Source organism: Carassius gibelio, chromosome B3 (genome assembly GCF_023724105.1).
Source record: "Carassius gibelio isolate Cgi1373 ecotype wild population from Czech Republic chromosome B3, carGib1.2-hapl.c, whole genome shotgun sequence".
NCBI lineage: Eukaryota > Metazoa > Chordata > Actinopteri > Cypriniformes > Cyprinidae > Carassius > Carassius gibelio.
In genome coordinates, this window is record NC_068398.1 from 42058258 (window position 1) to 42202436 (window position 144179).

Genomic DNA, 144179 nt, shown 5'->3' on the forward strand with positions numbered 1-144179 from the left:
CGAACCACAGGTGAAAAGATGTTAATTTCATTACAGAACCTGAAAAAATGCAGAAATTAGTGACCCTCAGACTTTGAAAGTAATCAACGGTTTATGAATGAGTAGTAGGATTTAAAACCCTTTTGATTTGAAGCAGACAAATATGTATAATGTTTGTATTTTGGTTTGAGACCTATTGCGCAAACCCCAGATTTACAAATCCTGAAACCGCACTCCCTGGCCTCCCCTAATGATCCTTTTGAATTCTCTAGTGGACGGTTTCTGTCCGGCGAGGCTGACGGTCGTGCCGTCCCATCGAGGGTGTTCCTCTGATGAAGACTGCCCTGGAGGGCACAAATGCTGTCGATTTGACTGTGGGCCTGTTTGCGTGCTGCCCGTTTTCAGTGAGTTTCAGTTAATAATGCATGTTAAGGCTAAAAAAAACCCCACATACACGTAACGCACTGAATTCAATGTAAGTTCTAAGCAGAGACTTTGCCTTTTTGTTGTCGTCCCCTAAAGTCAGCTTGAATTCATCCCTTAGGATGGTTTTAAGGACAGGATGGCTTTACAAAATAAAGAATACTCCGAACAGTGGTTCCAGTCCTGGGGACCCCCTGTCCTGCACACTTTGCATGTCCAACCCCCCCTATTTAAAATGCCTGATTGTGATCATCAGCTTGTCAGGAGTGCGATCCATGAACTTGACTAACAAGTTGATGATCTCAATCAGGTGTGTTAAATAAGGGAGACATGCAAAATGTGCAGAGCAAAGGGCTAGAATTGAGAACCACTGTCTTGGAATATATTCATTCTGTAGGTAAAATTGCTATTCATGCTTTGACGGTTTTGTTGTATGATTTGAGGATCCCTGGTCCATAAGCACAAACTAAAGCTGACTATCTGTGTTCACGCAGTGAAGCCGGGTCAGTGTCCCATACCGGAAATGATTCCACTGTGTGCTAAAAGCTGTTTCCATGATGGCCAGTGTCCTGACACACAGAAATGTTGCCCAACCACCGGTGGCTTTGCATGCAGTGAACCACGTGGTCAGGAAAGAGGTCAGGCAAGTTGTCAAGGAAGCGGCTCTGGTCAGGGCGCCGGACAGGGAAGCGGTTATGGCCAGGGCGCCGGAGCGGGACAGGGAAGCGGTTATGGCCAGGGCGCCGGAGCGGGACAGGGTAGCGGCATTGGTTTGGGCCAGGGAAGCGGTTATGGCCAGGGAAGTGGCCAGGGAAGCGGTTATGGCCAGGGTGCAGGAGCGGGACAGGGAAGCGGCATTGGTTCGGGACAGGGAAGCGGTTATGGCCAGGGAAGTGGCCAGGGAAGCGGTTATGGCCAGGGTGCAGGAGCGGGACAGGGAAGCGGTTATGGCCAGGGCGCCGGAGCGGGACAGGGTAGCGGCATTGGTTTGGGACAGGGAAGCGGTTATGGCCAGGGAAGTGGCCAGGGAAGCGGTTATGGCCAGGGCGCCGGAGCGGGACAGGGAAGCGGCATTGGTTCGGGACAGGGAAGCGGTTATGGCCAGGGCGCCGGAGCGGGACAGGGAAGCGGTTATGGCCAGGGCGCCGGAGCGGGACAGGGAAGCGGTTATGGCCAGGGCGCCGGAGCGGGACAGGGAAGCGGTTATGGCCAGGGAAGTGGCCAGGGAAGCGGTTATGGCCAGGGTGCAGGAGCGGGACAGGGAAGCGGTTATGGCCAGGGCGCCGGAGCGGGACAGGGAAGCGGAGCTGGTCAGGGAAGTGGCCAGGGAAGCGGTTATGGCCAGGGCGCCGGAGCGGGACAGGGAAGCGGTTATGGCCAGGGAAGTGGCCAGGGAAGCGGTTATGGCCAGGGTGCAGGAGCGGGACAGGGAAGCGGTTATGGCCAGGGTGCAGGAGCGGGACAGGGAAGCGGTTATGGTCAGGGCGCCGGAGCGGGACAGGGAAGCGGTTATGGCCAGGGCGCCGGAGCGGGACAGGGAAGCGGAGCTGGTCAGGGAAGTGGCCAGGGAAGCGGTTATGGCCAGGGCGCCGGAGCGGGACAGGGAAGCGGTTATGGCCAGGGCGCCGGAGCGGGACAGGGAAGCGGCGCTGGACAGGGAAGCGGCGCTGGACAGGGAAGCGGAGCTGGTCAGGGAAGTGGCCAGGGAAGCGGTTATGGCCAGGGCGCCGGCGCTGGACAGGGAAGCGGCGCTGGACAGGGAAGCGGCGCTGGACAGGGAAGTGGCCAGGGCGCTGGAGCTGGTCAGGGAAGCGGGGCTGGTCAGGGCGCTGGAGCTGGTCAGGGAAGCGGAGCTGGACAGGGAAGCGGTCAGGGCGCTGGAGCTGGACAGGGAAGCGGTCAGGGCACTGGAGCTGGACAGGGAAGCGGTCAGGGCGCTGGAGCTGGACAGGGAAGCGGAGCTGGACAGGGAAGTGGTCAGGGTGCTGGAGCTGGACAGGGAAGTGGTCAGGGCGCTGGAGCTGGACAGGGAAGCGGAGCTGGACAGGGAAGCGGAGCTGGACAGGGAAGCGGCCAGGGCGCTGGAGCTGGACAGGGAAGCGGAGCTGGACAGGGAAGCGGCCAGGGCGCTGGAGCTGGACAGGGAAGCGGAGCTGGACAGGGCGCTGGAGCTGGTCAGGGCGCTGGAACTGGTCAGGGAAGTGGACAGGGAAGCGGAGCAGGTCAGGGCGCTGGAGCTGGCCAGGGAAACGGAGCTGGTCAGGGCGCTGGAGCTGGTCAGGGAAGTGGACAGGGAAGCGGAGCTGGACAGGGAAGTGGCCAGGGCGCTGGAGCTGGTCAGGGAAGCGGGGCTGGTCAGGGCGCTGGAGCTGGTCAGGGCGCTGGGGCTGGTCAGGGAAGCGGAGCTGGTCAGGGAAGCGGAGCTGGACAGGGCGCTGGAGCTGGTCATGGAGCTGGACAGGGCGCTGGAGCTGGTCATGGAGCTGGACAGGGCGCTGGAGCTGGACAGGGAAGCGGTCAGGGCGCTGGAGCTGGACAGGGAAGCGGAGCTGGACAGGGAAGTGGTCAGGGCGCTGGAGCTGGACAGGGAAGCGGAGCTGGACAGGGAAGTGGTCAGGGTACTGGAGCTGGACAGGGAAGTGGTCAGGGTACTGGAGCTGGTCAGGGAAGCGGAGCTGGACAGGGAAGTGGCCAGGCAAGCGGAGCTGGACAGGGAAGTGGCCACGGCGCTGGAGCTGGACAGGGAAGCGGGGCTGGTCAGGGCGCTGGAGCTGGTCAGGGAAGCGGGGCTGGTCAGGGCGCTGGAGCTGGTCAGGGAAGCAGGGCTGGACAGGGAAGCGGTCAGGGCGCTGGAGCTGGACAGGGAAGCGGGGCTGGACAGGGAAGCGGTCAGGGCGCTGGAGCTGGACAGGGAAGCGGAGCTGGACAGGGAAGCGGCCAGGGCGCTGGAGCTGGACAGGGAAGCGGAGCTGGACAGGGAAGCGGCCAGGGCGCTGGAGCTGGACAGGGAAGCGGAGCTGGACAGGGAAGCGGCCAGGGCGCTGGAGCTGGACAGGGAAGCGGAGCTGGACAGGGAAGCGGTCAGGGCGCTGGAGCTGGACAGGGAAGCGGAGCTGGACAGGGAAGCGGTCAGGGCGCTGGAGCTGGACAGGGAAGCGGAGCTGGACAGGGAAGCGGTCAGGGCGCTGGAGCTGGACAGGGAAGCGGAGCTGGACAGGGAAGCGGTCAGGGCGCTGGAGCTGGACAGGGAAGCGGTCAGGGCGCTGGAGCTGGACAGGGAAGCGGTCAGGGCGCTGGAGCTGGACAGGGAAGCGGTCAGGGCGCTGGAGCTGGACAGGGAAGCGGAGCTGGACAGGGAAGCGGAGCTGGACAGGGAAGCGGAGCTGGACAGGGAAGCGGCCATGGAAGCGGAGCTGGACAGGGAAGCGGCCATGGAAGCGGAGCTGGACAGGGAAGCGGCCATGGAAGCGGAGCTGGACAGGGAAGCGGCCATGGAAGCGGAGCTGGACAGGGAAGCGGCCATGGAAGAGGAGCTGGTCAAGGCGCAGGAGCTGGTGAGGGCGCTGCTCAGGGAAGCGGCCAGGGCGCAGGACATGGCAGCGGTGCTGGACAGGGATGCGGCCGAGGGAATTGTCATGGATGTGGCCAAGGTCAATGTTGTGGTCAGGGACATGTTAATGGTAATTTAGCATAATATTTTCTGGAGATCTTTTCCACTCCTTCATTCAAATGGCATGTTTTCCCTTTTTGCTCATGTGGTTTAGAATTTCTGTCTCTACCACCTCAAATTAAAAAAAAATAAAACTGCTTGATTTGAAAAGTTTGTTTGGTGTCATTTGCCTGTTTTCTCATAACCGCTTTCGGGCATCAGTGCTGTAAGTTCCTCTCCCTGAGTACTGGACAATTAGGTTTTATTTTTTTGACTCCAATTTAAACTTTTTGTATTAAACTTTATTCTTGGCAGAGCTGAATAGTCTGTAGCCATTACTCCAGTCAGAATTCATTATATTATGCCGATTTGGTGCTCTAGAAACATTTCATGAATGCTGAAAACTGTTTGGGTGCAAGCAATACTTCCATAAGCTCTTGTGATTCTTCTAAGGCAATATGTTAAAGACAGCATGTTTCTAAGGCTACGTCCACATGAAACCGGAAAGATGGCGTGTTCAGCTTTATCCACTCTGGGATCCGCTTTCAAAAAATTGTGGTTTCACCTTCCGAAAACACTGGATCTGTGTGGATGACATTCCTATCCGATAAAAAAAAAAAAATTGTGCCTCTTCACAGAAACGTGTGGACGGGGCCTAAGAGACGTTGATTCTTAAACCATTGTTTTTGTATAGGAATAGCTTAACAGGTGTTACAGGTCAAAAACTTATTGTGGACCTGTGGATTTCAAATCGGAATAAAGCCTGGCGTATTTGTGAAAATATACTGTTTAAACAAAGTAAAAGAGGCTCTATTTAAAATGTTTCATGGTAGGGGTGTCGCGATATAACTGTGATATTCAAAGTAACGATTATTGATAGTGTTAATTTAGTGTGTGACAATATACCGGTATTGGCAACAACCCCAATATTTAAAATGAACCGTTCTCTTATGATAACCCCACATGTAAATACTCCAGCGCCACAACCTGGTTGAGCTCCCAGGCGGCAGTATTGTGCCTTAACGCTGACACCTGTCACACAAGAAGACGACGCAGCCACTCTGAGGAGAGTCGAGTTCATCAGAGTAAATTGCCCTTATTTTGCTAGTCCTAGACTGGGAAATGTTATATTAACCTGTTAACAGCGGTTTTCTGTGTTCATACATTTAAGTAAAGGGTGATTATTTAATCAGTACCACATTTTCGTTACTCGTTTTTGTATTTGTAATCATGTGCGTAGTCACACTTTATTTCGTTGTTCAAAACTATTAACAGTTACTTGATTAAAACTGATCTTGAAAAACTGAGCAAACACATTACTACATTAAACTTGTAAAATGTTAAGTTGATCGCAGTGCCATGCACTTAATGCCTCATATGCAGTCATTCTTCAATAAGGTTCATTAGTTAACATATATAAATAACATAATATTGAACAATATTTCCACCGCATTTATTAATCTTAGTTCATGTTAATCTCAGCATTATGCATTATTAAAATCTCAAGTTGTGTTTGTAAACATTAAAGTACTGTGAACTAACATGAATGACTCTATATTTATTAACTTTAACAAAGATTAATAAATTGAGTAATGTATTGTTCACCGTTCATTCGTGTTAGTTAATACGTTAATGTTAACAAAACATCTTATTGTAAAGTGTTACCATTAATATTTATTCATCATACTGTTGAACTTGGCAGTATTTTCTCTCTTATTTCATAGGAGCTTCAAAGATGATGGAGAAAGTCAGTCTTGTGTCCTGCATTTATCCTTGTTCGTTGGGTGAAAAAGAAAAACTCAATAAACAAAGTAAAAAAAATGTGACTATCTTTTTCCCCCCACAAGGTTTCTATAGATATCACAGTATCGAGGCCACAATAATCGTGATATAAAAAAAAAAAAAATATCTTGACAGCCCTATTTCATGGTACATGTGGCTAAAGTGTGTTAGAGATCTGGATCTTGATTATCCCTGCGATTCGTTTGCTCAATGGAAAAGGAGTATATATTACCCATGTATATTGTAATTTTTTTGTAATTGTATGCAATTTAATTTTTTTTTTTTTTTTGGGGTGGATGTGCAAAATGTAATGAAAAAGAAAACGTATTACATTCAAGTTAAAGAATTTTGATACGAATGTGTTGAAATGAATGTGATAACTTTTCTTGTACATTTTTATTATTTTGGAAAAATTTTACATATAAGGTCAGGATCCAATCCAAATTTCATACATTTTCTTCAGGAGACTTTAGGACTAATGCACCAGTTTGGTGAACATTAATAAAAAAGCATACAAGGCTTGTAATGCATTTTTTTTTTTTTTTTTTGGAGTATACAGTTGTTGATTACTGAATAAATGGTCTGCATACTTTTGTGCATTACTGTTGTAAATTTTGTTCTGGACAATTTTAAGAAAAGAAGAAGAATTCTCGGTCTGCGCAGCGCTGCATGAAGTTGAGCACACCTATTCATTTTGCAGTTGATAGTGTCGCCATAGAAATGCACAATCCTCTCGTAATTAGGCTAGCTTAATTTATGACATGTCTAGAACGCAGCATTCAGCTGGGCTGCGTTCAGCCCCAACAAAACGTTGCACAAGGTTTTTTAAACAGAAACGGTGATGCGTTGAACACACTGTTCTGATGACGCAAGAGTTGCAACTATGGCAGCTGAGAAGGCCATTATTTGTGTTCTTTGTGAAGAATTTTCGGAGCCATCTATTTAGCCTCACATACTGACTTTATTTGTAGTTCATACGGTTTTAATACCCTGTATTTTCTTTCTCATTTTTAGGAAAAGCATAATTACCATTGTTTATTTCTATACCAAATGTCATTCACTTGCAATGAAGCTAAAAATATAAACAACTACATCATTATGTTGATATGCTATATTTTTACAATAAAACTTATGACAAACATGTCTTCTAATATCCTCAGTTGTTACGTATACCGAGCTGCAACGAACACATTTGTACATTATTTTCCTTGAAGCCATTGTGCGAGTTCACTTTAATTCCGCGTGCTTTGTATACATGTTGCTGCTGATTGGACTGCAGTTCTGACACACCCACCAAACAAGAGAAAAAACTCATCTCAAACCCCGTTGCACACCGTTTCCAGGAAACATGACGTTCAACCCGGAAACCGTAGCAAAACGTTGCGCACCGTTTTGAACTTGAACATGCCCCTGGTCTAACCCCAATCAAACACACCTGCACAAGCTAATCAAGACATTTCAGATTACTAGAAAGCTACAGGCAGGTGAGTTTGATCAGGGTTGGAACTGAACTGTTTTCCTTGGATCTTTAAAACCCCATTTTACAGAGGTTGATTTTGCAGCAACACTTATTCGTTTTAGTTTTGTGCGCTTTGCTGTCTGTTTATCCTGACGCATCAATTCAGTGCATTTTCCAGCAGAGATCGCAGGCTGGGACGATGACGGCTCGAGTGTGTTTCTCGTTGACTGCTGTTTTTTTGTGTCTGTTCGGATACTTGAGCATAACTCATGCTATTCAAAGACGAACCACAGGTGAAAAGATGTTAATTTCATTACAGAACCTGAAAAAATGCAGAAATTAGTGACCCTCAGACTTTGAAAGTAATCAACGGTTTATGAATGAGTAGTAGGATTTAAAACCCTTTTGATTTGAAGCAGACAAATATGTATAATGTTTGTATTTTGGTTTGAGACCCATTGCGCAAACCCCAGATTTACAAATCCTGAAACCGCACTCCCTGGCCTCCCCTAATGATCCTTTTGAATTCTCTAGTGGACGGTTTCTGTCCGGCGAGGCTGACGGTCGTGCCGTCCCATCGAGGGTGTTCCTCTGATGAAGACTGCCCTGGAGGGCACAAATGCTGTCGATTTGACTGTGGGCCTGTTTGCGTGCTGCCCGTTTTCAGTGAGTTTCAGTTAATAATGCATGTTAAGGCTAAAAAAAACCCCACATACACGTAACGCACTGAATTCAATGTAAGTTCTAAGCAGAGACTTTGCCTTTTTGTTGTCGTCCCCTAAAGTCAGCTTGAATTCATCCCTTAGGATGGTTTTAAGGACAGGATGGCTTTACAAAATAAAGAATACTTCGAACAGTGGTTCCAGTCCTGGGGACCCCCTGTCCTGCACACTTTGCATGTCCAACCCCCCCTATTTAAAATGCCTGATTGTGATCATCAGCTTGTCAGGAGTGCGATCCATGAACTTGACTAACAAGTTGATGATCTCGATCAGGTGTGTTAAATAAGGGAGACATGCAAAATGTGCAGAGCAAAGGGCTAGAATTGAGAACCACTGTCTTGGAATATATTCATTCTGTAGGTAAAATTGCTATTCATGCTTTGACGGTTTTGTTGTATGATTTGAGGATCCCTGGTCCATAAGCACAAACTAAAGCTGACTATCTGTGTTCACGCAGTGAAGCCGGGTCAGTGTCCCATACCGGAAATGATTCCACTGTGTGCTAAAAGCTGTTTCCATGATGGCCAGTGTCCTGACACACAGAAATGTTGCCCAACCACCGGTGGCTTTGCATGCAGTGAACCACGTGGTCAGGAAAGAGGTCAGGCAAGTTGTCAAGGAAGCGGCTCTGGTCAGGGCGCCGGACAGGGAAGCGGTTATGGCCAGGGCGCCGGAGCGGGACAGGGAAGCGGTTATGGCCAGGGCGCCGGAGCGGGACAGGGTAGCGGCATTGGTTTGGGCCAGGGAAGCGGTTATGGCCAGGGAAGCGGTTATGGCCAGGGTGCAGGAGCGGGACAGGGAAGCGGCATTGGTTCGGGACAGGGAAGCGGTTATGGCCAGGGAAGTGGCCAGGGAAGCGGTTATGGCCAGGGTGCAGGAGCGGGACAGGGAAGCGGTTATGGCCAGGGCGCCGGAGCGGGACAGGGTAGCGGCATTGGTTTGGGACAGGGAAGCGGTTATGGCCAGGGAAGTGGCCAGGGAAGCGGTTATGGCCAGGGCGCCGGAGCGGGACAGGGAAGCGGCATTGGTTCGGGACAGGGAAGCGGTTATGGCCAGGGCGCCGGAGCGGGACAGGGAAGCGGTTATGGCCAGGGCGCCGGAGCGGGACAGGGAAGCGGTTATGGCCAGGGCGCCGGAGCGGGACAGGGAAGCGGTTATGGCCAGGGAAGTGGCCAGGGAAGCGGTTATGGCCAGGGAAGTGGCCAGGGAAGCGGTTATGGCCAGGGTGCAGGAGCGGGACAGGGAAGCGGTTATGGCCAGGGCGCCGGAGCGGGACAGGGAAGCGGAGCTGGTCAGGGAAGTGGCCAGGGAAGCGGTTATGGCCAGGGCGCCGGAGCGGGACAGGGAAGCGGTTATGGCCAGGGAAGTGGCCAGGGAAGCGGTTATGGCCAGGGTGCAGGAGCGGGACAGGGAAGCGGTTATGGCCAGGGTGCAGGAGCGGGACAGGGAAGCGGTTATGGTCAGGGCGCCGGAGCGGGACAGGGAAGCGGTTATGGCCAGGGCGCCGGAGCGGGACAGGGAAGCGGAGCTGGTCAGGGAAGTGGCCAGGGAAGCGGTTATGGCCAGGGCGCCGGAGCGGGACAGGGAAGCGGTTATGGCCAGGGCGCCGGAGCGGGACAGGGAAGCGGTTATGGCCAGGGCGCCGGAGCGGGACAGGGAAGCGGCGCTGGACAGGGAAGCGGAGCTGGACAGGGAAGCGGAGCTGGACAGGGAAGTGGCCAGGGCGCTGGAGCTGGTCAGGGAAGCGGGGCTGGTCAGGGCGCTGGAGCTGGTCAGGGAAGCGGAGCTGGACAGGGAAGCGGTCAGGGCGCTGGAGCTGGACAGGGAAGCGGTCAGGGCGCTGGAGCTGGACAGGGAAGCGGTCAGGGCGCTGAAGCTGGACAGGGAAGCGGAGCTGGACAGGGAAGTGGTCAGGGTGCTGGAGCTGGACAGGGAAGTGGTCAGGGCGCTGGAGCTGGACAGGGAAGCGGAGCTGGACAGGGAAGTGGTCAGGGCGCTGGAGCTGGACAGGGAAGCGGAGCTGGACAGGGAAGTGGTCAGGGCGCTGGAGCTGGACAGGGAAGCGGAGCTGGACAGGGAAGTGGTCAGGGCGCTGGAGCTGGTCAGGGAAGCGGAGCTGGACAGGGAAGTGGCCAGGCAAGCGGAGCTGGACAGGGAAGCGGAGCTGGACAGGGAAGTGGCCAGGGCGCTGGAACTGGTCAGGGAAGCGGGGCTGGTCAGGGCGCTGGAGCTGGTCAGGGAAGCGGGGCTGGTCAGGGCGCTGGAGCTGGTCAGGGAAGCGGGGCTGGACAGGGAAGCAGTCAGGGCGCTGGAGCTGGACAGGGAAGCGGAGCTGGACAGGGAAGCGGCCAGGGCGCTGGAGCTGGACAGGGAAGCGGAGCTGGACAGGGAAGCGGCCAGGGCGCTGGAGCTGGACAGGGAAGCGGAGCTGGACAGGGAAGCGGCCAGGGCGCTGGAGCTGGTCAGGGCGCTGGAACTGGTCAGGGAAGTGGACAGGGAAGCGGAGCAGGTCAGGGCGCTGGAGCTGGCCAGGGAAACGGAGCTGGTCAGGGCGCTGGAGCTGGTCAGGGAAGTGGACAGGGAAGCGGAGCTGGACAGGGAAGTGGCCAGGGCGCTGGAGCTGGTCAGGGAAGCGGGGCTGGTCAGGGCGCTGGGGCTGGTCAGGGAAGCGGAGCTGGTCAGGGAAGCGGAGCTGGACAGGGCGCTGGAGCTGGTCATGGAGCTGGACAGGGCGCTGGAGCTGGTCATGGAGCTGGACAGGGCGCTGGAGCTGGACAGGGAAGCGGTCAGGGCGCTGGAGCTGGACAGGGAAGCGGTCAGGGCGCTGGAGCTGGACAGGGAAGCGGAGCTGGACAGGGAAGTGGTCAGGGCGCTGGAGCTGGACAGGGAAGCGGAGCTGGACAGGGAAGTGGTCAGGGTACTGGAGCTGGACAGGGAAGTGGTCAGGGTACTGGAGCTGGTCAGGGAAGCGGAACTGGACAGGGAAGTGGCCAGGCAAGCGGAGCTGGACAGGGAAGTGGCCACGGCGCTGGAGCTAGTCAGGGAAGTGGGGCTGGTCAGGGCGCTGGAGCTGGTCAGGGAAGCGGGGCTGGTCAGGGCGCTGGAGCTGGTCAGGGAAGCGGGGCTGGACAGGGAAGCGGTCAGGGCGCTGGAGCTGGACAGGGAAGCGGGGCTGGACAGGGAAGCGGTCAGGGCGCTGGAGCTGGACAGGGAAGCGGAGCTGGACAGGGAAGCGGCCAGGGCGCTGGAGCTGGACAGGGAAGCGGAGCTGGACAGGGAAGCGGCCAGGGCGCTGGAGCTGGACAGGGAAGCGGAGCTGGACAGGGAAGCGGCCAGGGCGCTGGAGCTGGACAGGGAAGCGGAGCTGGACAGGGAAGCGGCCAGGGCGCTGGAGCTGGACAGGGAAGCGGAGCTGGACAGGGAAGCGGCCAGGGCGCTGGAGCTGGACAGGGAAGCGGAGCTGGACAGGGAAGCGGTCAGGGCGCTGGAGCTGGACAGGGAAGCGGAGCTGGACAGGGAAGCGGTCAGGGCGCTGGAGCTGGACAGGGAAGCGGAGCTGGACAGGGAAGCGGTCAGGGCGCTGGAGCTGGACAGGGAAGCGGAGCTGGACAGGGAAGCGGAGCTGGACAGGGAAGCGGTCAGGGCGCTGGAGCTGGACAGGGAAGCGGTCAGGGCGCTGGAGCTGGACAGGGAAGCGGTCAGGGCGCTGGAGCTGGACAGGGAAGCGGTCAGGGCGCTGGAGCTGGACAGGGAAGCGGAGCTGGACAGGGAAGCGGAGCTGGACAGGGAAGCGGCCATGGAAGCGGAGCTGGACAGGGAAGCGGCCATGGAAGCGGAGCTGGACAGGGAAGCGGCCATGGAAGCGGAGCTGGACAGGGAAGCGGCCATGGAAGAGGAGCTGGTCAAGGCGCAGGAGCTGGTGAGGGCGCTGCTCAGGGAAGCGGCCAGGGCGCAGGACATGGCAGCGGTGCTGGACAGGGATGCGGCCGAGGGAATTGTCATGGATGTGGCCAAGGTCAATGTTGTGGTCAGGGACATGTTAATGGTAATTTAGCATAATATTTTCTGGAGATCTTTTCCACTCCTTCATTCAAATGGCATGTTTTCCCTTTTTGCTCATGTGGTTTAGAATTTCTGTCTCTACCACCTCAAATTAAAAAAAAATAAAACTGCTTGATTTGAAAAGTTTGTTTGGTGTCATTTGCCTGTTTTCTCATAACCGCTTTCGGGCATCAGTGCTGTAAGTTCCTCTCCCTGAGTACTGGACAATTAGGTTTTATTTTTTTGACTCCAATTTAAACTTTTTGTATTAAACTTTATTCTTGGCAGAGCTGAATAGTCTGTAGCCATTACTCCAGTCAGAATTCATTATATTATGCCGATTTGGTGCTCTAGAAACATTTCATGAATGCTGAAAACTGTTTGGGTGCAAGCAATACTTCCATAAGCTCTTGTGATTCTTCTAAGGCAATATGTTAAAGACAGCATGTTTCTAAGGCTACGTCCACATGAAACCGGAAAGATGGCGTGTTCAGCTTTATCCACTCTGGGATCCGCTTTCAAAAAATTGTGGTTTCACCTTCCGAAAACACTGGATCTGTGTGGATGACATTCCTATCCGATAAAAAAAAAAAAATTGTGCCTCTTCACAGAAACGTGTGGACGGGGCCTAAGAGACGTTGATTCTTAAACCATTGTTTTTGTATAGGAATAGCTTAACAGGTGTTACAGGTCAAAAACTTATTGTGGACCTGTGGATTTCAAATCGGAATAAAGCCTGGCGTATTTGTGAAAATATACTGTTTAAACAAAGTAAAAGAGGCTCTATTTAAAATGTTTCATGGTAGGGGTGTCGCGATATAACTGTGATATTCAAAGTAACGATTATTGATAGTGTTAATTTAGTGTGTGACAATATACCGGTATTGGCAACAACCCCAATATTTAAAATGAACCGTTCTCTTATGATAACCCCACATGTAAATACTCCAGCGCGACAACCTGGTTGAGCTCCCAGGCGGCAGTATTGTGCCTTAACGCTGACACCTGTCACACAAGAAGACGACGCAGCCACTCTGAGGAGAGTCGAGTTCATCAGAGTAAATTGCCCTTATTTTGCTAGTCCTAGACTGGGAAATGTTATATTAACCTGTTAACAGCGGTTTTCTGTGTTCATACATTTAAGTAAAGGGTGATTATTTAATCAGTACCACATTTTCGTTACTCGTTTTTGTATTTGTAATCATGTGCGTAGTCACACTTTATTTCGTTGTTCAAAACTATTAACAGTTACTTGATTAAAACTGATCTTGAAAAACTGAGCAAACACATTACTACATTAAACTTGTAAAATGTTAAGTTGATCGCAGTGCCATGCACTTAATGCCTCATATGCAGTCATTCTTCAATAAGGTTCATTAGTTAACATATATAAATAACATAATATTGAACAATATTTCCACCGCATTTATTAATCTTAGTTCATGTTAATCTCAGCATTATGCATTATTAAAATCTCAAGTTGTGTTTGTAAACATTAAAGTACTGTGAACTAACATGAATGACTCTATATTTATTAACTTTAACAAAGATTAATAAATTGAGTAATGTATTGTTCACCGTTCATTCGTGTTAGTTAATACGTTAATGTTAACAAAACATCTTATTGTAAAGTGTTACCATTAATATTTATTCATCATACTGTTGAACTTGGCAGTATTTTCTCTCTTATTTCATAGGAGCTTCAAAGATGATGGAGAAAGTCAGTCTTGTGTCCTGCATTTATCCTTGTTCGTTGGGTGAAAAAGAAAAACTCAATAAACAAAGTAAAAAAAATGTGACTATCTTTTTCCCCCCACAAGGTTTCTATAGATATCACAGTATCGAGGCCACAATAATCGTGATATAAAAAAAAAAAAAATATCTTGACAGCCCTATTTCATGGTACATGTGGCTAAAGTGTGTTAGAGATCTGGATCTTGATTATCCCTGCGATTCGTTTGCTCAATGGAAAAGGAGTATATATTACCCATGTATATTGTAATTTTTTTGTAATTGTATGCAATTTAATTTTTTTTTTTTTTTTGGGGTGGATGTGCAAAATGTAATGAAAAAGAAAACGTATTACATTCAAGTTAAAGAATTTTGATACGAATGTGTTGAAATGAATGTGATAACTTTTCTTGTACATTTTTATTATTTTGGAAAAATTTTACATATAAGGTCAGGATCCAATCCAAATTTCATACATTTTCTTCAGGAGACTTTAGGACTAATGCACCAGTTTGGTGAACATTAATAAAAAAGCATACAAGGCTTGTAATGCATTTTTTTTTTTTTTTTGGAGTATACAGTTGTTGATTACTGAATAAATGGTCTGCATACTTTTGTGCATTACTGTTGTAAATTTTGTTCTGGACAATTTTAAGAAAAGAAGAAGAATTCTCGGTCTGCGCAGCGCTGCATGAAGTTGAGCACACCTATTCATTTTGCAGTTGATAGTGTCGCCATAGAAATGCACAATCCTCTCGTAATTAGGCTAGCTTAATTTATGACATGTCTAGAACGCAGCATTCAGCTGGGCTGCGTTCAGCCCCAACAAAACGTTGCACAAGGTTTTTTAAACAGAAACGGTGATGCGTTGAACACACTGTTCTGATGACGCAAGAGTTGCAACTATGGCAGCTGAGAAGGCCATTATTTGTGTTCTTTGTGAAGAATTTTCGGAGCCATCTATTTAGCCTCACATACTGACTTTATTTGTAGTTCATACGGTTTTAATACCCTGTATTTTCTTTCTCATTTTTAGGAAAAGCATAATTACCATTGTTTATTTCTATACCAAATGTCATTCACTTGCAATGAAGCTAAAAATATAAACAACTACATCATTATGTTGATATGCTATATTTTTACAATAAAACTTATGACAAACATGTCTTCTAATATCCTCAGTTGTTACGTATACCGAGCTGCAACGAACACATTTGTACATTATTTTCCTTGAAGCCATTGTGCGAGTTCACTTTAATTCCGCGTGCTTTGTATACATGTTGCTGCTGATTGGACTGCAGTTCTGACACACCCACCAAACAAGAGAAAAAACTCATCTCAAACCCCGTTGCACACCGTTTCCAGGAAACATGACGTTCAACCCGGAAACCGTAGCAAAACGTTGCGCACCGTTTTGAACTTGAACATGCCCCTGGTCTAACCCCAATCAAACACACCTGCACAAGCTAATCAAGACATTTCAGATTACTAGAAAGCTACAGGCAGGTGAGTTTGATCAGGGTTGGAACTGAACTGTTTTCCTTGGATCTTTAAAACCCCATTTTACAGAGGTTGATTTTGCAGCAACACTTATTCGTTTTAGTTTTGTGCGCTTTACTGTCTGTTTATCCTGACGCATCAATTCAGTGCATTTTCCAGCAGAGATCGCAGGCTGGGACGATGACGGCTCGAGTGTGTTTCTCGTTGACTGCTGTTTTTTTGTGTCTGTTCGGATACTTGAGCATAACTCATGCTATTCAAAGACGAACCACAGGTGAAAAGATGTTAATTTCATTACAGAACCTGAAAAAATGCAGAAATTAGTGACCCTCAGACTTTGAAAGTAATCAACGGTTTATGAATGAGTAGTAGGATTTAAAACCCTTTTGATTTGAAGCAGACAAATATGTATAATGTTTGTATTTTGGTTTGAGACCTATTGCGCAAACCCCAGATTTACAAATCCTGAAACCGCACTCCCTGGCCTCCCCTAATGATCCTTTTGAATTCTCTAGTGGACGGTTTCTGTCCGGCGAGGCTGACGGTCGTGCCGTCCCATCGAGGGTGTTCCTCTGATGAAGACTGCCCTGGAGGGCACAAATGCTGTCGATTTGACTGTGGGCCTGTTTGCGTGCTGCCCGTTTTCAGTGAGTTTCAGTTAATAATGCATGTTAAGGCTAAAAAAAACCCCACATACACGTAACGCACTGAATTCAATGTAAGTTCTAAGCAGAGACTTTGCCTTTTTGTTGTCGTCCCCTAAAGTCAGCTTGAATTCATCCCTTAGGATGGTTTTAAGGACAGGATGGCTTTACAAAATAAAGAATACTCCGAACAGTGGTTCCAGTCCTGGGGACCCCCTGTCCTGCACACTTTGCATGTCCAACCCCCCCTATTTAAAATGCCTGATTGTGATCATCAGCTTGTCAGGAGTGCGATCCATGAACTTGACTAACAAGTTGATGATCTCAATCAGGTGTGTTAAATAAGGGAGACATGCAAAATGTGCAGAGCAAAGGGCTAGAATTGAGAACCACTGTCTTGGAATATATTCATTCTGTAGGTAAAATTGCTATTCATGCTTTGACGGTTTTGTTGTATGATTTGAGGATCCCTGGTCCATAAGCACAAACTAAAGCTGACTATCTGTGTTCACGCAGTGAAGCCGGGTCAGTGTCCCATACCGGAAATGATTCCACTGTGTGCTAAAAGCTGTTTCCATGATGGCCAGTGTCCTGACACACAGAAATGTTGCCCAACCACCGGTGGCTTTGCATGCAGTGAACCACGTGGTCAGGAAAGAGGTCAGGCAAGTTGTCAAGGAAGCGGCTCTGGTCAGGGCGCCGGACAGGGAAGCGGTTATGGCCAGGGCGCCGGAGCGGGACAGGGAAGCGGTTATGGCCAGGGCGCCGGAGCGGGACAGGGTAGCGGCATTGGTTTGGGCCAGGGAAGCGGTTATGGCCAGGGAAGTGGCCAGGGAAGCGGTTATGGCCAGGGTGCAGGAGCGGGACAGGGAAGCGGCATTGGTTCGGGACAGGGAAGCGGTTATGGCCAGGGAAGTGGCCAGGGAAGCGGTTATGGCCAGGGTGCAGGAGCGGGACAGGGAAGCGGTTATGGCCAGGGAAGCGGTTATGGCCAGGGCGCCGGAGCGGGACAGGGTAGCGGCATTGGTTTGGGACAGGGAAGCGGTTATGGCCAGGGAAGTGGCCAGGGAAGCGGTTATGGCCAGGGCGCCGGAGCGGGACAGGGAAGCGGCATTGGTTCGGGACAGGGAAGCGGTTATGGCCAGGGCGCCGGAGCGGGACAGGGAAGCGGTTATGGCCAGGGCGCCGGAGCGGGACAGGGAAGCGGTTATGGCCAGGGCGCCGGAGCGGGACAGGGAAGCGGTTATGGCCAGGGAAGTGGCCAGGGAAGCAGTTATGGCCAGGGAAGTGGCCAGGGAAGCGGTTATGGCCAGGGTGCAGGAGCGGGACAGGGAAGCGGTTATGGCCAGGGCGCCGGAGCGGGACAGGGAAGCGGAGCTGGTCAGGGAAGTGGCCAGGGAAGCGGTTATGGCCAGGGCGCCGGAGCGGGACAGGGAAGCGGTTATGGCCAGGGAAGTGGCCAGGGAAGCGGTTATGGCCAGGGTGCAGGAGCGGGACAGGGAAGCGGTTATGGCCAGGGTGCAGGATCGGGACAGGGAAGCGGTTATGGTCAGGGCGCCGGAGCGGGACAGGGAAGCGGTTATGGCCAGGGCGCCGGCGCTGGACAGGGAAGCGGCGCTGGACAGGGAAGCGGCGCTGGACAGGGAAGCGGCGCTGGACAGGGAAGCGGCGCTGGACAGGGAAGTGGCCAGGGCGCTGGAGCTGGTCAGGGAAGCGGGGCTGGTCAGGGCGCTGGAGCTGGTCAGGGAAGCGGAGCTGGACAGGGAGCTGGACAGGGAAGCGGTCAGGGCGCTGGAGCTGGACAGGGAAGCGGTCAGGGTGCTGGAGCTGGACAGGGAAGCGGAGCTGGACAGGGAAGTGGTCAGGGCGCTGGAGCTGGACAGGGAAGCGGAGCTGGACAGGGACGTGGTCAGGGCGCTGGAGCTGGACAGGGAAGCGGAGCTGGACAGGGAAGTGGTCAGGGCGCTGGAGCTGGTCAGGGAAGCGGAGCTGGACAGGGAAGTGGCCAGGCAAGCGGAGCTGGACAGGGAAGCGGAGCTGGACAGGGCGCTGGAGCTGGTCAGGGAAGCGGTCAGGGCGCTGGAGCTGGACAGGGAAGCGGTCAGGGCGCTGGAGCTGGACAGGGAAGCGGAGCTGGACAGGGAAGTGGTCAGGGTGCTGGAGCTGGACAGGGAAGCGGAGCTGGACAGGGAAGTGGCCAGGGCGCTGGAGCTGGTCAGGGAAGCGGGGCTGGTCAGGGCGCTGGAGCTGGTCAGGGAAGCGGGGCTGGTCAGGGCGCTGGAGCTGGTCAGGGAAGCGGGGCTGGACAGGGAAGCAGTCAGGGCGCTGGAGCTGGACAGGGAAGCGGAGCTGGACAGGGAAGCGGAGCTGGACAGGGAAGCGGCCAGGGCGCTGGAGCTGGACAGGGAAGCGGAGCTGGACAGGGAAGCGGCCAGGGCGCTGGAGCTGGACAGGGAAGCGGAGCTGGACAGGGCGCTGGAGCTGGTCAGGGAAGTGGACAGGGAAGCGGAGCAGGTCAGGGCGCTGGAGCTGGCCAGGGAAGCGGAGCTGGTCAGGGCGCTGGAGCTGGTCAGGGAAGTGGACAGGGAAGCGGAGCTGGACAGGGAAGTGGCCAGGGCGCTGGAGCTGGTCAGGGAAGCGGGGCTGGTCAGGGCGCTGGAGCTGGTCAGGGCGCTGGGGCTGGTCAGGGAAGCGGAGCTGGTCAGGGAAGCGGAGCTGGACAGGGCGCTGGAGCTGGTCATGGAGCTGGACAGGGCGCTGGAGCTGGACAGGGAAGTGGTCAGGGCGCTGGAGCTGGACAGGGAAGCGGTCAGGGCGCTGGAGCTGGACAGGGAAGCGGTCAGGGCGCTGGAGCTGGACAGGGAAGCGGAGCTGGACAGGGAAGTGGTCAGGGCGCTGGAGCTGGACAGGGAAGCGGAGCTGGACAGGGAAGTGGTCAGGGTACTGGAGCTGGACAGGGAAGTGGTCAGGGTACTGGAGCTGGTCAGGGAAGCGGAGCTGGACAGGGAAGTGGCTAGGCAAGCGGAGCTGGACAGGGAAGTGGTCAGGGCGCTGGAGCTGGACAGGGAAGCGGAGCTGGACAGGGAAGTGGTCAGGGCGCTGGAGCTGGACAGGGAAGCGGAGCTGGACAGGGAAGTGGTCAGGGCGCTGGAGCTGGTCAGGGAAGCGGAGCTGGACAGGGAAGTGGCCAGGGCGCTGGAGCTGGACAGGGAAGCGGTCAGGGCGCTGGAGCTGGACAGGGAAGCGGTCAGGGCGCTGGAGCTGGACAGGGAAGCGGAGCTGGACAGGGAAGTGGTCAGGGCGCTGGAGCTGGACAGGGAAGCGGAGCTGGACAGGGAAGTGGTCAGGGTACTGGAGCTGGACAGGGAAGTGGTCAGGGTACTGGAGCTGGTCAGGGAAGCGGAGCTGGACAGGGAAGTGGCCAGGCAAGCGGAGCTGGACAGGGAAGTGGCCACGGCGCTGGAGCTGGTCAGGGAAGCGGGGCTGGTCAGGGCGCTGGAGCTGGTCAGGGAAGCGGGGCTGGTCAGGGCGCTGGAGCTGGTCAGGGAAGCGGGGCTGGACAGGGAAGCGGTCAGGGCGCTGGAGCTGGACAGGGAAGCGGGGCTGGACAGGGAAGCGGTCAGGGCGCTGGAGCTGGACAGGGAAGCGGGGCTGGACAGGGAAGCGGTCAGGGCGCTGGAGCTGGACAGGGAAGCGGGGCTGGACAGGGAAGCGGCCAGGGCGCTGGAGCTGGACAGGGAAGCGGAGCTGGACAGGGAAGCGGCCAGGGCGCTGGAGCTGGACAGGGAAGCGGAGCTGGACAGGGAAGCGGTCAGGGCGCTGGAGCTGGACAGGGAAGCGGAGCTGGACAGGGAAGCGGTCAGGGCGCTGGAGCTGGACAGGGAAGCGGAGCTGGACAGGGAAGCGGTCAGGGCGCTGGAGCTGGACAGGGAAGCGGTCAGGGCGCTGGAGCTGGACAGGGAAGCGGTCAGGGCGCTGGAGCTGGACAGGGAAGCGGAGCTGGACAGGGAAGCGGAGCTGGACAGGGAAGCGGCCATGGAAGCGGAGCTGGACAGGGAAGCGGCCATGGAAGCGGAGCTGGACAGGGAAGCGGCCATGGAAGAGGAGCTGGTCAAGGCGCAGGAGCTGGTGAGGGCGCTGCTCAGGGAAGCGGCCAGGGCGCAGGACATGGCAGCGGTGCTGGACAGGGATGCGGCCGAGGGAATTGTCATGGATGTGGCCAAGGTCAATGTTGTGGTCAGGGACATGTTAATGGTAATTTAGCATAATATTTTCTGGAGATCTTTTCCACTCCTTCATTCAAATGGCATGTTTTCCCTTTTTGCTCATGTGGTTTAGAATTTCTGTCTCTACCACCTCAAATTAAAAAAAAATAAAACTGCTTGATTTGAAAAGTTTGTTTGGTGTCATTTGCCTGTTTTCTCATAACCGCTTTCGGGCATCAGTGCTGTAAGTTCCTCTCCCTGAGTACTGGACAATTAGGTTTTATTTTTTTGACTCCAATTTAAACTTTTTGTATTAAACTTTATTCTTGGCAGAGCTGAATAGTCTGTAGCCATTACTCCAGTCAGAATTCATTATATTATGCCGATTTGGTGCTCTAGAAACATTTCATGAATGCTGAAAACTGTTTGGGTGCAAGCAATACTTCCATAAGCTCTTGTGATTCTTCTAAGGCAATATGTTAAAGACAGCATGTTTCTAAGGCTACGTCCACATGAAACCGGAAAGATGGCGTGTTCAGCTTTATCCACTCTGGGATCCGCTTTCAAAAAATTGTGGTTTCACCTTCCGAAAACACTGGATCTGTGTGGATGACATTCCTATCCGATAAAAAAAAAAAAATTGTGCCTCTTCACAGAAACGTGTGGACGGGGCCTAAGAGACGTTGATTCTTAAACCATTGTTTTTGTATAGGAATAGCTTAACAGGTGTTACAGGTCAAAAACTTATTGTGGACCTGTGGATTTCAAATCGGAATAAAGCCTGGCGTATTTGTGAAAATATACTGTTTAAACAAAGTAAAAGAGGCTCTATTTAAAATGTTTCATGGTAGGGGTGTCGCGATATAACTGTGATATTCAAAGTAACGATTATTGATAGTGTTAATTTAGTGTGTGACAATATACCGGTATTGGCAACAACCCCAATATTTAAAATGAACCGTTCTCTTATGATAACCCCACATGTAAATACTCCAGCGCCACAACCTGGTTGAGCTCCCAGGCGGCAGTATTGTGCCTTAACGCTGACACCTGTCACACAAGAAGACGACGCAGCCACTCTGAGGAGAGTCGAGTTCATCAGAGTAAATTGCCCTTATTTTGCTAGTCCTAGACTGGGAAATGTTATATTAACCTGTTAACAGCGGTTTTCTGTGTTCATACATTTAAGTAAAGGGTGATTATTTAATCAGTACCACATTTTCGTTACTCGTTTTTGTATTTGTAATCATGTGCGTAGTCACACTTTATTTCGTTGTTCAAAACTATTAACAGTTACTTGATTAAAACTGATCTTGAAAAACTGAGCAAACACATTACTACATTAAACTTGTAAAATGTTAAGTTGATCGCAGTGCCATGCACTTAATGCCTCATATGCAGTCATTCTTCAATAAGGTTCATTAGTTAACATATATAAATAACATAATATTGAACAATATTTCCACCGCATTTATTAATCTTAGTTCATGTTCATCTCAGCATTATGCATTATTAAAATCTCAAGTTGTGTTTGTAAACATTAAAGTACTGTGAACTAACATGAATGACTCTATATTTATTAACTTTAACAAAGATTAATAAATTGAGTAATGTATTGTTCACCGTTCATTCGTGTTAGTTAATACGTTAATGTTAACAAAACATCTTATTGTAAAGTGTTACCATTAATATTTATTCATCATACTGTTGAACTTGGCAGTATTTTCTCTCTTATTTCATAGGAGCTTCAAAGATGATGGAGAAAGTCAGTCTTGTGTCCTGCATTTATCCTTGTTCGTTGGGTGAAAAAGAAAAACTCAATAAACAAAGTAAAAAAAATGTGACTATCTTTTTCCCCCCACAAGGTTTCTATAGATATCACAGTATCGAGGCCACAATAATCGTGATATAAAAAAAAATAAAATATCTTGACAGCCCTATTTCATGGTACATGTGGCTAAAGTGTGTTAGAGATCTGGATCTTGATTATCCCTGCGATTCGTTTGCTCAATGGAAAAGGAGTATATATTACCCATGTATATTGTAATTTTTTTGTAATTGTATGCAATTTAATTTTTTTTTTTTTTTTGGGGTGGATGTGCAAAATGTAATGAAAAAGAAAACGTATTACATTCAAGTTAAAGAATTTTGATACGAATGTGTTGAAATGAATGTGATAACTTTTCTTGTACATTTTTATTATTTTGGAAAAATTTTACATATAAGGTCAGGATCCAATCCAAATTTCATACATTTTCTTCAGGAGACTTTAGGACTAATGCACCAGTTTGGTGAACATTAATAAAAAAGCATACAAGGCTTGTAATGCATTTTTTTTTGTTTTTTTGGAGTATACAGTTGTTGATTACTGAATAAATGGTCTGCATACTTTTGTGCATTACTGTTGTAAATTTTGTTCTGGACAATTTTAAGAAAAGAAGAAGAATTCTCGGTCTGCGCAGCGCTGCATGAAGTTGAGCACACCTATTCATTTTGCAGTTGATAGTGTCGCCATAGAAATGCACAATCCTCTCGTAATTAGGCTAGCTTAATTTATGACATGTCTAGAACGCAGCATTCAGCTGGGCTGCGTTCAGCCCCAACAAAACGTTGCACAAGGTTTTTTAAACAGAAACGGTGATGCGTTGAACACACTGTTCTGATGACGCAAGAGTTGCAACTATGGCAGCTGAGAAGGCCATTATTTGTGTTCTTTGTGAAGAATTTTCGGAGCCATCTATTTAGCCTCACATACTGACTTTATTTGTAGTTCATACGGTTTTAATACCCTGTATTTTCTTTCTCATTTTTAGGAAAAGCATAATTACCATTGTTTATTTCTATACCAAATGTCATTCACTTGCAATGAAGCTAAAAATATAAACAACTACATCATTATGTTGATATGCTATATTTTTACAATAAAACTTATGACAAACATGTCTTCTAATATCCTCAGTTGTTACGTATACCGAGCTGCAACGAACACATTTGTACATTATTTTCCTTGAAGCCATTGTGCGAGTTCACTTTAATTCCGCGTGCTTTGTATACATGTTGCTGCTGATTGGACTGCAGTTCTGACACACCCACCAAACAAGAGAAAAAACTCATCTCAAACCCCGTTGCACACCGTTTCCAGGAAACATGACGTTCAACCCGGAAACCGTAGCAAAACGTTGCGCACCGTTTTGAACTTGAACATGCCCCTGGTCTAACCCCAATCAAACACACCTGCACAAGCTAATCAAGACATTTCAGATTACTAGAAAGCTACAGGCAGGTGAGTTTGATCAGGGTTGGAACTGAACTGTTTTCCTTGGATCTTTAAAACCCCATTTTACAGAGGTTGATTTTGCAGCAACACTTATTCGTTTTAGTTTTGTGCGCTTTGCTGTCTGTTTATCCTGACGCATCAATTCAGTGCATTTTCCAGCAGAGATCGCAGGCTGGGACGATGACGGCTCGAGTGTGTTTCTCGTTGACTGCTGTTTTTTTGTGTCTGTTCGGATACTTGAGCATAACTCATGCTATTCAAAGACGAACCACAGGTGAAAAGATGTTAATTTCATTACAGAACCTGAAAAAATGCAGAAATTAGTGACCCTCAGACTTTGAAAGTAATCAACGGTTTATGAATGAGTAGTAGGATTTAAAACCCTTTTGATTTGAAGCAGACAAATATGTATAATGTTTGTATTTTGGTTTGAGACCCATTGCGCAAACCCCAGATTTACAAATCCTGAAACCGCACTCCCTGGCCTCCCCTAATGATCCTTTTGAATTCTCTAGTGGACGGTTTCTGTCCGGCGAGGCTGACGGTCGTGCCGTCCCATCGAGGGTGTTCCTCTGATGAAGACTGCCCTGGAGGGCACAAATGCTGTCGATTTGACTGTGGGCCTGTTTGCGTGCTGCCCGTTTTCAGTGAGTTTCAGTTAATAATGCATGTTAAGGCTAAAAAAAACCCCACATACACGTAACGCACTGAATTCAATGTAAGTTCTAAGCAGAGACTTTGCCTTTTTGTTGTCGTCCCCTAAAGTCAGCTTGAATTCATCCCTTAGGATGGTTTTAAGGACAGGATGGCTTTACAAAATAAAGAATACTTCGAACAGTGGTTCCAGTCCTGGGGACCCCCTGTCCTGCACACTTTGCATGTCCAACCCCCCCTATTTAAAATGCCTGATTGTGATCATCAGCTTGTCAGGAGTGCGATCCATGAACTTGACTAACAAGTTGATGATCTCGATCAGGTGTGTTAAATAAGGGAGACATGCAAAATGTGCAGAGCAAAGGGCTAGAATTGAGAACCACTGTCTTGGAATATATTCATTCTGTAGGTAAAATTGCTATTCATGCTTTGACGGTTTTGTTGTATGATTTGAGGATCCCTGGTCCATAAGCACAAACTAAAGCTGACTATCTGTGTTCACGCAGTGAAGCCGGGTCAGTGTCCCATACCGGAAATGATTCCACTGTGTGCTAAAAGCTGTTTCCATGATGGCCAGTGTCCTGACACACAGAAATGTTGCCCAACCACCGGTGGCTTTGCATGCAGTGAACCACGTGGTCAGGAAAGAGGTCAGGCAAGTTGTCAAGGAAGCGGCTCTGGTCAGGGCGCCGGACAGGGAAGCGGTTATGGCCAGGGCGCCGGAGCGGGACAGGGAAGCGGTTATGGCCAGGGCGCCGGAGCGGGACAGGGTAGCGGCATTGGTTTGGGCCAGGGAAGCGGTTATGGCCAGGGAAGCGGTTATGGCCAGGGTGCAGGAGCGGGACAGGGAAGCGGCATTGGTTCGGGACAGGGAAGCGGTTATGGCCAGGGAAGTGGCCAGGGAAGCGGTTATGGCCAGGGTGCAGGAGCGGGACAGGGAAGCGGTTATGGCCAGGGCGCCGGAGCGGGACAGGGTAGCGGCATTGGTTTGGGACAGGGAAGCGGTTATGGCCAGGGAAGTGGCCAGGGAAGCGGTTATGGCCAGGGCGCCGGAGCGGGACAGGGAAGCGGCATTGGTTCGGGACAGGGAAGCGGTTATGGCCAGGGCGCCGGAGCGGGACAGGGAAGCGGTTATGGCCAGGGCGCCGGAGCGGGACAGGGAAGCGGTTATGGCCAGGGCGCCGGAGCGGGACAGGGAAGCGGTTATGGCCAGGGAAGTGGCCAGGGAAGCGGTTATGGCCAGGGAAGTGGCCAGGGAAGCGGTTATGGCCAGGGTGCAGGAGCGGGACAGGGAAGCGGTTATGGCCAGGGCGCCGGAGCGGGACAGGGAAGCGGAGCTGGTCAGGGAAGTGGCCAGGGAAGCGGTTATGGCCAGGGCGCCGGAGCCGGACAGGGAAGCGGTTATGGCCAGGGAAGTGGCCAGGGAAGCGGTTATGGCCAGGGTGCAGGAGCGGGACAGGGAAGCGGTTATGGCCAGGGTGCAGGAGCGGGACAGGGAAGCGGTTATGGTCAGGGCGCCGGAGCGGGACAGGGAAGCGGTTATGGCCAGGGCGCCGGAGCGGGACAGGGAAGCGGAGCTGGTCAGGGAAGTGGCCAGGGAAGCGGTTATGGCCAGGGCGCCGGAGCGGGACAGGGAAGCGGTTATGGCCAGGGCGCCGGAGCGGGACAGGGAAGCGGTTATGGCCAGGGCGCCGGAGCGGGACAGGGAAGCGGCGCTGGACAGGGAAGCGGCGCTGGACAGGGAAGCGGCGCTGGACAGGGAAGCGGCGCTGGACAGGGAAGCGGCGCTGGACAGGGAAGCGGAGCTGGACAGGGAAGTGGCCAGGGCGCTGGAGCTGGTCAGGGAAGCGGGGCTGGTCAGGGCGCTGGAGCTGGTCAGGGAAGCGGAGCTGGACAGGGAAGCGGTCAGGGCGCTGGAGCTGGACAGGGAAGCGGTCAGGGCGCTGGAGCTGGACAGGGAAGCGGAGCTGGACAGGGAAGTGGTCAGGGTGCTGGAGCTGGACAGGGAAGTGGTCAGGGCGCTGGAGCTGGTCAGGGAAGCGGAGCTGGACAGGGAAGTGGCCAGGCAAGCGGAGCTGGACAGGGAAGCGGAGCTGGACAGGGAACTGGCCTGGGCGCTGGAGCTGGTCAGGGAAGCGGGGCTGGTCAGGGCGCTGGAGCTGGTCAGGGAAGCGGGGCTGGTCAGGGCGCTGGAGCTGGTCAGGGAAGCGGGGCTGGACAGGGAAGCAGTCAGGGCGCTGGAGCTGGACAGGGAAGCGGAGCTGGACAGGGAAGCGGAGCTGGACAGGGAAGCGGCCAGGGCGCTGGAGCTGGACAGGGAAGCGGAGCTGGACAGGGAAGCGGCCAGGGCGCTGGAGCTGGACAGGGAAGCGGAGCTGGACAGGGCGCTGGAGCTGGTCAGGGCGCTGGAACTGGTCAGGGAAGTGGACAGGGAAGCGGAGCAGGTCAGGGCGCTGGAGCTGGCCAGGGAAACGGAGCTGGTCAGGGCGCTGGAGCTGGTCAGGGAAGTGGACAGGGAAGCGGAGCTGGACAGGGAAGTGGCCAGGGCGCTGGAGCTGGTCAGGGAAGCGGGGCTGGTCAGGGCGCTGGGGCTGGTCAGGGAAGCAGAGCTGGTCAGGGAAGCGGAGCTGGACAGGGCGCTGGAGCTGGTCATGGAGCTGGACAGGGCGCTGGAGCTGGTCATGGAGCTGGACAGGGCGCTGGAGCTGGACAGGGAAGCGGTCAGGGCGCTGGAGCTGGACAGGGAAGCGGTCAGGGCGCTGGAGCTGGACAGGGAAGCGGTCAGGGCGCTGGAGCTGGACAGGGAAGCGGAGCTGGACAGGGAAGTGGTCAGGGTGCTGGAGCTGGACAGGGAAGCGGAGCTGGACAGGGAAGTGGTCAGGGTACTGGAGCTGGACAGGGAAGTGGTCAGGGTACTGGAGCTGGTCAGGGAAGCGGAGCTGGACAGGGAAGTGGTCAGGGAAGCGGGGCTGGTCAGGGCGCTGGAGCTGGTCAGGGAAGCGGGGCTGGTCAGGGCGCTGGAGCTGGTCAGGGAAGCGGGGCTGGACAGGGAAGCGGTCAGGGCGCTGGAGCTGGACAGGGAAGCGGGGCTGGACAGGGAAGCGGTCAGGGCGCTGGAGCTGGACAGGGAAGCGGAGCTGGACAGGGAAGCGGCCAGGGCGCTGGAGCTGGACAGGGAAGCGGAGCTGGACAGGGAAGCGGCCAGGGCGCTGGAGCTGGACAGGGAAGCGGAGCTGGACAGGGAAGCGGCCAGGGCGCTGGAGCTGGACAGGGAAGCGGAGCTGGACAGGGAAGCGGTCAGGGCGCTGGAGCTGGACAGGGAAGCGGAGCTGGACAGGGAAGCGGTCAGGGCGCTGGAGCTGGACAGGGAAGCGGAGCTGGACAGGGAAGCGGTCAGGGCGCTGGAGCTGGACAGGGAAGCGGAGCTGGACAGGGAAGCGGTCAGGGCGCTGGAGCTGGACAGGGAAGCGGTCAGGGCGCTGGAGCTGGACAGGGAAGCGGTCAGGGCGCTGGAGCTGGACAGGGAAGCGGAGCTGGACAGGGAAGCGGAGCTGGACAGGGAAGCGGCCAGGGAAGCGGAGCTGGACAGGGAAGCGGCCATGGAAGCGGAGCTGGACAGGGAAGCGGCCATGGAAGCGGAGCTGGACAGGGAAGCGGCCATGGAAGCGGAGCTGGACAGGGAAGCGGCCATGGAAGAGGAGCTGGTCAAGGCGCAGGAGCTGGTGAGGGCGCTGCTCAGGGAAGCGGCCAGGGCGCAGGACATGGCAGCGGTGCTGGACAGGGATGCGGCCGAGGGAATTGTCATGGATGTGGCCAAGGTCAATGTTGTGGTCAGGGACATGTTAATGGTAATTTAGCATAATATTTTCTGGAGATCTTTTCCACTCCTTCATTCAAATGGCATGTTTTCCCTTTTTGCTCATGTGGTTTAGAATTTCTGTCTCTACCACCTCAAATTAAAAAAAAATAAAACTGCTTGATTTGAAAAGTTTGTTTGGTGTCATTTGCCTGTTTTCTCATAACCGCTTTCGGGCATCAGTGCTGTAAGTTCCTCTCCCTGAGTACTGGACAATTAGGTTTTATTTTTTTGACTCCAATTTAAACTTTTTGTATTAAACTTTATTCTTGGCAGAGCTGAATAGTCTTTAGCCATTACTCCAGTCAGAATTCATTATATTATGCCGATTTGGTGCTCTAGAAACATTTCATGAATGCTGAAAACTGTTTGGGTGCAAGCAATACTTCCATAAGCTCTTGTGATTCTTCTAAGGCAATATGTTAAAGACAGCATGTTTCTAAGGCTACGTCCACATGAAACCGGAAAGATGGCGTGTTCAGCTTTATCCACTCTGGGATCCGCTTTCAAAAAATTGTGGTTTCACCTTCCGAAAACACTGGATCTGTGTGGATGACATTCCTATCCGATAAAAAAAAAAAATTGTGCCTCTTCACAGAAACGTGTGGACGGGGCCTAAGAGACGTTGATTCTTAAACCATTGTTTTTGTATAGGAATAGCTTAACAGGTGTTACAGGTCAAAAACTTATTGTGGACCTGTGGATTTCAAATCGGAATAAAGCCTGGCGTATTTGTGAAAATATACTGTTTAAACAAAGTAAAAGAGGCTCTATTTAAAATGTTTCATGGTAGGGGTGTCGCGATATAACTGTGATATTCAAAGTAACGATTATTGATAGTGTTAATTTAGTGTGTGACAATATACCGGTATTGGCAACAACCCCAATATTTAAAATGAACCGTTCTCTTATGATAACCCCACATGTAAATACTCCAGCGCCACAACCTGGTTGAGCTCCCAGGCGGCAGTATTGTGCCTTAACGCTGACACCTGTCACACAAGAAGACGACGCAGCCACTCTGAGGAGAGTCGAGTTCATCAGAGTAAATTGCCCTTATTTTGCTAGTCCTAGACTGGGAAATGTTATATTAACCTGTTAACAGCGGTTTTCTGTGTTCATACATTTAAGTAAAGGGTGATTATTTAATCAGTACCACATTTTCGTTACTCGTTTTTGTATTTGTAATCATGTGCGTAGTCACACTTTATTTCGTTGTTCAAAACTATTAACAGTTACTTGATTAAAACTGATCTTGAAAAACTGAGCAAACACATTACTACATTAAACTTGTAAAATGTTAAGTTGATCGCAGTGCCATGCACTTAATGCCTCATATGCAGTCATTCTTCAATAAGGTTCATTAGTTAACATATATAAATAACATAATATTGAACAATATTTCCACCGCATTTATTAATCTTAGTTCATGTTCATCTCAGCATTATGCATTATTAAAATCTCAAGTTGTGTTTGTAAACATTAAAGTACTGTGAACTAACATGAATGACTCTATATTTATTAACTTTAACAAAGATTAATAAATTGAGTAATGTATTGTTCACCGTTCATTCGTGTTAGTTAATACGTTAATGTTAACAAAACATCTTATTGTAAAGTGTTACCATTAATATTTATTCATCATACTGTTGAACTTGGCAGTATTTTCTCTCTTATTTCATAGGAGCTTCAAAGATGATGGAGAAAGTCAGTCTTGTGTCCTGCATTTATCCTTGTTCGTTGGGTGAAAAAGAAAAACTCAATAAACAAAGTAAAAAAAATGTGACTATCTTTTTCCCCCCACAAGGTTTCTATAGATATCACAGTATCGAGGCCACAATAATCGTGATATAAAAAAAAATAAAATATCTTGACAGCCCTATTTCATGGTACATGTGGCTAAAGTGTGTTAGAGATCTGGATCTTGATTATCCCTGCGATTCGTTTGCTCAATGGAAAAGGAGTATATATTACCCATGTATATTGTAATTTTTTTGTAATTGTATGCAATTTAATTTTTTTTTTTTTTTGGGGTGGATGTGCAAAATGTAATGAAAAAGAAAACGTATTACATTCAAGTTAAAGAATTTTGATACGAATGTGTTGAAATGAATGTGATAACTTTTCTTGTACATTTTTATTATTTTGGAAAAATTTTACATATAAGGTCAGGATCCAATCCAAATTTCATACATTTTCTTCAGGAGACTTTAGGACTAATGCACCAGTTTGGTGAACATTAATAAAAAAGCATACAAGGCTTGTAATGCATTTTTTTTTGTTTTTTTGGAGTATACAGTTGTTGATTACTGAATAAATGGTCTGCATACTTTTGTGCATTACTGTTGTAAATTTTGTTCTGGACAATTTTAAGAAAAGAAGAAGAATTCTCGGTCTGCGCAGCGCTGCATGAAGTTGAGCACACCTATTCATTTTGCAGTTGATAGTGTCGCCATAGAAATGCACAATCCTCTCGTAATTAGGCTAGCTTAATTTATGACATGTCTAGAACGCAGCATTCAGCTGGGCTGCGTTCAGCCCCAACAAAACGTTGCACAAGGTTTTTTAAACAGAAACGGTGATGCGTTGAACACACTGTTCTGATGACGCAAGAGTTGCAACTATGGCAGCTGAGAAGGCCATTATTTGTGTTCTTTGTGAAGAATTTTCGGAGCCATCTATTTAGCCTCACATACTGACTTTATTTGTAGTTCATACGGTTTTAATACCCTGTATTTTCTTTCTCATTTTTAGGAAAAGCATAATTACCATTGTTTATTTCTATACCAAATGTCATTCACTTGCAATGAAGCTAAAAATATAAACAACTACATCATTATGTTGATATGCTATATTTTTACAATAAAACTTATGACAAACATGTCTTCTAATATCCTCAGTTGTTACGTATACCGAGCTGCAACGAACACATTTGTACATTATTTTCCTTGAAGCCATTGTGCGAGTTCACTTTAATTCCGCGTGCTTTGTATACATGTTGCTGCTGATTGGACTGCAGTTCTGACACACCCACCAAACAAGAGAAAAAACTCATCTCAAACCCCGTTGCACACCGTTTCCAGGAAACATGACGTTCAACCCGGAAACCGTAGCAAAACGTTGCGCACCGTTTTGAACTTGAACATGCCCCTGGTCTAACCCCAATCAAACACACCTGCACAAGCTAATCAAGACATTTCAGATTACTAGAAAGCTACAGGCAGGTGAGTTTGATCAGGGTTGGAACTGAACTGTTTTCCTTGGATCTTTAAAACCCCATTTTACAGAGGTTGATTTTGCAGCAACACTTATTCGTTTTAGTTTTGTGCGCTTTGCTGTCTGTTTATCCTGACGCATCAATTCAGTGCATTTTCCAGCAGAGATCGCAGGCTGGGACGATGACGGCTCGAGTGTGTTTCTCGTTGACTGCTGTTTTTTTGTGTCTGTTCGGATACTTGAGCATAACTCATGCTATTCAAAGACGAACCACAGGTGAAAAGATGTTAATTTCATTACAGAACCTGAAAAAATGCAGAAATTAGTGACCCTCAGACTTTGAAAGTAATCAACGGTTTATGAATGAGTAGTAGGATTTAAAACCCTTTTGATTTGAAGCAGACAAATATGTATAATGTTTGTATTTTGGTTTGAGACCCATTGCGCAAACCCCAGATTTACAAATCCTGAAACCGCACTCCCTGGCCTCCCCTAATGATCCTTTTGAATTCTCTAGTGGACGGTTTCTGTCCGGCGAGGCTGACGGTCGTGCCGTCCCATCGAGGGTGTTCCTCTGATGAAGACTGCCCTGGAGGGCACAAATGCTGTCGATTTGACTGTGGGCCTGTTTGCGTGCTGCCCGTTTTCAGTGAGTTTCAGTTAATAATGCATGTTAAGGCTAAAAAAAACCCCACATACACGTAACGCACTGAATTCAATGTAAGTTCTAAGCAGAGACTTTGCCTTTTTGTTGTCGTCCCCTAAAGTCAGCTTGAATTCATCCCTTAGGATGGTTTTAAGGACAGGATGGCTTTACAAAATAAAGAATACTTCGAACAGTGGTTCCAGTCCTGGGGACCCCCTGTCCTGCACACTTTGCATGTCCAACCCCCCCTATTTAAAATGCCTGATTGTGATCATCAGCTTGTCAGGAGTGCGATCCATGAACTTGACTAACAAGTTGATGATCTCGATCAGGTGTGTTAAATAAGGGAGACATGCAAAATGTGCAGAGCAAAGGGCTAGAATTGAGAACCACTGTCTTGGAATATATTCATTCTGTAGGTAAAATTGCTATTCATGCTTTGACGGTTTTGTTGTATGATTTGAGGATCCCTGGTCCATAAGCACAAACTAAAGCTGACTATCTGTGTTCACGCAGTGAAGCCGGGTCAGTGTCCCATACCGGAAATGATTCCACTGTGTGCTAAAAGCTGTTTCCATGATGGCCAGTGTCCTGACACACAGAAATGTTGCCCAACCACCGGTGGCTTTGCATGCAGTGAACCACGTGGTCAGGAAAGAGGTCAGGCAAGTTGTCAAGGAAGCGGCTCTGGTCAGGGCGCCGGACAGGGAAGCGGTTATGGCCAGGGCGCCGGAGCGGGACAGGGAAGCGGTTATGGCCAGGGCGCCGGAGCGGGACAGGGTAGCGGCATTGGTTTGGGCCAGGGAAGCGGTTATGGCCAGGGAAGCGGTTATGGCCAGGGTGCAGGAGCGGGACAGGGAAGCGGCATTGGTTCGGGACAGGGAAGCGGTTATGGCCAGGGAAGTGGCCAGGGAAGCGGTTATGGCCAGGGTGCAGGAGCGGGACAGGGAAGCGGTTATGGCCAGGGCGCCGGAGCGGGACAGGGTAGCGGCATTGGTTTGGGACAGGGAAGCGGTTATGGCCAGGGAAGTGGCCAGGGAAGCGGTTATGGCCAGGGCGCCGGAGCGGGACAGGGAAGCGGCATTGGTTCGGGACAGGGAAGCGGTTATGGCCAGGGCGCCGGAGCGGGACAGGGAAGCGGTTATGGCCAGGGAAGTGGCCAGGGAAGCGGTTATGGCCAGGGAAGTGGCCAGGGAAGCGGTTATGGCCAGGGTGCAGGAGCGGGACAGGGAAGCGGTTATGGCCAGGGCGCCGGAGCGGGACAGGGAAGCGGAGCTGGTCAGGGAAGTGGCCAGGGAAGCGGTTATGGCCAGGGCGCCGGAGCGGGACAGGGAAGCGGTTATGGCCAGGGAAGTGGCCAGGGAAGCGGTTATGGCCAGGGTGCAGGAGCGGGACAGGGAAGCGGTTATGGCCAGGGTGCAGGAGCGGGACAGGGAAGCGGTTATGGTCAGGGCGCCGGAGCGGGACAGGGAAGCGGTTATGGCCAGGGCGCCGGAGCGGGACAGGGAAGCGGAGCTGGTCAGGGAAGTGGCCAGGGAAGCGGTTATGGCCAGGGCGCCGGAGCGGGACAGGGAAGCGGTTATGGCCAGGGCGCCGGAGCGGGACAGGGAAGCGGTTATGGCCAGGGCGCCGGAGCGGGACAGGGAAGCGGCGCTGGACAGGGAAGCGGCGCTGGACAGGGAAGCGGCGCTGGACAGGGAAGCGGCGCTGGACAGGGAAGCGGCGCTGGACAGGGAAGTGGCCAGGGCGCTGGAGCTGGTCAGGGAAGCGGGGCTGGTCAGGGCGCTGGAGCTGGTCAGGGAAGCGGAGCTGGACAGGGAAGCGGTCAGGGCGCTGGAGCTGGACAGGGAAGCGGTCAGGGCGCTGGAGCTGGACAGGGAAGCGGAGCTGGACAGGGAAGTGGTCAGGGTGCTGGAGCTGGACAGGGAAGTGGTCAGGGCGCTGGAGCTGGACAGGGAAGCGGAGCTGGACAGGGAAGTGGTCAGGGCGCTGGAGCTGGACAGGGAAGCGGAGCTGGACAGGGAAGTGGTCAGGGCGCTGGAGCTGGACAGGGAAGCGGAGCTGGACAGGGAAGTGGTCAGGGCGCTGGAGCTGGTCAGAGAAGCGGAGCTGGACAGGGAAGTGGCCAGGCAAGCGGAGCTGGACAGGGAAGCGGAGCTGGACAGGGAAGTGGCCAGGGCGCTGGAGCTGGTCAGGGAAGCGGGGCTGGTCAGGGCGCTGGAGCTGGTCAGGGAAGCGGGGCTGGTCAGGGCGCTGGAGCTGGTCAGGGAAGCGGGGCTGGACAGGGAAGCAGTCAGGGCGCTGGAGCTGGACAGGGAAGCGGAGCTGGACAGGGAAGCGGCCAGGGCGCTGGAGCTGGACAGGGAAGCGGAGCTGGACAGGGCGCTGGAGCTGGTCAGGGCGCTGGAACTGGTCAGGGAAGTGGACAGGGAAGCGGAGCAGGTCAGGGCGCTGGAGCTGGCCAGGGAAACGGAGCTGGTCAGGGCGCTGGAGCTGGTCAGGGAAGTGGACAGGGAAGCGGAGCTGGACAGGGAAGTGGCCAGGGCGCTGGAGCTGGTCAGGGCGCTGGGGCTGGTCAGGGCGCTGGGGCTGGTCAGGGAAGCGGAGCTGGTCAGGGAAGCGGAGCTGGACAGGGCGCTGGAGCTGGTCATGGAGCTGGACAGGGCGCTGGAGCTGGACAGGGAAGCGGTCAGGGCGCTGGAGCTGGACAGGGAAGCGGTCAGGGCGCTGGAGCTGGACAGGGAAGCGGTCAGGGCGCTGGAGCTGGACAGGGAAGCGGAGCTGGACAGGGAAGTGGTCAGGGTGCTGGAGCTGGACAGGGAAGCGGAGCTGGACAGGGAAGTGGTCAGGGTACTGGAGCTGGACAGGGAAGCGGAGCTGGACAGGGAAGTGGTCAGGGTACTGGAGCTGGACAGGGAAGTGGTCAGGGTACTGGAGCTGGTCAGGGAAGCGGAGCTGGACAGGGAAGTGGCCAGGCAAGCGGAGCTGGACAGGGAAGTGGCCACGGCGCTGGAGCTAGTCAGGGAAGCGGGGCTGGTCAGGGCGCTGGAGCTGGTCAGGGAAGCGGGGCTGGTCAGGGCGCTGGAGCTGGTCAGGGAAGCGGGGCTGGACAGGGAAGCGGAGCTGGACAGGGAAGTGGCCAGGCAAGCGGAGCTGGACAGGGAAGTGGCCACGGCGCTGGAGCTAGTCAGGGAAGCGGGGCTGGTCAGGGCGCTGGAGCTGGTCAGGGAAGCGGGGCTGGTCAGGGCGCTGGAGCTGGTCAGGGAAGCGGGGCTGGACAGGGAAGCGGTCAGGGCGCTGGAGCTGGACAGGGAAGCGGGGCTGGACAGGGAAGCGGCCAGGGCGCTGGAGCTGGACAGGGAAGCGGAGCTGGACAGGGAAGCGGTCAGGGCGCTGGAGCTGGACAGGGAAGCGGAGCTGGACAGGGAAGCGGTCAGGGCGCTGGAGCTGGACAGGGAAGCGGAGCTGGACAGGGAAGCGGTCAGGGCGCTGGAGCTGGACAGGGAAGCGGTCAGGGCGCTGGAGCTGGACAGGGAAGCGGTCAGGGCGCTGGAGCTGGACAGGGAAGCGGAGCTGGACAGGGAAGCGGAGGTGGACAGGGAAGCGGCCATGGAAGCGGAGCTGGACAGGGAAGCGGCCATGGAAGCGGAGCTGGACAGGGAAGCGGCCATGGAAGCGGAGCTGGACAGGGAAGCGGCCATGGAAGCGGAGCTGGACAGGGAAGCGGCCATGGAAGAGGAGCTGGTCAAGGCGCAGGAGCTGGTGAGGGCGCTGCTCAGGGAAGCGGCCAGGGCGCAGGACATGGCAGCGGTGCTGGACAGGGATGCGGCCGAGGGAATTGTCATGGATGTGGCCAAGGTCAATGTTGTGGTCAGGGACATGTTAATGGTAATTTAGCATAATATTTTCTGGAGATCTTTTCCACTCCTTCATTCAAATGGCATGTTTTCCCTTTTTGCTCATGTGGTTTAGAATTTCTGTCTCTACCACCTCAAATTAAAAAAAAATAAAACTGCTTGATTTGAAAAGTTTGTTTGGTGTCATTTGCCTGTTTTCTCATAACCGCTTTCGGGCATCAGTGCTGTAAGTTCCTCTCCCTGAGTACTGGACAATTAGGTTTTATTTTTTTGACTCCAATTTAAACTTTTTGTATTAAACTTTATTCTTGGCAGAGCTGAATAGTCTGTAGCCATTACTCCAGTCAGAATTCATTATATTATGCCGATTTGGTGCTCTAGAAACATTTCATGAATGCTGAAAACTGTTTGGGTGCAAGCAATACTTCCATAAGCTCTTGTGATTCTTCTAAGGCAATATGTTAAAGACAGCATGTTTCTAAGGCTACGTCCACATGAAACCGGAAAGATGGCGTGTTCAGCTTTATCCACTCTGGGATCCGCTTTCAAAAAATTGTGGTTTCACCTTCCGAAAACACTGGATCTGTGTGGATGACATTCCTATCCGATAAAAAAAAAAAATTGTGCCTCTTCACAGAAACGTGTGGACGGGGCCTAAGAGACGTTGATTCTTAAACCATTGTTTTTGTATAGGAATAGCTTAACAGGTGTTACAGGTCAAAAACTTATTGTGGACCTGTGGATTTCAAATCGGAATAAAGCCTGGCGTATTTGTGAAAATATACTGTTTAAACAAAGTAAAAGAGGCTCTATTTAAAATGTTTCATGGTAGGGGTGTCGCGATATAACTGTGATATTCAAAGTAACGATTATTGATAGTGTTAATTTAGTGTGTGACAATATACCGGTATTGGCAACAACCCCAATATTTAAAATGAACCGTTCTCTTATGATAACCCCACATGTAAATACTCCAGCGCCACAACCTGGTTGAGCTCCCAGGCGGCAGTATTGTGCCTTAACGCTGACACCTGTCACACAAGAAGACGACGCAGCCACTCTGAGGAGAGTCGAGTTCATCAGAGTAAATTGCCCTTATTTTGCTAGTCCTAGACTGGGAAATGTTATATTAACCTGTTAACAGCGGTTTTCTGTGTTCATACATTTAAGTAAAGGGTGATTATTTAATCAGTACCACATTTTCGTTACTCGTTTTTGTATTTGTAATCATGTGCGTAGTCACACTTTATTTCGTTGTTCAAAACTATTAACAGTTACTTGATTAAAACTGATCTTGAAAAACTGAGCAAACACATTACTACATTAAACTTGTAAAATGTTAAGTTGATCGCAGTGCCATGCACTTAATGCCTCATATGCAGTCATTCTTCAATAAGGTTCATTAGTTAACATATATAAATAACATAATATTGAACAATATTTCCACCGCATTTATTAATCTTAGTTCATGTTAATCTCAGCATTATGCATTATTAAAATCTCAAGTTGTGTTTGTAAACATTAAAGTACTGTGAACTAACATGAATGACTCTATATTTATTAACTTTAACAAAGATTAATAAATTGAGTAATGTATTGTTCACCGTTCATTCGTGTTAGTTAATACGTTAATGTTAACAAAACATCTTATTGTAAAGTGTTACCATTAATATTTATTCATCATACTGTTGAACTTGGCAGTATTTTCTCTCTTATTTCATAGGAGCTTCAAAGATGATGGAGAAAGTCAGTCTTGTGTCCTGCATTTATCCTTGTTCGTTGGGTGAAAAAGAAAAACTCAATAAACAAAGTAAAAAAAATGTGACTATCTTTTTCCCCCCACAAGGTTTCTATAGATATCACAGTATCGAGGCCACAATAATCGTGATATAAAAAAAAAAAAAATATCTTGACAGCCCTATTTCATGGTACATGTGGCTAAAGTGTGTTAGAGATCTGGATCTTGATTATCCCTGCGATTCGTTTGCTCAATGGAAAAGGAGTATATATTACCCATGTATATTGTAATTTTTTTGTAATTGTATGCAATTTAATTTTTTTTTTTTTTTTGGGGTGGATGTGCAAAATGTAATGAAAAAGAAAACGTATTACATTCAAGTTAAAGAATTTTGATACGAATGTGTTGAAATGAATGTGATAACTTTTCTTGTACATTTTTATTATTTTGGAAAAATTTTACATATAAGGTCAGGATCCAATCCAAATTTCATACATTTTCTTCAGGAGACTTTAGGACTAATGCACCAGTTTGGTGAACATTAATAAAAAAGCATACAAGGCTTGTAATGCATTTTTTTTTTTTTTTTGGAGTATACAGTTGTTGATTACTGAATAAATGGTCTGCATACTTTTGTGCATTACTGTTGTAAATTTTGTTCTGGACAATTTTAAGAAAAGAAGAAGAATTCTCGGTCTGCGCAGCGCTGCATGAAGTTGAGCACACCTATTCATTTTGCAGTTGATAGTGTCGCCATAGAAATGCACAATCCTCTCGTAATTAGGCTAGCTTAATTTATGACATGTCTAGAACGCAGCATTCAGCTGGGCTGCGTTCAGCCCCAACAAAACGTTGCACAAGGTTTTTTAAACAGAAACGGTGATGCGTTGAACACACTGTTCTGATGACGCAAGAGTTGCAACTATGGCAGCTGAGAAGGCCATTATTTGTGTTCTTTGTGAAGAATTTTCGGAGCCATCTATTTAGCCTCACATACTGTCTTTATTTGTAGTTCATACGGTTTTAATACCCTGTATTTTCTTTCTCATTTTTAGGAAAAGCATAATTACCATTGTTTATTTCTATACCAAATGTCATTCACTTGCAATGAAGCTAAAAATATAAACAACTACATCATTATGTTGATATGCTATATTTTTACAATAAAACTTATGACAAACATGTCTTCTAATATCCTCAGTTGTTACGTATACCGAGCTGCAACGAACACATTTGTACATTATTTTCCTTGAAGCCATTGTGCGAGTTCACTTTAATTCCGCGTGCTTTGTATACATGTTGCTGCTGATTGGACTGCAGTTCTGACACACCCACCAAACAAGAGAAAAAACTCATCTCAAACCCCGTTGCACACCGTTTCCAGGAAACATGACGTTCAACCCGGAAACCGTAGCAAAACGTTGCGCACCGTTTTGAACTTGAACATGCCCCTGGTCTAACCCCAATCAAACACACCTGCACAAGCTAATCAAGACATTTCAGATTACTAGAAAGCTACAGGCAGGTGAGTTTGATCAGGGTTGGAACTGAACTGTTTTCCTTGGATCTTTAAAACCCCATTTTACAGAGGTTGATTTTGCAGCAACACTTATTCGTTTTAGTTTTGTGCGCTTTGCTGTCTGTTTATCCTGACGCATCAATTCAGTGCATTTTCCAGCAGAGATCGCAGGCTGGGACGATGACGGCTCGAGTGTGTTTCTCGTTGACTGCTGTTTTTTTGTGTCTGTTCGGATACTTGAGCATAACTCATGCTATTCAAAGACGAACCACAGGTGAAAAGATGTTAATTTCATTACAGAACCTGAAAAAATGCAGAAATTAGTGACCCTCAGACTTTGAAAGTAATCAACGGTTTATGAATGAGTAGTAGGATTTAAAACCCTTTTGATTTGAAGCAGACAAATATGTATAATGTTTGTATTTTGGTTTGAGACCTATTGCGCAAACCCCAGATTTACAAATCCTGAAACCGCACTCCCTGGCCTCCCCTAATGATCCTTTTGAATTCTCTAGTGGACGGTTTCTGTCCGGCGAGGCTGACGGTCGTGCCGTCCCATCGAGGGTGTTCCTCTGATGAAGACTGCCCTGGAGGGCACAAATGCTGTCGATTTGACTGTGGGCCTGTTTGCGTGCTGCCCGTTTTCAGTGAGTTTCAGTTAATAATGCATGTTAAGGCTAAAAAAAACCCCACATACACGTAACGCACTGAATTCAATGTAAGTTCTAAGCAGAGACTTTGCCTTTTTGTTGTCGTCCCCTAAAGTCAGCTTGAATTCATCCCTTAGGATGGTTTTAAGGACAGGATGGCTTTACAAAATAAAGAATACTTCGAACAGTGGTTCCAGTCCTGGGGACCCCCTGTCCTGCACACTTTGCATGTCCAACCCCCCCTATTTAAAATGCCTGATTGTGATCATCAGCTTGTCAGGAGTGCGATCCATGAACTTGACTAACAAGTTGATGATCTCGATCAGGTGTGTTAAATAAGGGAGACATGCAAAATGTGCAGAGCAAAGGGCTAGAATTGAGAACCACTGTCTTGGAATATATTCATTCTGTAGGTAAAATTGCTATTCATGCTTTGACGGTTTTGTTGTATGATTTGAGGATCCCTGGTCCATAAGCACAAACTAAAGCTGACTATCTGTGTTCACGCAGTGAAGCCGGGTCAGTGTCCCATACCGGAAATGATTCCACTGTGTGCTAAAAGCTGTTTCCATGATGGCCAGTGTCCTGACACACAGAAATGTTGCCCAACCACCGGTGGCTTTGCATGCAGTGAACCACGTGGTCAGGAAAGAGGTCAGGCAAGTTGTCAAGGAAGCGGCTCTGGTCAGGGCGCCGGACAGGGAAGCGGTTATGGCCAGGGCGCCGGAGCGGGACAGGGAAGCGGTTATGGCCAGGGCGCCGGAGCGGGACAGGGTAGCGGCATTGGTTTGGGCCAGGGAAGCGGTTATGGCCAGGGAAGTGGCCAGGGAAGCGGTTATGGCCAGGGTGCAGGAGCGGGACAGGGAAGCGGCATTGGTTCGGGACAGGGAAGCGGTTATGGCCAGGGAAGTGGCCAGGGAAGCGGTTATGGCCAGGGTGCAGGAGCGGGACAGGGAAGCGGTTATGGCCAGGGAAGCGGTTATGGCCAGGGCGCCGGAGCGGGACAGGGTAGCGGCATTGGTTTGGGACAGGGAAGCGGTTATGGCCAGGGAAGTGGCCAGGGAAGCGGTTATGGCCAGGGCGCCGGAGCGGGACAGGGAAGCGGCATTGGTTCGGGACAGGGAAGCGGTTATGGCCAGGGCGCCGGAGCGGGACAGGGAAGCGGTTATGGCCAGGGCGCCGGAGCGGGACAGGGAAGCGGTTATGGCCAGGGCGCCGGAGCGGGACAGGGAAGCGGTTATGGCCAGGGAAGTGGCCAGGGAAGCAGTTATGGCCAGGGAAGTGGCCAGGGAAGCGGTTATGGCCAGGGTGCAGGAGCGGGACAGGGAAGCGGTTATGGCCAGGGCGCCGGAGCGGGACAGGGAAGCGGAGCTGGTCAGGGAAGTGGCCAGGGAAGCGGTTATGGCCAGGGCGTCGGAGCGGGACAGGGAAGCGGTTATGGCCAGGGAAGTGGCCAGGGAAGCGGTTATGGCCAGGGTGCAGGAGCGGGACAGGGAAGCGGTTATGGCCAGGGTGCAGGAGCGGGACAGGGAAGCGGTTATGGTCAGGGCGCCGGAGCGGGACAGGGAAGCGGTTATGGCCAGGGCGCCGGAGCGGGACAGGGAAGCGGAGCTGGTCAGGGAAGTGGCCAGGGAAGCGGTTATGGCCAGGGCGCCGGAGCGGGACAGGGAAGCGGTTATGGCCAGGGCGCCGGAGCGGGACAGGGAAGCGGTTATGGCCAGGGCGCCGGCGCTGGACAGGGAAGCGGCGCTGGACAGGGAAGCGGCGCTGGACAGGGAAGTGGCCAGGGCGCTGGAGCTGGTCAGGGAAGCGGGGCTGGTCAGGGCGCTGGAGCTGGTCAGGGAAGCGGAGCTGGACAGGGAAGCGGTCAGGGCGCTGGAGCTGGACAGGGAAGCGGTCAGGGCGCTGGAGCTGGACAGGGAAGCGGTCAGGGCGCTGGAGCTGGACAGGGAAGCGGTCAGGGCGCTGGAGCTGGACAGGGAAGCGGAGCTGGACAGGGAAGTGGTCAGGGCGCTGGAGCTGGACAGGGAAGCGGAGCTGGACAGGGACGTGGTCAGGGCGCTGGAGCTGGACAGGGAAGCGGAGCTGGACAGGGAAGTGGTCAGGGCGCTGGAGCTGGTCAGGGAAGCGGAGCTGGACAGGGAAGTGGCCAGGCAAGCGGAGCTGGACAGGGAAGTGGCCAGGGCGCTGGAGCTGGTCAGGGAAGCGGGGCTGGTCAGGGCGCTGGAGCTGGTCAGGGAAGCGGGGCTGGTCAGGGCGCTGGAGCTGGTCAGGGAAGCGGGGCTGGACAGGGAAGCAGTCAGGGCGCTGGAGCTGGACAGGGAAGCGGGGCTGGACAGGGAAGCGGAGCTGGACAGGGAAGCGGCCAGGGCGCTGGAGCTGGACAGGGAAGCGGAGCTGGACAGGGAAGCGGCCAGGGCGCTGGAGCTGGACAGGGAAGCGGAGCTGGACAGGGCGCTGGAGCTGGTCAGGGAAGTGGACAGGGAAGCGGAGCAGGTCAGGGCGCTGGAGCTGGCCAGGGAAGCGGAGCTGGTCAGGGCGCTGGAGCTGGTCAGGGAAGTGGACAGGGAAGCGGAGCTGGACAGGGAAGTGGCCAGGGCGCTGGAGCTGGTCAGGGAAGCGGGGCTGGTCAGGGCGCTGGAGCTGGTCAGGGAAGCGGTCAGGGCGCTGGAGCTGGACAGGGAAGCGGTCAGGGCGCTGGAGCTGGACAGGGAAGCGGAGCTGGACAGGGAAGTGGTCAGGGTGCTGGAGCTGGACAGGGAAGCGGAGCTGGACAGGGAAGTGGCCAGGGCGCTGGAGCTGGTCAGGGAAGCGGGGCTGGTCAGGGCGCTGGAGCTGGTCAGGGAAGCGGGGCTGGTCAGGGCGCTGGAGCTGGTCAGGGAAGCGGGGCTGGACAGGGAAGCAGTCAGGGCGCTGGAGCTGGACAGGGAAGCGGAGCTGGACAGGGAAGCGGAGCTGGACAGGGAAGCGGCCAGGGCGCTGGAGCTGGACAGGGAAGCGGAGCTGGACAGGGAAGCGGCCAGGGCGCTGGAGCTGGACAGGGAAGCGGAGCTGGACAGGGCGCTGGAGCTGGTCAGGGAAGTGGACAGGGAAGCGGAGCAGGTCAGGGCGCTGGAGCTGGCCAGGGAAGCGGAGCTGGTCAGGGCGCTGGAGCTGGTCAGGGAAGTGGACAGGGAAGCGGAGCTGGACAGGGAAGTGGCCAGGGTGCTGGAGCTGGTCAGGGAAGCGGGGCTGGTCAGGGCGCTGGAGCTGGTCAGGGCGCTGGGGCTGGTCAGGGAAGCGGAGCTGGTCAGGGAAGCGGAGCTGGACAGGGCGCTGGAGCTGGTCATGGAGCTGGACAGGGCGCTGGAGCTGGTCATGGAGCTGGACAGGGCGCTGGAGCTGGACAGGGAAGCGGTCAGGGCGCTGGAGCTGGACAGGGAAGCGGTCAGGGCGCTGGAGCTGGACAGGGAAGCGGTCAGGGCGCTGGAGCTGGACAGGGAAGCGGAGCTGGACAGGGAAGTGGTCAGGGCGCTGGAGCTGGACAGGGAAGCGGAGCTGGACAGGGAAGTGGTCAGGGTACTGGAGCTGGACAGGGAAGTGGTCAGGGTACTGGAGCTGGTCAGGGAAGCGGAGCTGGACAGGGAAGTGGCCAGGCAAGCGGAGCTGGACAGGGAAGTGGTCAGGGCGCTGGAGCTGGACAGGGAAGCGGAGCTGGAGAGGGAAGTGGTCAGGGCGCTGGAGCTGGACAGGGAAGCGGAGCTGGACAGGGAAGTGGTCAGGGCGCTGGAGCTGGTCAGGGAAGCGGAGCTGGACAGGGAAGTGGCCAGGGCGCTGGAGCTGGACAGGGAAGCGGTCAGGGCGCTGGAGCTGGACAGGGAAGCGGTCAGGGCGCTGGAGCTGGACAGGGAAGCGGAGCTGGACAGGGAAGTGGTCAGGGCGCTGGAGCTGGACAGGGAAGCGGAGCTGGACAGGGAAGTGGTCAGGGTACTGGAGCTGGACAGGGAAGTGGTCAGGGTACTGGAGCTGGTCAGGGAAGCGGAGCTGGACAGGGAAGTGGCCAGGCAAGCGGAGCTGGACAGGGAAGTGGCCACGGCGCTGGAGCTGGTCAGGGAAGAGGGGCTGGTCAGGGCGCTGGAGCTGGTCAGGGAAGCGGGGCTGGTCAGGGCGCTGGAGCTGGTCAGGGAAGCGGGGCTGGACAGGGAAGCGGTCAGGGCGCTGGAGCTGGACAGGGAAGCGGGGCTGGACAGGGAAGCGGTCAGGGCGCTGGAGCTGGACAGGGAAGCGGGGCTGGACAGGGAAGCGGTCAGGGCGCTGGAGCTGGACAGGGAAGCGGAGCTGGACAGGGAAGCGGCCAGGGCGCTGGAGCTGGACAGGGAAGCGGAGCTGGACAGGGAAGCGGTCAGGGCGCTGGAGCTGGACAGGGAAGCGGAGCTGGACAGGGAAGCGGTCAGGGCGCTGGAGCTGGACAGGGAAGCGGAGCTGGACAGGGAAGCGGTCAGGGCGCTGGAGCTGGACAGGGAAGCGGTCAGGGCGCTGGAGCTGGACAGGGAAGCGGTCAGGGCGCTGGAGCTGGACAGGGAAGCGGAGCTGGACAGGGAAGCGGCCATGGAAGCGGAGCTGGACAGGGAAGCGGCCATGGAAGCGGAGCTGGACAGGGAAGCGGCCATGGAAGCGGAGCTGGACAGGGAAGCGGCCATGGAAGAGGAGCTGGTCAAGGCGCAGGAGCTGGTGAGGGCGCTGCTCAGGGAAGCGGCCAGGGCGCAGGACATGGCAGCGGTGCTGGACAGGGATGCGGCCGAGGGAATTGTCATGGATGTGGCCAAGGTCAATGTTGTGGTCAGGGACATGTTAATGGTAATTTAGCATAATATTTTCTGGAGATCTTTTCCACTCCTTCATTCAAATGGCATGTTTTCCCTTTTTGCTCATGTGGTTTAGAATTTCTGTCTCTACCACCTCAAATTAAAAAAAAATAAAACTGCTTGATTTGAAAAGTTTGTTTGGTGTCATTTGCCTGTTTTCTCATAACCGCTTTCGGGCATCAGTGCTGTAAGTTCCTCTCCCTGAGTACTGGACAATTAGGTTTTATTTTTTTGACTCCAATTTAAACTTTTTGTATTAAACTTTATTCTTGGCAGAGCTGAATAGTCTGTAGCCATTACTCCAGTCAGAATTCATTATATAATGCCGATTTGGTGCTCTAGAAACATTTCATGAATGCTGAAAACTGTTTGGGTGCAAGCAATACTTCCATAAGCTCTTGTGATTCTTCTAAGGCAATATGTTAAAGACAGCATGTTTCTAAGGCTACGTCCACATGAAACCGGAAAGATGGCGTGTTCAGCTTTATCCACTCTGGGATCCGCTTTCAAAAAATTGTGGTTTCACCTTCCGAAAACACTGGATCTGTGTGGATGACATTCCTATCCGATAAAAAAAAAAAAATTGTGCCTCTTCACAGAAACGTGTGGACGGGGCCTAAGAGACGTTGATTCTTAAACCATTGTTTTTGTATAGGAATAGCTTAACAGGTGTTACAGGTCAAAAACTTATTGTGGACCTGTGGATTTCAAATCGGAATAAAGCCTGGCGTATTTGTGAAAATATACTGTTTAAACAAAGTAAAAGAGGCTCTATTTAAAATGTTTCATGGTAGGGGTGTCGCGATATAACTGTGATATTCAAAGTAACGATTATTGATAGTGTTAATTTAGTGTGTGACAATATACCGGTATTGGCAACAACCCCAATATTTAAAATGAACCGTTCTCTTATGATAACCCCACATGTAAATACTCCAGCGCCACAACCTGGTTGAGCTCCCAGGCGGCAGTATTGTGCCTTAACGCTGACACCTGTCACACAAGAAGACGACGCAGCCACTCTGAGGAGAGTCGAGTTCATCAGAGTAAATTGCCCTTATTTTGCTAGTCCTAGACTGGGAAATGTTATATTAACCTGTTAACAGCGGTTTTCTGTGTTCATACATTTAAGTAAAGGGTGATTATTTAATCAGTACCACATTTTCGTTACTCGTTTTTGTATTTGTAATCATGTGCGTAGTCACACTTTATTTCGTTGTTCAAAACTATTAACAGTTACTTGATTAAAACTGATCTTGAAAAACTGAGCAAACACATTACTACATTAAACTTGTAAAATGTTAAGTTGATCGCAGTGCCATGCACTTAATGCCTCATATGCAGTCATTCTTCAATAAGGTTCATTAGTTAACATATATAAATAACATAATATTGAACAATATTTCCACCGCATTTATTAATCTTAGTTCATGTTCATCTCAGCATTATGCATTATTAAAATCTCAAGTTGTGTTTGTAAACATTAAAGTACTGTGAACTAACATGAATGACTCTATATTTATTAACTTTAACAAAGATTAATAAATTGAGTAATGTATTGTTCACCGTTCATTCGTGTTAGTTAATACGTTAATGTTAACAAAACATCTTATTGTAAAGTGTTACCATTAATATTTATTCATCATACTGTTGAACTTGGCAGTATTTTCTCTCTTATTTCATAGGAGCTTCAAAGATGATGGAGAAAGTCAGTCTTGTGTCCTGCATTTATCCTTGTTCGTTGGGTGAAAAAGAAAAACTCAATAAACAAAGTAAAAAAAATGTGACTATCTTTTTCCCCCCACAAGGTTTCTATAGATATCACAGTATCGAGGCCACAATAATCGTGATATAAAAAAAAAAAATATATCTTGACAGCCCTATTTCATGGTACATGTGGCTAAAGTGTGTTAGAGATCTGGATCTTGATTATCCCTGCGATTCGTTTGCTCAATGGAAAAGGAGTATATATTACCCATGTATATTGTAATTTTTTTGTAATTGTATGCAATTTAATTTTTTTTTTTTTTTTGGGGTGGATGTGCAAAATGTAATGAAAAAGAAAACGTATTACATTCAAGTTAAAGAATTTTGATACGAATGTGTTGAAATGAATGTGATAACTTTTCTTGTACATTTTTATTATTTTGGAAAAATTTTACATATAAGGTCAGGATCCAATCCAAATTTCATACATTTTCTTCAGGAGACTTTAGGACTAATGCACCAGTTTGGTGAACATTAATAAAAAAGCATACAAGGCTTGTAATGCATTTTTTTTTTGTTTTTTTGGAGTATACAGTTGTTGATTACTGAATAAATGGTCTGCATACTTTTGTGCATTACTGTTGTAAATTTTGTTCTGGACAATTTTAAGAAAAGAAGAAGAATTCTCGGTCTGCGCAGCGCTGCATGAAGTTGAGCACACCTATTCATTTTGCAGTTGATAGTGTCGCCATAGAAATGCACAATCCTCTCGTAATTAGGCTAGCTTAATTTATGACATGTCTAGAACGCAGCATTCAGCTGGGCTGCGTTCAGCCCCAACAAAACGTTGCACAAGGTTTTTTAAACAGAAACGGTGATGCGTTGAACACACTGTTCTGATGACGCAAGAGTTGCAACTATGGCAGCTGAGAAGGCCATTATTTGTGTTCTTTGTGAAGAATTTTCGGAGCCATCTATTTAGCCTCACATACTGACTTTATTTGTAGTTCATACGGTTTTAATACCCTGTATTTTCTTTCTCATTTTTAGGAAAAGCATAATTACCATTGTTTATTTCTATACCAAATGTCATTCACTTGCAATGAAGCTAAAAATATAAACAACTACATCATTATGTTGATATGCTATATTTTTACAATAAAACTTATGACAAACATGTCTTCTAATATCCTCAGTTGTTACGTATACCGAGCTGCAACGAACACATTTGTACATTATTTTCCTTGAAGCCATTGTGCGAGTTCACTTTAATTCCACGTGCTTTGTATACATGTTGCTGCTGATTGGACTACAGTTCTGACACACCCACCAAACAAGAGAAAAAACTCATCTCAAACCCCGTTGCACACCGTTTCCAGGAAACATGACGTTCAACCCGGAAACCGTAGCAAAACGTTGCGCACCGTTTTGAACTTGAACATGCCCCTGGTCTAACCCCAATCAAACACACCTGCACAAGCTAATCAAGACATTTCAGATTACTAGAAAGCTACAGGCAGGTGAGTTTGATCAGGGTTGGAACTGAACTGTTTTCCTTGGATCTTTAAAACCCCATTTTACAGAGGTTGATTTTGCAGCAACACTTATTCGTTTTAGTTTTGTGCGCTTTGCTGTCTGTTTATCCTGACGCATCAATTCAGTGCATTTTCCAGCAGAGATCGCAGGCTGGGACGATGACGGCTCGAGTGTGTTTCTCGTTGACTGCTGTTTTTTTGTGTCTGTTCGGATACTTGAGCATAACTCATGCTATTCAAAGACGAACCACAGGTGAAAAGATGTTAATTTCATTACAGAACCTGAAAAAATGCAGAAATTAGTGACCCTCAGACTTTGAAAGTAATCAACGGTTTATGAATGAGTAGTAGGATTTAAAACCCTTTTGATTTGAAGCAGACAAATATGTATAATGTTTGTATTTTGGTTTGAGACCTATTGCGCAAACCCCAGATTTACAAATCCTGAAACCGCACTCCCTGGCCTCCCCTAATGATCCTTTTGAATTCTCTAGTGGACGGTTTCTGTCCGGCGAGGCTGACGGTCGTGCCGTCCCATCGAGGGTGTTCCTCTGATGAAGACTGCCCTGGAGGGCACAAATGCTGTCGATTTGACTGTGGGCCTGTTTGCGTGCTGCCCGTTTTCAGTGAGTTTCAGTTAATAATGCATGTTAAGGCTAAAAAAAACCCCACATACACGTAACGCACTGAATTCAATGTAAGTTCTAAGCAGAGACTTTGCCTTTTTGTTGTCGTCCCCTAAAGTCAGCTTGAATTCATCCCTTAGGATGGTTTTAAGGACAGGATGGCTTTACAAAATAAAAAATACTTCGAACAGTGGTTCCAGTCCTGGGGACCCCCTGTCCTGCACACTTTGCATGTCCAACCCCCCCTATTTAAAATGCCTGATTGTGATCATCAGCTTGTCAGGAGTGCGATCCATGAACTTGACTAACAAGTTGATGATCTCAATCAGGTGTGTTAAATAAGGGAGACATGCAAAATGTGCAGAGCAAAGGGCTAGAATTGAGAACCACTGTCTTGGAATATATTCATTCTGTAGGTAAAATTGCTATTCATGCTTTGACGGTTTTGTTGTATGATTTGAGGATCCCTGGTCCATAAGCACAAACTAAAGCTGACTATCTGTGTTCACGCAGTGAAGCCGGGTCAGTGTCCCATACCGGAAATGATTCCACTGTGTGCTAAAAGCTGTTTCCATGATGGCCAGTGTCCTGACACACAGAAATGTTGCCCAACCACCGGTGGCTTTGCATGCAGTGAACCACGTGGTCAGGAAAGAGGTCAGGCAAGTTGTCAAGGAAGCGGCTCTGGTCAGGGCGCCGGACAGGGAAGCGGTTATGGCCAGGGCGCCGGAGCGGGACAGGGAAGCGGTTATGGCCAGGGCGCCGGAGCGGGACAGGGTAGCGGCATTGGTTTGGGCCAGGGAAGCGGTTATGGCCAGGGAAGTGGCCAGGGAAGCGGTTATGGCCAGGGTGCAGGAGCGGGACAGGGAAGCGGCATTGGTTCGGGACAGGGAAGCGGTTATGGCCAGGGAAGTGGCCAGGGAAGCGGTTATGGCCAGGGTGCAGGAGCGGGACAGGGAAGCGGTTATGGCCAGGGCGCCGGAGCGGGACAGGGTAGCGGCATTGGTTTGGGACAGGGAAGCGGTTATGGCCAGGGAAGTGGCCAGGGAAGCGGTTATGGCCAGGGCGCCGGAGCGGGACAGGGAAGCGGCATTGGTTCGGGACAGGGAAGCGGTTATGGCCAGGGCGCCGGAGCGGGACAGGGAAGCGGTTATGGCCAGGGTGCCGGAGCGGGACAGGGAAGCGGTTATGGCCAGGGCGCCGGAGCGGGACAGGGAAGCGGTTATGGCCAGGGAAGTGGACAGGGAAGCGGTTATGGCCAGGGAAGTGGCCAGGGAAGCGGTTATGGCCAGGGAAGTGGCCAGGGAAGCGGTTATGGCCAGGGAAGTGGCCAGGGAAGCGGTTCTGGCCAGGGTGCAGGAGCGGGACAGGGAAGCGGTTATGGCCAGGGCGCCGGAGCGGGACAGGGAAGCGGAGCTGGTCAGGGAAGTGGCCAGGGAAGCGGTTATGGCCAGGGCGCCGGAGCGGGACAGGGAAGCGGTTATGGCCAGGGAAGTGGCCAGGGAAGCGGTTATGGCCAGGGTGCAGGAGCGGGACAGGGAAGCGGTTATGGTCAGGGTGCAGGAGCGGGACAGGGAAGCGGTTATGGTCAGGGCGCCGGAGCGGGACAGGGAAGCGGTTATGGCCAGGGCGCCGGAGCGGGACAGGGAAGCGAATATGGCCAGGGCGCCGGAGCGGGACAGGGAAGCGGTTATGGCCAGGGCGCCGGAGCGGGACAGGGAAGCGGCGCTGGACAGGGAAGCGGCGCTGGACAGGGAAGCGGAGCTGGACAGGGAAGCGGAGCTGGACAGGGAAGTGGCCAGGGCGCTGGAGCTGGTCAGGGAAGCGGGGCTGGTCAGGGCGCTGGAGCTGGTCAGGGAAGCGGAGCTGGACAGGGAAGCGGTCAGGGCGCTGGAGCTGGACAGGGAAGCGGTCAGGGCGCTGGAGCTGGACAGGGAAGCGGTCAGGGCGCTGGAGCTGGACAGGGAAGCGGAGCTGGACAGGGAAGTGGTCAGGGTGCTGGAGCTGGACAGGGAAGTGGTCAGGGCGCTGGAGCTGGACAGGGAAGCGGAGCTGGACAGGGAAGTGGTCAGGGTGCTGGAGCTGGACAGGGAAGCGGAGCTGGACAGGGAAGTGGTCAGGGCGCTGGAGCTGGACAGGGAAGCGGAGCTGGACAGGGAAGTGGTCAGGGCGCTGGAGCTGGTCAGGGAAGCGGAGCTGGACAGGGAAGTGGCCAGGCAAGCGGAGCTGGACAGGGAAGCGGAGCTGGACAGGGAAGTGGCCAGGGCGCTGGAGCTGGTCAGGGAAGCGGGGCTGGTCAGGGCGCTGGAGCTGGTCAGGGAAGCGGGGCTGGTCAGGGCGCTGGAGCTGGTCAGGGAAGCGGGGCTGGACAGGGAAGCAGTCAGGGCGCTGGAGCTGGACAGGGAAGCGGCCAGGGCGCTGGAGCTGGACAGGGAAGCGGAGCTGGACAGGGAAGCGGCCAGGGCGCTGGAGCTGGACAGGGCGCTGGAGCTGGTCAGGGCGCTGGAACTGGTCAGGGAAGTGGACAGGGAAGCGGAGCAGGTCAGGGCGCTGGAGCTGGCCAGGGAAGCGGAGCTGGTCAGGGCGCTGGAGCTGGTCAGGGAAGTGGAAAGGGAAGCGGAGCTGGACAGGGAAGTGGCCAGGGAGCTGGAGCTGGTCAGGGCGCTGGGGCTGGTCAGGGCGCTGGGGCTGGTCAGGGCGCTGGGGCTGGTCAGGGCGCTGGAGCTGGTCAGGGCGCTGGGGCTGGTCAGGGAAGCGGAGCTGGTCAGGGAAGCGGAGCTGGACAGGGCGCTGGAGCTGGTCATGGAGCTGGACAGGGCGCTGGAGCTGGTCATGGAGCTGGACAGGGCGCTGGAGCTGGACAGGGAAGTGGTCAGGGCGCTGGAGCTGGACAGGGAAGCGGTCAGGGCGCTGGAGCTGGACAGGGAAGCGGTCAGGGCACTGGAGCTGGACAGGGAAGCGGAGCTGGACAGGGAAGTGGTCAGGGCGCTGGAGCTGGACAGGGAAGCGGAGCTGGACAGGGAAGTGGTCAGGGTACTGGAGCTGGACAGGGAAGTGGTCAGGGTACTGGAGCTGGTCAGGGAAGCGGAGCTGGACAGGGAAGTGGCCAGGCAAGCGGAGCTGGACAGGGAAGTGGCCACGGCGCTGGAGCTGGTCAGGGAAGCGGGGCTGGTCAGGGCGCTGGAGCTGGTCAGGGAAGCGGGGCTGGTCAGGGCGCTGGAGCTGGTCAGGGAAGCGGGGCTGGACAGGGAAGCGGTCAGGGCGCTGGAGCTGGACAGGGAAGCGGGGCTGGACAGGGAAGCGGCCAGGGCGCTGGAGCTGGACAGGGAAGCGGAGCCGGACAGGGAAGCGGCCAGGGCGCTGGAGCTGGACAGGGAAGCGGAGCTGGACAGGGAAGCGGTCAGGGCGCTGGAGCTGGACAGGGAAGCGGAGCCGGACAGGGAAGCGGTCAGGGCGCTGGAGCTGGACAGGGAAGCGGAGCCGGACAGGGAAGCGGTCAGGGCGCTGGAGCTGGACAGGGAAGCGGAGCTGGACAGGGAAGCGGTCAGGGCGCTGGAGCTGGACAGGGAAGCGGAGCTGGACAGGGAAGCGGTCAGGGCGCTGGAGCTGGACAGGGAAGCGGTCAGGGCGCTGGAGCTGGACAGGGAAGCGGAGCTGGACAGGGAAGCGGCCAGGGAAGCGGAGCTGGACAGGGAAGCGGCCATGGAAGCGGAGCTGGACAGGGAAGCGGCCATGGAAGCGGAGCTGGACGGGGAAGCGGCCATGGAAGAGGAGCTGGTCAAGGCGCAGGAGCTGGTGAGGGCGCTGCTCAGGGAAGCGGCCAGGGCGCAGGACATGGCAGCGGTGCTGGACAGGGATGCGGCCGAGGGAATTGTCATGGATGTGGCCAAGGTCAATGTTGTGGTCAGGGACATGTTAATGGTAATTTAGCATAATATTTTCTGGAGATCTTTTCCACTCCTTCATTCAAATGGCATGTTTTCCCTTTTTGCTCATGTGGTTTAGAATTTCTGTCTCTACCACCTCAAATTAAAAAAAAATAAAACTGCTTGATTTGAAAAGTTTGTTTGGTGTCATTTGCCTGTTTTCTCATAACCGCTTTCGGGCATCAGTGCTGTAAGTTCCTCTCCCTGAGTACTGGACAATTAGGTTTTATTTTTTTGACTCCAATTTAAACTTTTTGTATTAAACTTTATTCTTGGCAGAGCTGAATAGTCTGTAGCCATTACTCCAGTCAGAATTCATTATATTATGCCGATTTGGTGCTCTAGAAACATTTCATGAATGCTGAAAACTGTTTGGGTGCAAGCAATACTTCCATAAGCTCTTGTGATTCTTCTAAGGCAATATGTTAAAGACAGCATGTTTCTAAGGCTACGTCCACATGAAACCGGAAAGATGGCGTGTTCAGCTTTATCCACTCTGGGATCCGCTTTCAAAAAATTGTGGTTTCACCTTCCGAAAACACTGGATCTGTGTGGATGACATTCCTATCCGATAAAAAAAAAAAAATTGTGCCTCTTCACAGAAACGTGTGGACGGGGCCTAAGAGACGTTGATTCTTAAACCATTGTTTTTGTATAGGAATAGCTTAACAGGTGTTACAGGTCAAAAACTTATTGTGGACCTGTGGATTTCAAATCGGAATAAAGCCTGGCGTATTTGTGAAAATATACTGTTTAAACAAAGTAAAAGAGGCTCTATTTAAAATGTTTCATGGTAGGGGTGTCGCGATATAACTGTGATATTCAAAGTAACGATTATTGATAGTGTTAATTTAGTGTGTGACAATATACCGGTATTGGCAACAACCCCAATATTTAAAATGAACCGTTCTCTTATGATAACCCCACATGTAAATACTCCAGCGCCACAACCTGGTTGAGCTCCCAGGCGGCAGTATTGTGCCTTAACGCTGACACCTGTCACACAAGAAGACGACGCAGCCACTCTGAGGAGAGTCGAGTTCATCAGAGTAAATTGCCCTTATTTTGCTAGTCCTAGACTGGGAAATGTTATATTAACCTGTTAACAGCGGTTTTCTGTGTTCATACATTTAAGTAAAGGGTGATTATTTAATCAGTACCACATTTTCGTTACTCGTTTTTGTATTTGTAATCATGTGCGTAGTCACACTTTATTTCGTTGTTCAAAACTATTAACAGTTACTTGATTAAAACTGATCTTGAAAAACTGAGCAAACACATTACTACATTAAACTTGTAAAATGTTAAGTTGATCGCAGTGCCATGCACTTAATGCCTCATATGCAGTCATTATTTAATAAGGTTCATTAGTTAACATATATAAATAACATAATATTGAACAATATTTCCACCGCATTTATTAATCTTAGTTCATGTTAATCTCAGCATTATGCATTATTAAAATCTCAAGTTGTGTTTGTAAACATTAAAGTACTGTGAACTAACATGAATGACTCTATATTTATTAACTTTAACAAAGATTAACAAATTGAGTAATGTATTGTTCACCGTTCATTCGTGTTAGTTAATACGTTAATGTTAACAAAACATCTTATTGTAAAGTGTTACCATTAATATTTATTCATCATACTGTTGAACTTGGCAGTATTTTCTCTCTTATTTCATAGGAGCTTCAAAGATGATGGAGAAAGTCAGTCTTGTGTCCTGCATTTATCCTTGTTCGTTGGGTGAAAAAGAAAAACTCAATAAACAAAGTAAAAAAAATGTGACTATCTTTTTCCCCCTACAAGGTTTCTATAGATATCACAGTATCGAGGCCACAATAATCGTGATATAAAAAAAATAAAATATCTTGACAGCCCTATTTCATGGTACATGTGGCTAAAGTGTGTTAGAGATCTGGATCTTGATTATCCCTGCGATTCGTTTGCTCAATGGAAAAGGAGTATATATTACCCATGTATATTGTAATTTTTTTGTAATTGTAATTGTATGCAATTTAAATTTTTTTTTTTTTGGGGTGGATGTGCAAAATGTAATGAAAAAGAAAACGTATTACATTCCAGTTAAAGAATTTTGATACGAATGTGTTGAAATGAATGTGATAACTTTTCTTGTACATTTTTATTATTTTGGAAAAATTTAACATATAAGGTCAGGATCCAATCCAAATTTCATACATTTTCTTCAGGAGACTTTAGGACTAATGCACCAGTTTGGTGAACATTAATAAAAAAGCATACAAGGCTTGTAATGCATTTTTTTTTTTTTTTGGAGTATACAGTTGTTGATTACTGAATAAATGGTCTGCATACTTTTGTGCATTACTGTTGTAAATTTTGTTCTGGACAATTTTAAGAAAAGAAGAAGAATTCTCGGTCTGCGCAGCGCTGCATGAAGTTGAGCACACCTATTCATTTTGCAGTTGATAGTGTCGCCATAGAAATGCACAATCCTCTCGTAATTAGGCTAGCTTAATTTATGACATGTCTAGAACGCAGCATTCAGCTGGGCTGCGTTCAGCCCCAACAAAACGTTGCACAAGGTTTTTTAAACAGAAACGGTGATGCGTTGAACACACTGTTCTGATGACGCAAGAGTTGCAACTATGGCAGCTGAGAAGGCCATTATTTGTGTTCTTTGTGAAGAATTTTCGGAGCCATCTATTTAGCCTCACATACTGACTTTATTTGTAGTTCATACGGTTTTAATACCCTGTATTTTCTTTCTCATTTTTAGGAAAAGCATAATTACCATTGTTTATTTCTATACCAAATGTTATTCACTTGCAATGAAGCTAAAAATATAAACAACTACATCATTATGTTGATATGCTATATTTTTACAATAAAACTTATGACAAACATGTCTTCTAATATCCTCAGTTGTTACGTATACCGAGCTGCAACGAACACATTTGTACATTATTTTCCTTGAAGCCATTGTGCGAGTTCACTTTAATTCCACGTGCTTTGTATACATGTTGCTGCTGATTGGACTACAGTTCTGACACACCCACCAAACAAGAGAAAAAACTCATCTCAAACCCCGTTGCACACCGTTTCCAGGAAACATGACGTTCAACCCGGAAACCGTAGCAAAACGTTGCGCACCGTTTTGAACTTGAACATGCCCCTGGTCTAACCCCAATCAAACACACCTGCACAAGCTAATCAAGACATTTCAGATTACTAGAAAGCTACAGGCAGGTGAGTTTGATCAGGGTTGGAACTGAACTGTTTTCCTTGGATCTTTAAAACCCCATTTTACAGAGGTTGATTTTGCAGCAACACTTATTCGTTTTAGTTTTGTGCGCTTTGCTGTCTGTTTATCCTGACGCATCAATTCAGTGCATTTTCCAGCAGAGATCGCAGGCTGGGACGATGACGGCCCGAGTGTGGTTCTCGTTGACTGCTGTTTTTTTGTGTCTGTTCGGATACTTGAGCATAACTCATGCTATTCAAAGACGAACCACAGGTGAAAAGATGTTAATTTCATTACAGAACCTGAAAAAAAGCAGAAATTAGTGACCCTCAGTTTTGAAAGTAATCAACGGTTTATGAATAAGTAGTAGGATTTAAAACCCTTTTGATTTGAAGCAGACAAATATGTATAATGTTTGTTTTTTGGTTTGAGACCCATTGCGCAAACCCCAGATTTACAAATGCTGAAACCGCACTCCCTGGCCTCCCCTAATGATCCTTTCGAATTCTCTAGTGGACGGTTTCTGTCCGGCGAGGCTGACGGTCGTGCCGTCCCATCGAGGGTGTTCCTCTGAAGACTTATGAAGACACAAATGCTGTCGATTTGACTGTGAGCCTGTTTGCGTGCTGCCTGTTTTCCCCGCATACATGTAACGCTCTGAATTCAATGTAAGTTCTAAGCAGAGACTTTGCCTTTTTGTTTTTGTCCCCTAAAGTTGGTTTGAATTCATCCCATAGGATGGTTTTAAGGACAGGATGCCTTTACAAAACAAAGAAGAAGAATACTTCGAACAGTGGTTCCAGTCCTGGGGACCCCCTGCTCTGCACACTTTGCATGTCCCCCCCCTATTTAAAATGCCTGATTGTGATCATCAGCTTGTCAGGAGGACTAACAAGTTGATGATCTCAATCAGGCGTGTTAAATAAGGGAAACATGCAAAATATGCAGAACAAAGGGTCCCCAGGGACTGGAATTAAGAACCACTAACTTGGAATATAATTATTTCTGTAGGTAAAACTTGCTATTCATGTTTTGAATGTTTTGTTGTATAACGAAGTGGCATACTGTCTATATCAGGGTTCCTCAATCTTGCCCTGGAGGTCCAATGCTCTGCAGAAGTTGGCTCCAAACTGCACATGGATGCAGTTATGGCCAGGCTCTGGGTAAGGGAAGTTAGGACATTCAAGGGAATTTTTCAATTAAAAAAAGTTGCCATTGGTCACGATGGGGCGAATAACTACGCTCCCATTTTGAACGACACGAGCCACTTGTTTCAATGATGGCGTGAACATTTTACAAAAAGTCGTGGAATCTGCAAAATGGGCCACAGGCCCCATGCGGACATCTCCGGAGGCCTCAGGACCACTAGACCCCCGCTATCTTCAGAGTAAATGATGTTTTAGTAACATGGTTCGGGAAGAGTAAGTCAGATACTTAGCCTAATCAAGACTGGTGGACCACAATCAATACCATAGTATAAATACTGCTGACTTGCCTCTATCCATTGACAGTTAATCAACATTTTGGTCAGCTCGAATAGCACCGTATCTCAAAATAGAGATTCCTCGTCCGAGGACACATCTAGTTTTTCTCCGGTCCCATCGCCACAGCCAGCCTGCTCTAAGGTCACTCTTACCTGGCGTGTAGGGCTTGCATAGACTAGTCGAGTGATCGACTACAACCACTAGTTGGCGCTGTCGGAAACAATCGACTATTCCAGCATGCATTAACCATAATGCGTACAAAGAGTTTGCAAGTACGATGTGAATTTTAGGATTACAATATTGCGTGTAGCTGTTACTTTCTATCACCTTATCAATGTTACACGTAAAATTAAAATATGTAAATAGGAGTGTGCCTGAAGCAGAATTCCTTATTCGGAATGGCTCGAATAATGGCTTCAAAAATGAATAACAGACAAGGAATATTTCTGCCTGAATACTCTGCTTAAGCTGGCACAGTCCGAAGTTTGCTGGATAACAGGTGAGCCAGAAATCAATCAATCAATCAATCACCTTTATTTATATAGTGCTTTAAACAAAATACATTGCGTCAAAGCACTGAACAACATTCATTTGGAAAACAGTGTCTCAATAATGCGAAATGATAGTTAAGGCAGTTCATCATTGAATTCAGTGATGTCATCTCTGTTCAGTTAAATAGTGTCTGTGCATTTATTTGCATTCAAATCAATGATATCACTATAGATGAAGTGACCCCAACTAAGCAAGCCAGAGGCGACGGCGGCAAGAAACCGAAACTCCATCGGTGACAGAATGGAGAAAAAAACCTTGGGAGAAACCAGGCTCAGTTGGGGGGCCAGTTCTCCTCTGACCAGATGAAACCAGTAATTCAATTCCAGGCTGCAGCAAAGTCAGATTGTGCAGAAGAATCATCTGTTTCCTGTGGTCTTCTCCAGGTGGTCCTCTGAGACAAGGTCTTTACAGGGGATCTGTATCTGGGGCTCTAGTTGTCCTGGTCTCCGCTGTCTTTCTGGGCAGTAGAGGTCCTTTCTAGGTGCTGATCCACCATCTGGTCTGGATACGTACTGGATCCGGGCGACTGCAGTGACCCTCTGATCTGGATACAGACTGGATCTGGTGGCCACGGTGGCCTCGGAACAAGAGAGAAACAGACAAATATTAGCGTAGATGCCATTCTTCTAATGATGTAGCAAGTACATAGGGTGTTATGTGTAGTGTTTCCGGTTCAGGTTTACCTAATTAATGCAGCCTAAAAATCCTTTAACGGATTTGGATATTAAAAGCATATTAGTATGTTATGTGTATGCCAGGTTAAAGAGATGGGTCTTTAATCTAGATTTAAACTGCAAGAGTGTGTCTGCCTCCCGAACAATGTTAGGTAGGTTATTCCAGAGTTTAGGCGCCAAATAGGAAAAGGATCTGCCGCCCGCAGTTGATTTTGATATTATAGGTATTATCAAATTGCCTGAGTTTTGAGAACGTAGCGGACGTAGAGGAGTATAATGTAAAAGGAGCTCATTCAAATAATGAGGTGCTAAACCATTCAGGGCTTTATAAGTAATAAGCAATATTTTAAAATCTGTATGATGTTTGATAGGGAGCCAGTGCAGTGTGGACAGGACCGGGCTAATATGGTCAAACTTCCTGGTTCTAGTAAGAACTCTTGCTGCTGCATTTTGGACTAGCTGTAGTTTGTTTACGAAGCGTGCAGAACAACCACCCAATAAAGCATTACAATAGTCTAACCTTGAAGTCATAAATGCATGGATTAACATTTCTGCATTTGACATTGAGAGCATAGGCCGTAATTTAGATAAAGACTGTGTCTGTTCCCCGAACTAGAAAATACAAAAAACGTCCAAACCAAGTTAAGGTTAACAATTTAATTGAGGTTCAACAAATAAAAAACAAATGCAATATGGATAAACAAATGATAAAGATTGGCTTATTGAATATCAGATCCATTTCTACGAAAACACTTTTTGTAAATAATATGATAACTGATCATAATATAGATGTGCTCTGTTTGACAGAAACTTGGCTAAAACCTGCTGATTACATTATTTTAAATGAGTCCACCCCCCAAGATTACTGTTATAAACATGAGCCGCGTCTAAAAGGCAAAGGGGGAGGAGTTGCTTCAATTTATAACAACGTTTTCAGGATTTCTCAGAGGGCAGGCTTCAAGTATAACTCGTTTGAAGTAATGGTGCTTCATATAACATTATCCAGAGAAACCAATGTTAATGATAAATCCCGTTATGTTTGTACTGGCTACTGTATACAGGCCACCAGGGCACCACACAGACTTTATTAAAGAGTTTGGTGATTTTACATCCGAGTTAGTTCAGGCTGCAGATAAAGTTTTAATAGTTGGTGATTTTAATATCCATGTCGATAATGAAAAAGATGCATTGGGATCAGCATTTATAGACATTCTGAACTCTATTGGTGTTAGACAACATGTTTCAGGACCTACTCATTGTCGAAATCATACTCTAGATTTAATACTGTCACATGGAATTGATGTTGATAGTGTTGAAATTATTCAGCCAAGTGATGATATCTCAGATCATTATTTAGTTCTGTGTAAACTTCATATAGCCAAAATTGTAAATTCTACTTCTTGTTACAAGTATCGAAGAACCATCACTTCTACCACAAAAGACTGCTTTTTAAGTTATCTTCCTGATGTATCCAAATTCCTTAGCATATCCAAAACCTCAGAACAACTTGATGATGTAACAGAAACTATGGACTCTCTCTTTTCTAGCGCTTTAAATACAGTTGCTCCTTTACGCTTAAGGAAGGTTAAGGAAAACAGTTTGACACCATGGTATAATGAGCATACTCGCACCCTAAAGAGAGCAGCCCGAAAAATGGAGCGCAGCTGGAGGAAAACAAAACTAGAGGTATTTCATATTGCTTGGCGGGAAAGTAGCATATCCTATAGAAAAGCATTAAAAACTGCTAGATCTGATTACTTTTCTTCTCTTTTAGAAGAAAACAAACATAACCCCAGGTATTTATTCAATACAGTGGCTAAATTAACGAAAAATAAAGCCTCAACAAGTGTTGACATTTCCCAACACCACAACAGTAATGACTTTATGAACTACTTTACTTCTAAAATCGATACTATTAGAGATAAAATTGCAACCATTCAGCCGTCAGCTACAGTATCACATCAGACAGTGCACTATAGACCCCCTGAAGAACAGTTCCACTCATTCTCTACTATAGGATAGGAAGAATTGTATAAACTTGTTAAATCATCAAAACCAACATGTATGTTAGACCCTATACCATCTAAGCTCCTAAAAGAGGTGCTTCCAGAAGTCATAGGTCCTCTTCTGACTATTATTAATTCCTCATTGTCATTAGGATATGTCCCCAAAACCTTCAAACTGGCTGTTATTAAGCCTCTCATAAAAAAACCACAACTTGACCCCAGAGAACTTGTTAATTATAGACCAATCTCGAATCTCCCTTTTCTGTCCAAGATACTAGAAAAGGTGGTATCCTCACAATTATATTCCTTCTTAGAGAAAAATGGTATATGTGAGGATTTCCAGTCAGGATTTAGACCGTATCATAGTACTGAGACTGCTCTCCTTAGAGTTACAAATGATCTCTTCTTATCATCTGATCGTGGGTGTATCTCTCTATTAGTTTTATTGGATCTTAGTGCTGCGTTTGACACAATTGACCACAACATTCTTTTGCATAGACTTGAACACTTTGTTGGCATCAGTGGAATTGCATTAGCATGGTTTAAATCGTACTTGTATGACCGCCATCAGTTCGTAGCCGTGAATGAAGATGTATCATATCGATCACAAGTGCAGTATGGAGTACCTCAAGGCTCAGTACTAGGGCCGCTACTCTTCACGCTTTATATGATACCCTTGGGAGATATCATCAGGAAACATGGTGTTAGCTTTCAATGTTATGCTGATGATACTCAGCTCTATATTTCCTCTCAGCCCGGTGAAACACACCAATTTGAAAAACTAATGGAATGCATTGTCAATATAAAAAATTGGATGACGAGTAATTTCCTACTGCTAAATTCAGAAAAAACAGAGGTGTTAATCATAGGGCCTAAAAACTCTGCTTGTAATAACCTAGAACACTGTCTAAGACTTGATGGTTGCTCTGTCAATTCTTCGTCATCAGTTAGGAACCTTGGTGTGCTACTTGACCGCAATCTTTCCTTAGAAAGCCACGTTTCTAGCATTTGTAAAACTGCATTTTTCCATCTCAAAAATATATCTAAATTACGGCCTATGCTCTCAATGTCAAATGCAGAAATGTTAATCCATGCATTTATGACTTCAAGGTTAGACTATTGTAATGCTTTATTGGGTGGTTGTTCTGCACGCTTGGTAAACAAACTGCAGCTAGTCCAAAATGCAGCAGCAAGAGTTCTTACTAGAACCAGGAAGTATGACCATATTAGCCCGGTCCTGTCCACACTGCACTGGCTCCCTATCAAACATCGTATAGATTTTAAAATATTGCTTATTACTTATACAGCCCTGAATGGTTTAGCACCTCAGTATTTGAATGAGCTCCTTTTACATTATACTCCTCTACGTCCGCTACGTTCTCAAAACTCAGGCAATTTGATAATACCTAGAATATCAAAATCAACTGCGGGCGGCAGATCCTTTTCCTATTTGGCGCGTAAACTCTGGAATAACCTACCTAACATTGTTCGGGAGGCAGACACACTCTTGCAGTTTAAATCTAGATTAAAGACCCATCTCTTTAACCTGGCATACACATACTAATATGCTTTTAATATCCAAATCCGTTAAAGGATTTTTAGGCTGCATTAATTAGGTAAACCAGAACTGGAAACACTTCACATTACACCGTACTTTCTACATCATTAGAAGAATGGCATCTACGCTAATATTTGTCTGTTTCTCTCTTGTTCCGAGGCCACCGTGGCCACCAGATCCAGTCTGTATCCAGATCAGAGGGTCACTGCAGTCACCCGGATCCAGTACGTATCCAGACCAGATGGTGGATCAGCACCTAGAAAGGACCTCTACTGACCTGAAAGACAGCGGAGACCAGGACAACTACAGCCCCAGATACAGATCCCCTGTAAATACCTTGTCTCAGAGGACCACCAGGACAAGACCACAGGAAACAGATGATTCTTCTGCACAATCTGACTTTGCTGCAGCCTGGAATTGAACTACTGGTTTCGTCTGGTCAGAGGAGAACTGCCCCCCAACTGAGCCTGGTTTCTCACAAGGTTTTTTTCTCCATTCTGTCACCGATGTTGTTTCGGTTCCTTGCCGCTGTCGCCTCTCACTTGCTTAGTTGGGGTCACTTCATCTACAGCGATATCATTGACTTGATTCCAAATAAATGCACAGACACTATTTAAATTGAACAGAGATGACATCACTGAATTCAATGATGAACTGCCTTTTAACTATCATTTTGCATTATTGAGACACTGTTTTCCAAATGAATGTTGTTCAGTGCTTTCACGCAATGTATTTTGTTTAAAGCACCATATAAATAAAGGTGATTGATTGATTGATATCTAGGTGAAAGAGTCTCTATGTGCTGAGAATTAACTGACCTCTGTGACAGGAGGCAGCTAGCAGACGGTCGGTTTAGCCAGTCTGTCTGCTTCCTGACCTGGGCCCCAGTTAGTCAAGTATAAACACTAAGACTATTTTCCATATTTCTAGAGAGAAGAGTGGCGCCACCCCAGGAGGGATGAAGACCATCTGTTTTAAACAGGTCAGGTCTGCCCCAAAAGCTCGTCCAATTGTCTATGAAACCTATGTTATTCTGTGGGCACCATTTAGACATCCAGCCATTGAGTGATGACAATCTGCTATGCATCTCATCACCATGGTAAGCAGGGAGGGGACCAGAGCATATTACAGTGTCTGACATCATGCTTGCAAGTTCACACACCTCTTTAATGTTATTTTTAGTGATCTCCAAATGGCGAAGTCGAACATCATTAGCGCCGGCATGAATAACAATCTTACTGTATTTACGTTTAGCATTAGCCAGCACTTTTAAATTTGCCAAGATGTCAGGCGCTCTGGCTCCCGGTAAACATTTGACTATGGTGGCTGGTGTCTCTATATTCACGTTCCATACAATAGAATCACCAATAACTAGAGCACTTTCATCAGGTTTCTCAGTGGGTGCATCACTGAGTGGAGAGAACCTGTTTAATGTTTTGATCGGAACAGAAGAGCGGTGTTTTGACCCACGACTACGCTGCCTCACCGTCACCCAGTACTGTCCTCAATTAAAGTTTGGATGCGTGTCTCTAATTCTGAAATCTTCTCTGTCAGCCTATTTCCCTGCATTTATCACATGTGAATCCCTCATCAGCGACAGAGATAGATAAACTGTACATGTGGCAAGAGGTGCAAATAACAATAGCAGGTGAAGCCATTACTCACCGTGCTTGATGAAATATTCTTACTGCGGTTGTTTGATGAACTTGTGAAAAACTGCAGCGTGAGAGAGGAGAGGAGAAAAGAAAACGCTAATGACAAGCTAACGAGTGCTAACGCTTTGCAGGTGTACTGCACTCACGGAAAAGTGAACGATCAAAGTTAATCTGATAAGATTGATCGATAATATCAGAAATATGGTGTGAATTAAGTTATATTTTACAACTTAAAAAGAGAAAAGAAAAAAACAGAGTGATAGTAAGAAAGATTATAGAGAAAAAAAAATAAAATAAAAACAGCTACACGGAGTTACGATTAGCTACAGAAGGCCAACAGGAAGTAGAGAAAACACTGTCCAACAGCGACACCAACAGGCAGGAGGCTGATATTCAGAGCAATATTATACAGAGACCGATAAAGTTACGAGTGTGAAGTGAATCACCGTAAACTTTGAGTGAAAAGAGCGCAAATCAAATACCGCATTGCTGTTGTCTCTCCGTGCATCTCTCAGAAATCGGAGCTTGGCGAGAATAATATCACCTATAATAAAACATCATCCACGTTCTATTGTATATATTTAAAAGGCAATGCTTTAAACCTTAGGCTATGATATGATACGAATGAATGGATTAACCACAGCGTGCTCACCAATTAAACAGCAGCGCTGCACGTCTCAGTCTCTCAAAAAACAAACCAGTTCTCTCTCTCAGCAGGCTAATAATCACCTTAGGTACAGATACATTTTCTATTTGGCCTTTATATTTTGCTGGTTTTCATGGCACACGCACACTTGATACAGTGAACAGGAACGCCTTTTGTTGCCTCTCTACTTTAAAAAAAGTATTTTTGTTACTTCCCCTTCTGACCCCTAGATGCTGAGGGATTGTAACAATTGGGGGCTCGTCCAGAATCCCTCTGTCAAATTTAGTTGTGTATTAAACCACAATGCTTCCTGATTCTACAGGATATTGGTTCATCGCAGTCCTTATTGAAAGAGATACTTCCCTTTTCGCAGAACTCTGACACAGTTTCTGACATTGTCCTTTGTGGTATTGAGACTAAATTTAAATCGTGTTCCACCCATCAAGTTCCCGGAATGTCTGACTTTGAACACACTCCAAGGTTAACCATCCCAGTCACAAAGTTGTTGTTTTTGAAAGGGGTAGGTCTTGTGTTGGGGAATGAGCTAGCAGGTGGCCAGGTTTTCCCCAGACCTATAGAGGTGAGCAAAGGAAATGGCAGTGACGCTAACAATTTCATTTAGTCTCTACCCATCTTTTCGGCATGTGCAGTGGCACACCAGTAGGTGGAAATGTGGAGACAGTGTGGAACTTGCTTTCTCACCTTGATATCTCCTTAATCTCTCAAATCAGAGCATACTAAGCCTGAAATTAGTGAGACACAATGTAAGTAAAAACACTCGAAACTTGACATTGTTAAAGCCCAGTTAAGCGGTGTGCAGAAAATGGACCCTTTCCTCGTTAAGCATTCTGATGTAGTGTCAACTTTTGGGAAAGTGCCTGAGGGCCAAATTGCTTGCTTCAGTGATAGTGGTGAGCTACCATAGAAGTGGAAGCCCATTTGTAATTTTTCTGATTGTGACAACCAACAAGTAGTACAGACCACCATGTAACGTCCTTTGAAATGTGACTGTTTGCATGTGAAAATGTTCCAGGACCATACTTGGATTGTATTGGTTGTTTCTTGAATCATTAATCTTTGACTTCACTTGCCTTGTGCCAACCACTGTCATTCATGCAATGTAAAAAAAAAAAGTCACGTGAGCTTATATATATATTGGTATTTAAATGCCATTATTCCTGAATTTGTTTCATTGTTGTTCACAGATGTGGGTGTGGTTGAATATCCTTTTTGTGTTTTTGCTTTGCTACTCTTCAGGGCAAATCATCACTGCCTGTAGCTCGTTTGTGAGCATGCCTGAAGACCAAGAGGATTTAAGGGCAATGTACACCCCTGCCTGATGACACGCTTCTCCCCTGCTCCAGTCTGAACCTTGTGCTAGCTTTTCGTTCAGATGATAGTTGTGTTTAGCAGTGGTAAATTTGTTTCTGCATGGACTGTTAATGGATATTGTTCCAGGTTGTGACTGAGCAAAAGGTATTGTGGCTCTTTTGTATTAAGTGATTCTAGTCTGTGTGCTAAGAGGGATGCTGTAGGGGGAGAGTGCCCCTTTCTTTTTCTATTGTATTTTATTGTATTCTATTGTATATTTTTTGTTGCCTCTGTTTTTGTATAGCAAGGGAGGTGAGGGAAGTTGGCTGTATTTTTCTTTTCTTTAATTTAAGGTTAGTTAGAGCTCTTAAATTTAGTGGAGTTTTTTTTTTGTTATTTTAGGCCTTGCCCTCCCCTGAGCCTTTGCTCCCATTTATATTGTATTCTTTTGTCTTGTAAATAAAATATATTTTTGTGTGTATATATATATCTCAACGGGCGTCCTCTTCACTCTGAGACAGAGGATTGAAGTGTGTTCTTGCTTTTTGTATCTTCTTCACGGTTTTTATCTTTTTGTTACTTCCCCTTCGGACCCCTAGACACTTGAGGGGATCTTAACAATTGGCAAGGCGGACAGTGTTAATCGTTTATTGACTCAAAGTAAAATTATTTCTCTGGCTACGAAAAATTATTTTACTAAAACATTACTCCCTGAGCATATAACGAAACCGGTACGTTAAAGTGACCTCATCCTGTGAGCAGCGAACACAGAGTGTGAATCAGAGAGCTGCACGGGTCCGATTTTGTAAATCCGCACCCGCCTGTACCCGCAGTGCTTAAAACCGCAACCGACCCGTTTTCCGACAGCAGCACTAATTAAATTCCGCACCCGACCCGCTTAAAATAGAACCGACAGCCGACCCGCAACTGAAATCAAATCAGTTAAGCCAATCACTTTAGACACACTTTTTTTCTAATTTTATTACCAGGTCATACAGAAGTTATGGAGAACACTTTTTTTATAAGATATTCCTTTTTTATACATTTTATCTTAATTTTGATCAATGTTTTATCTAACAATTGCCCGTGTTTAATAAATAAGAAGCAAATATATAGCAGACAATGTAATAACATTGTGTATTATTAGTGTAATTGACAGAATTACTAAAAAATATTTTGCTACCTAAAAGTTAAATATTTTTTGTGCCACGCATGCATGTCTATTTCCCTCATATTAAATATAAAACGCATGTGGACTGATATTTTCCAATGTCTGGACTCCTTTATTAATGGAGTATATAAACAGACATTTCAATATATTGGTATTAAATGCATTTTCTGAGAATTTATATTTCACGTTTTAACTGCAAATGTCGAAATACGTGCTCTTTTGTCCATCAGTGCTTGAGTCACTGTCTGATCACATTAGAATAAAATATCTCATAATAAAATACAAAATTGACTGATTTATGAATGTATATGCATAGTTCTCATCAGTCGGAAATACAGATAAACGCTTTCATTTGTTGTAGTTTTGATATTGAAAGAAAACAGAACAACAAAAGAGCGAATACCACCGTCTGAGGTTGTGCTTCAAGTCGAACGCACCCATTTTTAAATCGTTCACAGCTGAGCATCGCGAGAGGCGGATCTGCGCCAGAGCCCGCATGTGAATGAGCTGCACAGTCATTTTCAGATGCAATAAAAAAAATAAAAAAAAAACCTGGATAGCCTAGATTAGGCCCATATTCACAAATGTGTTATGGAATTAAATATCTGATAATCCGTTTGTCAAATACATGCAAGTGGAAGTGTATTGTTGTTTAAACACCTTTATAACGATCGCGTTCTGTGATGTGCAGCTGTATTTTCAGCATCATTCCTCCAGTCTTCAGTGTCACATGATCTTCCGAAATCGTGAAAATATGTGAGCTGTATGCGCGATATAATTTCATGACACAAATTTTGAAATAGGCTTAAATCAAACACATTAATTCAGATTATGTATGTATATAAACGAAGAAAAAAAGCAAAAAAAACACCTGGCTGATCTGAACTGATCTTAACGTCTGTTAACTAATGACTCGTGCAGCCGTTCGCATGGTTGTGATTTTTTTTTTAAAGTAGAAAGTAGGCTTATTTTTACATTTGCACGTGACTGTTTTGAACCCGTGTTTCCCTGTGTCCTACCCGACCGGCACCCGTATCCGACACAGTTGGATATTTTTCACCCGTTTCAGCCAAATTTGCGGGTCACCCGAACCCGTGCAGGACTCTAGTGTGAATACATATGGATGCTTATTAAACTACACTACAGGGGAACATGCAACATCTGACTAAACACAAACATACACACATTAAACATAGATGCCAATGCAAGGAACGCATGGATAGAGAGCTAGAGTGAGAGAGAGAGAGAGAGAAAGTGCGCACGTGCAAGACAGTGGAGACTCATGGCAGTATTTAATCTTAACCAAATCACAACCTGCTAAGAACAGTCAAAGAATCTCATCACCTTAATAAAAAGGGGTCAAAGCCTAGAAGCGCACCTTAATAGTTAACAAGAGCTTACTTGCATTGGTTCTGTAAAGTGTCTGGTCTGTAAAAGTGTCGCGGTGCATGTATAATGCGTAGATTCCTGTTAAATCCTGTTAGGTGTAAAACCTTCGTCAATTCATCCATGGGTTGATTGCTTCAACATGAAATCAACAAAGTTGCAGAAAACTGCCAGAAGATCGGAGATCCCCCCCGAAAGGGAGTCGCGAAGTGTCCAAGGTAATGGGTGTCTCCAGGAAACTGCAAGTTAAGAGAAGAAGCTTACTTTTTGTGTGTGAAAGAGGTTTTATCTGGTTTCCCAGTAACACCCCTTTTGGTTGGATTGACCAATAACAAGACATATACACTAAGTAGAAAACACCTCTTTTACCGCCGCACGTACCGCGGTGGCGGCGGTATAAAGTTCATTTGCAGCTTTTGACCGCTGAGTCGCGCTTTAACCACAAGTTATCAAACAAGGGCATCGAAGCACATTTTCGCAAATAGACGTCAGTTTTGCCTTGCTGATGTGTTACATTTGACTGCTTCAGTCATGGAAAATGAAAGAAAAACACTATAGTTTAAATATTTAATATATTTAATATTTAATATTCACAGATGAAAGTTTGGTATTTATGAAGTTATGTGCATTTCTTAGAACGAATTCAAGCAGGATAAATGTCAAGCCTGTGCCTGAGTCTGTGCTTATATTTTCTAAGCTACATGGTATTAGACCATATTTTAGATTTGACAAAGGTGTGCAGTATTATTTATATTATATTAATTATCCATTATATTATTCAAAATAAATTGTGGTTTACTTTGCATCGGAGCATTAAAAGTGGTAGCCTATTTTAGGGGGGTATGCTACATGGATTAATATGCAAAATGTCAATATTTTAATATATTATGCCTATATTTTAATTTATAGTTTAAATATATATTTTTTCCTTTAATAAAACAACATGCATTTTTGTTATTCGTTATCTGTCCTTTATTTTGACATAACTTATTGAGAAAAAGACATTTGTCTGTAAACTGATTAAGAAATTGTTGCATGTTTAAATGTGAAGCAGTGTATAATTTTGTTCCCATTATTTAGGCCTAATTTGCCTAAAACAATAAACGAATAAAATTAAACCGGCACGATTAAATCTTTGAAACTCTAAAGAATTAATAAAACGTCCTCACAATTAAACTCAAGTTCTCTCATTATAATCAACAACATTCACACGATGTAAAAAAAAAAAAAAAAAAAGCTTTAGTAATTGACAACTAAAGTGATTTTAAAGGGAACCTTCTTTACTTGCTTTTAAAGTAGGGTAACGTCATATGGCCTAAAAAAAATTCCAGTTTTTTGTTTTTATTTTAGAAAAAAAAAATCTGATTTATGATTTAAATCGATTTTTAAATCAATATTCAAATGACAAAGAAATTTTACAAAAGTTTTAATATAGTTCTTTATCATTCATTTAGCAGTCAAATTTATAACTGCAACAAGATGATAAAAAAAAAAACAGTACCTAAATGCTGGAAAGACCTTTATTTTTTTTATTTTTTTATTTATTTATTTTTTAATACTAGCCCATCATGCATCTAACCATCCTCTCAGCTTTAAGAGCTGTTCAGATTAAAACTGGCCGCTCAGCAGTGAGTCAGTGTCATGGATAGAGCACCTGTTAATATTTTTTCTAGTTTATATTTCCATCTCTTTATGCCGCTGGTTTAGATTTTTTTTTTTTTCTTATAGAACTTATTTGTAAATAGAGCAGTCACTGTCTGTGTCTACACCGGACGCCAGAGTTGTCATCTGTATCCCACAGCGAAAAGTGTGTCTAAACTTGATGACATCACACTACAGTGTCAAATCATCTGAACGCAGTGTCAGAACATTTCATCATAAACAGAACGAGCATCAGTTCACTGATGGGGATCGTGTCCAGTGTATCCATCACTGGGTTCTGTTGTCTTTTGTTGGATCGTTCCACTTGTGTCCGGTGTAGACCTAGCATGCGATTTTATTGTTTTATTTTACAGCCCTGCTTGTTTTAATGTTTTTATTAAATATCTGTATTGACTGCATGGTCATATTATCAAACTATTCACTTCCACACTCAAAAAAATAACTCATTGGACAAACTCAATTTAATTGAGGGCAGGATTTCCATCCAATAAATATGTGTAGCCCCAACTCATAAAAAACTAATTCATGCAATGAAATGTAATTAAGTTGGTCCAACTAAATTTTGACCTGTTTAAATGAGTTGGTCCAACTCAATTTTGACCAGTTTAAATGAGTTAGTCCAACTCAATTTTGATCAAATAGTTAAGATGAAATGGATAAATTTATCAAATTAGTTTCATGCTGCTTAAACTTAAAACATTTCATTGAAAAATCAATTAGGAAATCCTTCTTTTGCACCCCATAAAGACAAGAGACAAATATTGATCGATATTTTTATTTAGATGTGTTATTTAATGTAAAAGTTACTTAGAAAAATGCAAGTACATATTTTAAAGACTTTTTTTTCAGTCCTTGTGGCACATGAACAGTTCATGGAATTCTAAAGTCAAAAACTTGACTAAAAACAAACTTGACTCTAAAATAATCTTCAGAATCATACAAACAGATGCATAATGGCTTGTCTTAAAAGGGATAAATGAAAATTGTCATCATTTACTCATCCTCAGGTTGTTCCAAACATGTACAAATGTCTTTGTTTTATTAAATAAAAAGGAAGATGTGTTAAACAATATGGGAAACTGAACAGTTCTGGGCCACCATTGACTTCCATAGCAGGAAGAAAAAAAAACAACAACTATGGAAGTCAATGGTGGCCCAGAACTGTTCAGTTTCCCATTTTCTTTAACGCATCTTCCTTTGTGTTTAATAGAACAAAAACATTTATACAGGTTTGGAACAACCCCAGGATCAGCAAATGATGACAGTTTTCATTTTTGGGTGAACTATCCCTAAAGGCAAGAATGACTTACTAGAACTACTAGAAATACACAGAAAGTGTGTAAGAAAAAGCATGTAAGAATGTATAAAAAGGAAATGTACTTTTTTGTGTGTGGTGTGTGTTTTCTCAATTCTCATTGTTTTCTCAAACAAGGATATTTCATGCAAAGAGCTTGATTTTGAGTTGCTGGATCTTTGCATTCAGCCTATGTCCATCCAAGTTCATTATGATTTTCTGTATAAACTCGAAGGTGTACTTAAGGTTGTTAGGAAAACTAAGATCAAGAGCATAAATGAGACCAAAAAGCATGATGAATGCCAGGATCACGCAGTCTAGGTTGCTCAAAACCTTAATGCCCTCGATCACAACTCCGATGTCTTCTGTACAATCTCCTCTTTTGATTTTGTAAATCCCCATGACTGTGTTCAGGATTTCATTTTCTGCATCCTCAGTGGCCTGGACAAAACACAAAACACTTTGGTTAAGCCCAAATGAATTTGTCCCTTTATATTTTAAAAGTAAACAGCAAATTGCATTGCTACTTTTCAGTCTGAAACTTAACATCTTCCTTAACTTCTTGGACTGTTTGATTTGGCATACACAGAATTGATAGAATATCAATAATACGCTTTACAATATGGTTCCATAATGCAGCAACTTAAAAAAAAAAATATCTCAATACATTTGTTACAAGACTTACTATTCTTTGTTAACGATAGTTAATCCAAATGCTCATTGTTAGTTCATTAAACTATTATATTGTTGCGATTTACTTCTACAAATTCTAGTGTTCAGATGAACACTGAAAGGCATACAAATGGAATGAAAAAAGGGACACACATTGGTGAATAAATGACTTTTCATTTTGAGTGGACTATTCCCTTAAAACATGTAAGGGCTCGCAAAATCACTAGCCCGACGTCCTGGGGCTGTTGTGTTTTCCAGTCGGGCTACCAAAATGCATAGCCCGTCGGGCAGGCCGGTTATCTGAAATAGTGTTCACTTCAGTCTTGTTATTATCAGACCTCATTGGTCTGTCACTGCTCGTCAATGTCAGAATATTTGAGATGGCCAATCAAATTGAAGAAGGTGACATTTATGTTCACAGAAGCTAACAACAAATTTTAGCAGGGCGACTGACACTTCAGTATACAGTCAAGTGCAAGATAAGATGCAAGAAGGTAAACTGGAAGTTGTGGCCTAGTGGTTAGAGAGTTTGACTCCTAACTCTATGGTTGTGGGTTCAAATCTCGGGCCAGCAATACTACGACTTAGGTGCCCTTGAGCAAGGCACCGAACCCCCAACTGCTCCCCGGGCGCCGCAGCATAAATGGCTGCCCACTGCTCTGGGTGTGTATTCACAGTGTGTGTGTGTGTGTGTTTACTGCTGTGTGCGTGTACAGTGCACTTTGGATGGGTTAAATGCAGAGCACGAATTCTGAGTATGGGTCACCAATGTCACGTCACTTTTTCACTTTCACTAAACATTTCATATTTGAGAGTTTTTTAGGACATAAATGTTAAACTAATGGCAAACGAATATACTTTTGTCTAATTTCGCCATTTTGAACTGAAAATAGGCCCATGTAACGTGACATGTAATGTAATAATTGGTTTACTGTCATTGTGAGGGGACAAGAAACATTAACAAAGCCGTTTTCAACATGTTAGGCACAAGATTAATAATGAATGTGTACATACTGAGAATGAATATAGTACAATTTGTAGCTTTAAGTAAATTAAAAAAAGTTCAGCTTTAGGAGGGGAAGGCAAGATGAGGAGACAAAGGAAAATAGAGTGATGGATAAGAAGTGAGAGCAGGTATTGACAAATATTCTACTGCCAACTGACATGGTTTTAAGGCCTTTTTTTTATCCTTTTTTTGGCCTTCAAACGTCTTAAAGTGCACATATCAAAAGAAATAAAAAATGTAACCCCCCCCCCCCCCAACAACCTTAAATGTAGGACCTCTTTGATTATAAAGCCCTGTCTACGGCCCTGTATTAGGAATAAGATAAATAATAATTGTGTACATATTGTGAATTAATTTAACTTCGTTAGGCTACCTAGCTTTCAGTAAATTAACTTGTCTGAAAAAATGATTCATAAATCAACCTATTAGTTAACCCTATGTTTACTTTCTTCACTGACAGACAAAAATGAAAAGCCTATATCAGTCAAAACTCAGCTTTAGGAAGGGAAGAGAGAGAGCAAGAGAAAAACAAAGACAAAAAGAGTGTGATGGAAATGAGGAGAGAAAAATAATCAGCATTGTGACATGAAAATTGAGTATTTAATAATAATCAATCATATATTCTATTATAAAACAAAAGTATTAACAATTGTTTTTTTATAAATATATATATATAAAAATAAAAATCACTTACCACATACTCCTTGAAGAAAGAGTCTGGATCTTCAGTCAGGTAGATCATCAGGCCTTTCAGGATGCACTCTCTCTTTGTGTTTATGTTAGTGTTGTCACACTAGAGCAGGGGAAAAATCTAAATTTCATAATGAAATTAGCCAAATGCAGAAAGCTGTACAATAACTAGACAAAACGGAAGACATTGCATGCATTTATACTAACAGAGTCTGTGATCGCCAGGGCGTTTTTGATTTTTTGCCCCTTCACTCCTCCTTTGCTCTTGAAGATCTGCATCAGTTTATCTGAAAAGTGGTCCAGCTGTGATAGGAACATTGATTGCAGTGGCTTCATAGTGATCCGCATGAACTCTGCGTTCACCTTCAAAATGAAAAGGAAAAGAAAAACAACAAAAAACTATTTGTTTTGTTTATCCTTCTTACTATGAAAATAACCTAATAATGTCTAAACTAAAACACTACATAACATGTTTACTTACTTCACTCTGCTGAAATAAAGCTGGCCATTGATTCTTGAACACCTCTATCATGGGCTTTTGCTCCACAATCTGCTGACGTCTGTGGGAGAATGTTCTTTCCATTTTTGCTTTTATCATCACTTCATTGTCACGCTTTTTTACTTCTGACAATAAAGAAATTCTCTCGTACTCCAAGCTCTCCGTAGATTCACCTTTTGGATGCAGAGGAATGTAATTGACCTCAGCCTTCCTTGGTTTCTTGATGTTGGCAGCAACCTTGCCTTGTCCTTTTTGTTTGTACTTTAAGGAATTTACACAGATTTCAGGATGTCCAAGCCGGCCAAGCTTTGTGCGATAATTTTGCATTTTGTACTTAAGTGACTGCTTCCATCCCCAAAATCCTGTCTTGGAACCAAGTTGTCCCAAACAAGGATGGACCCTAGTTAAAGCTGCTGCTACCTCTTCACACTGATAGTCTTTAGGATATTTTGTGTATTTTACCATTTCTTGGGCTAGGCCATTAAGAATTATGCCTTTCAGCTTTGGACCAGGGATGAAGTATGTCCCATTGCTCTCAAACTCAGTATTCTTTATGTTTAGCTCAAATTCTGCATCATAAGTAAACTTGGGGACCACAAAAGCTTTGGGCCATGGGGACAAACCTGAGAGAGTTTCTGTAGATGAGTGAGAAGTGGATACATACTGTATATCACCATCAAAGGATGAGACAAGTGATGAGGTTTGTGGCTCTGAATTAGTGGGACTCTCAGTAAATGAACGTACTGGATACAATGTGATGCAGGGCTCATCAGTCTGGAGCTCCAAAGGTGACAATGCAGGCAGGTATATCACCTTCAGTGTGCTTTTGTGTTCAATTTCAGAAACTGAAGTTAAGTTCATATACTCTTTGAAGTCAGCATCCATGTATTGTAACCGGAAGTCCTCATTTATCCGAAAGACTGTCTTTATAAGTTCATGAAGTTCTTCCACAGTATCTGGAATTCCAGACGTCAGGGACAGTTTCCTGGAGTCAGTCTCATCACCAAAGATAATCCGCAGAGCAAAAGGACCCGCCATAATCGAACAACTTTAATCTAGAGGGGAAAGTAAATAAAAGAGACAAATCGAAAAGAAGAAATTATCAAATTATATTTTTGTTATCATTTGAAAATTCAAATATGATCTGAGATTTAGCAAGAGAGCGCATAAGAAATACGGTAGACATTGGTCTCCAGAATGCAGACTAGACTGAAAGGATTATACTAACCTTTAATGATGATGAATCTTCTCAAGCACACCATAAGCAAACCTCTAACCATGTAATCCACAAGGGGATATGGGTCTTTCAAGTCACTAAGCTCAATCAGGACAACCTTTGTAGTGGGTAAGGCAGTCAACTCAAAACCTCTATAATGCTCCCTGTACCAAGCACATAAAGGTTTCACAAGGAAGCACAACTTCTCTTTATGAATACACAGTTTCAAGATTTCATTGAATGTAGGCAGTCCATCTACAGATCCATGTACAATAAGCATCCCCTCAGTGTAATGTATACCACTGCAAGACACATTTTTTGCCATATGAACCTGAGTCACATTTGGGTATCTTTGCTTCAGTGTACACCTTATGTTTTCATTAAGGACATCAACAGGCATAATTGAGACATCAGTGACGTCCAAAGATGACTTCTTGAGACTCCAGGAATGTGTGTGATAGGCAAGCATGAACTGGTGTTTAATAGCTAGCGAACAAGCTATATTCTTAAAACAATTAGTATGACGAGCAACCTGCTTGAAGAAGCTGTGTTTAGCCTCAAATCTCATTGTCCACAGTCCAATTAAAGGTCCGAAGCAACGAATCATTTGCGGATAGTGCTCTAAATAGTGATGCTTTGGGAGGAGCTTGACATGAGGAAAGAGTTCAAGATAGCGTTGTCTGTGTTCAAAAATCTTGGACTCAAGATAAGCAATGGTCTCGTCTGTGTGAACAGGGGCTACAACTAGTTCAACGATGTCTTTAAGATCTAAGATCACTTGCCATGGTTGCTCATCATCTGGCAATAATTGCCCAATAATGAAAGGAAGCAATCTTAGCAAGGTCCAATTTTCATGTGCATTGCCACCTATAGTGTTGTTGGATGCGAAAGAGCGTGGTATGGTATGTGGGCGATTAGTTTTATCTGCCCATTTGTATGGAAATGCCTGTATCAATGTATTGAGAATGTCAAGAGTAAAGTACTTTTTGGAGATCAACAAACTAATACAACGTGCCAGTTCAACTGGAACAACACCCTCAAAGAGATCATGTACAATATCTGGAGGATAGCCAGTGCTGACATGAAAATGTGAAAGGTGCTCAGTTAAAACACATTGTCTTTTGACACCACAGCAGAAACTTTCATTCTCCTTTGCTGTCTGTACATGAGATTCATGGATGTCTCTGGTTCTAAGTTGGAAAGCCCCTGACCCGACATCCTTAGTTTGAAATTCTGACTTTTGTCCAGTACAAAATCTACATATTGCACCTCCAGAAAAACTCTCAAGAAATCCACCAATAGAGTGGGCTCCGAGGTTGTCCGCTATTACACACTGTACAGTTCCTTTAACCAACTGGCCAAGCTGAGAAATGAAAACACCATGCTGTTCTAATACTTGTAGGTCTTTCAAAAGAGGCTCCAACACTTTTCCATAGCCATAAGTCTTGACATCATCAGATTTGCAAAGAACAGCTAGATAGATTGAGGAGAGATTTGAATGGTAACCTGGTGGCAAATACCCAAGACCCAATACACACCACAGAGTTTGTGCTTTTTCCGAGAGGTCCCAAGTGGGTTACATAACTCAAAATCGTCAACATAAAGATTAATGGCTATTCTCAAATCTTCTCCAGAAAGAAACTGATTTTGCTTCCAGTAATCACCATCTCTCATGGTTTTGTAATACTGAAGACCAGTCAATTGATGGTCTTCAGTAATCTGAGCATCAAGATGTTCAAGGACACCTGTATGACTAAGCAGATTTTGCAAAGACTGTAAAATAGGAATATATTGAAACGTCCTGTTCTTCTGTGAATCTAGAATGTACTCAACTGGCTCTAAAACACCAAAATGAGAGGTGTAGTACTGTTTACGTTTATATGCAGTAGCAAGAGGGCCCTCCTTAGAAATAGCTCTGCCCAGTGGATTAGACGTACATATAATAGTGGAAAGCTCATCAACTACAGATTCCTCAACTTGAATATTGTGACTTTGGAAGAGATCCGATACAACTGCTTTAGTGACGGGTATAGATGCTGTACTTAATATATAGTGAAGTTCAGAAAGGACCTTATCAACAACTGACTTTGGGATGTGAACAATATTTTCCAACTTCAATAAAATGCAAGCAACTTTTTCATCGATAGACTTTGACAGGTCTTCTCCTACAGTATCATCACCACACAGAGTTTCAAATTCATAATCTGTATCCACAGACTCTGCTGGCCCATCTACAGAATTGTCTGACTGATGCAACTGACCACTTGAACTGACGACAATGGGTTTGAAGTCTATTAATGAATGTGGATTGTGTTTCCGGTATCTGTGGGTGTTAAATGTGCTGTAAATATTACTTTCAAATGCACATCCTACAAACATACACTGAACTGTTTCATTATGCCGGAGATGCCCATTTATGTGTTGAAAATAATCTCTTTCTGTTGCTAGCTCCTTGCATGAGCACACATGACACTGGAATGTTGTTAATTCTTCTAGCTTTGGAGTTTCCCTTTTAGCATGTATTTTGTACTTGTGATTAAGAAGCTTACTCCAAGTACTAAATGTGCATGGGCAATCTGTGTATGGACATGGATAGCGAAAACTGCCCCTAAAGTACACATGAGTCTGCCTAAAATGCTGCAGCAACAAATACCTGCTAGCTAGTTGCAATGGACATTCTTTACACTGCCACATTCACAATCCTAAAAAGAAGAAGAAAAAAAAGGTGTTATTATATAACATATTTAACAAGTGACACAAGAAAATCTGAATATTTTATATAACTTACTATAACTAGGAGGTTGCTGTTCGCCTGGTCATGTTCATAAAACTATGAAAGAGAAGATGTTGATTAGGAGTGGGACCCAGTACTCATATGAAAATATGCTTTTTGTTTACATGGTTCTGTTTTACCCAACTTGTTCACTAAAAGGATTAGTTCGCCTCAAAATGAAAATTTCCTGATAATTTACTCTTAATAATTTAATTTAAGTTTTTTGAGGAAAACATTTCAGTATTTTTCTCCACACAACGGTCACCAAATTGTTGTCAAAATCAATGCAGTTTCAAAGGGCTGTGCACGATCCCAGCTGAGGAATGGGGCTTATCTTATGAAACGATCTGTCATTTTCTAAAAAAAAATAAAAATATATATACTTTTAACCACAATTGTTCATCCTGTGCTGGTCTGCGACGCAACAGGCATTGCTTCATCACGTTGGAAAAGTCACGCTTCACCTCATCTAAGTTTGTCTGTGTACTCCGGTTCAAGGTATGGAAGGGTGAAAAATTCCATCTCATTTTCTCCTCCAACTTCAAAATCGTCCAACATCTTTGTTTTAATTTATTATTATTTCTTTCGTGACCTTTCCAATGTGATGACGATCGGTCATTTTCTAAAATATTAAATATATACACAAATATATATATGTATATATTTATTATTTTAGAAAATGACCGATCGTTTTGTAAGATAACACCCTATTCCTCAGCTGGAATTGTGCAGAACCCTTTGAAGCACTTCAGAGCCCTTAGAAACTGAATTGATTTGGACTTCTTAAATTTGGTGGCCATTAAAGTCCATTGTGTGGAGAAAAATCCTGTAATGTTTTCCACAAAAAACTTAACTTCTTTTTAAAAATATTTAAAATGTTTACTTGGTACAATTGTCTGTACCATATCTGCGCATACTTATATAATAATACTAAATACTCAATTGAAAACCAATGCAATATGATGTACGTCCAAAAGATGGCACCGACAGACTGTTTTTGGATACATTTTTATTTTTTTTTGCTTTTAAACTAGGTGTGTGTGTTTAAAGTTTGAGAAAAGCACAATGTTGTGTTTTATTGCGAGTGTACACAAACAGTTTGAATGAGGTCCTGTATGAACAAAATTACTGAGTGTGTTTTTATATTTCCACTGTTCGATGGCGCCCGCGCCTCTCTAACGCTCTCTGACTCTATGTTAAAATGCCCAACTTTACAGCAGAAAAAAAAAAAAGTTTACAGCCTGGTACAAAAAAATATATTCGGTCTATATTCGCTTGTTAAGTCTGACGTCATGTAGCAGTGCTTCCGTGTCCAAACGCTCTATCAGTTACCACGAGAAAACAACAAAAGGTGCTAATATAAACTCACAATGTGATAGAATACTAGCGAAAAGGTTATAATCTTAACCTTTAACTCCATACCGAAGTCCCAGATAGCCAGACAATGAAAATAGAAAAGAATTATGTAAAAATTATTTGTGTTTGGGATGCTGTGAGCATGGAGACTATAGTGTATTCCATAAGTTTGAAAGCGATTAGCTTAAATTATCAATATGAATAAACAGTGCTCATAAACGGCTGCTGAGGTCTTATTCTCAAGTGAAGCGAGTTGAGGTTTGGACCCAGAAACAGCGCTTCTTATGTCATCACCTAACAACCAAATAGCTAATTTTGCCCTTCATGACAACTGTGAGGGGGGTGAATTTTTTTTTATAATTCATCCGTTTAAATTATTTCAATCCTTAAAGTTATGCATAATTAAGGGCGTGGCCACCTGAGTGACAGGTGGATTGCCGCTGCAGTGGCTTCAGCAACAAGCTCCCGCCATTTTGTCCGGGAGAGTCACGCAGTGACGAGCTGCCAAGGTAGTGATGGCTAGCTCTGCACACTTAAAGTTTCAAAAAACACTCTTCGGGAGTCTACGAGTGATGTCACGGTCACTACGTCCATGTTTTTATACAGTGTACTCTAGTCTCTCACACACCATATCCTAGCATTGCAATTTTGACATCGCAGATTCATTATCTGAAGCTTCAGAACTAAGGCTTGGCTACAGATTAGGTGTCTCTAAGAACCCGTGTATCTAACAGTAGTTCCACGTTACATTAATTTGCAAGCGGATTTTATTAATTTTTATACCGCGTATTCTCCTGTATATTCATGTAACGAACAGTTACGCCCGTACCGGTTGGGTGCAATATGAATTCATGTAACTGGCTCTGATTTAACATGGGCAGCTCAGCTGCAATGTGGTAATTAGGTAGTTTACATGATAAAAAAATAATCTTAATATTGAGATGTTAACGTTTCCTATAGTTTTAATTATTTAAACAGGTCTTTGAAGTTTGGGGGAAAAAAACTGTTTTCGTGTATTTTTCCCTCCACAGTGCTTAACACAGCTATCGTCATAAGGTGATTGTGAAACAATCACTTCATGCCTTTATGGTGAAATTATATATTATATATTATATATATGAAATATTTTTCATGGTAGGCCGAGCATACACTGTGCGATTTTCATCCGATTTTGAGCCGAATTCTGACTTGTGCGGCTCTTTTTCTTTTTAAAATAAAAGAGGGGAGAAAAGGCCTGCTTACCTCCAGTTTGCGTTGCAATGGAGAAACCATACTGGCCACATCTTCCGAGCCACCTGCGCGTCCAATTTATTTATTTTTTTGTACGTTTCAGCACACAGAATTATGCATATCACCAAAGCAGTGCGTTTATCCAGAGAAAGCGTGTTTATTCTGAAACGGCCACAAATACCTGGGTTCTGATGGATCCTACGTGTTGATTCCCCACATATAGTGAGCGCAGTCAAATCGCAACTCGACGATCGGACTGTACAGTGAGCACATAAAAATCGTGAGCTTTGGATTTACATCGCATACGTACAGTGTGAGTTGGTACCTTGCCGAAATCGCACAGTGTATACCCGGCTTTAGGCAGGTCAAATTTGATCAAGAACAATACAATGCACTGTGGCCAATTCAGCGTGAGTGACGCAGCAAAAATTGACTCGGCGCCGAAACAATCGCGGCACTCGCTTTCACTGCTGTTGCATATTTCACTCAAAATTATGATATAAATTAAACATTATCTTACAGTAAGGTAAATTATTTATTACAAATATTCAAAAAAGATAATACTTACCAATAACGAATACTACGTAGCAGTCCTTGCGGCGGCAGACGAGAAAATGGCGGCCAGACAGACACGCTCTCTCTCTCTCTGAGCTTTTCTTGCACATGCGCAAATGGCGTGCTCCGAAAGCCAAATTAATTTGAGTTAACCAAATGAAAATAAATCTCATAGATGACACTATTTATACATTTTACGTTAGACTTATTAAAAATATATACGTATTATTCCTAATAAGCTATATTTCAATAAAGTGAACACAATTTAAATGTGTCATACCTAAGAAGGCCTTGAATCATTTTTTTGAGTGCATGCGACCAACAAAAGTAAAGCTTGGCGAGTCGATCAACGAGCATTGCTGCAGGTTGATTTTTAGCGGATGTGCTGTGCTTGTGCAGCCGCGGTCGTCTTCATTTCGTCAGGTGAAACATCTCTCTCACTCGCAGCAGAGTGTGAGCAGCAACAACTTCCCCTCCGCGCCAACTGATACCCGAAACACGCTCCGCCTTCACTCCATGAATAAAGTATTTCAGTATGTTTGAAATGTTATGTTCATAACAAAGCATATAAAATAATAATAATACAAAAAATAACAGGAGAGTTTCAAAGTGGCTTAAAACTGCAGTAGGGAACTTTTGACGCTCTAGCGGATAATAAACAGAATTGCTTGCGTCTTGCGGAAGAACATTGTAGCCGGAGCTACTTCTCTCTGTTTATGTCTATGAAGAATCACAAAGGTACTGGGTTACTCCGCCGCGGTACCCCCGAAGCAATCTAAAATAGTCCGAATATAAACACTTATTATAGGTGTACCCTAGTGATTCAGGACAAGCTAAAAACACGGTTTGGAAAATGGATTCATGGTGTACTCGCTTATTATGTTCATTTTTCTACATTGTGAACACAAACAAAGTTACGGACCGTTAAAATGTGTTACTCTTGGTTAACAGTAATTATAATTATTTTACTTCAGAACAGAGCCTGGGACTAATCTAGGTTATCCATGTTTTTTTTTTTGTTTTTTTTTCATTGCACCTGAAAATGACTTTGTTCATTACATTCACTTCAAGCGATCTGGCGCAGATCAGCCTCCCGCAAAGCTCAGCTGTGGACGATTTAAAAATGTTTGATATAAAGCAGTGGTTCTCATAAAGCATAAAGCAGTGGCTTTATATCCCGCGGCCCGTCACAAATTCTAATGTGGCCTGAATGGTTTAGTATTTGAATGAGCTCCTTTTACATTATAATCCTCTACGCCCGATACGTTCTCAAAACTCAGGCAATTTGATAATACTTAGAATATGAAAATCAACTGCGGGCGGCAGATCCTTTTCCTATTTGGCGCCTAAACACTGGAATAACCTACCTAACATTGTTCGGGAGGCAGACACACTCTTGCAGTTTAAATCTAGATTAAAGACCCATTTCTTCAACCTGGCTTACACATAACATACTAATATGCTTTTAATATCCAAATCCGTTAAAGGATTTTTAGGCTGCATTAATTAGGTAAACCGGAACCGGAAACACTTCCCATAACACCCTATGTACTTGCTACATCATTAGAAGAATGGCATCTATGCCAATATTTGTCTGTTTCTCTCTTATTCTGAGGTCACCGTAGCCACCAGATCCAGTCTGTATCCAGATCAGAGGATCACTGCAGTCATCCGGATCCAGTACGTATCCAGACCAGATGGTGGATCAGCACCTAGAAAGGAGTCCTGAAAGACAGCGGAGACCAGGACAACTAAAGCCCCAGATACAGATCCCCTGTAAAGACCTTGTCTCAGAGGACCACCAGGACAAGACCACAGGAAACAGATGATTCTTCTGCACAATCTGACTTTGCTGCAGCCTGGAATTGAACTACTGGTTTCGTCTGGTCAGAGGAGAACTGGCCCACCAACTGAGCCTGGTTTCTCCCAAGGTTTTTTCTCCATTCTGTCACCGATGGAGTTTCGGTTTCTTGCTGCTGTCGCCTCTGGCTTGCTTAGTTGGGGTCACTTCATCTACAGCGATATCGTTGACTTGATTGCACATAAATGCACAGACACTATTTAACTGAACAGAGATGACATCACTGAATTCAATGATGAACTGCCTTTAACTATCATTTTGCATTATTGACATACCGTTTTCCTAATGAATGTTGTTCAGTTGCTTTGACGGAATGTATTTTGTTTAAAGCGCTATATAAATAAAGGTGACTTGACTTGACTTGACAATAGGAAAGAAATCAAAAAGAGGTTGGCCAACTCCAGGTCTTTCAGTCTCTCTTATGCATTGACTGTTGTTTGGGAGGGGAATCTACATCAATTATTTCTCCATTTAGGTTAAAAATACTTGAATCTGATTTTCTTAATGGTAATATATTATTATTTTTTTTATTACTATTCTAATATATTATTATTATTATTTAATTATAATATTATTAAATCATGATCAGTAAATGATAATACTGTTTTTTTTCCCTCTGGGATACACTTATGGCTGAGCCTTTACATTAAACAGAATTCAAAGAGTTTACTTTCAAATGATCACTAACACACTTGAAAAACAATATATTTGTTAAAAATAATCAGTCCCTGATAAAATACAATCTCTGTACCTGAAATTGACAGCTGCTGTTATTTAAACTCTTCTGGATTATGTTTTTGACATTTCACTACACATAGTTGGGATTCACCAGATTTTGGTAATCTGTTTTTTTAATTCCTTGTACAAATGGCATTGTATTAGATAACTACAGGCATTCTACAAAGCTCTGTGCTCTCTCAGAGCATTAAAAGTGAACTGCTAACAAACTATTTTTAATGTAAATGTTTCAGAACTTTATTATTTTGTAAATGCTAACTGCTAAACTAACACAGCTGCACATTATACCCTCAGCCCACATCTCAGAGTTTATCAATGTCTTGATCAGCTCCATGGGCTAGTAGTGATGCCACCTGATAACAGAGAATGAGCGATAATGCTTTAGCATGACCTAATGGAGAGTGCTGATTGTACATATACACTACATCTCTCTTTATGATGCTAAAGGATGTGAACAGTACAGAGTGAGAGATAAACAGATAAACATCTGCTGGTCCAGTATCAATATGTTAGTGCTGCTAGTGAAGTAGAGGGATGATGATTGGTTGCTAATGCCCCGTCATTGTTCATGCAAGCATGTGATAGCATATGCCCTCCAGTTCACAGTTACACAAGGAGCAGCTAAAGTTGTCATGGTTCATGGGTGAGTACGCTCATCTTGCATCTCTGTCTGATTGTGTGTGTCTGTTAACTAGCAGCAGCTGCAACTCATTTGCGCTGCCTTTAGATTTGGCTGGTTTCCTGTTCGTGTTGTTGGTTCGTTGATTCTTGTCTATCTTTTTTGTGTAGTTGTGCTCCTGTCCCTCCAGTTGGGATTCTCTGGACCTTATTCCTTGCCCGCCTAGGATTCCTGCGCTGGGTTTGAGTTACTGCTTCTTGAGTGGTCTGGACGTGATTCATCTGGGGTTGTGCCATCGTCTTCCTACGTTCTAATAGCTGACTGTCAGAGTTACAAATAAACCATTTTTACCTCGCACTTGGGATCTCGTGACTCGATCATTGTGAAAGAACGAACCAGGATGGATCCAGCGAGTTTGGCAGAATTACGAGACTTTTTAACCAGTAGTAACTCTCTCATGGAACGCCAGGAGGATCAGATGATGGCCACAGGTCGTGCTGTTCAAGCCCTGGTCGCTCAGGTTTCGGAACTTACCACTCAGTTTAAGCGCTTCAAGTTAGAGACCGTTTCTTCTCAGCAACCACCTGCATCCAATCCACCAGCAGCTGTGGATCAAAGCATTCATTCTCCTGAGCCTCGTCTACCACCACCAGCCTTTTATTCCGGGCAGCCCCAGTTGTGTCGCTCATTTGAGGCTAAATGCTCCCTCTATATTTCTCTTCAACAGTCATCGTTTCCCACCGAGGAATCTAAGGTAGTGTTCATTATAACTCTGCTCACTGGACCAGCGGCAAGCTGGGGAACAGAGACTTCTGTGCTGCGCCTCCTTCCAAGCGTTTTCACAGGAGCTAAAGAAGGTATTTGATCGCGCTGCTTATGGCAGAGAGGCTGCTAGACTTCTAGCGGAGCTGCGACAAGGGGATTGCACCGTAGCCGATTATTTTATCGAATTTCGCACTTTAGCCGCGGAGTGCGCCCGGAATTCTGAGGCACAGTTGGACCTATTTCTTCACGGACTTTCGGACACCATCAAGGACAAAATTTATTCCTCGGATTTACCCGCTGTTACGACCCTGCGTTTTACTTGCTCGCCTGCTGGTGGCGATGTTCTTCCAGGAGAGCTTGAGACATCGCACACCCCTGTTACCTGATCACCACTTAATTATGGAGAGGATAAAACCTTGGACTCAATCACTCCTCTTTACTTCGTCCAGGGGATCGACACCCTCTGGAGAAGTCACTTGTTTTGCCAACCTTTATTTGTTTACTGTCCATACCAACATTTTCTGCTCCCCATAAGGATTATGATTTATCCCCTTTTTGATTTTGATCCCTAGACTTCGTTATATTAAGTTATTTGAGTTTTTGAAGACGTTTTTTGAAGTTCATTTCTTCAGTGTACTTGTATACTTTATGTATGGTCGAAACGAGCTGGACGTAACACCGCGGGGTGGATAAGCTCATTGAGCTGGCTATTCGGGTGGATTCCAGAGTAAGGAGGCGTGTCCAACAGAAGACACTACGGAGAATCCCTGACATCACTCATCAGAGCAGCCTATCATCAGTCACTGGCGAGAGTGAGTTCTCTTTTCCAAATCCCGAGTCCATGCAGATGGGCAGGGCTCACCTTTCACAGCAGGAGAAGCAGAAATGCAGAGAGAGAGGTTTGTGCACATACTGTGGAGCCACCGGTCACGTCGTTCTGCAATGTCCAGTAAAAGTCGGTGCTTGCCAGTAGGTAAGAGGTTACTGACGGGTGGAGCAACTCTTAAATCCTCTCTTTCTGTTACGTCATTACCGGTAAGGCTGACTCTCCATTCTCTCTCTTTTGACTGTGAGGCTTTGGTGGATTCGGGGGATGAGAGTAATTTTCTAGACATTAACGTCGTGAAAAGACTTAAGATACCTATGGTGGAACTCTCTCAGCCCATCTCTGCAGTGGGATTAAATGGTCAGCCGTTACCCTCCTTCACACATTCCACAGTCTCCGTCAAACTCATCATCTCTGGACAACACACAGAAAACATTAACTTTCTCTTAACTGACACTCCTGCTGCTCCTGTGGTTTTGGGGCATCCCTGACTAGTGCTCCATAATCCCCACATAAACTGGGGGAAGAATTCTGTCCTGTCCTGGAGCGAATATTGTCATGTCTGTTGTCTGCATGTTCTCCTGTGTCTTGTTCTGTGTTTCAGGATGATCACACTGACCTGTCTAACGTGCCACGTGAGTACCTCGACCTGAAGAGAGTGTTCAGTAAGTCTCGGGCTTCTTCTCTACCTCCGCATTGTCCCTATGACTGTGCTATGGAGTTATTGTCAGGTACGTCTCCGCCTAAAGGCGAATTATATTCCCTTTACAATCTGGAGAGGGAGGTCATGGAGAAATATATTTCTGATTCTCTTGAAATCTGTACTAAAGGAAATCGGTACAAAAAAGGAATTGATTGTTTTAGGTGAAAAAAGCTAAGAGATATCAACTTAAAAGTATATCAGATCAGTTGAATCTTACACAAATGATCCTTGGCCCCACTAGGATTACACAATCAACACAAACTCAGATAGATTTAATCTTTACTAATAAACCAGAAAATTACAAAATCATTTAATTTGGTAACAGGTATGTCAGACCACAACCTGACCTTAATTGTAATAAAGTTGACAAAAAAAGGTTTTTATACAGACAAGGCGGCAAAATCTTTTTTAATATAATACCAAAATCCCTATTTGGCCAATTCGAGGAGAAATTAAAGCACCTGGACTGGAATGATGTTATGCACTCTGGTGATATAGAACAAGCATTTATCTGTATGATGGATAGTTAATACGACTAAAAATGAATTTAGTAAAAAAATATATCTTACTCGAGTAAAGTACATCTGCCATGGTTAAATGAACAGCTCTGGAAGCTAATGAAGCAGAGAGACTTGGCATTAAAGGGTGCCCTTAAATCTAAATTACCACATGATAAGAGAAAATTCCAGAACTTGCGAAATAAAGTAGTAAAAAATTAAGACAGACCAAAGCTAATTATTTTATTAAATTAATTGAGGATTCTAAAGGAAATAGTAAATTAATTTGGAAGAATATTGATAAAATTACAAAGGAGAATAAATCAGTTCAAAATTGGATTATACGGGATCAATCGAAATTAACAGAAGATAAAGAAAAAATAGCTAAAATGTTTAATTCCTTCTTCTTGAACTCTGTACAGTGTCTGTCTAGGAAATTTGGTGCTAGACCTGGAGTACTAGAACTAGGGCTGGACGATTATGGCCTAAAATCAAAACTTTTATTAATTGATTAATATTGATTGATTGAACATTTTACGTCGATTACTATTAATGAATGATTATTTTGTTTCTGTTTTTTTTTTTGCCCTCATAGTTCACTGACAAGGTTTGTACTGTAAATATGATTGACTATTAAAGGTGAGATATTTTTTCCTATTGAAAGAGCGATCTGACATCATAGCTCACTATCAGCAGTTATTTTATCTATGTTCGTAACATTTCTTACAGATTATTGCTCGGTGTAAGAGATAATGATCCGATAAAGATAAATGAGCACAGTACCAGTACGAGTGATTGAGTGTGTGAATTAGTCATACCGTCTCTATATTATTGTGAAGCTGTGGGTTGTAAATAGCCTAGTTCCTTCAAAAGTAGAATAATATGCTAAAATAAGTTTTGAGATTCTACTTTAGTGATAAATCACAGGACAGCGCTGACGACTTCTGCGTTCCTCTGTGCTTGCGATCTTCACAGCTACTGTTTATATGAGTGTTCGTGCCACAATGCAGCTGTGCGAACTAGGGCTATCAAAATGGTTGAAAACTAAATTAAAATTTGCAATTAAATATTATCCAAATTTGAATTATATTCTAATTTAAAAAAGCATAATTTTAGTTAGGGTGAAGAAGAGCTTTTAGCTTCTCTTCTGAGTCCAAAATAGGGCGCATTGGGCGCCGGTGCATAAATGGCTGCCCACTGCTCCGGGTGTGTGTTCACAGTAGGGGTGTCAAAATTAATCGTTTCTACGGTGCATTGCGATGCAGACGAGGACGATTCGCTTTCGGTTCAGTAATAGACCATAACCGGTTATAATGTAGGCTACTGACGCATTTCTCACATGACAGAGTCGTATGTGACAATAACGGCACATTACATTAGCGATAACTGGAAGATTTTGTCTCGTGTTGCAAACGAGAGCCGTTTATGAGTCTTACACGGGTGCTCATCTGGCAGAGCTACTGTCTCATGTCGTGGATGAATGGCAGCTATCACATAAGGATATAGTGCTTGTAACAGATAATGCGTCGAACATGATCGCTGCAGCTCAATTCGGAAAAATCCCCCTAGTAACATGCTTCGCGCATACGCTGAATCTGGCATCCCAGCACGCGCTTAAAGTGGGCGCGCTCTCCAGGCTTTTGGACAGAATCCGAAACACTGCTGAAGTGCAGATTTAGGTTTTTGTATATTGATTATATTCAAGTAGGTTTGGCCTCTTGTTTATTTTGGTTTGTAATTTAATTTCATGTTTATACATTTGTCAATATTTAAATGTTTTACAAAAAAGTACACTGCACTATATAAGTATTTAAGTACACTCCCTGCATTATGCACTTTAAGTACTTACATTTGTGTGTTCTCATCTAATGCTGCTGTTGCCTCTGTGCCCAGACTTGAGTTTTATTTGATGTTTGATACATTCAAGAAGCGTGTTTCAGGTAAAATTAAAGGTTCAGTTACATATCTAACTGCTTGTATTTATTGACAAAATTGTAAACATGTGAAGCAAAATTGAAAAATAAGGATGCAGTGCATCATCAATGCATTGTGATGCATCGAGATAATCGAATCGAACTGAATCGATGACTTGATAATCGTAATCGAACCGAACCGTGAGACCAGTGTAGGTTCACACCTCTAGTTCACAGTGTGTGTGTGTGTTCACTGCTCTGTGTGTGTGCACTTCAGATGGGTTAAATGCAGAGCATGAATTCTGAGTATGGGTCACCATACTTGGCTGAATGTCACGTCACTTTCACTTTTTTAACACAGAGTACATTTTTCATTTAAACATGAGATGCAGTAGGATGGGGAAAACCCACCATAAAGTCTCAAGATATGTTTTTGAAAAAAACTAAACCCACCTTAATTTTACATGGCTCTCTAAATATGTGGCTCTACTGTGTGAGACACAAGTGCAAGGGTAATAGAAGACGTCCCTCTCTAGAAAATGCGTGAAATATGCCTTTTGTGTGAATGGTTTCAGTTTTGACGTAAACAAGATCTACTCCGCATTCACTTTTTCCGCGATATTTTTATTGAACATCACAGCACTACTGCATCTAGTTGCTTCAACTGTATTGAGAGTGAGGACAAAAACATTATAATGCAATGCCACTTTTATATTGTCATCGCATATCGTGCGCCACTGATATAGGCCAAAGTATAATTTGACCGTCCGCATCCGCGCACCGTCCGCGTTATGTAATTTTCGTCATCAAGAGGGCTCGCGGACAGCCGCGCATCCGTCCACGCGGTCTCAAAAAGTGCCTGCACGTGGATGGGGTGTGCGGCTGTCAACAGTGCATGCACGAGGTGAATGATGACAGAAGTGGTACTGCTCGTCGAGCTTATCCTCCTTCTGAAAGCTGTGAGGATGAGGCTGTGTGAGATGGAATAGAACACGGAATGTTAAGTATACTCGGGGCAGGCCTTAAAGCTGCCTCTTTAACAGACACCTACAATTCGAATGCAACATTTTTGCATTCGAATGTGGATTTTTATTTATTTTTTATTTTTTTCACAGCCCTAGCGCAAACATGGTAGCTCGATATAATACACATCCGATCATCTAATTGCTTGAATGTCCAAACCATAATACAAATACAACTGACAAAGTTTAGTGAAGACACAAGGCCATCACTATTTGTTGAACCGGTGTTCACCTCCGTGTTTTGCTTTTATGCCACTGACTGTACGTGGCAGAGTCATGTATGTCCAGGTGTAAATGTTATAAAGTGTGCAGATGATATTGTGCTTTTTACTCATGCAAGAACTAAAGAACTAGTTGCAAACAGATTGTCATCTGCAATGGTGAAAGTCTCAAATTGGTTGAATGAATCTTGTTTGTCTCTAAATGTAAGTAAAACTGTATGCACGTATTTCACTCAAAAAAAAAAAAAAACTGTGAATCCAGATATAATATTTAATGGTGAAGCAATCAAATTTGTGACACATGTTAAATATTTAGGAATAATAATAGACCAACACCTTTCTTTTAAAAAGCAATTAAAAAGGGTTATAAATGTTACATTCAATTTGAATCATTTTAAAAACATCAGGCACCAACTGAATCAGCTGCACTTCTTAAGGTACATACTCTGATTGTCCCTCACTTATCCTATTGTATAACAACATGGTCACAAGCAGATGTAACTACACTTAGGCCTGTGTACTCCCTACATAAACAAATCATGAAAGTGTTAGATAAAAAATTTAACCTTTTCAAAATAGTCCAATGATGGTAGTTCCTTGTTTTTGTAAGTTTAAAAAAAATAATAATAATAAGTTTTAATAATTTTGTATTTTATACTGATGTGTGCCTGATGTACAAAATTATTCATAATCTTGCTCCACCCCCTCTTCAGGGATGCGTGACCCATAACGGAAGTGCAGGTAGGACTAGAGCATCTGCTAGGGGAGATTTGATATTGCATTACAGAAAAACAGCCTTTGGGCAAAAAGCCTTTTCAGTTAGAGTAGTGGTGTTGTGGAATTCCTTACCTACAACATTCGAAGCCTCAATAGCTTCTTAATTTTTAAAAACAAGCTTAAGTTTTGGCTATTATCACAACAGATCTGCAACCACTAATGACTGTGTTGTACATTATCTGTTTTATATTCTGGTTTAAATTGTATATTTCTGGATCTGTATGTATTGTGATGTTTTATGTGGTGTGTATGTATTGTATGTCATTTTATTTGTTTACCTGCCCAGGGACAGCAGATGTAAACTAGCTATTAGCTAATTCTGGTGCAATGACTTTTAATTGTGTATTGTCCCTGTAAAAAAACAATAAAAATGAAAAAGAAAAATGAAATGAAATGGAAGACTGCTTTTAATATCCCCAGGGGGCACTTTGAATATCTTGTTCTTCCTTTTGGCCTTTGTAATGCCCCCACCGTATTCCAAGCACTCATCAACGATGTGTTGAGAGATATGGTAGATCAGTTCATTTATGTCTACCTGGATGACATACTGATATTTTCTCATTCTCTCCAGGAACATGTTCAACACGTCAGGCGAGTGCTTCAGAGGCTGTTAGAGAATGGGCTTTTTGTCAAGGTGGAGAAATGCGTTTTCCATACACAGTCTGTTCCTTTTTTGGGATACATCATCTCGGCCGAGGGGGTGCGCATGGACACTGACAAGATTCATGCTGTGGTAAATTGGCCAACCCCAGAGTCTCGTAAAGCCCTGCAGAGGTTTCTGGGCTTTGCCAATTTCTACCGGCGGTTTATTCACAATTTCAGCCAGCTAGCCACCCCTTTGACTGCCTTAACCTCCATCAAGACTGCCTTTAGGTGGTCTAGTGCAGCGGAAGCTGCATTCACCAAACTAAAGAGCTGCTTAGTTTCAGCTCCCATTCTCATTGCCCCTGATTCTTCCCGGCAGTTTGTGGTGGAGGTTGACGCGTCAGAGGTGGTGGTTGGCACGGGTCTATCCCAGTGTTCCCTCAAGGACGGTAAGGTGCATCCTTGCGCTTATTTTTCTCACCGTTTGTCCCCCGCTGAGCATAATTATGACATTGGTAACAGAGAGCTGTTGGCAGTCAAGCTCGCTTTGGAAGAGTGGTGTCATTGGCTGGAAGTTTAGGGGGTTCCTTTTATAGTTTGGACCGATCACAAAATCTGGAATACATTAAGTCTACCAAAAGATTAAACTCTAGGCAGGCTCGGTGGGCTCTTTTTTTCTCGGTTGTTTAGATTTTTCTATTTCTTTTAGTCCAGGTTCTAAGAACTTCAAACCGGACGCATTAACCCGTATTTTTGATGTTTTGGATCGCCCATCTTTTTCCAAATCAAATTGTACCGCAAAGGTCTTTATTTCTGTATTCACGGGACATTGTGTCGAAGGTTCACATAGCCGCGCAAGGGTTAACGCCCCCGCCCGGATGCCCTTCGGGTCGGTTGTTTGTGCCAGAGGCTTTAAGGTCCGAAGTCATCCGATGTGGTCATTATTACAAGATAGCTTGCCATCCTGGGGTTAATCGTACCATGTTTCTTGTTAAACAGCAGTTTTGGTGGCCAGCCATGGCTCGTGACATTCGTCTTTTTGTTTTGGCTTGCTCTGTCTGTGCTGTTTCGAAGTCTTCCAATTGACCCCCTGCTGGACTCCTTCAGCCGCTGTTGGTTCCTTCGAGACCCTAGTCCCACATTTTGCTAGATTTCGTGTCAGGTCTCCCTCCTTCACAGGGAAACACGGTGGTTTTGACCGTGGTGGACCGGTTCTCGAAGGCAACTCATTTAATTCCTCTGCCTAAATTACCTTCTGCCAGAGAAACAGCGGTTGGTGTCATAGATCACGTTTATCGACGTGGTCTCTGACAGGGGGCCTCAGTTTGTTTCCAAATTTTGGAGAGAATTTTGTAAATGACTGGGGGAGACCATTAGTCTTCTGGATTTTATCCTCAGAGTAATGGCCAGACGGAGAGGGCCAACCAAGGTCTAGAACGATTGTTGCGATGTTTGGTCTCTCAGAACCCCTCCTCTTGGAGCCAGCAGCTCTCATGGGTTGAGTACCCACATAACTCATTACCAGTTTCAGCTACGGGCCTATTGCCTTTTCGGTGTAGTTTAGGGTACCAGCCACCACTTTTTCCAGAATTGGAAAGTTGCGGTCCCCTCTGCCCACGCATTTATCCAGGGGTGCCGACGCACCTGGACCAGGGCCAGATTGACTGCTCTGGGTGGGGGTGCGCACCAAGGTTCAGGCGGATCGCAACAGGTCAGACCTCCTGTCTACATCGCAGGTCAAAAAGTGTGGCTTTCATCAAAGAATATTCCTCTCCGATCCATCAGTAATAAGCTTGCACCCAAATTTATTGGCCCATTTACTGTCACCCAAATTATTAGTCCGGTGGCAGTCCGCCTCAAACTCCCTCCTGCGTACAGGAGAATTCATCCGGTGTTTCATATTTCTAAATTCAAGCCCATTTTTCATTCACCCATTAACCCGCCAGCCCCCCCCCACCCCGTGTCTCGTAGATGGGGAACCAGCTTATTCGGTTAAACGTATTCTGGAACCAAGGGGGAGGGGACGAGGATTTCAATACTTGGTGGACTGGGAAGGTTATGTTCCGGAGGAGAGGAGTTGGGTTCCTGCTAGAGACATATTGGACCACTCCCTTATCGATGATTTCAATCGGCAGGTAGGTTCTCCTGAGAATGCCAGGAGGCATTCCTAGGGGAGGGGGGTACTGTCATGGTTCATGGGTCTGTGCGCTCATCTTGCGTCTCTGTCTGATGATGTGCATCTGTTAACTAGCACCAGCTACAACTCATTTGCGCTGCCTTTAAGTTTGGCTGGTTTCCTGTTCATTTTGTTGGTTCGTTGATTCTCGTCTGTCCTTCTTGTGTAGTTGTGCTCCTGTCCCTCCAGTTGGGATTCTCTGGACCTTATTCCTTGCCCGCCTAGGATTCCTGCGCTGGGTTTGAGTTACTGCTGCTTGAGTGGTCTGGACGTGATCCATCTGGGGTTATGCCCTAATCTTGCTATGTTCTCATTCCTTACAAATAAAACATTTTTACCTCACACTTGGATCTTGTGACTCAATCATTGTGACAAAAGGCCATAGTGGAGGACTGGTCATCACAGGAGGGAGGCTTTAACACTAATAGTCCTGTTAGCAGAACGGTTCATAGAGACAGCATCAGTAGCTCTCTAAGCAGATACCAGGGACATTATGGGCTTCTGCTCTGAATCTAGCTGCACAATGACTTCTGTGATTCCAAATGCTGAGTGTCCACAGGAGCTAAATCAAGCTAAACAATATTTCATAATCCGTGTGGTCTAATGTATGCACTTAAGTCCAGTACATATAAAACGTAAGTGTACACAAAACTCTTACCTCTGTTTTATTTTTAGGTTAAGCATTATTGTATGTAGTTTCAAATCATTTTGGGAGGATCTAAACCAGTGGCTAAGCCAGAAGGGTTTCACAGTGTGGAAAAACAGCACCATCATTCATTGTATTATAGTTTTACCATTTATTAAATCATGTTATAGTGTTTGTAAACTGAATTGACAATTATATGAAGTAGTTTGCAAAGTCTATTTTTTTTTCATTCTCCTCTACCATCCCAACTGCTATCTAGGTTGGTGTATTTTTTTATTTACATTTATTGATTTAGCAGACTTTTCATCAATTCGACTTACAAATGAGGAAAACAAGCGATTCAACTTCAGAGAAGTGCTAGCAATACATGGTTTCAATCAGTGTCTAGAACATTACAAGCAAGGAGAGGAAGAGATGTGAAAGAGGGAGAGATATTGCTTTTATTTTAAAAATATTTAGGAAGATGCTGTTAAAGAGTTTCAGAATTACAGTTCCCTATCTGTCGGTCACTACGAGTTATGTCGACCGACAAATGGGGTCTCACTTGGGAGGCCAATCATCTCTGATTTTAAGAGAAAACGCCAATGAAATTGGCAAGTGGATTAACACACCTGAGCCACTCCCCGTGCCAGCGGGTATAAATAGGGCGACAGGTGCATCCACTCATTAGATTTTTTTCTTCGGAGCCGAGTGGTTGTATGAAAGCTGTTATACTCCACAAAGCCATTCATCTGCTGTGTCGGGAAGCTGTTCTGGTTGGCGGTACGGCGCAAACAGCGGTGTCCCTTTCAGCGATTCCCCTGGGCGCTTCAACTAAGAGAGCAGATTTCCTAAAAGAGCAAATCGCGGACGATTCGCGTCTTTTTCAAGACGCCGTTTCGTCCGCGTCCTTCTGGATGCGGTCGTTTCCTGTTCTCTGACAACGGCCACGTTCGCTCTCTTCCGTGTCTGGGCATTCAGCACGCTGAAGGCGCGTTCGTGGATGGTTCATGCACGCACTGTGTGTGTGACCATGGCAACGCTGTGATCGCGTCTCCCCTTTCTTAAAGGGAAGGGAGCAGACCCCTCTGTCACTACCCGTTCTGGATTCTCTGTCTCGAGCAGAGGACCGCCGGCTAGTGCTCTGGGAGATTTGAAGGTGACAGTGAGAGCTTCTCCGCCGGGCCACGCCCCACGGACCTCTTACCCCTTCCGCAGTGTTTGTCCTGTGCAGCTGCTGGGTGATTTTGCTGGGCTGTCTTATGGCAGTCCCAACGGGTCATTCAGTTTGCTGCCGGAGATCAAATGTCGATTGCAACATCGGGGGATGGGTTATCGACCTCTGTGGATGAAGATTCGGCGGGGCTGCCCCCCTCGGGTGTTGTCGCCACTGCCGAATTGGACCCAGAGTTGACAGCCGTGCTTGCCCGGGCAGCTGTGAGCATCAGGATGGAGGTGAATGCACCGCCCAGCCCTGAGTGCTCATGGCTGTTTGATTGGTTCTCGGTGTGGAGCGCGACTCACAACTGCGTTTTACTCTGGTTCCTTTCTTCCCGGATGTGCATGGGGAAGTGATGTAGTCGTGGATGGCCCCTTTTACGGCCGGAAGCAGCTCATTTTTCTTTCCTCCGTCCTCACTACCCTCGATGGCGAGGCAGCTAGGGGTGTGTTGACATTCCCCAGCAGGAGAGTGCGATTGCGGTGCACTTGTGTCCGCAAAACGCCGCCACTGGGAGGGATAGTCCACGCCCCTCACCCAAGGCCTGTAAGCTGTCGGCCGCGCTCGCTACCAAGGCTTACAGTGCTGCGGGCCAAGCTGTCTCTGCTTTGCATGCCATGGCTATCCTGCAAACCCAACAAGCCAAGGCTTTAACAAATGCACGAGGGTAGGACCAACCCGAGGTTGATGCAGGAGCTGCGCATGGCGACTGACCTCCCCCATCTGGGTGACGGAAGTCACAACGCAGTCCCTCGGGTAAGCGATGTCCACTCTGGTGGTCCAGTAGTGCCGTTTCAGGTTCAGCCTGGTCTGTATGAGAGACATTGACAAAGTGCATTTTCTCGATGCTCCCATGTCCCAGGCTGTCCTGTGTGGCGACGCTGTCAGGGGCTGTGCCCAGTAGTTCCTGACAGAACAACAGCAGACTGAGGCCATACAGCACATCTTGCCACGACGTGATCCTCCGGTTGCCACCATTCCGTCGCAGGCAGTGCCTCAGCCTGCTCGTCGCCGAGGGCGCCCCCCTGCGTCCTTCACACAAGCTCCGCCCCATGCTGAGAGTTCTTCGAGGCCGGCGCGTCGAGCCCCGCGCAGGAGAGCGGCGCCCCCCGTGTCACTCCCGGCTGCAAAGTCCTCGAGGAAGTCGACTAAGTGGCCCTGACACGGGCAACTAGGAGATGCGGAGAACTGCTCTTCAGGAGATGGCGGAGAGAGCGCCACTCCTTCCCCCGGAGGAGGGCCAGGTGGAGAATCCTCTGGTTCTGTTCCGCCGCTGGTCGAACGGCCAGTGGCACCCACATTTTCATTGAAAGAGCAATTTCTCCTTCCTCCGAGTTGCAAGGCTCGTGGGCTGACAATGAGCGACGCACAGCTTCCTCATTCTCACCCAGGACGCCCCCTTTCGCCAGCAGCCAAGAGGTCGCGGTTCGGAGACGCAACGCCTCTCCACGCGTCTCTGGCCAGTTCCTCCGGGAACACGGGGATTGTGGTTGCGATGACCCAGGACGCAGTGCCTTCTGGGCCTTCCGGCACGACTCCCCATCGCTGCACCACTGCGGGTATGTCGACTGTCCCTTTGGTGCCACTTGTACGGTATCTGGGAGCGTGGCTTGCACTGCCCAACCCGTCACGCTGGCTCATCCGGACGGTCCGACTCGGCTATGTGATTCAGTTCACCCGGCGACCCCCCAAGTTCAATGGCATGCTCGAGACTTCGGTGGCAGTCCAGGATGCCCCTGTCTTGCGCGAGGAGATTGCTGTCCTCCTGGCGAAGGATGCAATCGAGCCGGTCCCTCCAGCCGAGATGAGGACGGGGTTTTACAGCCCTTAATTCATCGTGCCCAAGAAAAGCGGTGGCCTTCGACCTATCCTGGATCTGAGAGTCTTGAATCGGGCCCTACACAAGCTCCCGTTCAGGATGTTGACGCAGAAACGCATTATCAAATGCGTCCAGCCCCAGGACTGGTTTGCAGCGATCGACCTGAAAGATGCGTACTTTCATGTCTCTATCCTCCCTCGTCACAGACCGTTCCTGCGCTTTGCTTTCGAGGGTCAGGCACGGCAGTACAAGGTCCTCCCCTTCGGGCTCTCCCTGTCCCCCCGTGTCTTCACGAAGGTCGCGGAGGGCGCCCTTGCCCCACTCTGGGAAGTGGGCATCAGGATCCTCAACTATCTCGACGACTGGCTCATTATGGCCCGGTCCCGAGAAGAGTTGTGCGATCACAGGGACTTCGTGCTTCGGTACCTCAGTCAGTTGGGGCTTCAGGTCAACCGGGAGAAGAGCAAGCTCTCCCCTGTGCAGAGAATCTCTTATCTCGGTATGGAGTTAGACTCGGTGAGTATGACGGCACGTCTCACCAGCGAGTGTGCCCAGTCAGTGCTGAACTGCCTGGGCCCCTCAGAGTTCCCTCAGAGGCAGGACAGTGGTACCACTGAAACACTTTCAGAGGCTCCTGGGGCATATGGCATCCGCAGCCGCAGTCACGCCGCTCGGGTTGCTTCATATGAGACCACTTCAGCACTAGTTACACTCCCGAGTCCCGAGATGGGCATGGCGCCGCGGTACACATCGTGTCACCATCACACTGATGTGTCGCCGCCTATTCAGTCCCTGGTCGGACCTTGCTTTTCTACGGGCCGGCGTGCCTTTAGAACAAGTGTCCCGGCACGTTGTTGTCACAACGGATGCCTCCAACGGGCAGGCAGCTTCAGGGTCCTGGACAGGACCTCGACTGCTTTGGCACATCAACTGCCTGGAGTTGCTGGCAGTGCATCTAGCTTCGCGACGGTTTCGTCCGCTAGTGCTGGACAAGCACGTGTTGGTCCGCACGGACAACACTGCGGCTGTTTCGTACATCAACCGACAGGGCGGTCTACGATCATGTCGCATGTCTCAACTCGCCCGCCATCTCCTCCTCTGGAGTCAGACGTGGCTCAAGTCGCTGCGCCCTGTCCACATCCCGGGGGAGCTCAATCGTGCAGCCGACGTGCTCTCACGACAGCTCACTTTCCCCGGGGAATGGCGACTCCATCCCCAGACGGTCCAGCTGATCTGGAGTCGATTCGGGGAAGCCAGGTAGACGAGTCCTCCCACTGCCAGCTGTACTATTCTCTGTCCCAGGCCCCCCTGGGCACAGATGCACTGGCACACAGCTGGCCTCGGGCTTTACGCAAGTATGCGTTTCCCCCAGTGAGCCTGCTCGCACAGACTCTGTGCAAAGTCAGGGAGGACGAGGAATAGGTCCTGTTGGTTGCGCCTTACTGGCCCACCCGGACCTGGTTTTCGGAACTCATGCTCCTCGTGACAGTCCCTCCCTGGCGCATCCCCCTGAGGAGAGACCTTCTCTCTCAGGGGCTTGGCACCTTTGGCACCCGCGTCCAGATCTCTGGAACCTCCACGTGTGGCTTCTAGACGGGACGCGGCAGACCTAAGTGATCTGCCCCCAGCAGTGGTAGACACTATCACTCAGGCTAGAGCCCCTTCTACGAGGCAGGCCTATGCTCTGAAGTGGAGTCTGTTCATGAATTGGTGTTCTTCTCACCGAGAAGACCCCCGGAGATGCCCGGTCAGAGTCGTGCTTTCTTTCCTGCAAGAAAGGCTGGAGCGTGGGCTGTCACCCTCCACCCTGAAGGTGTATGTGGCTGCCATTGCAGCCCATCACGATGCAGTGGACGGCCGGTCCCTGAGGAGGCATGACCTGATCGTTAGGTTCCTGAGGGGTGCCAGAAGGTTACATCCTCCTAGGACACCCTTGATTCCCTCCTGGGACCTCTCTATTGTCCTGGCGGGACTTCAGAGGGGTCCCTTTGAGCCGCTGGATTCGGTTGAGCTGAAGTTCCTGTCTCTCAAGACAGCGCTCCTGATCGCGCTCACTTCCATCAAGAGGGTCGGGGACCTCCAAGCATTTTCGGTAAGTGAAGAGTGCCTTGTGTTCGGGCCGGCCTACTCTCACGTTGTCCTGAGACCCCGGCCTGGATACGTGCCCAAGGTTCCCACCACTCCCTTCCGAGACCAGGTGGTGAACCTGCAAGCGCTGCCCCTGGAGGAGGCAGATCCAGCCTTGTCGTTGCTGTGTCCCGTAAGAGCACTTCACATATACGTGGACCGCACCCAGAGGTTCAGAAGCTCTGAGCAGCTCCTGGTCTGCTTTGGAGGTCAGCAGAAGGGGAAGGCTGTCTCTAAGCAGAGGTTGGCCCACTGGATAGTGGACGCCATCGCCTTGGCTTACCATTCCCAAGGCGAGCCGTGCCCCCTGGGGGTGAGGGCCCACTCCACACGGAGTGTGGCCTCGTCCTATGCGTTGGCGCACGGCGCCTCTCTGGCAGACATTTGTCGAGCTGCGGGCTGGGCGACACCTAACACCTTTGCGAGGTTTTACAACCTCCGTGTAGAGCCAGTTTCCTCCCGTGTGTTGGGTTACAGGTAATTGGCGGGAAGGGCTGGCTGGGTGTCTCGCTTGCTGCGCCATTCCCCCTAACACGGGGATGTGAGCGCCTTCTTCTCCCAGTAGAGTTCCCCGGTTGGCGTACCCTGGTCGAGCATCCTCCAGCACCCTCGGCGTCAGACTTGGCGGAGCAGTCTGTCGCCAGGCCCAGTACTGGTGTTAGCATGCCCGGAGCCGGTCAGCCCCTGTACTGGGCTAGGTGTCCATATGGCTGGGTTCCCTACGGGTAATCCCATATGTGTATTCTTCCACGGTAAGGTTTCCCTCTTGGCAAACCCGTGTCTTCCCTTGACAGATCGTTCTGTCAGTCTCTTCTGGCAGCCGTTCCATCCCTACTCTAAGGTAGGACCTGCCTCAGAGACCCTTCCATATGTGTACTGCCCCCTGGGTCAGTCCATATCGGTATATCCACATGTCACCTCCCTACGGGTAGGATGTGGTCTCCGTAGCGGCCTTCCTAAGGCTCGCTTCCCTATTGTCTTGCCAGCTGAAAGAACAAATAGGGAAGATTTGAAGCAATCTTTCACCGAAGGTTGAAATCCCTTCCATTTTCTTTTGTGGGCGGAACAGCAGCATGGCCTTCTCCAGCAGCGATGTGCTCACCCTTTGGCCCCTTCGGTACCAAGGTCAGTGAATTTGCGCTGGGGCTTTGGGAAGGTTACGACCTTAAGCGTAGCTTTTGTGGCACACCAAGGCTTGTCAACAATTGCAGCGCCTCAGGGTTGTGACGAGGTTCAGGTTATGGCGTTTTCCATAGGACCCCATTTGTCGGTCGACATAACTCGTAGTGACCGACAGATAGGGAACGTCTCGGTTACGTACGTAACCCTCGTTCCCTGATGGAGGGAACGGAGACGTTATGTCCCCATGCCACAACCTTGAACCATTCGCTGTTGCCGGGACACGTTCTCGGCTCCTCAGCGTAAAACCTAATGAGTGGATGCACCTGTCGCCCTATTTATACCCGCTGGCACGGGGAGTGGCTCAGGTGTGTTAATCCACTTGCCAATTTCATTGGCGTTTTCTCTTAAAATCAGAGATGATTGGCCTCCCAAGTGAGACCCCATTTGTCGGTCGACATAACGTCTCCGTTCCCTCCATCAGGGAACGAGGGTTACGTACGTAACCGAGACGTTTCTTACAATCGCTGGAACACATTTCTCAATACTTAAGTCACTTCTTCAAAACTCTTCACACAGTTCTCTTAACCATCTTTCAGCTTGACACAGCAGTTCGTTTCACTTTCAGAATGCACTAAAACACACTTTATCATTCATAACAGAGCAACCTAAAAACATTAAAAACAGGGAGCATTATACAATGTTTCCTTTTGTAAAATGTATTTACAAAACAAGAATGATACTCTCTACTGTTTATAATTCACTGCAGTGTACGTTACATGCTCCATGTTTACATTACAGTACACAATTATTCCTAAGTATTCTCCTTAACAGATGGTAATGAAAGTGAAAGACTAACACTTGTGAAGATCTTCAGCTACATTTAGCTGCTTTGATAGTATTTGATGTTTTACATTCACAACATTTTTCTACATGATATTACTGTAGAAATGTTGCACAAATTGTGTCTTATTCATTTTTTTACTGTGCTAGGTTTTGAATAGTTTTGGAAACATTATGTAAACATGTGCAAATTGGCTTGTATAGTACACAAAGTTTTGGTGGTGTTTGTGTCGAAGTGATGGTCACCGTGATTTTGCCAAGAAAGACATGTTCCTGGATCAACATCACTGTCCAAAAATACAGACTTAACACAATCCCTACCCCTAAACCTAACCCCACCCATAATTTATTCCTAAATCAGAGGGAAATGATAGCTGATTAACAAGGGAGTAGAAGCACCCAACCCTGATTGTAAACCTAAAGCAGATATTTCCTGAAAAGTTATTTCTCAATTCTGATTGGTTGAATTGAATGCTGTTCCTGGATCAACAACTATGTTGACCCAGGAACATGTTGTACTTGGTGAAATCACGCTCACCTCGAAGTGATAAAGGAATTCATGTAATTTGACAGATGTGGTCAATGAATGCATTTTGTGCCAAATGATAAAAATGATAGCCCACATAGACTCGCTGTGTGAAGAGTTTTGAAAAAGTGACCTAAGTATTGAGAAATGTGTCCTAGCAATTGTAAAAAGTGTAATATAGACAATTTCAAAGGATATCAAGAAAGAAAAACAACTCTGACCCACTTTCTGTTTAGCACCCTTAAATTCAGTCCCTTCTAAGAATCTTTTTGATAAGATTTTTTTTTAGATATCTGTCAAAGTAATCTAATGTTAGCTACAACTCAAGCTGTTTCTAGTGTTACATTTACATTTATTCATTTAGCTGACGCTTTTATCCAAAGCGACTTACAATTGCTATACATGTCAGAGGTCGCACGCCTCTGGAGCTACTAGAGGTTAAGTGTCTTGCTCAGGGACACATTGGCGTCTCACAGTGGATTCGAACCCGGGTCTCTCACATGTAGGCATGTGTCTTATCCACTGCGCCATCAACACCCGTTGATGTGTTGAAATAGTTTGAAACAAGCAGGAACAAACAGGTTCATGGATCTATGACACCTCAGTCTAGAACTGCTCTATAGTCACTTAGTTCAAATGCAAGAAACCATCTGAGAACAAGGCCTCATCCCGTTTTGTCTCACTGAAGACAAACCTCACTTGTTTCAGTCCTATTTTATTTATTTTATCTTGTCTCAGACGGTAAAATAATATCAATTCTGATAACTACAAGGGCTCGTAATAGTTACTTTTTTATGAATATCATAAAAAGACAGTTCTAAATTGGATCCATTCATTCATGTGCTATTTTTAAATGTAAAATTTAATAGGCTATAAATGTATTTTTATATCAACGTTCTGTCATTTTATTACTTGGAAAAATAAATTACATGAAATTCCCTGCAGTGCTGTGCCAGGCCTGATGATCAAGGAGGCACCCGCAGAAGCCTGTGATTTCAGCCGCCTAATACTGGAACATGAAGCCGGATGGCTGGTGCTCGTGAGTGTTTAGTAAACACTGTAATTGAGCACTGCAAAGGAAAATCACAGAATTTATTAGTAGGGAGGAGCGCAAGTTGCGACATTAGCCTTCCGTGACCGTCTTTGATCCTCAGATCGAGACAGGCCAGGACCCCTATGTTGTTCAGGCTCGGACCTGGACCTTCGTGGAACGAAGGATCTGAAAGCAGCAGAGCGCGCCTTCATTTTCCTGACGTCTCGATCACCATCTCAACGGAAATGCCTATAAGTTCAGAAGGCGAAACCTGAGTATGGAGAAGAAAGCCTTTTCTTTCTTCCCGATGTCTGCCAGGTTCATCAACAGACGTCTCTCCACTGCCACCATGGCCACTATAGTCCTGCCCATGGTGGAGGCAGCCTGCTTGGTAGCATGGAGAGAGGTGAAAGATTTATTTTTTTGCTCTTTCTACAGGGGGCATCCCCTCATAGCCGTTTCCGTGCTTCACCTCGCTGTCGGCAGATTTACTCTAATGCTGAAACCGAGGGATGCGAGAAGAAAACAGCCTCTTTCATTTCTTTTTGATATCTTTATGGAGATCATGCAGAAATGGAAGACTCACCTGAGCTGGAGGGCTATGGTCAGAAAGAAAACGCAAATCGAGGGTTCTGTTTATTTTAATTTAATACATTTTTTAATGGCCTTACATCATCATCTTGTTAGCGCATTTTCATGGCAAGTCCAACTTTGCCGTGGCACGATCCATAACCTCTAACAGCTCTACATACACGGGGCAGGAGGATTGAGAAGGCTCAGCCTCAGCTTCTTCACTATCCTCAAATATCTCCTGCTTTTCCTGGGTAAAAACCCAGCAGAGCACTAATCTCAGTATCCGATAGTGTTAAAGATATAATATCATCCTCTCGAGGCTCTCTCTCGTCCATTACAAGCACGGAGAAAAAACGCTCTCAATGCACACAGATTGCCTCCTCAAAGACATTGTGTGCGTGCTCTTCACCCAAACAAATGATGCAAAGATCGCATGTGTCATCGGGTGTCAAATAACGCCAACACAACTCCTCTCCTAATCAGGTTACACTGGCTACCAGTAGCCGCTCGCATCAAGTTCAAGGTACTGATGCTTGCCTACAAGACGACCACTGGCACGGCACCAACATACCTAAACTCACTGGTTAAATCTTATGTGCCCTCCAGAAGTTTGCGCTCTGCAAGTGAACGACGCCTTGTGGAGCCATCCCAAAGAAGTTCAAAATCACTCTCACAATCCTTCTCCTGGACTGTGCCCAGCTGGTGGAATGACCTCCCAATCTCAATTTGTACAGTCTTTACTCATTTTTAAGAAACATCTAAAGACTCATCTTTTTCGACAGCACTTAACCAACTAATACTAGCAATTTTCCTTTTCTTGTCTTTCCATTTATTAAAAAAAAAAAAAAAAAACCTGGCTATGTGTTCTGTACTAGACTGAGACTTGTCATGGCACTTGTATACTGTTGTTGTTCTCTTGTTGACCTGACTGCTTCTATTGTTCTCATTTGTAAGTCGCTTTGGATAAAAGTGTCTGCTAATTGATTAAATGTAAATGTAAAGTACTAGTACCTAATGAATAAGTACTAGTACCTAATGAATAAGTACTAGTACTTATTGGAAAAGATACTAGTGTCTAAAAAATAAGTACTAGAAACTTTACAAAAGACACTAGTACCTAAATAATAAACACTAGTACCTAAAGAATAAGCACTAGTACCTAAAGAATAAACACTAGTACCTAATGAATAAGTACTAGTACTTAATGGAAAAGATACTAGTGTCTAAAAAATAAGTACTAGTAACATGAAAAAAGATACTAGTACATCTTATAGATTAAATGTTACAAAGGCTTGCCACACACGACATGGACGAGGGGAAGGTAAGTTTATGCATGGCACTCAATGTAATATTGTGATGTTTGTGTAACTTACGTATTTTTAGACATTTAGTAACAAAGTCACGTCATTTTATTTCTATACATTAGCGCCTTTCACAATCAGCATAAACTTAATGCAGCTTTGCAGAAAGTGTACTGTAGATTAATAATTAATGTACCAAATGACAATAATGTTTTAACAATAATATATTAATCAGTGCTGTAGATCCTTATAAGTCTTAAGATCATGTTGTAAGGCCACTCTTAGAATCGCATGGGTAACATGCGTTTTAGCGTTAATCCACGTATAATCTTCATTTACTTTAAAATGTTGTTGTCTTAATGCTATTTCTGAAGGACATAATTTCACCAAAATTTTTTAAATATTATCTTTAGCAATATGTGTAGTTAATGTCCGTTAACATTAATGTATAGTCAGGCACTGCAGCTGATTAGCGGCCTGCACGTGCAGAGCCTGGTGGGGGGGTCTGATCCAGGTTGGATTCATCACTTTTTCCCACAAAAAACATGAATATGAGGTTTAAAATATACAAGAGATTTTTCAACTTCTGTAATGCAGTTTTCCAGACTAGAAATTGCCATTTTCTGTCAAATTATGAAAATATCTAGCCTTATTACACAATGTTAAATACTTTAATATATTGACAAATTATACTATTGCAGCTTAAAATACAGTGTGATGTGATGATAGATTGTGATGTTTGACTGACTGTCACACTTGTGCTTGCAGGAAGGTGAAACTTGTCAAGGTATTATATACTGTTGGTATGTGTTACAACATCCACCCGCTAGGGGGCCTCAGGGAGTTATAGAGAGCTGAATAAGACAGCAGGAGAAGTGTGTGTGTGGGGAGACTGAGCACATGTACAGAGTGTTGTGTTGTATGTATGTGTTCCACAAGCCTCAATAAATGAACTGAACTGGTTAATGCCTCTGCGTGAATATACACAAGACATGGTGTCAGAAGTATACGGATAAGAAAAGAGAGATGGCAAAGTTTAATCCGCCTGAAAACTTCAGCTTTAACCGTCCAGAAGAATGGCCGGCGTGGCGACAGAGATTCTCATGCTACAGGACCGCTACAAAACTGAGTAAAGAGGATAAACACGTACAGATAAGTACTCTTATATATGCTATGGGCATTGAAGCGGAAAATGTTTTCAAATCATTTACATTTGCGAAGGGAGAAAGTGCTGAGGATTATGAGACTTTTCTGGGAAAGTTCAACGAATATTTCATGACAAAGAGAAATGTTATACACGAACGGGCTTGTTTCCATCAAAGAGTTCAAAAGCCTGGGGAAAATGCAGAGTGCTACATCAGAGCGCTCTATGAGCTGAGTGAGTACTGCGAAACTAACACATAAGAGACAGACTCGTAGTAGGCATTAAGGATAAAGAACTATCTAGATAAATGCAGCTAATGACAGCACTTACCCTGGAAACGGCGGTGCAGATGACACGGCAGGCCGAGGATGTGGCAAAGCAAATCAGCCAGCAGGAGTGTCAGTCAACGGGCAGCGTGCAAGACTTCCAAACAGTCAACAAAGGCAGCAAATAGGCCCTGGACAGGAGACAAATACAAAAGAGGTGGTGAGAAGAGAAGAGAAGATACAGCGTGTGGCCGATGTGGTAAAACAGGACACAAAGATATCAGAAAATGTCTAGCAGCGAGCTCAGAGTGCAGAAAGTGCAAAAGGAAAGGATACTGGAAAAGAATGTGTAAATCAAAAACTGTGAGACAAAGGACAGCAAAAGATGAGAGCGATGAGAGTTTTTACCTGGGCGCAGTGAATAACAAAAATGAAACTGAAGAAGGTAAATGGACTGTGTTGCTTAAGATAGGCGATACGCTGGTTAGTTTTAAGATCGACACGGGGGCTGATGTTAATGTAATAAGTACAGAGACATTTAAAAAGCTACAGCCAAGCATCCAGCTTCAACACTCAAACATAATGCTAGATAGCCTAGGGGGACCACTGAAGTGCACAGGACAGTTTACTTCAAAAGCTGAACACAAAGGCAGAAAGTATGACATTACTGTGTACGTGATCAAAGGAGATACTGTCGGCAACCTTCTGAGTAGAGAGACTGCGGCTGAAATGGAACTAGTTAAAAGAATAGAGTAAATAAGCACAGTTTTTGAGGGAGGCAGCACTATGAAAACAGAACCTGTGAAAATTCACATGAAAGAAGGGGCAGAGCCATATGCAATACACACTGCAAGGAGGGTGTCATTACTTCTCATGCCTAAAGTTAAAGCAGAACTGAAGAGAATGGAGGAACAACGTGTAGTGGAGAGAGTCACGCAGCCTACAGACTGGTGTGCACCCATGGTTCCTGTCATGAAACCCAACGGGACCGTAAGAATTTGCGTGGGACTGAACAAACTGAATGAATACATAAAAAGAGATAGATACATGCTTCCCACAACAGAAGAAATTTTAGCTAAACTATCAGGAGCAAGCGTCTTCACATCCTTTGATGCAGCATCTGGATTTTGGCAGATTCCATTAAGTAATGAAAGCAGTCTGTTGACTACATTCATCACTCCTATGGGGTGCTATTGTTTCAAAAGACTTCCGTTTGGAATTAGCATAGCTCCAGAAATCTTTCAAAGAAAAATGAGTGAGCTTCTGGGAGACCTAAGTGGAGTGGCTGTGTATATGGACAACGTTATTGTGTATGGGAAGGATGAAGCAGAGCACGACAAGCACCTAAAAGAAGTGTTGAAAAGAATGGAAAGTGTAGATCTAAAACTGAATAAAGAAAAATGTGTGTTCAGGAAAACAGAGTTGAGTTTTCTGGGGCACATAGTGGATGCACAGGGTGTCAGAGCAGACCCCGAAAAGGTACAACTTGCAAGAACCTAAAAATGTAAATGAACTGAGGAGAGCATTAGGCCTTATAAACTACATGGGCAAATACATTCCAAACCTGGCAAACTGCTAAAGAAAAGTAGCATGTGGACATGGGATCAGGCACAGAAAATCGCATTCAACAACCTCAAGAACGCACTCATCAAAGCTCCGGTTCTAGCACACTATGATCCTGGAAAAGAAACAGTGGTATCAGCAGATGCTAGCAGTTACGGGGTCGGCGGCGTGTTACTGCAAAAGGACAATAAAGACTGGAAACCGGTTGCATTTTGTTCCAGACGACTCACAAGCTCAGAAACGAGGTACGCCCAAATTGAGAAGGAATGCCTTGCGGGCGTATGGGCATGTGAAAAGTTCTACAAATACCTAGTAGGTATGGACACATTCAAACTGATCACTGATCATAAGCCGCTAATACCGCTAATAAATAGTAAAGACTTGGACACAGTACCTGTGAGATGTCAAAGGCTTTTGATGAGACTAATGTGGTGGAGTGACTGTGACGGGGGGGAACCAAAAATGAGGAAGATTAGTTCCGCCCGGACCATATATCGCAAATACGCCACTTCCGGGAACGCCGGCGAACCTAAATCGGCGTGTTATTGGGAACAGGTGTCTTGTTGAGCGTGGCGATCACTGATTGGGCAATTCGGTGAAGAGGAGACACATAAATAGGGCATCAGAAACATAGGAAGTGGTTGGTGATTCCCAGTAGTTATTGTGGGTGCAACGGAGCGGAGGAGAGAGTTGGAGAGAGAGTGTATGGTGTACTGTGGAGCTTGGGCAAAGAGAGATACACACACAGGGCTGAGTATACGAATATCTTTATTGGAGCATTGTGTTCAGATGCATTGCGTGATGTGAAGTTAACACACATTGAAGATCTGCTAGGATTGCAGGAAGGAGATCGTGCTGCCAGTTGTGTCGGATGTCGGTTATCTGGAAGAGAAGTGGAAAGATCCAGTGTTAATGAAAGTGTGAGTACACTGAAATATTCATCGAGTCAACAGATATTTTGCAAGTGTGGAATATCCATATACCTCTTGTGAGTTGTGACCAGTGTGAGCGGACCCACCATAATAGGAATGGTGGGTGAGCCAGAACCAGCGAAAAAGGAGTCTGGTGCCTTGTCGTGGCTGTGACGACGGGGGACGACGACTGAGAGAAGTGTTGGCTGCTATAAGAACATCCAGCTGTGTAGCCCTTGTGTATGAATACCGGTTTGTGGAGTGCTTTCAGAGGTTCACCCATGTCTAGATCTCTGGTCCGTTGTCTGGAAGAGAGGAGAGGGAAGCGTTCGAGTCATTCCTGAGGTACATACCCGGTGGCACAAACCTACCTGAAGTCACCCAGCGTGGTGGCACCAGCTGAGGCCGTGGAAGGCCCAACGTGCAGCAACTTCAATCTGTACTTCTCTCCACTCTTGGTCAAATTCGAGAGGTGGTGTGTCTTTCTCCATATGTTCATTGAAGCTAAGTAAATTTGTGAAGGAACTCTGTCTGTCTGTTACCAGTCCTACAGGTCTGAGTTTGAGGCTCTGAGTCGTCGTGGGAGTGTTTCCACGGTTGGAGGTGACTGTGTTGAGTGTTGGTCTGGAAAGTCTGCCCCGGTGAAGAAGACCACAGTTGTCGTGACATATACACCTTCTCTAGACTCCTGAGCTGAAAAGGGCTAAAGCCTGACGTCCACCTCTTCGAGGGTCTGTGAGTTGTATCCATTTAGTATTGTCATTGTATACCCACCTGCATGCCCAGAGCAAAGCTCCAGTTTCCCCTGAATGCCCATCTGTACGCCTCAAGCTTGTATACTTACCTGTATGCCCAAAGTCAAACTCCAGTTGCCATTTGTATACTCTTCTGTACGCCCACAGCTAAGAGCCAGCGTATAGCCTTGTAAGCTTACCTGTCTGCCCGATGTCAAACTCCAGTCGCCCTTTGTATGCCCTTCTGTATGCCCACCGCTAAGAACCAGTGTATAGCCCTTGTAAACTTACCTGCATGCCAGAAGTCCAACTCCAGTTGCTCTTTGTATGCCCTTCTGTACGCCCAAAGCTAAGAGCCAGCGTATTGTCCTTGTATACTTAATGGTATGCCCAGAGTCAAGCTCTAGTTGCCCTTGTATACTTACCTGTACGTCCAAAGTAAAGACCCAGTTGTCCTTCTGCATACTTACCTGTACGCCCCGAGTGAAATACCAGTGCATCGCCCTTGCATACTCACCTGCAAACTCCATCCGTAGGGTTTACCTGGACGAAAATCGAAGTTAAGGATTGTTTATCTTTCTTGCATACTTACCTATACACCGAAGGCCAAGACCCCAATATATTCACCTGCATACTTACCTGTGGACCTTTTAGGCGTTTCCAACCGCGGACCCAGAATCTCGTAGCGAACGGCGTCAGGTACCCACCCCACCCAATTCATCAGAATTACTTACCTTCTTTACTCTGCGTGCAGGGACTGGAAGGGCCCCACCGACGGTTCTCCTGCAGGAGAAACACAAAGGCACTACTGAGAAAAACCCTGTTGAGTCACGTGAAGGAAAGGACACAAAATACCTACAGGCTTACCTGAGAGTCCCCATGACAGAGTCAGAAGCAACTCGGACCTATACTCTCTGGCCCAGAGAGTGGATTTTAGATTCCCTTTTCCCTTCCCTTCACACCTTTTAAATAATCTAAATAAAGTTTGTTTTAATTATACTCACTCTCTCTCGTGTGTCTGGTCATTGGCGTGTTCTTGGGACCTCCTCGAGGTGGAAACTAGGGAGTGGCGAGACTCACGACATCTGTGTTCCGCACCGACATGTGACACTAATGAGGTTTAATGTAAAAGCAGAGTATGCACCTGGCAAAACCTTTTCGCGCAGTCCATTAAACGCCACAGAGGACTTCTTGACAGCCGACGTGAGTTGTGATGTTAATGCAGTCATCGGAGGTTTGCCGGTATCACAGCGGAAGCTGACAGAAATAAAAATAGCTGGTACAAAAGGTACAAAAGGATGAAAAGTTACTGATTGTGGAGAAATTTGTAAAAGGAGGATGGCCAGAATATACAAAAAGCATCCCAAACAGCATACAATGTTTTTACAAATGGAAAGACTTCTTATCAGTGAGTGATGGACTGTTAGTGCTGGGGAATCACATAGCAATTCCTAAAGTAATGAGACATGAGGTTCTTAACAGAAATCATGAGGGACACCAAGGACTGTCGAAGTGCAGGGCAAGGGCCAAAGAGACTGTGTGGTGGCCTGGGATTTATGAAGATCTCAGGAAAAGGATAGAAACATGCAAGTTTTGCATTGAGAACAAACGCACACAACACAAAGAACCACTAAAGCCTTCCCCACTGCCGGAAAGGCCATGGCAGCAAATAGCCATGGACTTGTGTATGCACCAAGGAAAACAGTACCTGGTAGTGTCTGACTATTATTCTCGTTACTTAGAAATCCTTCTGTTACATACTACAACATCAGAGCAAGTTGTACAGAAACTTAAAGTTTTGTTCGCGAGGTTTGGCATACCCGAACAAATCGTTAGCGACATTGGACCACAGTTCACCAGTGAAGTTTGGAGAAACTTTTGTGTTTTGTATGACATCCAGCACATTACATCCAGCCCACACAATCCACAGGGAAACGGACATGCGGAACGGGCTGTACAGACAGCAAAACGCATACTAAAGCAGGAAGACCCGCTATTAGCACTAATGACTTTTCGATCTATAACTACCACATCTACAGGTGTAAGCCCAGCGGAATTGCTAATGGGAAGAAAGATTCGCACAACTCTACCTACCCTACAGAAAAACCTCAAACCAAAGTGACCTAACAAAACAAAGATAAAAGAGAGTGACAAAACTGCAAAAGAAAAACAAGCATACTATTTTAACAGGAGACACGGTGTGAGGGACTTACCTGTTTTAAATCCTGGAAATTCTGTGATGTTTAAGTTGGATGATGAATCTAAATGGAAAGGACCAGCAACAGTTATGGCAGAGAGCTTCACTCCAAGATCTTACGTGGTCTTTAAGGAGAAAGAGGGGGAGAAAAGGAGAAACCGCAGGCATATTCAGTTATTGCCTGAAGAACCTCCAGAAGAGACTAAAACACTGATAAGTTCAGAACAGCCCACACAGAAAGTGCCTCACTGTGTAGACTCAGATTTACCTGTTGAAACTATGGCAACAAAAACTTTTGTCACAGGCAGGGTAAGCAAACCTGCTGTTTGTCTTGACTTAAAAGAAAGTCGAAAAGGGTTAACAAATGTTCTCAGTGGACAATGTTTACAATGTGTTGAATGTTTAATTTTGCTAAGAGGTTTAAAATATAAACATGGTAAAACATATCTGAGTTTTGATGTAAAGCCATAGAAGCAGTATCAGTTACTGTTATGGTAATGTTACTTATGGTTTAAAGAAACAAATTGTGAGTTATTAACAAAACAAATATGGTGTTGTAAAGTTACTTGAAAATAATGTGCATTGTTCATATTTTTAACAGAAATATGTCCCTGAAGTATTTAACTAAAAGGGGGAGGTGTCAAGGTATTATATACTGTTGATATGTTACAACATCCACCCGCTAGGGGGCCTCAGGGAGTTATAGAGAGCTGAGTAAGACAGCAGGAGAAGTGTGTGTGTGGGGAGACTGAGCACATGTACAGAGTGGCTGCGTCCGAAATCGCATACTTAACGAGTAGGTACTAAATTTCAATAAGTACTTACTTAACGAGCGCTAAAAGAGTACGTACTCTACAGCCAAATCTCGTTGAGTATGAATGAATTCCGCCATGTTTACGTTATTATGTGACCTATGACGTTAAATCAACTTCAAATATATGACTGACTGCTACAGGTTTAATATTTACTACCTAAATATTTTGATGTTGATCCAATTTGCTCCTTTTGTGGTCGGTCTTGTTGAATACACAAATGTCCTTTTATTGTTATTGTAGTTTAACCAATAGATTTGTGTTCAATTCAATTCAAGTTTATTTGTATAGCGCTTTTTACAAAATAAATCGTTACAAAGCAACTTTACAGAAAATTATGTTTCTACAATATTTAGTAGTAGCTAGTAGTTTGTGCACATTTGACAGGATTTTAGAAAAAAATAAAAATAATAATAATAATACAAGACGTAGTCAGCTAGACGATGAACTATCAATATTATTAATTAAGTTATTATATGATTCAGTCACACATTTAGCAATAATTGTTAGTTCTGTTTGTTGATTCAAGGTAGCATCATCTGGGGTCCTCTGAGGGTCAGCATCATCTCTTCTCAGGTGTTCTGGATCCAGACTGGAGCTTGTTTAAATCCTAGTTACCACGGGATGTAAATCCCGTGGCGAAACATAGAAACAAAATACAGACATCATTAGCATAGCTGCTGATCCAACAAAGTAAAATTAGCTTAACCCAAGTTAATGAATAAAAATGCACCTTTGAACAGATGCAACTACACTCACAATTAAAAAGATACATTATTTGAATGCTTGGCGAAAGAGATGTGTTTTTAATCTAGATTTAAACAGAGAGAGTGTGTCTGAACCCCGAACATTATCAGGAAGGCTATTCCAGAGTTTGGGAGCCAAATGTGAGAAAGCTCTACCTCCTTTAGTGGACTTTGCTATCCTAGGAACGACCAAAAGTTGTTTTGTGACCTTAGGGTGCGTGATGGGTTGTAACGTGGTAGAAGGCTAGTTAGGTACGCTGGAGCTAAACCATTTAGGGCCTTATAGGTAAGTAATGATAATTTGTAACTGATACGGAACTTAATAGGTAGCCAGTGCAGAGACTGTAAAATTGGGGTAATATGATCATATTTTCTTGACCTGGTAAGGACTCTAGCTGCTGCATTTTGGACTACCTGTAGCTTGTTTATTGACGAAGCAGGACAACCACCTAGAAGTGCATTACAATAGTCCAGTCTAGAGGTCATGAATGCATGAACTAGCTTTTCTGCATCAGAAACAGATAACATGTTTCGTAGCTTGGCAATGTTTCTAAGATGGAAGAATGCAGTTTTTGTAACATTGGAAATATGATTTTCAAAAGACAAATTGCTGTCTAATATAACACCCAGATTTCTGACTGTAGAGGAAGTAACAGTACATCCGTCTAGTTGCAGATTGTAATCTACAAGATTCTGTGTAGTGTTTTTTGGTCCAATAATTAGTATCTCTGTCTTATCCGAATTTAATTGGAGAAAATTGTGTGTCATCCAATCTTTTACATTTTTAACACACTCTGTTAGCTTAGATAATTGGGAAGTTTCATCTGGTCTCGTTGAGATATATAGCTGAGTATCATCAGCATAACAGTGGAAGCTAATTCCGTATTTTCTAATAATATTACCAAGGGGCAACATATATATTGAAAATAGAAAGGGACCTAGGACGGATCCTTGTGGCACTCCATATTTTACTGATGATAAATGAGATGACTCCCCATTTAAGTAAACAAAATGGTAGCGATCGGACAGGTAGGATCTAAACCATCTTAGAGCCTGCCCTTGAATACCTGTATAGTTTTGTAATCGATCTATGAGTATGTCATGATCTATGGTGTCGAACGCAGCACTAAGATCAAGTAAGACTAGAAATGAGATGCAGCCTTGGTCTGACGCAAGGAGCAGGTCATTTGTAATTTTAACAAGTGCAGTTTCTGTGCTATGGTGGGGCCTAAAACCTGACTGAAATTCTTCATACAGATCATTTTTATGCAGGAAGGTGCTCAATTGAGCAGACACAACTTTCTCTAAAATTTTAGACATAAATGGAAGATTTGAAATAGGCCTATAATTTGCCAGTACACTAGGATCTAGTTTTGGTTTCTTAATAAGAGGCTTGATAACCGCCAGCTTGAATGGTTTTGGGACGTGTCCTAAAGTTAACGACGAGTTTATGATATTGAGAAGCGGTTCTTCGGCTACAGGTAAGAGCTCTTTCAGTAATTTAATGGGTACAGGATCTAATAAACATGTTGTTGGTTTAGATACAGTGATAAGTTTATTTAGCTCTTCCTGTCCTATGGTTTAAAGCACTGCAGTTTATCTTTGGGTGCGATGGATGAAACTGAAGTGTTAGACGCTGTAGAATCTACATTCGCTATTGTATTTCTAATGTTATCTATTTTATCAGTGAAGAAATTCATGAAGTCATTACTGTTTAACGTTGGTGGAATATTTGAATCAGGTGGCATCTGGTAATTTGTTAACTTAGCCACTGTGCTAAATAAAAACCTTGGATTGTTTTGGTTATTTTCAATGAGTTTGTGTATATGCTCTGCCCTAGCAGTTTTTAGAGCCTGTCTATAGCTGGACATACTGTTTTTCCATGCAGTTCTAAAAACTTCTAAGTTAGATTTTCTCCATTTGCGTTCAAGACTACGAGTTAATTTCTTGAGAGAGTGAGTATTACTGTTATACCATGGTACAGTACGTTTTTCTCTAACTTTTTTCAATTTGATTGGGGCAACAGCTTCTAATGTATTAGAGAAAATAGTGCCCATGTTGTCAGTAATTTCGTCTAATTCGTGTGTATTTTTGGGTACAATTAGCAGTTGAGATAGATCAGGCAGGTTATTTGCGAATCTTTCTTTGGTGGCTGGAACAATAGTTCTGCCCAGACGGTAACGCTGCGACATATAGTTATTATCAGTTATACGCAGCATGCACGATACAAGGAAATGGTCTGTAATATCATCACTTTGAGGTACAATATCTATAGCAGTAAGATCGATTCCATGCGATATAATTAAATCTAGTGTATGATTAAAACGATGAGTGGGCCCGGTGACATTTTGCTTGACTCCAAAGGAGTTTATTAGGTCAGTAAACGCAAGTCCTAATGTATCATTTGCATTATCAACGTGGATATTAAAATCTCCCATGATTAGCGCCTTATCAACTGTAACTAGAAGGTCTGAGAGGAAATCTGCAAATTCTTTTACGAATTCTGTGTACGGCCTTGGTGGTCTATACACAGTAGCCAGAGCAAGAGATACATTAGATTTCTTTTGCATGTCTGACAGAGTAACATTTAGCAGAAGTATTTCAAAAGAGTTAAACCTGTATCCTGTTTTCTGGGTAACATTGAGAATATCACTATATATTGTTGCAACACCCCCGCCACGACCAGTCTGACGGGGCTCATGCTTATAACAGTAGTTTGGTGGAGTAGACTCATTTAGACCAAAATAATCATTTGGTTTTAGCCAGGTTTCAGTCAAGCAGAGTAAATCAAAACTATTATCTGTGATCATTTCATTTACAATAACTGCTTTTGGTGCGAGTGATCTAATATTTATGAGCCCAAACTTTAAAAATTGTTTTTGTTCATTTACTTTACATTTTTCTGGTTTAATTACGATAAGATTTTTTCTAGATCCTACATTATATTTATATTTTGACCTCACTATTCGGGGAACAGACACAGTCTTAATAGGTTTTACAGCGCAAGTACCTTTAGCATTTAAGCGGTTAGAACAAAACTCATCATAATGGTTATTTGAGAATTGTCTTACTAGTCACATGGAGCGAAGTGTCCTGGAGATGTTGTCAGAGAGAAGCTCCACTCCAATTTTGCTGGGGTGTAATCCATCAGCGCGAAACAGTCTAGGACGCTCCCAGAAAAGATTCCAGTTATTAACAAATAGCAGTTTCTGTTCTTTACACCATGACAACAACCATTCATTTAAAGCAAAAAGTCTACTGAACCTTTCGTGTCCTCGTCGATACGTGGGCAGTGGTCCTGACACGACGATCGTCGCAGCGGGCGTCGTGCTGCGAACCGTCTCGATCAGGCTCCTGAAGTCCCTCTTCAGCGTCTCCGTCTGCCGCAGCGTGGTGTCGTTAACCCCGGCGTGAAGCACGACCGCTCTGGGGCTCTCGCCGTCCTTCAGGATTGCGGGTATGTGTCGGACGATGGAGTCTCCGATGATCACAGCGTCACGTCCTGTCTCGCGGAGGGGAGCGAAGCGGTTCTGGATGGAGATCTCGAAGGCAGGAGGGGGAGAAGTCGTCGCCCGGGACCCAGCTCGCGTCCTCCGCTGTGGATGCACCCAGGGTCCGTGGTGTCCCGGCGTCGCAGTGAAGGACATCTGGGAAGATCACGTCCTGGGTGCACCGGGCCCCGGACTTGTGTTGTTTTTATGTTTTAACTCTATTGGAATGACCCACAGTTTAATCCTCGAAGATTAAACCCTTCATAGCATCAGTTACTCCACAAACCCTACCTCATACGGTTTTCCTCAGCTTTTGCAGTATTTGTAATATCTGCAAAAATAAGACGTTGATCAGGTGCTTGAAGATCTCGGCTTTGGAGAAGAATGTTGATTTTACACTTGAAAAATGTAAGTATTACTACTTAGAAATTAAGATTACCTCTGAAAGCATTTCTAGCCCACCCCAACACTTATAAACAATAATAATGATAAATTATATATTATAAAATAATTATATATTTTTTTTGTAAAACAGTTTGTGGTTCGTTTCTTTTTTTCATATCTATGCATAACTTCACACTAGACAAATGCAGCTAAGATGAATACATCTAAATATTCAGTCAAGTAATGAATTAATGTATGTGTTAATGAAACAATTAGGCTATATTTTATTTACTGACAACAACAGGAGACATGAATAAACAAGTAAAATAATAAATAAAAGTAACCGTCACAATAAATAAAATACAAGTCAATAACACATGAAACAAAGCTTTCTTCAGATACTGTTCTGTTTCTGAAAGTGTACAGACGGTGAACCCACATCCGTCCATCAGGTACCTCACTGCTGCAGTCAGACTGAATCTGATCATGATGAGAGAGGGACATCGAGTCCTTGTCTGAGTGCAGAGAGGATGAGGAAGACCATGATGAAGACCCTGAACAGGAGCAGGAGAACATGTGCGGGACGATCTGACTGCTGCTGTGTCTGCTCTCCATGAGCACCACTACCTGGAAAACACTTACACATAGTAAAACACTTTGTCATGTTGTCAGCATTCTATTTATTGCTGAATAAAATTTTATATTTTTACAATTGCGTGTTAATTAATTTATTAATTATTAATTAATTAATAATTAATAAAGCTTTATTATTTATGTGATTTAGTGAACTGAACTGGTGAGCAGAAGGTTTCTGGATCAATCTCCACCGGTGTGTCTTTACTCCAGGTGACTCCAGAGGGATTGAGATCCTGTAATAACAGCACTGTAAGTCACTTCAGATAAAAGTGTCTGGCCAATTAATACATGTAAATGTGAATTTTGTGAATGCTTTTTTTGTGTCTTGGGCAGAAAAATGCTTAATAAAGCTGCTTATTTCTTAAAGCTTCTTTTCTTCAATGTTCTACTATAATATTAATGCATGCATACATTTAATGCAGTTTCTATTTGGGGTTTTAAAGGGTCAGGTCATCTAAACATATAAATTCAGTCATTAATGACTTGCCTTCATTCTGTTCAATCTTTTGCCTGAACATAAAAGGTGATTTTGGTCAGGTTTCTCCTGCTGGTTTGTGTTCATACAGTATCAGTCAATGGAGCATGACTTTCAGATTCTTCGTGACATTATTTGATACTTTAGAAACTTCTGAAACTCAGGCTTTATTGACTGATGTTGTATGTACAGAAACCAGCAGAACAAACTTGACCAAAATCACATCCTCAGTGTCTTTTGGTCTTTCTCTAGATGTTCTCAATGGCTCTGGGGTCACTGAAGATGAAGAGACCACAGCAACATCTGGTCCTGATGAGAAAACAAGAGGAGATGCAGTGATGGAGCATTTCACCCATGGCACTCCATCTTCTCCATCCTCAGTGCACACAGCTGTCTGCAGACATTTCAGATCCTATAAAGATGCACAAACACAAAACAAAAGCAGTCATTTTAATAGCACAGTGTCATTTAATTTCTGTATTAGAAGTAACAGAATGATCTTACTTTAGATTTTTCTTTCAGGTTTTTTCCACAGATGCTGCTGTCACTCACTGAGAATCTTTGATGGCAGCATTTCTTCATCAGTCTCTCTGCAGCAGATAAACACACGTGTGTCTCATCTGTCCCTGAAACATCCAGACAAGAGTCCGTCTCTGTGATTTATCTGTGATATACTGCATTTACATGTTGAGCTAGATGTCGATGTGTTCACTCACTTTTTACCTAACATAAGAGCTCCACAATTTATCAACAACACTAATGGTCAAATGAAATAGATAACTTATGTTTACTTAATGTAGATTTATTTATTTACATTACTCACATTCATCTAAAGTGTCACAAACACAGCCTCTGTGGCTCCCTCCGGTCACCACCAGAGGGAACCGTCACCCGAGTATTAACCTCCTTCAAACTCCATTTCCCATACACCCCGTACCTGGGGCTGATTACCTGCACAGGTGTCGCTCATCTTCATCCCCTATTTAAGGAACTCTCCCCGTTCTCTCAAACGCGAAGTCTTGTTTTGCCCATGCAGACATTACCGAGCGTTTTCCCACTGTTGGATCTTCCGTGTATGACCTGGACTGATTATTGGACTCTGATTCTCTGCCGCCTGCCTTATCGACCTCTGCCTTGTTCTCTCGCCTCTGCCTGCCAGCCGCCAGCCCTGATTCTACGCTCTGTCAAGGTTTATGATTGTGAATTGTCTACGTGGTATCTAACGCTCCTGATTGACCTGTTTCTGTTTACTCTGTGGATTATTGAAATAAAGCTGCTTATGGATCATAACGTCTCTGACTCAGCGTTACAGAAGACTTCGCCAGATATTGATCCAGCGGCTTTCTTCCAGATCACGGCAGAAGTATCTGCTCAAGCCGCGGCGCTGACAGCACATCAGCAGCAGCTGAATCGACTCACCTCTCTCACCGAAGAGATGATCCGAACCCTCCAATCACTCCGCCTGCAAACCCCGGAGGGAAACATTCCAGCAGCTCCTCTACCTCAGCAAATGGCCGCCGCCGTGGCCACACCTCCCGCTTCAGTAAGCCCGCGCTTGGCGTTCCCAGAAAAATTCGATGGATCACCAGCCAGATGCAAGGGGTTCCTATTACAATGTTCGATGTTCGTTAACCAGCAGCCCTCGTTATATCCCACAGAGGACAGCCGAATTTCGTTTGTGTGCTCTTTGCTCACGGGGAGAGCACTAGAGTGGGCCACAGCCATCTGGAACGGGGATCGATCAGTCTTCACCACCTTTTCAGCATTTCTACTCCGATTCAGAGAGGTTTTCGAACATCCCGCGGGAGGAAAGGAGGTTGGTGAACAGCTTATCGCACTCCGACAAGGAGGAGGATCGGCCGCAGATTATGCCCTCTCATTCCGCACCCTAGCTGCACAAACTGGCTGGCCAGACGACCCTTTACGCCTACACTTCAGGAGGGGACTGGATGCTGAGCTGCAGACCGAACTAGCCTGCCGAGACGAGGGCAAAACCCTCGAACAACTCATCGATCTGTCCATCAAGGTAGACAATCTGATTCGGGCACGTCGGCCCCGATACCGAACTTCATCATTCACCCCAGTCAACAGCTCAAGCCCGGATCCAGAACCCATACAAATCGGAGTTACCCGATTAAGCGAGGAGGAGAAGTCACGCAGGCGACAGCACAACCTGTGTTTATACTGTGGCTTGGCTGGACATCTACGGGCTTCATGCCCCACTCGACCGCCGCGACATTCAGCTGCGGTGAGTTATCCCTCTAGAACTTCTTCAATGTTGGAGATACCAGTCATGTTATATGTTCAGGGAGTTAGCATCGAGGTGAGGGCATTGATTGATTCCGGAGCTGCGGGAAATTTTATTGATACCACTTTCATGGAGACTCATAACATCCCATGTATTCCATGTACCTCTCACTTGGCAGTGGCAGCCCTAGATGGACGACCGCTGGGCTCCGGTCGCATCCAAACCATCACTGAGGAGTTAGAACTCACCGTCGGGGCCCTCCATTCTGAAAAGATCCACCTCTACAGCTTCCAATCTCCTCATAACCCCATCATCTTGGGACTGCCCTGGCTGGAAAAGCACAATCCAATCATCACCTGGTCAACGAAGCAGATATCACAATGGTCAGATTACTGCAAAGAACATTGTCTCCATTCCTGCACCTGACCCACGATCACTCATACTTCCCCATCGGCCTCTCCACTGCCTCAAGAGTATGACGATCTCCAGGAGGCTTTCAGTAAAACCAAGGCTGCGCAGCTACCTCCTCATCGACCAGGCGATTGCGCCATTGAACTGATGCCAGGCGCTCAACCACCCAGGGGCCGAGTATTTCCGTTATCTCAACCCGAAGCCACAGCCATGAAGGAGTATATCGAGGAGGAATTAGCCAAGGGATTCATTCGACCTTCCACTTCACCAGCTTCTGCAGGATTCTTCTTCGTGAAAAAGAAGGATGGAGGCCTCCGCCCTTGTATAGATTACCGTGGCCTCAACGATGTTACGGTGAAGTACCGATATCCCTTGCCACTCGTCCCAGCGGCTCTAGAGCAACTACGCCGAGCAAAGTACTTCACGAAGTTGGACCTCCGAAGCGCCTACAACTTGATCCGAATTCGAGAAGGGGATGAGTGGAAGACAGCCTTTTCAACCACCACTGGGCACTACGAGTACCGGGTCATGCCGTTCGGCCTTTCCAACAGTCCTTCCGTGTTCCAAGCCTTTGTGAACGACGTATTCAGGGATATGTTGAATCGCTGGGTCATAGTCTACATAGATGATATCCTCATCTACTCCGAAACGTATACAGAACATGTGAAGCAAGTCAAAGCCGTCCTCCAACGCCTAATCCAGCACCAACTGTATGCTAAACTGGAGAAATGTGAATTCCACAAACAGACTATCTCCTTCCTGGGTTATGTAATCAGCGCTGGAGGAGTAGCCATGGAGGAGGGGAAGGTTCGCGCTGTAGTCAACTGGCCCCTACCCCAGACTCTCAAAGAACTACAACGCTTCCTGGGTTTCGCCAACTTCTATAGAAGGTTCATCCGCGACTTCAGCTCCATTGCAGCACCAATGACTTCTATGGTTAAGAAGGGCTCTCAGCGTCTCCACTGGTCCTCCGCCGCCCTCAACGCCTTCCAGGCCCTCAAGGATAGATTCACCACAGCGCCCATCTTACATCATCCTGATCCAGAGCAGGAATTCATTGTGGAAGTAGACGCTTCAAGTTCAGGTCTCGGGGCTGTACTCTCACAACGTCAGGGAGATCCACCGAAATTATACCCATGTGCCTTTTATTCTCGGAAACTAAACGCAGCCGAGAGGAATTATGATGTTGGAGATCGCGAGCTCCTCGCTATGAAAGCAGCATTCGAGGAATGGAGGCACTGGCTAGAGGGGGCTAAACACACCTTCACAGTCCTCACGGATCACCGCAACCTTGAATACAGTATTGTTCAAAATAATAGCAGTACAATGTGACTAACCAGAATAATCAAGGTTTTTCGTATATTTTTTTATTGCTACGTGGCAAACAAGTTACCAGTAGGTTCAGTAGATTCTTAGAAAACAAATGAGACCCAGCATTCATGATATGCACGCTCTTAAGGCTGTGCAATTGGGCAATTAGTTGAATTAGTTGAAAGGGGTGTGTTCAAAAAAATAGCAGTGTGGCATTCAATCACTGAGGTCATCAATTTTGTGAAGAAACAGGTGTGAATCAGGTGGCCCCTATTTAAGGATGAAGCCAACACTTGTTGAACATGCATTTGAAAGCTGAGGAAAATGGGTCGTTCAAGACATTGTTCAGTAGAACAGCGTACTTTGATTAAAAAGTTGATTAGAGAGGGGAAAACCTATAAAGAGGTGCAAAAAATGATAGGCTGTTCAGCTAAAATGATCTCCAATGCCTTAAAATGGAGAGCAAAACCAGAGAGACGTGGAAGAAAACGGAAGACAACCATCAAAATGGATAGAAGAATAACCAGAATGGCAAAGGCTCAGCCAATGATCACCTCCAGGATGATCAAAGACAGTCTGGAGTTACCTGTAAGTACTGTGACAGTTAGAAGACGTCTGTGCTAAGCTAATCTATTTTCAAGAATCCCCCGCAAAGTCCCTCTGTTAAAAAAAAGGGACTCTGAAAAAAAAACTCTGAATTCAAGCCACAGTACACAGTGAAGACAGTGAAGCATGGAGGTGCAAGCATCATGATATGGGCATGTTTCTCCTACTATGGTGTTGGGCCTATTTATCGCATACCAGGGATCATGGATCAGTTTGCATATGTTAAAATACTTGAAGAGGTCATGTTGCCCTATGCTGAAGAGGACATGCCCTTGAAATGTTTGTTTCAACAAGACAATGACCCAAAACACACTAGTAAACGGGCAAAGTCTTGGTTCCAAACCAACAAAATTAATGTTATGGAGTGGCCAGCCCAATCTCCAGACCTTAATCCAATTGAGAACTTGTGGGGTGATATCAAAAATGCTGTTTCTGAAGCAAAACCAAGAAATGTGAATGAATTGTGGAATGTTGTTAAAGAATCATGGAGTGGAATAACAGCTGAGAGGTGCCACAAGTTGGTTGACTCCATGCCACACAGATGTCAAGCAGTTTTAAAAAACTGTGGTCATACAACTAAATATTAGTTTAGTGATTCACAGGATTGCTAAATCCCAGAAAAAAAAATGTTTGTACAAAATAGTTTTGAGTTTGTACAGTCAAAGGTAGACACTGCTATTTTTTTGAACACACCCCTTTCAACTAATTGCCCAATTGCACAGCCTTAAGAGCGTGCATATCATGAATGCTGGGTCTTGTTTGTTTTCTGACAATCTACTGAACCTACTGGTAACTTGTTTGCCACGTAGCAATATAAAATATACTAAAAACCTTGATTATTCTGGTTAGTCACATTGTACTGCTATTATTTTGAACAATACTGTACCTCCGGTCAGCCAAACGCTTGAATCACAGACAAGCCAGGTGGTCGCTCTTCTTCACAAGATTTAATTTTCAAGTCACTTATCGTCCGGGTTCCCAGAATACCAAAGCAGATGCACTCTCTCGTCTCCAACAACAGAACTCCAGACCACGAACCCATCATTCCTCCCACGATCATTCTTGGACCCATCCAATGGGACATTATGACTGAGATCATTGAGGCCCAACGCATCGAACCTCCACCTCCTGAGACTCCCCAGAATCGCACATTCGTCCCTCAACCACTGAGACAACGAGTACCACATCAGGTCCACTCTACCCCAAGCTCAGGACACCCCGGTATAACCGCCACCGTCCAGCTCCTATCTAACCGCTTCTGGTGGCCCTCAATGCAAGCAGACACCATCAATTACATTAGAAACTGTATCACTTGCAACACTAACAAATCATCCCATCAATTACCCGCTGGTCTTCTTCACCCGTTACCCGTTCCTCAACGTCCTTGGTCCCACATAGCCATCGACTTTGTTACTGATCTGCCTCTCTCGCAGGGCAAAACCACAATTCTATCTGTGATCGACCGCTTCTCCAAAGCCTGCCGCTTCATCCCATTACCCAAACTCCCGACTGCCTTCGAAACAGCAGAGGCACTTTGTGAGAATGTGTTCAGGTTCTATGGCCTCCCGGAGGACATTGTCTCCGATAGGGGTCCCCAGTTTACCTCCAGAGTTTGGTCGGCATTCTGCCAACAGTTGGGCATCAATGTTAGTCTAACATCAGGTTACCACCCACAATCCAACGGACAGGTCGAACGTCTTAACCAAGAACTCTCCCGTTTCCTTCGATCCTACTGCAACCAGAATCAAAATGATTGGAGTCGCTTCCTTCTCTGGGCCGAATACGCACAAAATTCCCTTCAAAAACCTTCCACTGGCATGACTCCCTTCCAATGCATCCTAGGATTTCAACCTCCTCTCTTCCCATGGTCTGGCGAACCATCCGAATTACCTGCAGTTGATGCTTGGCTGAGACGCTGTGAGGAGACCTGGAACAGCGCTCATGTTCACCTTCTCCGAGCAGTTCGTCGGACCAGAAATCAGGCCAATCGACACCGCAGAGCTCATCCGGATTACCGGCCCGGACAATGGGTTTGGCTGTCCACACGGGATCTTCGCCTCAGACTACCATCCAAGAAACTTAGTCCCAGGTACGTGGGCCCTTTCAAAATCCTCCGTCAAATCACCCCAGTATCATTTAGACTATCTCTCCCATCTCATTACCGTATCTCACCCACCTTCCATGTTTCCCTGCTCAAGCCCGCTGGTGGACCGAGAGGAGCGGAGAACCTAGAGGAGGCTGGTGACCAGAGAGCGCCTCCCCTCATCATCGATGGTCAGGAGGCCTATCAGGTACACAAAATCCTGAATTCACGTCGCCGGGGCCGAGTCCTACAGTATCTGGTCGATTGGGAGGGGTACGGTCCGGAGGAAAGGTCCTGGGTCAATGCTGATGACACACTGGACCCCACTCTCATCACGGACTTCCATCAGGATCACCCAGACAGACCCGCTCCTAGACCCCGAGGAAGACCCCGGCGACGATCACCTCATCGCGTCAGGAGCCGCTCGCAGGGGGAGGGCTCTGTCACAAACACAGCCTCTGTGGCTCCCTCCGGTCACCACCAGAGGGAACCGTCACCCGAGTATTAACCTCCTTCAAACTCCATTTCCCATACACCCCGTACCTGGGGCTGATTACCTGCACAGGTGTCGCTCATCTTCATCCCCTATTTAAGGAACTCCCCCCGTTCTCTCAAACGCGAAGTCTTGTTTTGCCCATGCAGACATTACCGAGCGTTTTCCCACTGTTGGATCTTCCGTGTATGACCTGGACTGATTATTGGACTCTGATTCTCTGCCGCCTGCCTTATCGACCTCTGCCTTGTTCTCTCGCCTCTGCCTGCCAGCCGCCAGTCCTGATTCTACGCTCTGTCAAGGTTTATGATTGTGAATTGTCTACGTGGTATCTAACGCTCCTGATTGACCTGTTTCTGTTTACTCTGTGGATTATTGAAATAAAGCTGCTTATGGATCATAACGTCTCTGACTCAGCGTTACATAAAGAAATGTAGACAGTTGATTCTACATAATAACACACACATCTCTCACTCAAATGTCTGTTCATGTGATTTGCTCTTTTGCAATTCTCTTAGAACATTTCTCTGTCTGATATTAAACAGACAATTAATCGTCTTTAAGATGTATTTGGTTTATGCAAATCAACTTTGGGGATCTACATGTGCTTAATAGGGATTCCGATTTTTGCTTTACATAATAAAACATGTTTTGATGTTGTTTTTCATCACAAATATACTATGATGTTACTGGCTAGCGTCTTTACACCTTAACAAATGAACAGTTTACTCTACAGTAGCTCAACAAATACGATTTTATCACATTGGAACCGTGTTTTGTTTTATAATACTCACCTTTGTAAACACCCTCTACGCTGCTCTCCTTCATGTTCGATGATGATTTATCCCTTTCGCGTGGCATTCTGGGATTGAAAAGTATCCCTCGATGAACCCTTCATAATCTTGGCTGAAGCAGTAGGACATCCGGGGATTACTCGCCTACTGTTTTATGGTTTAAGGTTTCGAACGTACTTCCTTCTTCACATACTCTTTTTCCCTACTATATAGTAGGTGAGTAGGCATATTAGAATGCAAATTAAGTATACGTACAACTGAATCTCGCGAGAGTTATTGCAATTCTCGCCTACTCTTTTATGAACACAAAAGATTCAAACATACTAATTTGTCGCATACTGCTTTTTCCATACTATATAGTAGAGAAGTATTCGATTTCGGATGCAGCCAGTGTTGCGTTGTATGTATGTGTTCCACAAGCCTCAATAAATGAACTGAACTGGTTATGCCTCCGCTTGAATATACACAAGACAAAACTAGCATAAAATCATCTATGGATGAAAGCTCTGGATGCACAGGTGAGCTCATTAATTGTAGTGCCAAATATTACTACAAATAATCCTTAAAGCTTAGAATTAATTATAGAATTAGCTTTATGAGCCAGAGTAACCCAGGTTTATAAGAACACAACCTTGGAATAAAAGAAACACCCAACATAGCCTTTCATACTCTTCTGCAACAGACCTCCTCCGTGCCAAGTTCATGGATGTGTGTGACATACACTTTCAATCTGACATCTTTTGTTTATAGGTAAATCACTTTGTAATTAATTACTGGTCCATTTAAATGGAAGTCTTAAAGGGTTAGTTTACCCGAGAATGAAAATCCGTCTCTCTTCTACTCACCCTTGAAGCATCAAACCGGTCTGTTTCTGTCTGTTTGATGGAGTCCTTGTTTTCCATCACCCGACAACTAAGTGCAATTAACAGGTGTGCAATTAACCGTGATAGTTTAAATGTAGTTTAAATAAATAAAAATGATATTCTTGACAAAACCTGTGTATAGTTGTATTAATAATTTATTTCTTTTAATTAATGACCTAATTACCAGCTATTAGGTAAAAATTCAAATCAGAACCAATACAAAACTGCAATGGAAACCATTGAATATGTGCAAATAAAGACCAGTACAAATGTGTAATGGAACCATCAGAACAAATACAAAACTGTGATGGAAAACATTAAATATGTTTTAATAAAGACTAGAGATGTTCCGATACCCTTTTTCTCATCCCGATACCGATACCTGGGCTCAGGGTATCGGCCTGATACCGTCTACTGAGTGGGGTGTATCTGGGTCTGTATCTGTATCTACCTGGGTGTGTATCTGTATATACAGCTGTATATACTGCTAGCCCTTTGTAAATTGCTATAATTATTTTATGGTGTGCTTCAGACTTATCCCTTAATAAAACATGAACAAGTACATGGTGAACTACTGTATTTATTACAGTATTTTTATTATCTGACATGAATTTGACTTAATATTATTTATTTTCTTAACTCCAAACTCCAAACTCGGGTAAGACTTTCAGACTGTTCTGACTTGGTGTGCTATATCTTTTCAGACTTATTTGACTTTCAGTTTTCTTAAAAAATTATATTAAAAACCATAAAAACCCCATAGACTTACATTGCAGAGTGACCCATTAGCGCACTAGCCAAAAATTCAAATCTAAGCTCCCTGAAACCTTAGACTCAATTAAACTACCATTCTTTGTCTATCTATCTATCTACAGTATCTATCTTTATCTAAACTTTTTCTATCTATGACTGTATCTATCTATCTATCTATCTATCTATCTATCTATCTATCTATCTATCTATCCTAGCAATGTGCTAATAATGTTAGAAACATGCTAGTCGAATGTTAATCATGCAAGAAACATGTTTACGACATGCTAGCAGCATGCTAATCATGCTAACGACATGATTATCATGCTAGAAACATGCTAGCAACATGTTAATCATGCTAGAAACATGCTAGTAACATGCTAATCATGCTAGAAACATGCTACCGACATGCTAGTCACTTGCTAATCATGCTAAGAACATGCTAGTAACATGTTAATCATGCAAGAAACATGCTACCGACATGCTAGTAACTTGCTAATCATGCTAGCGACATGCTAGTCACTTGCTAATCGTGCTAGAGACATGTTAGATACCTTGTTAATCATGCTAAGTACATGCTAGTCACTTGCTAATCATGCTAGCAACATGAAAAATAGCTGGTAAGTCCCGCCCATCCGTAAAACCCCACTGGACCTCTAGGTTGAAAAAAAGTGAATGTGAGATAATAATTAATTTCTGGTCCCTTTTGAATTGTGCCATGAATGTGAACATATGTCGTCTGTGAATTTTTTATATAATTTTTCATGTTATGAGTTTGACAGTATATTGTATGATTCTTTGGCTAACAGTGGTGTAAAAGACATAACGAGAAAGACTACATGTCGCCTATGTGACGTCACCCCATAACATATTTTCCCTCCATTTGTCAAATCACAGTGCTAATGCTGCGATAATCTATGGAGACAGATCGATATGCCTGTGTGTTTTGTACCCAAATGTCACCATTCAAACCAAATGGGCTGTTCTTTCTTCAGATTCTCGTCTGATGTAAAAACTAATTGTAGTCCACAAAGCCCTCTCACACAAAGTCTAACCATATCAAACTTCTACTATGGAGCGAATTTTTTGCCATAATTAAACAAACTAATCCAGCATTTTGCAAACAAACTCAATCTGCATTGCAAAGGAAAACTCGACTCGCAAATAAACGGAAAGCAATGTTCAAATACAGGTCAATTTGAGCAAAAACGCAGTTGAGTAATATTGTGTTTTATAAATGTAAATAAATGAGCCTAAATGATATTTCACAAATACAAACCATCCAACAAATTGCATGTAAACTTTGAACAAATATGAACAGGTGAGTTTCTGTCTTACAATATCTATAGCCAATAGATAAAACTAATCTTTTGAGGTTTTCACAATGCCAACACGATATACATACATATATACATATATAAAAAAAATTATATACTTTTATATTATTTACGTTATAAAATGACAATGAAATAGTTTTTGCAGAGAACATTTTAAATAATGCTGGGGTATATCAATATTTTTTGTCACAATAAGCATATATCTATATAAAATACAACATTTAAAACATTTTTAAAATGCTAAATAATTGCGACTTATTGTCACGGAGACGAACCCTGTGATTCCCTCTGCTGGGCACCTGGATATTGACACACACGCATCCACCCAGTCATTTACACTGACTACACTACATTACCCACAAGCCCCGTCCTTGGACTCTTATCACCGTCACAGGTGCAATCTATCAGGACTAGTGAATTTAAGCTGGAATATCACATCAGTTCAATGCAAAGTCTTGATTTGCTGTGTCTGTCATTTCTGAGCATTGTTACCCGGTTTTGTTTTCCTGTTGCTGATCCTGTCTGTTATCCTTCACCTTTGCTGCCTACCTACCGACCCTTGCTTGTTTATTGGATATTGATTCTCTGCTCTTCCTGCGTTATTGATATTGCTGTTACTGACCATTGCCTTTACGACTACGAGTTTCTGAATAAAGCCTGCAGATGGATCCCATCTCGAGTTCTGGGTCATTACACTTATAGTCCAGTGCGACTTAAATATGTTTTCTTCCTCGTCAGGACGTATTTTTGGACTGATGCGACATATACCCAGGTGCAACTTATAATCCGAAAAATTTGTATATCAAATAGAGCACTTTAATAATCATTATTAATGAGTTGCCATATGTGATAAGTTATAATAACAATAGGCCATTTTAACTCTGTTTTGAATTTGTTCAGTGTATTTTCAGCGTATTGTACTTTATTGCAAGATCAGTTCCGTGTATCAAATTCAATTGACGAGTGTATTGTTACATGCCTGAAATAATCATATCATCATCATCATTATTATTATTTAATTTATCTTCTATTTCTTTTTTATTAACAGCCAGAGTATGTACTCATTGAAAGTCCAGCAAGAAACTTGCTGTCACTCATAACAGCAACAGCTGGTCAGGAACAGGTTCAGGGTCAGACCCAATCCAAGGGTCTGACTCTAAATCCACCTGGCAGTCAAAATCTGGGATTGAGGCAGCCCAGCTTTCATCAAGAGAAGACTAGGTTACATATAATTTCTTAGATTATATTATTGTGTTTGCATACAAATAAAAAAAAAAATAAATCCTGAAAGAATTGCATCTCCTTCTTTTCGAAAAGAAAGAACCAGCAGCAAATGCAGATTTCCTACTCCAGTGACAAAAACTGTTGTAGCCCCCACAAAGCATACTAGTTTGCAGATTTACTTACTCCCAGCACCACAAGGATCTCAAGAACTTAAATTGTTAATGGCAGGGTTAGGTAAACGCCATATTTCTTTACCTGATAACAGCAACCATGTAGAGGTGAGCGTTTTTAAATTCAGTATTTATAATCAGGAACAATGTATTTGATATTTGCATTGATTTAATTTTGTTTCTGTAGATTACAGCATCTATGGCAGTTGAGTATCCTAATTGGAGAACCTAATGGGTGGATGGCTTTTATACAAGGCATCAGGTCAGTAATTATAATCTATTATCCCTTGTTTAACTATTTTATGACTTTGATGTTTAACTCTTTGATGTCTCTTAATATATTTCCATTGTTTGTATCATTTTTGTTAGCCAGTATTAATGCTGCTATCTTGCATGTATTAAAAACATAGACAATGTGCATTGTTACAAATGTTATTCATTTATTGAAGGTGGAAGTGGCCAGAGGAGATCCCACCAGAGTCAGAGGGATACACAGCAAAGCTACTCAAGAGCTCATCTAATAATGGAAGGCATATGCTTTTCATTGTTCCAATTCAGGATGAAATTGATATTTCACCTCTTCCTTTTGGTGCCCCATAGTTCAGCAAAATGCCAAAACCACAGTGCAAGACATGTGGTGAAACTTTGCCATTACAAGCTCTGGCTTTGCATGTAGAGTCCTGTAGCAAGCCAGACAGTGACCAGGTAAGTAAATGTTCATTGAACTGTTTTGAACTTAAATAGTTTTTATTATTGTTATAGAAGATATACGCTTTGATTTAATTTATTTATTTGTTCATATTCTCTGTTTACAAGGCAGAAGAAGAATCAAGTGATTGCTTGGAAGCAAGTACACAGATTGTCTCTAAGTCTTAACGATCACATTTATTACTTCATTATAATTGGATAGATTAACACCAACTTTAAAGTCGTTATTCTTACTTGAACTATGTTTTTTTATGTTTTGCTTGTGCGCTTCTGTAGAGTTGACCCTTGACCAGTTTGTTTTTATTTTAGCTTCCCCTGAAACATCTATTAAAAGTGATCCCACCAATAAAGAAGACCAATTCGCCATAAGTAAAAGGTGCCCAATATGTGAAGTTATGTTCCCTCCTGATTATATCAATATTCATGCCAGTGCTTGTGGAGAAAGGTTTGTACTTGAGCACAAAGAGTTTGCTAACATTCAACTAATATTGATAAGTGTTATTTCCAAAGTGGCTGTATTTATGCTGGTATACATTCTGCATTTGGATATTTATTTATTTATTGATCAATTTATTGTTACTGGCAGTTGTGGCCTAATGGTTAGATAGTCGGACTTGTAACCTAAGGGGCGCAGCAGGAAATGTAACTGGGGAGAGAATGAACAGTGTTCTCTTCCACTCTCATGTCCACAACTGGTAAACCCAAACTTAAGCAAGGCACCTAACCGTCCAATCTCTCCCTGGGCGCCACTGCCTTCAGTTCTAGGTCTGTGTTCACTGTGTGTGTGTGGGTACAGTACTCTCTGCTGTGTGTGTGTGCACATGGATGCGTATCTTGGAAAAAACATGCTTCCGCCAATGTATTTTTGTTGTACAAAATTGAATTACTTTTGTCTTTCAGCCAGTGTCCTGTTTGGGATTTGTCAAACATTGTGACAATAGATGTTGACACCACAGAAGAGGCTGTCCCATCAGGCATATCTTCCCAGACTACACCCAACCAAAATCTACCATCTACTTCATCAGTATCACTGTCTGATTTTACTGATGAAGCAAAGGGTTTGTAGCATATTACATAACATTTTCTTTCACTGTGGTCTTCATAATGTTTTCATACAGGCAGTCCTTGAATTCTTATGCTTGAAAGCATACAGGTCAAATTGTCTTGTGATTTTTTTTTTACAACCTTTCCCTGAATCTTTAGAACCACTAATGTTTTTTTGTTTGTTTTGCATATTGGAACACTGTACAAGCCCCCATTAAGGCAGCTGAATTGTACAGGCAATCTGTTATCCAAGATCATGCATCTGAGAAACCACTCTATATGCACCTTGACCTTACAAGCAGGATCTCTGACCAAGAAGCCTCTCTCATTGCTCTTTACAAAGCATGCAATGCGAAAAGGTAATGTCCTATGAAAACCAGGCTTGAAGGTGGTTTCCTAAATTTGTATGTATTTATTTTGCGAACAAATAGCTGAAGTAAATAAGAACACCATTTACACTTTTTTTATTTCCTAGGGGATCCTGCTATTGTGAGGGTGTAAACCGTTTTTTATTTTCAATGACCACACAGAAATTGAAATGTGGCTTTCACCTTAACTTTGGTATGCTCTTACTTCATCAATTTTTGAGTCCGCACTCTCTAACTTTGGTCTCCTTCAGTGTCCAACCACAAAATATCTTGTTTTCTTGTTTTTCAGGAAATGCTTAAATTACAGGAATGTTTGATGGAGACCAAGATCATCTCGTACCATCTGCATCTGCACATCTGGTGGATAGTGACCTGTTTCTGATGGCTGATAGAATGATGGGTCACTGCTTTCTTCATGGAGGGCCACCCTTGTCAGGACTTAGCCCTGCTGTTGTCCATGTCATTTCCGGCGGCAGTGCTGAAACAGTTGTAGTACAGATTTCAGACTGTCCAGATTTTGATTTGAGTCATAAAACTATGCTGGTATATATTCTGCATTTGGATATTTATTTATTTATATATTTGTGTTACTGTTGTTATTCAGCAAATGTTAATAATTAAGAGTGTTCAAATTAAATGTTAATAATTAATTTTGGTTTTAATCTCAGCGAAGTGTAAATCTGAATGAAATGGAATGTCATCTCCAAATAATACTCCAATTGGCTTGATTATCCTGTATGATTCTTGAAATATGTATTTGATTATAAGTGATTTTTGTATGTTGTTTATGTCAATTTTATCTGTAGTGTGTCATAAACAGCATCAGCTGGCCTTCCATGGTGGAAAATGATGAAGATGACAATGATGACGAATGCTCTTTTGAGGATAAGAGCCGAGTTGCTGGCTACCTTCGGCAGTTCATTGAAAGCTGTAGAGTATTCATTTTAATTCTTTTTTAGTATTCATTTTATTCATTCAGAGTGTGTATGAATGTGAGATTTATACATATACACACGTGTATATTAGATGCATGGATTACAATTTTCTAGACCAATTCCATTTTTTCATTGAGTTTGACCTGCCGATACAGATTTGAGCAGATATAATTTTTTTCTAACCACTCTATAGCACACACAAATATGTATTTTTATAAAAAAAAAAAACACCATATACTTTTAACCAAACTGAATAATAAAAAAAGTTTAAATGAGTAAAATTTCTATAAATATTTGAGTCTTCATTTTCCTTTATGACTGACATGTGCGTTCCGTGTGCACTCATGATGCTGATGTTGCTCAATGTTAATCATGCGGTGCACAAATTTATTTGATCGGCATAAAATCGACATATGTCAGACTGACTGGCCATTTGAAAATCGGCCTACTGTCCTACTGACACTACAGCAAAATATATAAATAACTGGCCTAAAACCATTTTTATGGTTTGGAAATACTGACGTACATAAGACTTTTGCACATTACTATGTATGTATATCTGTGTGTGTTTATATACATAACGTATTTTCCGGACTATAAGTCACACTTTTTTTCATAGTTTGGCTAGTCCTGCGACTTATAGTCAGGTGCGACTTATTTATCAAAATTAATTTGACATGAACTGAGAGAAATTAACCAAGAGAAAACATTACCTATATATGTATACTCATATATATATGTGTGTGTGTGTGTGTGTGTGTGTGTGTGTGTGTATATATATATATATATATAAATATATACAAAATGATAGTTTTAGAGCACCACTATCATTTTTTTAAAGTTATTAACAGGTATTGAAAAAAGTACTTTGATATAAATATAAACTTTTACTAATGTTTCTTAATAGCTTTTAACACTGTAATCTAATGTCAGGAAACATAACGCATTTGCCATTTTTTAAATCAATGGATATTTAAACCAAATGTATCCTATAGACAACTTCAGTTCTACAAATATCTAAAGTAACAAAAAAGACCATAGCAATACATTTGAAGAGAAGAGAAAAAACACCCAGCAATAAAGCTGGACCTTCCTTTTCCACGAACGGTGAACATCAGGCGTGCTATATCGACATTCTCTATGCCATGGTCACCTCTTACTCTAAAGGAGAATTGATCAACGATGATCATGCTAATAATAACAATTTCCACTCAAAGCCCTCAAGTTGCTTCACATAAGAATAGTCAGGATAGTTAACCGAAAAATTATATTCTTTCACCATTTACTCACTCTTATGTCTTAAAAACCTGCATGACTGTCTGTCTTCTGTGGAATACAAAAAAAAATCTTGAAGTATGTCAGTAAGAAAACAGTTTAAATTCCCATTGATTTCCATTGACTTTTTGGTCCATAAATGTGAATCGAAACAGTTTTATTAGTAACACATTGTTTATATTCCACAGAAGAAAGTAAGTCGTACAGTTTGGAAAGACATTCGGCTGAGTAAATGATGAATAAAAGATAATTTGTGGGTGAACTAACCCTTTAACATCATGCATGGCAGTTTTACTTAGACACCCAAATAAAACTGAAAACTGCAGCATGTGGAATTTCAGCTCAATACTGGTTAATGCTAGAATTAGCAGGGTTAACCGAAAAACTAAACACACACACTCATACAGTACACACACATGAGTGTTCCTCTGCATTAAGCTTTACATTTTCACTCGATACATACACACAAACACATATACACATTTATGCATGCATTTCATATTTAGATGTTGCTCTAACTATTATTGTTTTAGTTGTTTATTAAAATAACTCAGAGGAAATCCATGATGTTCAATGAAATGCTTGAAGAAGGCCAAGGCTGTAGATGACAAGTTGTTATTTGCAGCACCTAGGTACATGATCTATCGGGAAAAATGCAGAATATAAATGAGTTAAAAAGATTAGTCAAGCTGACCTTGTGTTGACTTGTGTTTAAAAAGATACTACCTTTCTGGAAAATCCATCAATGCCACCACAGATGACTATATTGTACCTAGATATTCAATAGACAATTCATGTCAAAATTAAGCATTTCTTTCAGACAACAAAATCACCTGACTTTTAATTGAAAAGTTTGAGATAGAATGACTGATATAGACAGAAAGATATAAAGACAGACAGACAAATAGACACTCACTCACTGGATCAGTTTGTGGTTCGTATCATTGTGTACAAGTGCTTTTGGTCCAGCAACAGAGTATTTGCGCCGCACAACACACCCTAGCATGTTCAAATGGGAAAGGATACCCATGGTGTCAACACGCTGCATTGAGGCCTTAACTCTCTCCCATTGAACCCGATGTCCTCTGGTTTGCAAACTCCCCTTAACAAGCCGATAACCTGCATGTGGCAAGCTTTCTTTGATTTCACCAACAAGGTTATCAAGTTCTGGGTCTGATAAAGAACTGTATAGGCCTCTAACTGTGATATTTAAATATGCCATTCCTCTGTACACACAGAAAAATTATGGGTTAAAAATAACCCAACTTGGACCACTGGATCACTATTGCACCAGACCAACAGTAGTTAATTTGACCCAGCAAGATGGGTTGATCATTTTTAGCCCAACAGATGAGTTAAATATTCTACCCAAATGTTGGGTCAAATTAAATACAATTATGGCTTGATTTAACTACATATTTATTAAATATTCTACCTAAACGTTGGGTCAAATTAAATACAATTATGGGTTGATTTAACTACATATTTGTTAAATATTCTACCCAAACATTGGTTCAAAATAAATACAATTATGGGTTGATTTAACTACATATTTGTTATGTAGCGTACCCAAATGCGGGGTCAAATAAATTACAATTCTGGGTTGATTCAACTACATATTAAACTGGGTAAAATTAACCCATAAACCAGATTAAGTCTAACATTACAGTACAATAGGACAATAAACTGCAATAGACTACCCATATAAAACTGTGAAACTACAAACCTAGCAGTGGCGGATCCAGACAATTTTGATTGGGGGGGGGGGGGGGCAATGGGGGGTCCTGGTCATTTCAAGGGGGGTCTCATGAAAACCAACAAAAAATACAGTGGACACGGCTAATAACTGCATATTACTGCTACTAAACAACAAAAACAACACAGCATATCAACTACTTTGTTTTTAATTAATCAATTGCAGTTTGCAAACAATATGCTCAAACTTTAAAGGGTTGGCGCTTTAAATGGTCACCACCTTCGTGTCACCAATACGCATTAATCCACAAATGACTTAAGCGGTTAACTTTTTTAACGTGGCTGATAGTCCCTCTGAACCAGGCCGTGCAGAGACCTCTGGAGGGGCAGGTGGTCAAATTATAAAAGGGGCACATGGAACAAGGCTTTAAATGGCGCTGCTTAAAATAGCAATACAGCAATATATTTTACAAATGCTTTGATGCAGTTTTGAAAAAGAAACAATAAAAGAAGACAATTTTAAGTTTAAAATAATAATAGCTCTGGGATTAGAAACTGAAATGTCTTAAGTTTTCCCTACCTGATGTTTTTTTCTTCTCTGTTCTACAGAATAATTAAAGGGGGGGTGAAATGCTCGTTTTCACTCAATATCCTGTTAATCTTGAGTACCTATAGAGTAGTACTGCATCCTTCATAACTCCAAAAAGTCTTTAGTTTTATTATATACATAAGAGAAAGATAGTCTGTACCGATTTTTCCTGGAAAAACACGACCGACTGAAGGCGTGACGTGTGGGCGGAGGTAAAAAATCCAGAGCGCCAGTAGGCTTTTGCGTTGGAAGCTGTGACATTATCGTGAGGACAAAACCATCATCCAAAACAAACCATGGCTAACAGTCAGATTCAGCCGTTTATTTATGATCCAGAATCAGATCCCGAGGCTGAAACTGAACGAGAGCAGCAGCAGCAACGACTCGCTCCGAGCGGGGCTCGAACCCGGGTGTCCGGCATGGGAGGCGGACACACTAACAAGGACACAGAGATATTTTAAGCAGTTTTACTCACCGCCTGTGGATCCAACACACGATCGTGACCCTTTTTCATTGGGATTGCATCATCCTTAAGAAATAAACGATATGCAAATCCGTCGTCAAACTGGGCCTTGTTTGTAAAACAAGCATCTTCAAAATGCAGGGAACAAACACAAACATTTGCACAACTCCGTTGATGCTCTGTAAAAATAAACTCCGTCCACTGGTCCCTTAATGCTGTTTTTTCTTCGGTAATCTGTGCAGGGTTGTCTTGCCCTGGCAACCAAAAACACACTCCTTTTGTGACATTTTTGCGACGCTCTCGCTCTGATCAGTGAATGTCTGTGCTCTCAGTGCTCTGCTACACGGGAGCGCGCGCTCTTCCGGCAGAAGTGCGTCAGGACCCATATAAGGAAATTCCGCTCCATCTAACGTCACACAGAGCCATACTCGAAAAAAAACTTTCCGAAACTTGTGGCAAACCGGAAGGAGTATTTTTGGAACAGAAATACTCCTTCAAACGTACAACTTAATTTTTGAAACTTTGTCCATGTTTACCATGGGAATCCAACTCTTTAACAGTGTAAAAAACTCAGGATGCATGAAATAGCATTTCACCCCCCCTTTAAGAACAGCTGTTATAGTAAAAACTATAGAAGACACTTGTGCCTTTACATTTTCCTCTTTCTCACCAGCCTCTGTCTCCTGGCTTGCCTTTCCCTGCTCTCTTTCTGTCAATTGTGCCTCTACATTTCCCTCTTTTTCTTCCTCTATCTCCATCTCCTAATTTGATCTATTACTTTCCACTCTCTGTCCATCTAGGAACAAGGCTCAATTTACTATTTCAGCATTAATCTATTATTTTAACCATCACTACTACTCTTGCACCTAATTAATAAGTCCACCTTAAATATTGATTCAAAACATTAAAAAAAAGATACACTGGAATATAGTGATTCATTTTTATTACTGTTGTAGTTGTTGTCTAAAATCGAACACCTTTGCAATGTGAACAAATGGCAGGCTACATTTGTTATTCATATCCTACACAGTGCACTTTGATGTCAGGTATATTATGCTTTTTTTTTTTTTACATTGATATTTTTACATTTATTTCCAGTGAGATATTATTGGGTTTACAGGCTAAAGTGGTCTTGCTGTGGTAAACACTGTTACTATTGTAGAAAAAATATATATTTGCGTCACATTTAAAATATAATTATATTTTAATTCATTTCTGAATTGTTTTTATTTTTATAACGATAATTCAGAGAATGAGATAATCTGAATAAGCCTTACCAGTGTTGTGATTATTATTATTTTATTTTTATTATTATGATTATTTTTAGGCACTCTATGTGTTAAAAAATAAATAAGTACTGTAATATAATAATAGTTTAGTCAAATAACATAAAAAAGACCAGACCCTTCGATGCCTGTGAAACTTTTCTCCCTCAAACAGCACGCTAGTGTTACTTCTGCACTACAGGCTACACACAGCAATATAAACAACATATCTGCATGTTCTCACATCACATCGTTCTTGTAAAATAATAATAAGTAAATAAACATCAGAATCACTTCGCTGAGAATGAGGTGCCACGGTGTTGAAAATGTCCTTTAGCAATTAAAAAATGCTTGTGACGAATCGTCCCGGTCGGATGAGGTCATGAGATCATCATGTTGGTCATTTTATTTACGGCTAAATTATTATTAATAAATTGTACTAATATTATGATTGGGGCGTGGGCAGGCATTCATAAAAGGGATTATTATCACAAAAAAATTCGAGGAAATTTTGCTTTGACAAAATGGCACTTAAGGGGCAAAGGAGCAGGTGCTCAAGTGAACCGGTTCTTTCGATCAAATAAAACCAGTTGAAAAATAAAACGGTTCACCGGTTCTTTTGCGCTCGATGTAAAGTCATTCGCGATGACTGCCCTTCATTCAAGTCTTCAGTTTACCAGCGCTCATAGCACAGAATCAGTTCAGAATAAATCATCAAAAGAATCAGTTCGGTTCAGACGAGCTGTGAGTCAGTCTGCTTCACGCTGAATCACACATGCGCAGCACATAGACAGTAAAAGAAATGGACACAGCGACCCCATTGGAACTCAATTGAGACGAATGAAGCCCAGTTTTAGCGTTTTTTAGCACTTCCGTTTCTGACGCGCAGACTCAAACGAAGCTTGACGACGTCAGCAACCTGTCTGCCAGATGTAAATCTTCTAAGTGGCTGTGCGTGAAAACTGCCATCGTTAATCTTGCGGAGACGGCGAGCTTGAGCGGGGAGTTCTTTGTAAGAGTAAGAGTAAGTATTCTGATTAATTATTTTGTATAGTATTTTAAAATGTAACGCCAGTACGCCATATTAAGTTAATTGCCTGCGAGCTTCTCCTCCTGTCTGTACGGTAATGCGACAGAGAGCCGAGTGGTTATGACGCAATCGTTAGCCTATTTTTTTACAAAAACTGTTTATACGGGGCCATAATGTAACATAGAAGGTAATGGAGCCCTTTATACATTGTCGTGTATCTTTAGAAATAAATAATGGACAAACGGAGTCTTTAAACGCCTCAGATGTAAAGTTATTCGCTGTCAAAGTGACGCCAAAATGAATGGGAGTCAATGGGAATGCTAACGCAAGTGAAGTTCTGCTAAAAGATGGCAGCCCCCACCCAACTTCAACTTCTGGTCGAGTTCCTTGCCCCTTGGCGCAGTATCATCTGCTCCTCGGTTCTCGAATCGGAAGCGTCCGACAGAAACGGTAACCGTCTAACGCTCCAAGGGGGCCGGCCGACTGGAACCAAGTGCGACACGCATTTGTTCCGCCTGTCACATCCAGTGGCGGATACAGAACCTCATTAATGGGTGCGCCTGGTGAATATACGGAGGGGCCTCGGGTATTTTAATCTTATAGCCTACACCCAGGGTTCGAAATGAGGGGAGTCTGGGGGGGTCCCGGACCCTCCATAAGTCGTTAGGGACCCCCCATAAGAATTAATTTTTGGATTTTGGGGGGGTCCCGACAAATATATTTTAACATTAAAAATTATTGTGAAAATTATAGGTTTTAGTGACGTTTTGTATTTATAACGATAATTAATTGATTTTCTAGCGCGAGGCAGCAATCAGTGCAGCTATTAGCTGAGAGTTCCTTACGCGTGATTTTTTTTCCTCACTCGTTCTGCGTTACAGCGTGACAGAATGTTGTGGTGCTCCCGCAGACACATACTATATGAACGCAACAAAGAGACATCAGAAAGAGTGAAATCCTGAATGAAAATCCTGTAAGTGCTTCGATTGTGTTTATGTCTCCATAATTGCTTATAGTAAATTATTAGGAGTTAGAGTATCCATATCAAAAGTTGCATTAACTAGAGATACCCAGTGTAATGTAGAAGAGTACGTTTGTCAACGTTTCTTGCTAGCTGTAACTTATGTGTATGAAGCCAAATGATCTGCCAGCTAACAGCGGCGCCTCCCGCATAGTGTTTCTTTTACTCTCTATGGTATCTGCAACTGCATCAAATTCTCATCAAATTCTGCTTTAAAAACCTTCCTGTCAATACAGAACGAAATATGCTGTAGCCTATTTTGCCGTCAATACTGCCGATGTTGTCTTTGCTGTATCAGTACGCTATATATTTATGTTAAACATTCAAGTGTAGACTGGTCTGTCTGTCGGCGCACAGAGCCACGCAGTCGCAGACAGAAGTTTGTGAACACCGAATTCCCTTGTCTTTCTTATCGGTTTTTGGAGAAAAATAAAAATAAAATGATGTGTTCATGCATTCATCTTAAAGGGACAGCAACCCAATATACCTGCAGCTGTTTGTGTCACCAAAGTTAATCGAACGACGAAAAGGGAAATAGAAAATACACTTTTGTAGCTAAAGATGAACTGTATTAATTATATGAATCTTATTTAATGTATACATTGAATGCAGTGTTATTTCACATTTGATTATTTGATTTCTGTAACTTAATACAGTTAATTTACCTGAAAAACCAAAAGCACTGCTTTATTTCACATGTATTTTTGTTTTATTGCATTTATATATGCTTGTATTTTGTTTATTATTTTCTATGCAGAGGCACTAGGCCTGCCCTACAAAATGACTCCAATTTATCTTAGAACTTTACAAAAAGAGCTACTCAAATCATCAGGTGAAATTGTTTTCGGGAAGTATTGGAAGGAGTAAAGCAACAAGAAGTGATAGATTGCCTTTTAGAATTTCATTTTACTCTGTGTCTATATGGGTGGGCTGGGGATGTAAGTATCTAGATATTTGCAGCAGGGCGAGGGCTTCGATTACCTCTCTCTTTTTTTATCATACATTTGTTTGCTAATTAATTACATTTTTGGGGACCCCCCAAGAGTCCCAAGTCATTTCGAACCCTGCCTACACCTAATTTAATTATACTCTTTTACACAGTCATCTTTTTTACCGGGGTAAAGCAAGAAAAAAATAAAATTTACTTCAACAAGGCGACATAATGAACAACTCTCGTCTCATTCATGGTGGAGGTGAAAAAACAATTTCTTTGTGACATGCAATATTTATTGTATTAAAACTTAAATGCAAAAGAAAATGCATGATAGTCGGCTGTTTTTGTCAATTTTAAATATCTTAATTTGAAATGTTTGCGATTTTAATATAAGTACTACTACATGGTTAAATACTTTACCACTTGTTTGAGCAACTTAATATATAAATCTATATAATTAGCGCTGAATAATTCTGATGACTTCTGGATTTGAAATACAAATGGTGAGTATGTGTTTGTGGTAGCCTACAGTCGTGGATCAGTCACGCACGCACTGCACACATGGAGTGTGTTTCACAAGTCAGTGCACGCACGGAGAGCGTGTGGCCGGCCCGTGCAGAAGAAAATTCACAAGAGAACGAGCTGATTCTGTGTTTTAAAAAGAATCATGACAGAAGAAAACGGGTATGCTACATGTTATATATTCACAATCTGATTGGGTGGGCCACCAGTCAAATAAATCCGTGCCTGGTCACATCAGGTCGAATTATACATGCTAGATTTATGCATAATAAACCCTTAAAAAATACAAAAACAAAGCAATGGAATGTTTGAAAAAATTTATTACATTAATATCAACAATATAGTAGAAATGATTCAGTTCAAACATTCAGAGCAAAACAACAATTTCGATTGGACTACCTGAACATTCAACAGACCAACAGCAGCTCTATAGTTAATAAGTTCAAATTCCTATTTGTTGCTTTTAAGAGCCATTAGCTCTACTTGCAAGCAAGAATTCTAGTTTGAATAAACTTAACCATTTTAGACGAAGGCCTGAAATGCACTCTGATCATTTCCCAGCGTCAGGATGTGGGGGTATGGCTTGCATGCCTTGGCCTCATGGAGGTACTCCACCATGTTTATTCCAGGCTAAAAAAGAAAATACAAGAGAGCGAGATTACGAGTAAGGACCAAATGTCAACCGATTACTATAGTAGAATTAAAATACAGACATTGTGAGGACCATTTTCCTGCTCCCCACTAGAGAAATTATTTTTTTATGATAAAGTCTAGTTAGCTTTAAAATTTGAAAAAGATTCAGTGCATTTCTAATTAAAAAAGTTGAACTGTAATAGTCCACATTTCATTGCAAATAACCAATATTCCAAACCTTTTTTGACTAAGTCTTAGAGCATATAGCTCACATTACAGAAAACAATTTACGGACCTCAATTGACCTAAAAAGTCATAAATTGATTGATCTAATATTACAATAAACATGCTGAGAAAATGCATGCGGCCCACTTATCTGACTATTCTATCTGGCCGATAGGCAGCAGGGTTAGGTGGGCAGATAGTTGGGCCGCAAATGCTTTGTAGATTTAGAAGACTTCTTTGGAGTCAACCTCATGGAGTCAGGTCCAAATGGGTTAAAATATAAAAGTGTCATCCTTCTGATAAAAGTTCATTTCTGCACTCAATACTTTGTAGGTGCCTGTTTTAGAACAAATTACTGCATCAGTGTGGTAAAGAGGTAATCAACCTGTAGCACTGCTGAAGTGTTCTAGGATGCTTTGATAGTGACCAATGAGTTCTAAGCTTGTAGAACAGCTAATACTGTCAGGCTATATTTGATGCCTGTCCCCAAAAGTATAGTAAAACAAACCTGGATATGCATGTGTCCGTGCACAGTTTTGAGCTCATATAAAAAATAAAATAAATGTGAAATTTAAAAGGCTGCCAACTGCATCAGGGCGAGTTCCCCAACACCATCTGTAGGAAGACATAGGTGTCAATACGATGTGAAATAGCATACCTGTGATTTAACAATACCTGCAATTTCATCGTATATAATTGCATGAATACCCCGCACCTTCCATTGCATTACCTGCATTTACAAGATCTGTTGACAAGAATATATTACCTGGTATGAATCCATCCAGGGGCAATGTCAGCTTCCCCTCCTGTCTTGCCAGGTACAGGATCTTCTCAACATAAATGGGTAGCCAAGTTTCAGACAACTTTGGTGCAGCATCCCCATGTAGGACAAGAAAGTCCTGTGCAATCTATAAAATGGAAAACACAATTTTAAAACTAATTTAATGTGGCACACTAATAAGACATTATAAACAATGTTTCCTCATATGTAAGATCATATTTCCCTATACCTACCATGCCTTTGGTCATTAAGCGAGGGAACTCTTCGAGGATCTGATCGTTGGTCCAATTGTTGTACCTAATCCACTTGGTCCTTTGTAGGTCTCTATCTGGCTGAGGGGCTGAGAA

General features: G+C 44.8%; 3 protein-coding genes across 21 annotated transcripts; all 3 read left to right on the top strand.

Annotated features, from left to right (window-relative positions):
* Positions 1 to 7323: 7323 nt before the first annotated feature.
* Positions 7324 to 12202, top strand: LOC127952703 (fibroin heavy chain-like). The gene is made up of 3 exons (XM_052551395.1): positions 7324 to 7585; positions 7827 to 7958; positions 8472 to 12202. The coding sequence occupies exons 1-3, from the start codon at positions 7492 to 7494 to the stop codon at positions 12071 to 12073; spliced, it is 3828 nt and encodes a 1275-aa protein (XP_052407355.1). The 5' UTR covers positions 7324 to 7491; the 3' UTR covers positions 12074 to 12202.
* A 3599-nt stretch (positions 12203 to 15801) lies between these two features.
* On the top strand, positions 15802 to 44527 carry LOC127952700 (fibroin heavy chain-like). 19 transcript variants are annotated; one of them, XM_052551370.1, is made up of 6 exons: positions 23424 to 23686; positions 23928 to 24059; positions 24573 to 26573; positions 33924 to 34226; positions 42045 to 42137; positions 42762 to 44527. In XM_052551370.1, the coding sequence occupies exons 1-6, from the start codon at positions 23593 to 23595 to the stop codon at positions 44396 to 44398; spliced, it is 4260 nt and encodes a 1419-aa protein (XP_052407330.1). In that variant the 5' UTR covers positions 23424 to 23592; the 3' UTR covers positions 44399 to 44527. The 19 variants fall into 19 exon arrangements, with proteins under 19 accessions (XP_052407335.1, XP_052407338.1, XP_052407336.1 ...); XM_052551373.1 differs by lacking the exon at positions 42045 to 42137 and adding an exon at positions 42651 to 42743 and having other exon boundaries at positions 42798 to 44527; XM_052551375.1 differs by lacking the exons at positions 23424 to 23686; positions 23928 to 24059 and adding an exon at positions 15802 to 15933.
* Positions 44528 to 47626: 3099 nt separating this feature from the next.
* LOC127953041 (fibroin heavy chain-like) lies at positions 47627 to 65326 on the top strand. The gene is made up of 4 exons (XM_052551935.1): positions 47627 to 47887; positions 48129 to 48260; positions 48774 to 50906; positions 65244 to 65326. The coding sequence occupies exons 1-4, from the start codon at positions 47794 to 47796 to the stop codon at positions 65324 to 65326; spliced, it is 2442 nt and encodes an 813-aa protein (XP_052407895.1). The 5' UTR covers positions 47627 to 47793.
* Positions 65327 to 144179: the final 78853 nt, after the last annotated feature.

Bases quoted from the DNA above. Each gene is read 5' to 3' on its own strand.
- LOC127953041 (XM_052551935.1), top strand. From the start codon at position 47,794: ATGACGGCTCGAGTGTGTTTCTCGTTGACTGCTGTTTTTTTGTGTCTG. The intron at 48,261-48,773 runs GTGAGTTTCAGT...GTGTTCACGCAG, and splicing joins TTGCGTGCTGCCCGTTTTCA to TGAAGCCGGGTCAGTGTCCC. The intron at 50,907-65,243 runs CTGGAGCTGGTC...GCTACTCTTCAG, and splicing joins ACAGGGAAGTGGCCAGGGAG to GGCAAATCATCACTGCCTGT.
- LOC127952700 (XM_052551369.1), top strand. From the start codon at position 23,593: ATGACGGCTCGAGTGTGTTTCTCGTTGACTGCTGTTTTTTTGTGTCTG. The intron at 24,060-24,572 runs GTGAGTTTCAGT...GTGTTCACGCAG, and splicing joins TTGCGTGCTGCCCGTTTTCA to TGAAGCCGGGTCAGTGTCCC. The intron at 27,018-42,761 runs GTGGTCAGGGAA...AGGGTGCTGGAG, and splicing joins AAGCGGAGCTGGACAGGGAA to CTGGTCAGGGAAGCGGGGCT.
- LOC127952703 (XM_052551395.1), top strand. From the start codon at position 7,492: ATGACGGCTCGAGTGTGTTTCTCGTTGACTGCTGTTTTTTTGTGTCTG. The intron at 7,586-7,826 runs GTGAAAAGATGT...TGAATTCTCTAG, and splicing joins TATTCAAAGACGAACCACAG to TGGACGGTTTCTGTCCGGCG. The intron at 7,959-8,471 runs GTGAGTTTCAGT...GTGTTCACGCAG, and splicing joins TTGCGTGCTGCCCGTTTTCA to TGAAGCCGGGTCAGTGTCCC.